General features: G+C 42.4%; 7 protein-coding genes, 1 long non-coding RNA gene and 1 pseudogene across 25 annotated transcripts in view; 5 read left to right on the top strand and 4 right to left on the bottom strand.

Moving 5' to 3' along the window:
- Positions 1–24,558: 24,558 nt before the first annotated feature.
- LOC134182923 (serine/threonine-protein phosphatase 6 regulatory ankyrin repeat subunit B-like) lies at positions 24,559–26,373 on the top strand. Its single transcript, XM_062650365.1, has 2 exons — positions 24,559–25,032; positions 25,097–26,373. Exons 1-2 carry the CDS (start codon positions 24,559–24,561, stop codon positions 26,357–26,359), a joined length of 1,737 nt encoding a protein of 578 aa, XP_062506349.1. The 3' UTR covers positions 26,360–26,373.
- A 253-nt stretch (positions 26,374–26,626) lies between these two features.
- LOC134183395 (centriolar satellite-associated tubulin polyglutamylase complex regulator 1-like) lies at positions 26,627–27,400 on the bottom strand. 5 transcript variants are annotated; one of them, XM_062650909.1, is made up of 3 exons: positions 27,264–27,400; positions 27,049–27,114; positions 26,627–26,994 (listed from the first exon to the last, which is right to left on the bottom strand). In XM_062650909.1, exons 1-3 carry the CDS (start codon positions 27,377–27,379, stop codon positions 26,628–26,630), a joined length of 549 nt encoding a protein of 182 aa, XP_062506893.1. In that variant the 5' UTR covers positions 27,380–27,400; the 3' UTR covers position 26,627. The 5 variants fall into 5 exon arrangements, with proteins under 5 accessions (XP_062506893.1, XP_062506894.1, XP_062506892.1 ...); XM_062650910.1 differs by having other exon boundaries at positions 27,055–27,114; XM_062650908.1 differs by having other exon boundaries at positions 26,627–27,114.
- A 15-nt stretch (positions 27,401–27,415) lies between these two features.
- Positions 27,416–30,106, top strand: LOC134183394 (uncharacterized). The gene is made up of 5 exons (XR_009970499.1): positions 27,416–27,510; positions 27,593–27,637; positions 28,777–28,868; positions 28,938–29,196; positions 29,442–30,106. It is a non-coding gene; the product is annotated as an uncharacterized LOC134183394 (long non-coding RNA).
- A 4,238-nt stretch (positions 30,107–34,344) lies between these two features.
- On the top strand, positions 34,345–50,865 carry LOC134183224 (ankyrin repeat domain-containing protein 24-like). The gene is made up of 12 exons (XM_062650702.1): positions 34,345–34,506; positions 34,830–34,955; positions 35,709–35,807; positions 37,052–37,141; positions 37,198–37,296; positions 44,807–44,920; positions 46,596–46,706; positions 46,775–46,850; positions 47,163–47,230; positions 47,809–48,316; positions 48,528–48,850; positions 50,081–50,865. Exons 1-12 carry the CDS (start codon positions 34,378–34,380, stop codon positions 50,420–50,422), a joined length of 2,085 nt encoding a protein of 694 aa, XP_062506686.1. The 5' UTR covers positions 34,345–34,377; the 3' UTR covers positions 50,423–50,865.
- A 120-nt stretch (positions 50,866–50,985) lies between these two features.
- Positions 50,986–82,120, top strand: LOC134183529 (uncharacterized). Of its 14 annotated transcripts, none has more exons than XM_062651099.1 (24): positions 50,986–51,199; positions 51,698–51,773; positions 51,830–52,208; positions 52,834–52,960; positions 53,044–53,097; positions 53,163–53,226; positions 53,292–53,333; positions 53,964–54,201; positions 54,445–54,706; positions 54,913–55,936; positions 56,261–56,386; positions 57,136–57,234; positions 58,496–58,585; positions 58,642–58,740; positions 66,115–66,204; positions 66,261–66,359; positions 69,488–69,601; positions 71,245–71,355; positions 71,424–71,493; positions 76,841–79,057; positions 79,125–79,400; positions 81,381–81,461; positions 81,606–81,875; positions 81,940–82,120. In XM_062651099.1, the coding sequence occupies exons 10-24, from the start codon at positions 55,808–55,810 to the stop codon at positions 81,951–81,953; spliced, it is 3,885 nt and encodes a 1,294-aa protein (XP_062507083.1). In that variant the 5' UTR covers positions 50,986–51,199; positions 51,698–51,773; positions 51,830–52,208; positions 52,834–52,960; positions 53,044–53,097; positions 53,163–53,226; positions 53,292–53,333; positions 53,964–54,201; positions 54,445–54,706; positions 54,913–55,807; the 3' UTR covers positions 81,954–82,120. The 14 variants fall into 14 exon arrangements, with proteins under 14 accessions (XP_062507083.1, XP_062507082.1, XP_062507081.1 ...); XM_062651098.1 differs by having other exon boundaries at positions 51,681–51,773; XM_062651097.1 differs by adding an exon at positions 51,519–51,594 and having other exon boundaries at positions 51,659–52,208.
- Positions 82,121–82,185: 65 nt separating this feature from the next.
- Positions 82,186–82,906, bottom strand: LOC134182922 (trifunctional enzyme subunit beta, mitochondrial-like). Its single transcript, XM_062650364.1, has 4 exons — positions 82,808–82,906; positions 82,673–82,744; positions 82,393–82,557; positions 82,186–82,329 (listed from the first exon to the last, which is right to left on the bottom strand). Exons 1-4 carry the CDS (start codon positions 82,904–82,906, stop codon positions 82,300–82,302), a joined length of 366 nt encoding a protein of 121 aa, XP_062506348.1. The 3' UTR covers positions 82,186–82,299.
- Positions 82,907–83,552: 646 nt separating this feature from the next.
- LOC134182921 (uncharacterized) lies at positions 83,553–87,036 on the bottom strand (annotated as a pseudogene).
- Positions 87,037–95,277: 8,241 nt separating this feature from the next.
- LOC134182920 (uncharacterized) lies at positions 95,278–99,455 on the top strand. Its single transcript, XM_062650362.1, has 3 exons — positions 95,278–95,387; positions 98,711–99,039; positions 99,139–99,455. The coding sequence occupies exons 1-3, from the start codon at positions 95,278–95,280 to the stop codon at positions 99,453–99,455; spliced, it is 756 nt and encodes a 251-aa protein (XP_062506346.1).
- A 103-nt stretch (positions 99,456–99,558) lies between these two features.
- LOC134183168 (splicing factor 3A subunit 2-like) overlaps positions 99,559–106,848 on the bottom strand; it is a 17,971-nt gene continuing 10,681 nt past the window's right edge. Inside the window, 3 exon segments of the mRNA XM_062650647.1 lie at positions 99,559–99,909; positions 100,816–100,884; positions 102,644–102,784. Coding sequence (XP_062506631.1) covers positions 99,829–99,909; positions 100,816–100,884; positions 102,644–102,784 — 291 coding nt within the window. The 3' untranslated portion in view covers positions 99,559–99,828.

Raw genomic sequence — 106,848 nt, 5'->3', positions numbered from 1 at the left:
ATAAACCCGACCGACTGCGGGTGGTATGCGGTAGTCCGGGTCTTCTTTATCTCACAGTTCTTTGAAACAACGCAGACTCAAAATTCCTACCTTGGTCAGTGAGTATATAAGTCGGCGCTAAATCTGCATATGAATTTATGAAACACTGTTTTGGCCACGATGCTTGCTTTTTGATTAGTGATTGCAAATGCTTCTATCCACTTGAAAAAGTAATCGTCAATAACCGAAATATCTCGGTTTTCTCGTGCTGTCGTTGTAGCGGTTTTATGATATCGAGTGCCACCCGTTCCCTAGGCTATCCGCAATGGCTCGTACAGAGCGGGGCCCTTGGTGTGGTACCCGGTGATTTTCGTTGAACGCACTGGATGCAACAACGGCACCATTCTTCAACGTCACGACGTAAGCCTGGCCAGTAGAACCCTTGATGCACTCGTTGTAAAGTTTTCCTCTGCCCTAAGTGGCCCGCCGTAGAAGCGTCGTGACACAAATGAAGGATTTCATTCTTTATGCTTTGCGGCACCACTATACTTGTAGACGTACGTCACCATCGTGGAGCTCTCATTGTCGATACAAAATTCCATCTCGCACAGTTATCCGGTCCCATTGCTCCCAAATGATGCGAATGTTTGGGGTTAGCTCAACTATGTCTTTCAACTTCGGACGCTTTCCCAAGGCAACCCATTCTATTACCAGTTTAGTTCTGGCATCTGTCTCTTGGCTCTCCTGTGGTTGTCTTCTATAGTTCCGGTCCATCCGACTTTTCCGAAAATCTGTTGTGTTCGCACTCTCGTCTACAACGGCACCAGCAGTGGTGCTAGTCACCATGGCAAAGGCTGGCGCTGACGGAATGCGAAATAGCGCATCTGCGTTGCTGTGCTGTTTTCCCGGTCTGTGGTGGACTTCTATATCATACTCTTCCAGGAGCTCTAGCCATCTCGCAACTTGTTCTTCGGGCTTTGTAAATAAGCGAAGCCATTGGAAAGCCTGGTGATTTGCACTACCACCCGGCGTCCATACAGATAGTGGCAAATGTGCTTCAAGAAATAAACTAAAGCAAGCAACTCTTTACGCGTCACGGAATACCGTTTCTTGGCTTTAGTCAATGTGCGACTTCCGAACGCAATAACGTGTTCGCCATCCGCGCCCTCTTGCGACAAGACGCTGCCAATGGTGGATTCACTGGCGTCTGTATCCAGAATAAAGGGTCGGTCAAATTTAACGTGAGCTTTCGCTTGAGCGTTCTAAAGGCATCGTCACAGGTCTTGTCCCATGAAAATTTGACATTCTTTTCTGTCAAGCGCTGTAGTGGCGCGCACAGCTGAGAAAACCCTTTGATAAACTTCCGATAGTAGGTTGCCAACCCCATAAATCTACGCAACTGTTCCAAACAAACTGGGACTGGCCAAGTTTTGAGACATTCTACTTTTGTCGGATCTGGTCCGATTCCATCTTGACTGACGTGACGTAAATACGAAACACTGGGTTGTGATATATGGTACTTGGAAAGCTTGAGTTTAAGCCCGGCCTCCAAAAACAATTGGAACACTTCTCTCGGTCGTTTCAAGTGTTCTTCAAAAGTGTGGCTAAACACAACGATATCGTCAAGGTATATAAGGCAAACTGACCAATGTAAGCCAGCCAACGTTAACTGCATCAATCTCTGAAAGGTCGCGAGGCCGTTACACAGCCCGAAAGGCATGACTTTAAATTCAAATAAATTTTGTGTCGTGGTGAATGCCGTTTTGTGTCGGTCAGCGAGATCTACTTCGTTCTGCCAGAACCTACTAACTAAATCCCAAGTAGAAAGGTATCGTGGGCCTGCGAGTGCATCTAGACTGTCGTCAATGCGATGGAGTGGGTACACGTCCTTCTGTGTTACCGCATTCAGTCAACGGTAATCGATGCAAAATCGGGTAGATCTATTCCGGTTGCTTACGAGAACTACCCGTGCAGCCCACGCGCTGTTAGAAGGTTGAATTATGTCGCGTTCTAACATTCTCTTTAGGTTTTTTCTCACCTCTTGCTGTCTATGAACTGGCAAGCGCCGTGGTTGCTGGCAAACGGGAGTGGCGTCGTTTGTTTCTATTCCGTGATATACTCGTAAAGTTCGGCCGATGTCGCTCAGGTTAGTTAAAAATAATATTCCGGTATTTGCATAATAGGGGCTCTAGTTGATTGCGTTGTTTGCTTGTCAAATGCTCAGTGTAAAACAGGTCACACAGAGACCTCTCACTGTCTAATCCCTAGTGACTTTCTATTTCACAAGAGTTGACTGACGTCTGGTAGTCTCTTTCCTCATCTTGAATGGGAACAAAGTGGCCGACTGTTGTGTTCGTTATTAAGAAGATCCGTCAGAAGCGCGCGGGTACAGCCGTAGATGCACGGGCGAGACACGATTCACACGGATGATACGAAAACACACACACACACACACAATGGCAGCTATACACAACTGGTAGCTATACCCAACTGGTGCCGGCTAATCGCACTGATTGAATGACTTTACAGAGATGACTGTAAACTATTTACATAAATGCGACAAACGTGAAAGTTCTAGAAAAGAGGAGGGTCTACTGGCAAAAATTTATAGACACAACTATAACGTACTGTCTAATTACTTCTGTGGCTACGTGCCACAACACCTCCTTGCCAGGATTGAAGGTCCTTTATCAAACAACAATCAATTACAGATCCAACCGCTGCGGAGGCTTCCGCGTGCGCGCTGATCTCCGTGGGTTATGAGCTCCATACTCATCTCTGGTCTGTAGTCGAGGATTTTTCCGTTTCGTTGGCGCAGAAACTTCGTTCCTCGTCGTATGGCGTGTGCTCACATCGGTTTCGACAGAACTTTCACTACCTCAGTGTGACTCCGCTTGAAGAACATCTTCTATTTTCTCAGAACACTCGAGTGGTGGCTCGGATATCTCCTCATCTTCGACTGAGGTAAATCTGGGCCGTAGTTGCTCAATATATCGTTTCCAAGTTGGACTTTGGAAAAAACTCGCACGTTGACCGTTCTGGCTCCCAGTCTTTTAACGATCACAGCAGGCACCCAACGAGGATCTTTCTGTCGTCTTGGGCCACAATAAAGCGTGTAACGAGGCGTTCCAACTGAATACTTTGGTCTCTCGCTTGCCACTCGTTTTGCTTTATTGACTTGCCTGTTTTGCCGTGCTTGTAAGTCATGGGCTTTCGAAGGGACTAAAACATCAATCAAAGCTCTGATCTTTCTTCCATTCAACAACTCACTCGGTCTGTATCCGCCAATGGCGTCCTCCTGTACTGCATAATAAATTGTTGTAGAGCAGCTTTTGCTTGCAAACTAGACTTCTTCAAGGAGTTTTTGAAGGACTGTACGAGTCGCTCTGCCGCTCCATTTGTCTCTGAGTGATACTGTGCGCCTGAGAGATGGATGATTCCTCTTGCTTTGCACCATTCTCTAAATTCTCCAGAAGTGAAAGTAGTAGCATTGTCAGTCACAATTGAGTGCGGTTATTCAAAATGTGCAAATCTTGTTCCAGTAAGTCTGTATGGACTTTGAAGATGTTGAAGTTGTCGCATGGATGCACGGATACTTAGAGTAAGCATCAACGAGTACTAGCCAATTAGAACCCATGAAGTTGATTGCGTGATCTACGTGCACTCTGCTCCAAGGTTTTTCGGGTACCATCCACGGATGGACTGGTGCTTTACTTGGAACGTTTTGACGTTCTGCGCAAGCCGTGCAGCATCTAGTCATCCTTTAAATTGCCGCATCAATTCCAGGCAAGTACACTGCGGTGCGTGCTAGTTGCTTCATCCGTTGTATCCCAATATGACCTTGGTGTAGAATATCAAAAACTTGCGATTGTAACCTCTCCAGTATTACTAATCTCGAACCGTGGAAAAGACATCCCTTGGTGGTTGACAATGATTCCTGTAACTTTCTGAAAAAGTTGGCATCATACACAAATTTCTCGTTTTGTCAGTCTTTCCATTTTCACGATCTATGGCCAGCCGTCCCTGGTGTAACGTATTACCGTTGACAGAACAGGGTCTCTAGCCGATTCTTTAGTAATTACTCTGGGATCTACTGAATTTATTTGTCTGTTGATCATCCTAACTGTGCACACTGTGTCAATGTTCGCACCACTATCCTCCCTGTTAAAATTGGAATCCTCCCCGACTGGGTTTCTGCTGAGAGTGTCAGCGTTCCTGTGTTGTGAAGACTTTCGATACTCCACATTGTAATCATACTGGTTTAGCATTAGTACCCATCTTACTAAACGATTTGCGGCTAATGTCGGTATTTTCTTGGAGGGACCGAATAGTGCCAGCAGCGGTCTATGATCTGTCACAAGTATGAATCTTTGTCCGTAGAGGAAATGATGAAACCGTTTGAGGGCAAACACTAATGAAAGTGCCTCTCTCTGTATCTGGCCGTAGCTACGCTGAGTAGCAGTCAGAGTTTTTCATACATTTGCTATTGGACGCTCATTATTGTCAGTGTATCGGTGAAACAGAACGGCTCCAATTTCGACTTCTGATCATCACACGATATTCCCAATGGTAAATCTAGATTAACGTCTACCAGTACCGTATCCGCGGTAAGCGTGTTCTTAGTTCGGTCGGAAGCAGCTTGCTCTTTAGTGCCCCATCTCCATGTAGTTCCTTTCTTGATTAGCTGGTGTAATTGTTCCAGAGTCGTAGACAAATTCGGCCGGAATATGTTGTAAAACTGCACTGAACCTAAGAAAGACCGTAACTTCTGCACATTAGTAGGTGCAGGCATGGCCTTTACACCATCCGCTTTGTGTCCCTTTGCAACTCCTCTGTGTGATAATAAGTGTCCCGAGTACTCAACATATGACTGGGAGAATGAGCACTTTTTCAGACGGCATTTAAGTCCATTATCATTGACACGTTTTAGCAGACTTTGCATATTTCTGATATGATCCTGAAGTGAATAGCCACTTACTAAAATGTCATCCAAGTATACTGACACACCTGTCAGATCACGTGTTAACTGATCCATTATTTCTTGGAAGTAAGCGGGCGCGGGACTAATGCCGAATGGCAGCCGTAGTTGGAGTAGTACATCTCGGTGAGTACTAAGCGCTAACCTTATTTGAGATTCAGGTCCTAGACGAATCTGATTGTATGCGTCCGCAAGGTCGATTTTAGTAAAATACCATCCACCGGATAGGCGTTGCATAAGTTGCTCTGGAGATGGCAGTGGGTGTCTGTGCGTCTCCAGTTGTGGGTTGACCGTAATGGCATAATCTCTGCAGACGCGTCACTGTGCCTTTCCTTGACTTGGTGATGTGTTCTTCCTGATAGGTACCACCGGAGTTTCATAACCATTGAATTGAGCTTTCCTCCAGACCCCTTTCCTGATTCCGGCTTCATAAGCTTTAACAAGGTCTTCTTGTAATGCCAAAGGTACTGATCTAGGCTTTCGATAAACAGGTTCTGCCTCAGGCTTGAACTTGATTTCCAGCTCTATGCTTTTTAGTGTGCCTAACTCCGGCTTGAATAAGTATGGAAATTCTTCACAAAGTTGTCTGCACTCTTTCTGCAGTTCTCTGTCAGCTTTGAGGTCATCAAACACTGTATTGACACTTATGGTAGCTGATGAATTACTTCTGGTGAGAAGAGCATCCACCGAAATTCCAAGTTCTTGAATCCCATTTCTACCTAGTAAGTTAAGATTTGTCAGTTCAGTCATCTGAAAATCCAGTTCTTTCGTTTGAGAAGAAGGAAAATTGTGTTGTGTCACCTGAGAGTTTAGCTTAACACATCCTTTTACTGGCAATTTGTGCTGTCTCGCTGATTCAAATTGTCGATGCGATTCTGTCAAATGTGACTGACCGAGATCCCTCCATGTATTGCTACCCAAAAAATTGTCACCTGCACCTGTATCCACTTCAAAATCGAAGGTACGAGTTCCATTCAACTTAGCAGGTACAGTAGCTGCAATTCAGGTACTCTGTTCCGTTCTCTTTTGAATATTGCTCGGTTGGTTTGACTTCTGGCATTTTTCTTTCGGGTCTGATAGCTTTCGATTTGGCGCTCTCACCGCCACGTCCGGGGTTCGATTCTCCGTCTGGGAGGCAGAGAATTGGCGTAGTCGGCAGGATCCGCCAGAAATCAGTGACAGTTTAGCACCGAGAAGGTAAAGTATAGTTATCACCGTGTCGAAGCAAGGCAACGGAGCCACTGGTAGAAGCGTCACGGGAACAACTAGTGGCGCAGCGACGGCTACAGGAGGACATTCAACGGCGTCATGAGGAACAGATGCAAGCATTCCTAGCATTGTTTGAACGGCAGGAGAAGGGATACAAAACAATTAGTCCACCTTCGACAGCACTGCCTGCGTTCACGTCATTCGATCCTTCTGCAGAACTGTGGACGGACTATTGGTCACGGTTTAGCACGTACGTAAGCAAACGCTGTCCCAGGTGAACGAGCAGCACACGTATTCCTGACTAACCAATCTCCAGTAGTTTACAAGGCGAGAGCCAATCTAGCAAGTCAACGATCTCCGCCTACCGACATCAACACGTTATCGGTTATGGAAATCCATGATCATATGATAGATCAATTCCATCCTAAACGTTTCGTCGTACGAGAGCGCTTCAAGTTCTGGACAGGGATGGATAGAAAAGCAAGTGAGACAGTGCACGAACTTGCCGCTAGTAGACGCCAGAACGCTGTCACTTGTGAAATTTCTTCGACTAAGGATCCGCTAGACGAGGCTATGAGAACAAGTTTTATTTGTTCATTGAATAATGAAGCTGTACTTAAAGCTATGTTTAAGGTTAAGGACGACGAACTGACTTTTGCTCGCGCAATTCATTTGGCTATAGAGACGGAAGAGGCAGCGAAGATGGCCGAAGAAACTGTCTATGGTCAGCAACCAGAGCTCGTGAACAAAGTGCAGCTCAGCAATTATCGATGCGACAAGACTGGTCATGATCAGAAAGATTGCCGTTACAAACATTCTACCTGCAATTACTGCAAGAATAGAGAGCATCTTGAGGCTGCATGTCGAAAGAAGAAGGGGAGGGTCCACTGGCAACTATTTATAGACACAATTACAACGTACTGTCTAATTACTTCTGTGGCTACGTGTCACAACAACAGTCATTCGATATATCGCCACAGTTGCGGTCACTCGCAAAGATTATCGATCTTATATTGGTAACAGGAGCCTATAGTTAGATGCAGCGTGACGTTCTACACGTGTTTGATGGGTCCGGTAACCTACTTTTGTTTCTGGACCATGTGAAAGTTTGGACTGCATTGAAGAGTTTTGAAGACGAGAAGAAAGCACTCGCCCTAGCCTCTCGTTTAGAAGGAGCTGCCTTCGAAAACTACAGACGTTTAGAAAGCGAGGAAAAGAAGAACTTTGATACTATTGAGACTTCACTAAAACAAGAATTTCTTCAAGGAGCTAGTGACAGACGACGCGCAGTAGAAGAGCTACGAGGCAGGAAGTGGCGTCAATTGGATGAACCGGCGGCGGTATTTGCGCATAATGTCCGAAGGTTATAGTACATTTAGCTTACCCGGAATTTGACAGCGCATCCACTCTTACTATAGCTAGAGACGCATTTCTGGACGGCCTTCCTAGAGAATTTCAAATTCTATTGCGACGAGACAGAACGACAAACTCAAGAAATGTTCAAGAGTTAGCAGAAGAAGTCAATCAACTGCAGTTAGCCGGTGTATGTCCAGTCAAACCGGATTTTACAGGTTCAGTCAGTCAAGACGGTTTGCCGTGTCAGTCATCTAGCCGGTGAAAGGAAAACCTAGCTACCATGATGTTCCATCTACTTGTCAGATAGTAGCCCAGGCTAATGAAGGTTTGAACGCATACACTCAAGACACAGTGCAAATCGATGCGTAGTAGAGAACGGACGCCACCTAGCGGTAAGAAATATCGACAACCTCGCACTCTCGCACGCAGTAAGAGGGCTTGTTACATTTGCAGTAAATTCAACCACTTGCGACGCAATTGCCCTCATGTGAATGATTGTTACCGATGTTTAAGACCAGGCCACATGGCTCGAGACTGTACTGCCACGATTCCAAATGTAAGTATTGCACGTGACAGCACATTCCCCGCCACCGCTAGAAAAGCCGCTGGGAGAGGAGGGAAAATCACTAATCTAACTACTTCTGTGCATGGCTTATTTATGGTGAAAGCTAAGATTAGAGATAAGAACTATCCGTTCATGATCGACACTGGTCCGGAAGTTAGTTTGATACCCTTCAATGATGTGGAAGACAATCATTTGCAGATTAAGAGTTGTGTGGCTCGCCAACCAGTGATGGTAAGGCACTACTGTTCGATGTGAGGGACTGACTTCTACAAACCTGTGCCTTGGATCTCGCTCTGTTTATTGTAATTTCTATGTGGTGAAAGACATAGAATGTGGTATTTTGGGAACGGATATTCTATCAACAATGGCGGTAAAGATCGATCTTGCCAGCAGGAAATTATTCTTGGGAGGTGAGGAGATTTCAGCGTATGAGCAGGTGAGTCCATGTAAATTAGCTATGCAATTTGTCAAGTTTGGACGAGTGTATTCTTTGAAACAAACTGTAGTCCCGCCAGGAGAGGAAAAGACAGTTTGGGGACGAGTTCATTTGAGTATACCGAAATTGCTGAGATGGGCGAAGAATTTTCAGATAGATGTGGTTTGTTAGGATGTTCAACAATTGCAGTTGGAAGAGAGGGAGAAACAGTACTTGTGAGAGTTTTAAACATTACCGCCGATCCAGTAACGATTTATAAAGATCAGAGTTTAGCTGAATTTACTGAAGTAGATGTATGCAACGTATTAAAACGGATGATTATGATAGCAATCCACTTAACTTAAGCGAATGACTCTAAGTAGTGGTTATCATCAGACGAGAAAGTAAAGCTACAGAGTTACTAAGACGGTACAAAGAAGTGTTTGCTTACCCGGGTAATGAGGGTCAAGGCCCATGTAGTAGGTATAGAACACAGCATACCTCTCACTTCAGATGTACCGATTACGTGTCGTCCACGACGTTTACCCACTCATTGGAAACAGGAGATCGAGGAAGAGGTACATCCTTTGCTTCAGAGAGAAATTATACGACCGTCAACCTTGGCTTACGTTGCACAGCTGTGTCCAGTGAGAAAAGAAAGATGGTACTTTACGATTATGTGTAGATTATAGAGCACTCAATTCAAAGACATATGACACCGCCATCCCTACAGCTAACCTTTTAGAAGCTGTAGAGTCGATGGAGAGAGCTCGCTACTTTAGCACAATTGACTTAGCACAGGAATATTTCCAAGTGCCAATAACAGAAAACGATAAATGGAAAACAGCATTTCGGACACGTCACTCCTATATACGAATTTAACAAAATGCCATTTGGTCTTAAAGGCACACCAGCCACATTTTGTAAGATGATGTCGTCGGTACTGGGTCATCTATCACCGACACACAACTCGTTTTATACATGGATGACTTATGTGTTGTTTCGAAAACATTTGAGATACATTTGGAGCGTTTGGAGGTAATATTTGATACCTTACTCCGGAATGGGTTACGAATTAACGTTAAGAAATGTGAATTTGGAATAATCAAGTTTTGTTTTGCGGTTTTCGAATAACAGCAGAGGGTATAAGTCCAAATGCGGAGTAAATTGCAGCGATTGAAAAGATTCCTGTCCCATTCTCAGTGAGAGAAGTGAAAACATTTTTGGGTATGCCAGGGCCGTTTCGTTCCAGGATATGCAACTATTACTAAACTACCGACTTTTTTAATTCACAACGGTCGCTTGTTTCAATGGTCTCCTCAGTGTGGAGAATCGCTTGTCTCTAAAGCAGAAGCTTTCATGTGTATCGGTACTGACTCACCCCTCTACAGATAGAGAGTTTATTTTGACCACGGATGCTTCAACAGTGGGTATAGGTGCCGAGTTAGCCCAGGAAACAAACGACGGGCGGAAACCGGTAGCATACTTTAGTAGAGCATTGTCCAAAGCAGAAAGAAAGTACTCAACATACGATCGAGAGTTTTTAGCAATAGTGATGGCTGTCCGACATTTTAGACATCATCTTTGGGGAGCCATTCCGATTGCGGACAGATCACCGCCCTTTACAATTTATGTACAATTCTAGAGACCCTTGGGGACGGAGAGCTCGATGGATAATAGAGTTGGAAGATTATTCTTTCAAAGTGGAATATGTGGTAGAAGACCAAAATAAGGTAGCAGACGCGCTGAGCCGTTTGGGATTCCAGAAAGAGACAGATGATATTATACCCAAACGAGAGGTTAAGTACAATAAATGATTTTGCTAAAGAGACGCCCCTAGGTTGTGCTTTTTCGGTGTGTAAGAGTTTGTCTATAAAGAAGTTTAACTTTTAAAGAAGAACAAAGTAAAGATGAACTACTTCGACAAGCGTGTATAGCGATGAATCATGAGATTAAGACGCTCGAATACAGCAAAGATTTGCGACGATTGATGGCATAAAATCTCCACATATCGGCAGAAGATATCCTTCAAAGAGTGTCAGCTAAAGGCAGACTGCAAATTGTCGTATCGAAGGTGCTAACCGCAGAAATTCTCACATTGGCTCATGAAGAACTATTATCAGGTCATCAAGGTTTCGAGAAGACGCTGAGAAGGATACTAGAACAATTTTGGTGGCCCAATATTAGGGAATATGTAGTAAATTACACCAAGTCATGCACAAGATGTGCGGAGAGAATGCCAGGAAACAGGAAAGCACGAGCACCTTTGGGGAATGGACGTCAAGCAAAGAAACCTTTTAAATAATAGAGATGGATATTAATTAAAGGACCGCTACCTATGTCGGATAACAACATACAATATATCCTAGTGATCCAAGATACGTTTTTTCGATATGTTGAACTATATATCTCCCTTGTCGAGACAAACAACAGGTAAGATGTGTAGCAAGATATGTCAGTGGATAGGAAGGTACGGAATACCTGTATCAATACATTCGGATCATGGATCATGCTTTACAAGTCACAGTTTTGCTGAATTTTGTAAAACCTATGGAATACATCACACGATGTCAACCGTGTATCATCCCCAAGCAAATGGAGCAGTGGAGAGGTTTAATAGATCGCTGGAAGAAATGTTAGCTAAAATTGTGAGAGGCTCAAACCGACAATGGCAAAATCACTTTTTGAAGTACAGTTTGCACACAACACTGCATATCATGAATCAATCAAAGATGTGCCATATAGGATCGTATTCAAGGATACATCCAAAACAGCCATACATGCGGCGGCCGATTTGGTAATTTCGGAGTCAGAAAACTCTTTAGAGTCACCGGCTGAATACGCTGATAACGCCCAATCTATGGCCAAAGAGGCGTACAGTAATGTTAGCGCGAACACACAACGTACAGCCGATGCTCGAAAACAGCAATATATGACAAGAGTGGGTTAAACTTTCGTTCATACGAAGACGGTGATTTGGTGTGGGTAGCAAATACAGCGGGAGGGAAAGCAAAGTCTCGTACTCTTGCACCCCGTTGGACTGGCCCATACGTCATCGTCAAGAAATAGTCTGACTTGGTCTACCGTCTACGTCGAAGGTACTCAATAAAGAAATCACTCTACATCACGACCGATTGAAACAGTACACCTATGTCAAACGAAAAGAACATATACAACTACCACGGAGAAGAAAACAGAACGATTCGGAGCCGAAGATATGTACACCTATCCCTAACGAAAATGGAGCACTGGTGGTCGATTCAGACTCTAATGATGACACTGATGATGACCGAACCGTGCCATTGCCAGGTGATGATAACAACCATGAGGTATCAAGTGAAGATTCAGACGACGTGCAAGACATTCCACCACCAGGGTGACGGTCCTCACGACAACGGAGACGCCCCAAGAGATCTAGTAATTTTTAAGTGGATTCTCATGGGGAGGGTAGCGATGTAATGTGACATGTTTTATAGTTAACGCGCACTAGACATACATATCTCTATATAACGCACAGTACATTATTAGTACAGTCATTCGATACATCGCCACACTTGCGGTCACTTGCAAAGATTATCGATCTTACATTAGTACATGAATGTTTGTATGCGTTTTGTCTTCTTACTGTACATGTCTGGCTGTTTTGATATCTAATTATCTGTCTGTCTTTTCAGTGTGTTTGTATATATGTATGTGTCTGTAATTTCAAACTAGCATAGGTATTCCTCATTTCTCTGACAAAATCATTGATAACAACCAGTTTGTTATTAATTAAATGAGCAGCATTAGAGTGAACTGTTTTCCTCTTGTTAATGTTTTCTTGCTTGTTTTTTAATATCAACTAATAATATAAAAGCTGTCGATGTTTAATTGCTTGTACAGACCTGCTTGTGAGAGAAGATAGTCAAATGTAGTCTAGGAAGATGTACTTTTTGCATGAGATTAGATGATTTGTTTGTATTAGTTTGATGACACTCGCATACATGTGTACACACACTGGTACACACACACACACACACACACACACACACACACACACACACACACACACACACACACACACACACACACACACACACACACACACACACACACACACACACACTACATGTACAGGTTGATGCAGACACACATGCACACACATTAATTTTGTAACTGCACTTACATGTATTGTACAATAATTGTGTCTGTCATACTTTTTGTATGACTAGTTGATGTTGTCAGCAACAATAAATGTATTATATGGTTATAAAAGCAACTAAAAATTAAATTTTTGTTTTTTTAGAAAATTTTTTTACTAGGGTCGTGGCGTAGTTATGAAATTACTCCTAATGCTACGTTTGAGTACGACTCAGAGCTTGGAGTTGGGCCAACTGCATTAAAAGTTCAGGAATGGTCAGATGCTAATTATGGTTGCTCCATCACTACGTTTGTCATTTAGTCTCATGTTGTAGTTTAGTTAGCACGTGACAGTGTAGTACACTAAAAGATGGTAGGAGATTGGAGATGGACTATTAATACAAGACATGACAGTGATGAACCCAGAAGAGGTAAGGTGCAGAGAAGAATGACAATACATGATAGTTTAGGAAGCAGACAATGAGACAAGTTTGTATTTTGTTATCTTTAATATTTATTTTGATATTTATTTTGATATTTATTTCAATATTTATTTTGATATTTATTTTGATATTTATTGTCGATTTTTGTAATCACAGTTTATTGTTTAGCCTTTTTCACGATGACATGCGAGCGGTCGGTCGGTCATTATACATTATTAATATTAATATGTTTGCAGTTACAGTAAACTATCTAAACATATTACCATCGACTGGCACTAGAGCTCTGAATGGTTCGCTATCAAGTTTGGCACGTACTAGTATTGATAAAATCCGTCTTATTATATTTTGAATGTTTCAACAGGCGCTTGTTGATTCTGTCAAAAGAAGCACAATTATGAGGATAAAATATTTCAGAGCTCCCATAGTGCAGCGTCAGTTCAGTTGAGCTCCCACAGTAAATACAGATAGGTCCATCTGTTTTATTATTCATTATTACACCGTCTATGGATCTTATTTCGTTTTGCCATAATATGATGCGTGTGGTGACGATAAACTGTGAATCAAGTTTGTCTGGCCTAACTGGTTGAGCGCAGTTGCTATAGGTTGATATGCACGTGTGTACTGTAGAGTTGCTAATGCTTATAGATATGGAGCAAACTGAGCAGATTAGTGTTCGTATTACTGAAATTGTTTAGATTATCAAAACTATCGGCTTTGGAAATTGTGCTTTGTCCAATACTGTGTTGCTGACATGTATAGTACGGCAATTAAATTGATTCTAATTTATCAAGAATGGATATTTGGTCATCTCAAGTCAGCATGGTGTGTATACGTTGTGTTTTCTTGGTCTTGTATTTGACAACAGACAGACAGACAGACAGACAGACAGACAGACAGACAGACAGACAGACAGACAGACAGACAGACAGACAGACAGACAAACAGACAGACACTTTGACAGACAGATGGACGGACAGAAAGACAGACAAACAGACAGACAGGCAGACACACTGACAAATCAGTTTGACTGGCAGGCAGGCAGGCAGACAAACGGACAGGCAGACACATGCAGTCTCGTATAGCCATCCGTACCGTACCACTGTCTTTTTGCGAACCACCTTAAATTTAATAACCACCTTAAATTTACTATCGTGGCTTAGATATGCAGGGCCGCACTGGTCTCTCTATGTTCAGATTAGTTTTATTCTACCGTAGCAGTAGAGAAGAGATATATAGTGACAAGTATTTGTAATATTTGTAGATATGTGGAAGGATTAGTGGCTACAAGTCTATAACTCTCTTTACTTGCTTAGTTCTTATATTTGTCTATTGTCAGTTTGTCTTTGTGTTCTTCTATCTTTTGATTCATATATTTATCAGCTGGAAACAATTTGCAAATGTTTTTATATTATTTTCAGATCATTGTCTCAACAAGCTGCTGAAGAAAGACAACATATGAGATTGAGAAGATAGGTAGACAAGTGGAGACTTACAGTTAAGCATATACTGGCAGTCAATGTAGAGTGAGGAAACAATAGACATAAATATCGCATGAGACATGGAGACTAAGAGACAAAGGCTACAAAGGCACTTACACAATGACAAACACAGACAGGAAGGAGGATTCACACACACACACACACACACACACACACACACACACACACACACACACACACACACACACACACACACACACACACACACACACACACACACACACACACACACACACACACACCATTCAGACACACCTGATGCAGGCAGATAAACAAACAACGATGCTCACAAGCTTTGTGTTTGTGGTCACTGAGATCAAGAATGATAATTTACTTTATGATCAACTGAGTATTATTTAGAGATTTTAATTATCTTTGTTATGCTATATTGAGGTTTTGTTGTGTTTGTTGTAGCTCTCCTGGTTCTCGTCTATCAGTAAAAAAAAATGACACATCAAATCGTTTTTCCTCATTCTAGTCACGTGATGTTTGCTTTACGTATCACGTTATGTTTGTAACGATATCGATCAGAGCGACCGTCTCATTGTGGGAAGACAGAAGACTTAATTCTAGAATGCGCCTCGCACTTGCCTACTCTGTGGTACTCGATCAAGTCAAACTGCCAATTTCCAGAGTTTTCTACGAACGACTCGGACGCTTATTGAGAGCGGATATTCTTCCATAAAAATCCCATTTTCTGTATTGCCGCCCTGGACGCTGTTTTGGAAATTCACGGTAGCTATATATGGAATGATGGCATACTATTTCAATGTTTTGTTGTGCATTTCTTCAAATCACATTCAACTGTATAGTTGCATATTTTAGTGATACTAAGTGGTTTTTAGTTATCTATTAGAATCTAATTGATGCATGTGTGTATGTTATGGCTGTTGTGCATTTACTATTGTAATTAACTGTTGTCATCACTTTGCTATTGATCGTTTAGGTCCATTGACTTCTTACCTTGACTGGACGACTATCATTTGACTTCTTTCCTTCACTAGACGAGTATCATATCTGCCTAATGCCAGACTGCCTGAGAGGAAGACCGGCGACAACGAGTGGGCGGAGCCGGGCCGAAGCCTCGTATATTCATCACTTCGGTGCTTGAGGAGGCAGATCTCTCCAGACCAACCTCCGTCCCAAGAAGAAGGAGGGGCTAAAAGAGCCAACCTCCGTCGACCCAAGCACCACTTCACAAATATTCTCCAGTACTACAACGAATCTTGTTGCTTTTGCCGCACCATGATTGTAGCGGCTTTGCAACCGCGCATACGCCGAAAAAATCACAAAACCACACAAAAGTATTCAAGTAACTTTGCTCAAACTGCTAGCGTACGAGTTACTTCTACTAAAGCGTTGGCGTCCAGCCTTATGTACGGGTGGTAGGCGTCGCTGCGCCAGCGACCAAGTGCACGGATAGTAGAGTCTTTCACTCCCCTGGCGGCGGCTGTAGTCGCTGCCCGATTCTAAAATTATGACCCGAGTAGAGTTTGCAGTCAAATCCCGTTGCAGAGTAAGCTTACCGTAACTCCTCCACTAGTCGACGACGTGAGAGTGAGAACCGTCGCAGAACCCGAACAGCGGTCCAGGTTGGGCGCCCCTGCGAGCGACATACGCTAGGACGGCTGCCACGAGGCAAAGCGCATTGCCTGTCCGTTCAATTTGAATCGTACTTTCACGGCAAAAAGGATCAGTCTTAGACTGTTTGATACGCACACTGACCACGCGTGGACCTTGCCTGGAGTCGATGGATATGTCGGACGGCGTCAGATGTGATGCGGGATCAAAGTCTCCAAGTGACTCTACCGTAAACTCCCCGGCTCTGAGGAACCCAAAGAAGCCTAGGCAGTAGGCCGCTCACAGCATTACGACGTCAAATTGGTCTGCACGCGGTGACCAATAGAGATGTAGTTTACGAGAATGTCCGGTGTTATGGGAAGACGAGGCCGCTGCTGACGAGATCCCTGGGAGACGCTTTACTCCGCGAAAGACGTACTCCAAACGAAGCAACCGAGAGGCCAAACAATCTCCGCGACCTTCGAAAATCTGAAGTGACGTACTGCCGAGAGATAACATTTAATGGCGCCATGAGCTAGATGGTCTTCATGCATCGATGCCACAAAGCGAGAGAGTTTCCTCAGACAACACATTAGCTGAAAGGCCAGACCGACGACAAAAGTCTAGAAACGGATTTGACCACTTTGGGAGGTTCTTGCAGTACTTTTCGCTATACCTGCGAAAACAGGCGAGAAACCGAAGTCTTCGAGTCTCTGATGTCAAGTCGAGGTGATCGTCCTGCAGCATATTCTTGAGTTCTGGCGGTATTGACTCTAAATTCGATGCCAGATGAGGCTGCACAGAGAAGAGACGCGGCACTAAGTTCGTAGAAATGGCGTACGCCATTACATTTCTGATCCCGAAATGTGCTGCGATGTAATGAAAACCGCCTTTCTGCCGCCACGAAGTGCAGTAGCCTCAGCAGGCGCATTACCTGTGTATCGAGGCCAGACCCCGACCGCAGTGCAGAGACAACGGTGTTGTTGTCCACCTCAAACAGCACGTGCTTTCCCTTCCAACGATGACCCCAGCAAAACGCCGCCAGCACGACTGGTATTGCCTCTTTTGCGGCAATTGACAATTTCGTAATCTCTGATGACCACTAAGTTGCAACCGGTCTCGTTGCCACATAGCACCGCATCTCCACTGGCCGGAAGCGTCCGACCTCAAGCGAATAGACGATTTCTCGCAACCAATTGCAAGTGCTGACAGCAACCCGACGCCATTCCATCGACCAATGAAAGTTCTTCACCACTGAATGTCCGAGCGTGTCTCGTTGTTGAGGCGAACAAAATAGTGGAGCATCTTTGGTATCTTGGACAGATCAATGAGGCGGCGAAGAAACACACGTCCAGGACTCACAACAGCAGCCGCGTAATTCAGAGATTCAATAAGGGATGTGCAGCAACGGTGATCCGCCCATACTGTACTGCCAAAGACTTCGTAAGCGGTCTAGTTATTCCGAAGAGAGGCGAAGCTGACCCCTGTCGGTATCGATCACAATGCCCAAAAACGTTATCGAGGTCGTTGGTCCCTCAAGCTTGTGGCAAGCCACTGAAACGCCCAGCTCGCTAGATATCTCTAGCGCCTTTGCTAAGTTTCCTGCGCATTCGTCTGACCCAGGCGCTTTGCAGAAAAGGAAGTCGTCTAAGTAGTGAAGGCCGGACGTTACACCATTCCTGTACATCTATCTTCTATACACTCAAACTCCCCTTATCCGGGCAGCTTGGGACCGGACACTGCCCATAACTCAGAAACGGCCACATCTGGGAACACCCCACATTTTGCTCAATATGTACACCTGTATGATTAACATTCAATTTTGCATCCCTAGATGTAAGTGAATGCACATACGTACATAATAGATGTACATGTACACTGTACACTGATCTTTGTCTCGAGCGTCATCACAGACCTCTTTCGCTTCTGCGGGGCAGGCGTCTGCGTTGGTCTAGTCTCAGACATCTTCAGGTAAGTCTTACAAGCTGTAAATAAGAGACTAGCACCTAAGTATGACTATCTGTCGACAAGAAACTGGACTAGTACTAGACTTTTGATTGCACGACCTTTGCCTCGACCTCGTGCACGTGGACTACGTGCAGTACACGTGATGCAATTGTGCAATACGGGGGTGCCCGGTAGACGGACGTGCCCGGATATGGGGCGTCCGGATAAGGGGAGTTTGAGTGTACTACTAAAATTGATGGTGTTTGTATATATCCATAATAGCGCGTCGGCAACGGTCAAAATGTTTTGGCGCCAAGCGTAAGCCGGAGGGCAGCATCTCATATCGAGAAGGCTACGATCGTCTGGATGCACTGGAATGATGCGATACGCACTCTGAATGTCTATATGGTTAACATTGCACCCACGTGCCCAGATCGAGTACTCTCCTCAATTAATTAACTGCCGTTGTCCTTGGATCAGTTCAGAATCGGCTCTCCGCATGAGCTCTATATTATCTGGCAGGAGCTTCGCGAGGTCAATAAATTCCAACGACTGTATTCGTTTGACCAATTTTGCCAGAAAGGTGGGAAGATCTCCGCCAGCTAGAACCAGTCGGGCTGCTTGCAAAGCAATCGCGGTCTCACGAAATGGTCTGGTCTTCATCTGCTCAGGCCTGCTTTAGGTCGCCGACTGCCACATGAGCCAAATCACTCGGGTTCGGTAACTCGCCCAAATCTAGAAAGGACAGACGTTTAACTCTGAGAAGCCTGGCAGCGGTCCCCTTCTGCGCCAATCACATCATTGCATAATACACCATAAATTACGACCCAGCGCAACATGATAGCGATACGCTCTCTGAACTCTGGCTAACTGATTTTGAAGCACCATGCAACACGAGGGGCGTGCCCGTTAACTGCATTGTCTTACATACACTCAGCCCATTGCCGTTGCGGCCAAGCCTTCTGGAAAGACAGGCTTGCCAGCAGCTTTTCACTGCGCCAACCGCATCATTGCATCGTACACCGTGGGTTGCGACCCTATGCACTAACCTAACTGCAACACGCTTACTGGGCTGCGACCCCACTAACACTAATTAACATCTAGCAACGAGGGGCTGCATACGGCCCCAATAGCCATATTATCCACAGGCAATCAGCTAGTGGTCGTTGCGGCCGCTCTCTCTTCTAGAAACGACAGGGTTTTATAAACTTGAGACGCCGAGCAGTAGCTCCCGACTGTCTGCACCCCAGTGATGTTTCCTAAACCATAGGTTGCACGTTTGCGACAAAGACAACGTGATTGCGGCAAGCCAACGACACGTTACGTGCTTGTGACATGCACCCGACCATTGTTAGAGCATCGTGCCGCCTCGCTATCGTGTACTCGATTGGCGGCTGCTGCGGCCACATCTTCCTTAGTTCACCACCTTGATGCTTTATGTACCATGGGTTGCACGTTTGGACAAGGCCAACGTGATTGCCACCACACGTTAAGTACTTGCGACACGCTCTCTGGGCTGCGGCCCATGCAACCACGGTTGGAGCTAGGCTGGGGCCCAACCACTGTGTGCATTATGCCGTCAAGGGGCTGTAGGACCCGCTATCTGTGCTTGATTGGCCGCGGCTGCGGCCACGCTTTCCTTAGCGCGCCATTCTCCGTGACACTCTTCTCGGCCATGTGAAATACTCTACCCGGGCTGCGGCCCAATCAGTGTTATTAATTAACGCGTACCGATTTAGCTACAATCGAGTGCTGCTGCTGCCAATCAATGCCTTGCTTGTCATAGATGATAACTCTGCATAGTGCTATACGTTTCTAGGCTGCTGCTCCACTATGGCCACTGCTAGAGCATCGTGCCACCTATGGCCAGGGGCTGTGTCTCCGCTGTCTGTACAGTACTCGATTGGCGGCTGCTGCGGCAACGTCTTCCTTGTTGCGCCATTCTCCATGACAGGCCATTCACCCATTTGATGTACGTTTCCCGGGCTGCTGCCCAACCAACGTTATTAATTACCTCGTACCGACTTGGCTACACTCAAAACTGCTGCTGCCAAGCAATGCCTTGCGTGTCATAGACGGTCTCTGGGCTGCGGTCCAACCACTGTTAACCAATTAGAACAAAACTACGGCCCAACTACTGTTAGCTAATTAGAGCAAGGCTGCGGCCCAACCGCTGTCAGGTCGTGCCACCCAGGGGCTGCCTGTACTGGATTGGCGGCTGCGGCGGCCACGCCTTCCCTTCGCGCCATTCTCCATGACAAGGCTAGACAAGACACTCAGCGATGTGATCCCCGGGCTGCGGCCCCTCTCAACGTTAGTACGCATACAGACTTTGGCTACACTCGAGTGCTGTTGCTGCCACGCAATGCCTCACGTGTCGTAGATGGTAACTCTGTACGATCGACCGCTCCCGCCATTGTTATTATGACCATACCGCGTCATGCCTCTGTGCTGCCGAGTGACGGGAAGTGTGCTGATTTGAGGTCGGGCTAGTACTTCCACGCACTTGAATTCCGCCAAATTTTTGGCCTCCTACGCGTCACCAGCAACGGGCTGCGGCTCACCTAGATTCTAGCTCTTGCGAGTCCAGATCCAGAATCCCGCGCTTTTCTGTCCTATATAGCCTACGCATACCAACGCTACCAACACAACTAGCCTGCTATTTGTACCCGCTAATCTGTTCGTGGCGCCAACGGAAACTATGCGGATGAGGACTGCGCAAGCCTGACGGAAAATTGCACGCATGCTCGCGGACATCCCCTTGTCCGGGAGGTGCAGTACGCGCGCGCGCCGACAAGGCATAGTCAACTTTGTGTGTAACTACCCAAAGGTGCAGCATCACGGTCGGACATGCGCACTCGAGCCGATCTCGAGTGAGGTAGCTTTCGCGTCGTAGCTATTGTACGCAACATATGTTTAAATGTCCTGGCAGAAAATCAGTTTCGATCGCCAATAAGCCCTACAAATGCTATTCGTATGTTGCGCATACGCAAAGGTCACTAGACGAAACTACTGCAAAACTGGCTATTTAGGTGTCAATTGACGGGTACGGCAGCAGTGTAAGCGTTAAACAATACAAAATTTTGGTGCTCATTGTAAACTGAGTGCGTTCGGTTACTCCGAGAGAAAGACAGATGCCACATACGTAAACGTAACGAGTGTGTTCTGGTCACGTGCAGGGCGTAAGGAAGTCCGATCTGGCTCGAAGTACGAGGGTGCTTGTCGAATTTTACCGAAGCTGCAGTGTAGCAACCTCAGTTTGAGGTTTTAGAAGAAAAATTTGAGAACTACATCTAAAAGCCTAGAATTTAGCTTCCAGAGTCACGGTCTTACGCAACCTCATCTATTACAACGTCTTGATCGTTCCAATTCAGGCTACAGCTTTGCCTTCAGTGCACATTAGAGCGTCTAAGTCATCGCGGTTACCGAGTGTTTGAAAAAGTGCACCCTTTTCAGGGATGCAGTGCACATGTCCGAGCGTGACTCTGCGCCTCTAGACATATCATACAACTGCATGCGTGACTTTACTCTAGAGGACTCGATATTTTGTAGGAAAAGTATCAGTATGGTACTGGATTGTATGGTTATCCATCTGCTCTTCAAATATTGCACAGTGTATGTAGACACTCACATTTTTGCGATCTTGACGAATTCACTCAATTAATTAGGCTGATAAACCTCGAGTATCTAAAAGTTCTTTACTCAATACATACTTTTTCGTTTGATAGTCATATTACTCATTTTTGTATTGAAAATTTGTTTCTTGCAATCAAATTTCTTTTTGTTAGTATCTGTTTGTTGTTGGTCTAGATGGTCGCAGTTTGCCTGCTAGCGCTAATATGTGGGAATGCGAGAGGAAGTTATTACCAAACATTCCGACTCTCGTTTAGCCGTCCGACTTGTGCAGGTGTGGGCTAGTCCATCCTGACATATTGATATAAGTTAATATATGTTGTGTAGCTTGTTGATTCAACAGACAGTTTTCAACGGTTCTTGTGACTGACGATAGCCCAACATATAACAGCAGAGATCAACCCGGAAATCTAGCTTATTATACAGGTAGACGGACGGTTTTCGGATGCTTTAGATTGCCAAACAATGTCGAACAAACTCTGGATATTTTCACTACCTATGAAGTTCGAAGAAGAAAGTCTCCAACGACGTTGTTGTTTTACTTTGATTCGATACGTAGACGTGCACAACAAAAGCAAAGACAAGCTTGCTCTTTCGAAAATTTAATTTCAGTGTGCAGAGGGGCTGGCAAATTTGCTGGGGGCCCACAAGTTTGAAATTCAGCGATTTGCAGGAGTCACTAAGCATTTGGGTCACCTTCTGTTGGAGAGTTGTAATTTTTAGGGATATTTATCTGTATACTATAGAACTGTATGCAAGAACAGTATATTTCTTTGCACTGCTTTACTTGTTTTGTCAGCGGGTTACTATAAACCAACTTTAGAAAATCATACCTAGGCCACACTTGAGCCCTGGAACAGATTACTTTTATTGTACATATCTATATAATTATGTATCTAGATATGCAGATGGCGGTCAAAAGTTTTTAGGAGACATATCTTGCAGGGGTCGCATATCAAACTACAGGGTATACGGACATTGGCCAATTTCGCCAGCCCCCCCGGACAATTAATAATGACCGCTCCCGTACTACATAGAGCGCGGCCCCGTTCCTCGGACACCATCATATTCCGGACGCGAGTTCTCAGTTATCAGTTTTTGAACGCAGTCCCTACCGCATCATAAATGTAGGTATCCAAGTTGTAATTGAGCACACCAAAAGAGAGCATTGTACCTCTTCTCTGCTTAGAGTAAGATTGAAAACTGTGCGGAGCCTTGCATACTCCGGTCATCGGACAAACGCATCGTTCACCGGACAGTAGCGTCTAAATTGCACACACGCATCCTTCAGCCTAGTTACTTATATATTGCTAATCAACAATTCTTTACCTACAAATCGTGTTGTTACCCTGCATGTCAGCCGAGATCTGTATGAGTTACAGAAGGTCAAACACCCGTGGTAACGGCCCCAATCGTCGGACACCCATATTCTTGCCTTCCTACCTTCTCAGCAACAGCTGTACGTTTCAAATAACTGCAGTTGATTAAATTCAGCTATCTGAAACGTCGCAGAACACAGAACACTTGCCTAGAGTGCTTGATGGCAATTCTGAGTCATTTCTCATACAACCACGCTCCCACTAGGATGTGTAAAAGATGTCGCTTGAACGAACTAGCCGTTCAACAAAGAAGACGACAACCGAAACCGATGAGAGGGCACGATTGAAGTGCTAAAACGCTCTTTTACCCTTTGCATAGAAAGTCGATCACTACGTAGCGCGCGTTGACAAGGACTTGACGTTATCCAATTCAACTTTACCTAGGAGAAGCAGGGGTGAAGGTTCTAGCTGCTCTGATAATAAACAAGGTTCCTGCATTCGGTACAGCTGGTTGTACCAACGATGACGTGCTGCACTTCGTTGACGGTGCAAGGTCAGGCAAAGGTAGATATCAAACTGAGATAGAAACACCTGCACACGTCCTAGCAGTACCAAGTAAGAATTTAGGAGCCTTGAAAGGAAAGCACTTCTTCCTGTGAGAGTTGGGAGAATGTGTTCACCGCAAAGCTCGAGCATGGATGACGTAAATCGTCTGCTACATTCGTGTGCATCAAGCCTGTGCAGTTGTGCTGCAAGACACTCAGGAGTTCAAATTCTTACGCCGGGAAGACTAGACAGCACCGGAGGGCTAGTAGATGCCAACAGAGTGAGCTTGTCAGCAGAGAAAATTCAGCAGTTTCCGCTACTAACCGTTGCTGAGTCAAATAAAGGTCAAACGAATTGGGGGCCGTACGATATTTCCTTCCAACTCTCTCTTATGACATTATTACCTGCAGATTGCTGCTGCAAAGAAAAAACGACTGTCCGACGAAAGAAGCGTAACCACGACTTAATAAGCGTGCGCTTTCTCTCCTGGAGAGTAGCAAACGGAGACTGTGATAGTGTTGTTGTGTTAGCTAGTCACCTCTAAACCTATCTCAAGTGCGAAGTTGCAGAATTGCCTTTGCATTTTCATGGGGGAGGTCGTGTCCGGTGAATGATGGTGGTGTCCGTTGAACGGGGTCGCAGAGAAGGATCACGTTTACCGTCCTAGCATAACCATTTCAAGCCTTTGGAAGTCCCGCGTCTGGAATCAAAGTCTTTACTAATCCTTCTTACTGTGGGCTCTAGCAAAGCTCAGTCTTACTTCGTTTACTTCTTGCACGGCTGTCCGATGATTGATGGTGTCCGATAACAGGGGCGTCGCTCTAGTTAGGTAACTTTTTATTCATTCATTTATAGAGATACGAATGTTTTTCGATAATCAATGGTATGTGCAAATTTAATTAATTAAACTCGAAACAAAATTCGATGGCATGCAGCACGTGACGTTTACTTCCGTTGGAATGTCAAGCATCTGGAGTTCGTACATGTAGAATGGCAAGCCCGAAGGCCGCTACAGCAAGTAGAAGGTGTAAAACGAGCACTAATCTACCTCCTAGCCAGCGATTGGACGAAACGCTTGACGATTGCTTGAGTATTCTGAAGAGTGCGTCACGGATGGGCATGGCCGTAGTTATTCCTGACTTGAAAAGTAGAGGGTTCTGCCTTACGAGCCAGTGCGAGCCTAACGGGCTTCAAGCGATTCATATAGCGTCTTCGAGAGGTCACGTGGACGTTGTCAAAACTCTATTGCAATGTGGAGTCTCCACAGCTGAGATCGACGACGATGGCCGTACAGCCTTACATCATGCGGTCTTAGGCAGACGTCTGAGTGTGGTTCGGTTGCTCATGAGCTTGGAATCGGCTGCAGCGGATGTGAATCGAGGAGACGGACGAGGATGGAATCCTTTGCATTCTTCGTGCCACGAAGGACTTCCCGACGCCGCGGAATTACTGCTGCGCTCGGGGGTGAGCGTTAACCGTCGCACTAAAATGTCACTATGCACACCGCTTCACTTTGCGGCGAAATCAGGACACTTGCAGTGTGCTGACAGCCTTCAGCCTTTTGAAGGGAGGAGCCAGTGTAGACCGCTCTGATGGGCGTGGCTACACGTCTCTTCACTATGCAGCTAAAGTCGGTCACGCTGAAATGGTTAAATTTCTTATCAAGGCGAAGGCGTCAGTGTTAAGCACAACCAAGCGTTTAAATTCTCAGGCATTGCATCTTGCTGCCATGAAAGGAAATTTGGAGTGCATAGTAGCGCTGGTGAGAGGGAGTGCTCTTGTAGATTGCAAAGATGTGGATCATTGGACTCCTCTGCATTGCGCAATTTGTAACGGTCATAAACACTGTGCTAAATTTCTAGTGGAACACGAGGCTAACGTTCATAGTAGGACTGCGCATAGGCAACTATGCCCTCTGCATTTGGCTGCTCAAGAGGGCAATCTGAGTTGTTTACAGTATCTCATATCTGTTGGTGCAGATCCAAAATCAGTTGACATAGGTGGCTCAACGGCATTGCATAAAGCTGTGAAAGAAGGTAAAGTTGACTGTGTTGTATATCTTCTATCAATGACCAAGGACACCATGAGACTGCAAACCAAGAAACATGGACGGCAACCTCTCCACGTAGCAGCCGCTTTTGGACATATTGAAGTAGTTAAGGTATTGGTTAAATCGGGTGCTGACTTGACTGTACGAGATGATGATGGTCGTTCTCCACTTGACTTGGCCAAGACAAATGGACACATGAAGTCAGTAAAGTACATATCTGATTATTTGAGTGGTTGCAAAGCAGCTGCACACACTAGGAGTGGTCAAGAAGCATCTAATATATCTGGTATTTCTTCTGATGACACTACAGCTAGAGCAAAAGCAATGATGAGCATATCGGAAGACTCTGATAATAGACGTGAAGTAGATGAATGCAACTATTGGCATGTTGGTGATAAACGAGAACAGCCTGAAGGAAAACAAAACGAACCGATTAGTGATGAGAGTCACGTTAAGGTGGAACAAATGTCAGCTATAGATCTGAGAGAGATAGCACAATACCTGGGAAGCAGTTGGAAAATGGTTGGTCGTCGGTTGGGTCTAATTGATGCCCAACTACAAAACATTCAAGCTGATTATCGTGAGTCTCAACTAGAGCAAGGATATCAAATGCTAATAAAGTGGAAGTCTCAGATTGATCAAAAGCATGGTAATCCTAATACTAGTTTAGCAAGAGATACTCTGAACCAAGCACTGGTAAAAACTGGAATTAGACTAAAGTCTGTACAAACATTATTTTAATAATATGATGTAGATCTATGCCAGCTCTAATTAATTGTAGACATTGTGTGTAATAATTAACTTATGCCTCTAGATCTCATAATCTGAGAGTGCTAGCATGCACTCTCTAAGTAGGGATAGCGTCTGAGCCAGACCGCTTTTGCACATGAGGGGGCGGGAAGAGCGAGTGAGAGGGCGGGAAGAGCGACTGAGAGGGCGGAGAGAGAAAAGCGGTCTATAAGGCGTAACTACTTAGCGCGTTATTACGCTAAACGAGTCTCACAGTTATTTAGCTATAACAACCTACTCCAATAATCTGAGAACCAGTTGTTGTGTAATAACGCTCTAAGGCAAGCAGTCTGCTTACACTTAGAAAGTCTATCTTCAGAAACTCTTCATATAGAAATTGCACTGGAAAGGCATAAATAAAGTCATAAAAAGCCACCAAGCACTCCATCGCATCATCAGTTAATATAAATTGAGCCGTTTTCTGAATAATTTCAAGAGGAAAATCAGGACAAATGAGAGTGACAAGAGAATGGTATTCCCTGATGTTGAGAAGGTCTCCTCGATGACCGATAGGTTTGAAACAGTCATAAAATAGTTTTACAAGAGAGAGACGATATTGAGGTGTAGCCTTCACAAAGAAAAATTCCCTAAACAACAACTGAGTTCCATGCTGAACACCAACAAAGTAATCTGCTACGAACCTGTACAAACACATCAAAAGACTTGACTCTGATATCATTGTCCATCTGTCTGTCTGTCTTCTAGATCTGTAAAACTATTCTACCTCTAGAGTCGTAGACATACAAGTAATGATGACTGTTTGTCTTAGCTTCTTCATACCAAATCTTGTTATAACGCTATAGTTTCTTTCTACTATAATTTGATAAATTCTAAACAGAATTTATAACAAATCTACCTCATGGGATTGGCTCTTGAATTGTGTTCTCGATGTTCCAGTAATTGAGCAATAGAATCCTGGAGATATGTCAGCACGTGACATCGCTTCAAATACTGAGCAGCGGATTCACTCATCGCAGCGGACTGTACACACGGTTTAGAGGTATTATCCGGGATTGCAGGTTTAGACAGGTGACTGGAGTGGCGGTTTCGGTGCTGTGACGTGTGGTGGGTATTCAGTCATGCATTACATCTGCTGGATGAAGGTTAGTTCATTGTTTGCTTATTAATTTTTACTGAATCAACCGGTAGATTTTTACTGTTTTTATTTCATGCAAAATTTGTCAGGTTTGTTGGAGAAAGCTCGACTGGAAGAGAAAGGAGAAGATGAAGGTGAGGCACGTCTACCGTGTTTAATGGAATTTTGTAGCTAATATCGTGTTAAAATGTGTCAGTGTCTGTCTGTTTGTTGTCTAGTGTAGAATGTCTGTACAACATGCTATTCTATACTGTCCAGAGGTCAGTGCATGAATCTAAAAAATACAAAACTGAATTCGTCTATCAAATGATGCATTCGAGTTGAAGATAAAATTATGTCTTGTCACAGGCAAACCCCATATCACAACGAATTTTTTGCATTAGTTTATATGCTGACCATGGTAATTGGTTAGGCCTTTTGCTATAGAAGAAGTATATTTGAGTTGAACAAACTTAAGACCTTTATTTGCATAACTGGTTATGGCATCATGATTATAGTTTGTTTTATGTATATGTAATTATTTTTCTTGTATTGTAGTGCATGTACAAGTAGCATGCAGTTAGGTACAGGTCTGAAATTGGAAAGTGTGGCATCTATAGCTCAATCGTTAGTTGCATTTGGAGAGTGGCAACATCCGGTAACTTTGGGTTGCAACTTCAAGTCTTGGATGAGTACAGGTGTATAATTGCCTTGGGCAAGGAGCTCAAACACAATTGCCTTTCTAGACTCAGGAGCATAAATGACTATGCAGACTTTGACTGGGGATGGTAGCGGCAACTGGCTGTGACTTGATCATTAGCTTCTGAGGTTCCTGTTGAGACATAGGGTTCCCAAAACGTAAGTTAGTGTCACAAAAGTGTTCCTGTGAGTTGTGGGCTGGCTCTAGAAAATTATACTAGCACAGGCTCAGAGTTTTCCTGAGTAGCAAACAGGAGACCGGCCATATGGCTGGGGTGTGACCTTAAACTAATTAAGGGCAGCAGCTCGATCCTGACGTTTGCTCACTTTGAAAAGGACAAATTACACTAAATGTCTGTTTCATGTTTGGTAGTGCGTTTGTCTCTTTGTTTTTGTTTTAGGGTTAGGGTTCGGGGTAGTCTGTTGTCTGTTTGTTATTAGTTGTTTTTGTTTGTTGTTTGTCTTTGTGTGTGTTTGCATGTTTACTGCTGGTCTATCTCTGTCCATCTGTTGCTTTCTGTTCTTTCTGTCTTTTTGTTTAGTATCTTCCGGCTGCATTTCAAACTCTCACTTTAGTTTAATTAATCAAACTTAGCACTCAACATATTGCTCATTGTGATGGGAGACATTCCACATATTGTCAAGACGCTTGCTCTAAGCCACAGACACAGAAAACCAAAGTTGAAAGTATAGGATTTACCACACAATCAACACATCACAAATTACAAAAATTTGGATCTGCAACTTACTGTCCAGTTCTATATCATTGAAAACAGTTTAGAAGTGATCGCTAGGCACATGCTCTTACTGGCCGTGTTATTTGAACAGCCAGACCAACTTGGACTGCAAGGCAAGTTCGAGTTTGTTTTACTTGTGTCTTTGTGTATATAGATATAGTTTGCATTTTATTGTGATAGAAGAGGTGGAGTTGTTTCTTGAGTTGTATGGAAACTCTCTGATTCATCAGCAGACATTCGATTACCTCCAAACAAAATGTGATCATAAAATTTATCAAGTCAGTTGAGTTTGTGTTTAGTCTATTTGTTGACTGTTTATCTAGTGTCTCTGATTCCTAGTTTTTCTGTGTACTTGCTTTGTGTGTGTGTGTGTGTGTGTGTGTGTGTGTGTGTGTGTGTGTGTGTGTGTGTGTGTGTGTGTGTGTGTGTGTGTGTGTGTGTGTGTGTGTGTGTGTGTTTGCATGTGTGTGTTTGTGTGTGTGCATGTGTTCTCGCAAAGTTTGTGAACTTTGTGGTTTGCCAGCCTGTTTTGAAGAACGACAGCAGCTACAGTGATTCCTGAGTTGTGATCACTCTACACATGAGTTACTTCTTGCAGCTCAATCATCAGTTCATCAATGCAATCCTGTGTCTGGTCATTAGAGTATTCGAAATATCTTGTTGGAAACACACCGGGAAGGCTACCCTACAAAGTCATGAATCTCGTCGTCTACTAATCGTCTCGTTTCAAACTGTTCATCAGTGGGTATTCGTTTTTGCCAGAGTGAGCGTATGGACTGTACATCCGGGCCTTTACTATAATCTTTCTTGTCTAATTCTCCTATAATGATGTCTCATGTGGTTGTCAGGGTTCAACTCACAGCAATGTTTCAAAAGATGTGCAACAATCTCTGAGGTGCTCTTTGTGTACCAGTACATGTCGATCTAAAGCTGGACTTGCTTCTCATATGCAAGCTCATCAACATTAAGATCGGACAATCTAACATCTTATGTTTGATTGTAATGAGTATAGTGTGTATCTATTGTAGACAAGCATCGTTCATAGTCAAGAGTACAAGAAGTGGAGAGTTGGGCCTTGGATTTTATACTGATTATGAAGATGTTATGTTTGTCTGTCTGTCTGTCCAATACATATATTTGAAACATGAATCTAGCAACATACAATATGTAACTACGAGTCAAATTATACAGAATCACCTAGAGACTACAGATATCAACTACTAAACCAACTGAGAACTAAAAACTACATTTTCTAGCTACTAAAGAACCCAAAGAGGGTCCAGTTATTACAACACTAATTATTGGAGATGAAAGCAGCTAGTTTTTGCGTGGACTCTGCAACCCAAGGATGACATCTTGCGTTGGATTACTCTAGCATTGCATCGCTGTAATTGAATGCTGAACCTTTTCCGCCAGTGATTCATAAATTGTGCCGAGTTGCGCCGACCATTTTTATTAAAAGATTGAGATTCAAGAGAACGTAGGTATTGGTCTCCTTCATCACCCCATCTACCGAAGTGTTCAATGACTAAAAGCTTAAAGATTATTTGGTTGCCAGTTGGTAGCCTTTCATCTTGATATTTGATTTTTTTCTTTTCTTCTCTTTGCTTCGAAGCTAGACCATCTACTTTTGAGGATGAGGGAAATACCTCTGAGCTCCAGGGATGGGCAAGAGAGATGTCTAAATCAATACTCATACCAGAAGATGTATCAAGTGCTGTAATGTCTGGTCTGTTATCCGAGTTTGTGTAGCGATGTCTTGGCTCTCTCCTGTGTGGTATGTGAAGTTCACTTAGACAATCAGTCCAAACATTTGCAATGGATTCGTGACTCCAAACTGGGCCACCACCAACCTTGCATATTAAAAGATGATACCCGCTGCCGTCAAGAACTGCTTCGCACTGACACGAACTCAACCACTCTAGAGAACAGACTGGCAAGCCCAACCTCAGATATGACGCCAAGCGATAAACGCAAGAATCAAGTGCGAAACACATCGAGGTTGGAACAGCGTTGACCCAAGCACCTGCACCTGCACCTTGTAAAGAGCGAATTCTGGCAGCATCTCTTGTTGACTTCACTGTATCACGAGACATAGATTCAAACAAATCATTAGATAATCGCTTCTGTAATTTGCCACTAACAGGTAAGTACTCAGACAGTTCATTCGAGGGAATGAGACTCTTTAATGTCGCACCTGTAGCTGATCCCGAAGATCATTTCAGAAGCAAATCTAAATCTACTCTCAAGTTAGGAAAACGCTTGGGTAGTGCATCTATTGCTTCAACCCACGAGGCTAAGAAAGCACAAGCTGCAATAGATTTGACAGATGTTAGATCAAAACCACCTAGTCGGACTGGTAGAGTGGCTTGTTGCCATGCCAAGTCGCCGAGTTGGTGATAAGATAGTATTTCAGAGAAAACTTTGCGTGTCTGTGAATTGTGAATTTCTGCTGCAGATGTTAGTAAATTTGGAGGAACAACACGAGCTAAGTAATTCAATCGTGGAACGTGACAATACTTGAGCAATAACGAAGCGCTTTGGACATCATTCAAAGAAGACAATTGGTCACATAGTTGTTCCCCAGTGTTACCATACGTAGAGCAAAAATTGGATACAAATTTAGCATTTCCAAGACGCATTCCCAATATAACTATGCCTTCAGATGTAACAGGAAGTTGGCAATCAGGAATTGTGATAGCTGGAGATGGACAATAAATCTCACATTTCTGACAAGCAATATCTAAGCCAATAGCTGGGAAATTGCATTGTAAAGAAGTAAAGGCTTCCGTAACGTCACTTGGCAAACCAACCAAGAACACATCATCCAAGTATGCTAGGATTTGAATGTTGGAGAAAGTGTTCTGAAGATCCACCAAAGTTGAGTGGATAGCCATGGCAAACAGAGCAGGATCTATAATGGGTCACCTTAATTGGTGAACCCCAACCTCAGATTGTAGCAAAACCGGTTGACCATTCTGCAAGGCGACTAGTGAACTGAAATCAAAGTACATCTGGTACACATGCTTTGATATATCTTGAAATGTAAAACGGCACTGTTGTAACAACTCTTTCCTGCTGATTGAATTGAATGCATTTTTCACGTCTGTTTTTATAGCAACCCAGTCACTGTTAAGCTCCAAAAGCAATTTAATGTGGTGAGCAAGAAGCTCAGAACCACTTGGAGTGGACACACCATGTTGTATTGGGCAGAAGTAATTAGCAAAGGCCTCTCTTTTTTGACGACAGATGACTCTAGCTGTGATACGTCGTAAGCATTCACCAATAGCAATGGGGTGAACGTCTCCGTTGCATTTAGGCAGAGCTATCAATCTTGATGCTGAGAGAAGTTTGGCAATCTCAAGAGGCAAGTCGCCTCTAGCCATTAGAGAACATGCTGTGAAGAGGCCATCTGCTGTTACTTCATCTTCTAACAATACTTTCAAATGTTCAAAACGCCACCCCGAGAGACCAGTACCGGTACCTCTTGGCAAGCTTTTGACAACATTGAAAAACTCTTCTGCATTCAAAGAAAAAGATGATTCTAACGAAGGCATTGATCCCAAGCTTTCAATTCGTTTGGGATGTTTCGATGACAGTTTCTTAATCGTTTCAGCTGAAGATGGTGCTAAACCATTGCTGGTGAGTAGGCGAGCTGCCTTGGAAAGCTCTCCACATTGTACTAATCTGTCTGTCTGTCTGTCTGTCTGTCTGTCTGTCTGTATGTCTGTCTGTCTTTTTGTTTGTGTATGTGTCTGTTTGTTTTTGTCCATGTGTTTGTGTCTCTATTTTGTCTACTTGTTTGTCTGTGTTTGTCTTTTCCTTTGTTCCTCGGTTTGTCTGTCTTTCTGTTTGTCTTTCTGTTTATCAGGCTTACTCTGGTTTTCTGTCTGGTTGGTTCTGCTTATTTGCTTACCATTTAGATCATAGTTTTAGGATGTGGCAGACAAAAGTTGGCAGAGGATCTTATCAGAAAACAACGGCATTTATTTGTAGGAATATTGGATGCAGATAATGTTGCCGATTATTTATGCCAACAAGAGATAATATCATCTGGTGAGTTGGGAAATCTTAATAACACTGATGATCTTGGGAAAGAGAAGAGAACTTTGCTGAAGTTGATTACGAAATGTCCGTGGGTTGACGGAGTACAATTTGCAAAGATACTTTCAGTTATTGAAGTCAACCATGAAGTCAGACGAGTGTTGCTGTGCAATGCAGGTAGGTGGGTTAAATTGCTTGTTTGTGCAAGGAATTTTATAGCATGTTCGTGTAGTGACTTCTTCATCTTTCTTCACAGCCTCTCATGTGCACAAGACGAGCGGAGAGTGATGTTATTGTATCTCTTTGCTCTTTGTGTGCGAGGTGGAGGGCTGTGAAAAAGTATGGCTTGCATATTGTTAGTGGAGTGTTTGCATTTGCCAGAATCTGTTGATGACTCGTCACTACTGTCTGACCTGCACAGTATGGTTCAGTCGGCTGTCGACTGTCGGCAGTAACAACAATTCAAACCGATAGTGGATATGATGAGGGAGATACTTGATTGTTTGACCGACAAGCACGAGGCTTAGCCTGGTTATTGATATCAATTAGTGTTAGAAAATATTAGATTGCCAATGTATTTGTTGTTACAGAATAGGAAATTTTATAGATTAGTGCAAACACTGTGGCTTGTTTGCAGTCACTCGTAACTGATTTTTATTGTTTTTATAGACAAGTCGATTTCATTTATTTGTATGTTTTAGAATTTGTCGTGCAGATTGGTTATTGTGTGTGCATGAGTTAGTCATCAGAGTCATGTCTTCTTATGATAAAAGATAAGCAGACGATATTCACATGGAGAGCAACTGCATGTGGCAGTGCAGCAACAGCAACAGTAAATAAATGGACAGACAAACATACATACAGATGAGTAGACAGACAGAGAGACAGGTTGACAAACAAACAGACAGACAGGCAGGTGGTGGTTGGACAGACAGGGAAACAGACATGTTTGTAAAAACATATTTACACGATCGACAGAACGAATGGACCTGGTATGTCATTGCAACAGAGACATCATATCATGGACAGTGACAATCAACGAAAATTGCTGAAACTCTGGATATGTGTCCATTGCAATAGTAGGAACCAGCAGCTACAATTGCAACAAGTAAACCTCAAACGATAAATTAAATACAGGGGCGGCGGAGCGAGTTGAAAGTTGAGGGGGCTGAAAGGGTAAACATTACAGAAAGCAGAAATTCTACAGCATAAAGTTGATAAAGTTGGGGGGGCTCTAGCCCCCCCAGTCCCCCCGGCTCCGCCGCCCCTGAAATATATTACTGTATGAAATGCATCTAAAAATAAAATTAGTTGATATCAACTTAACATTGTCAAGTCACGCGATACGATGTCACAGTTACTAAATTTAGCACCACGTCATTTATCTACACTTGCATTTTGAGCTAACGGTCTAGATGGAGGAAAACCAAAGTTCAAGAGCGATCGACGATGCTCTTTTCGATGCTGTTGTGCAAAAGAACGTAGAAAAGGCCTTCGAAGCAATCGCGAAGAGCGCTGACGTCAATGTTGTAGCAAAAGTTTATGTAAGAATTTGAGTGAGTGATGGGAAATAGAGAGCGCAGCGTGTTCGACGTTATAAATCGCAAAATTTGTGATCGAGCCGCGAGCATGTTTGTAGTGAAGACGTCGTTGTATGTTATGCTTCTCAACGTAAGAGTCGAGATGACGTTGCTTTTACCGTCTGACTTTGTACCGACCAGATTATTGAATGAATCGTTTCCTCTATCTCATACGCGCTTGCTTAGCCGACACAAATGACGCTCGCTATATGGTCACGTCCACACACACTCCCATGTTATGGACGGTTTACAACTGACTTTACTTTAGAGGACTCCATATTTTGTAGGGAACGTATGGTACTGGATTGGGTGGTCGTCCATCTGCTCTTCAAGTAGCGTGTGGTGTGGGATCAACCGATCTGGTTGATCTACTTATAAGAAAAGAAGCCAATGTGAAGTATCAAGATACGTTGGTGAGAGTGCAGTGTAATATGTAAAGTGTGTGTCACTATGTGCAACTTGTTAGTTTATTGTGATTGTCCGATTTGTGTTGAGTTGATAAATTGGTTAGAAATTTTAGTGCAGTTTGTTGTGTTTCAATGATTGATCTAGTTAATGAGTAATGTTAATGGCATCTCTGGTGTGCTTACAATGAATAATCAATGAATAGGTTGTCACAGCTGGCAAGTTGGACCAACATTGTGTTGTAAGATATAGACACAGAACAGAGAAGAAACATGCTAGATTGGCATTGTTATCTTACCTTGCACTATTTCATTCCTACTCGTATATATTTATTCAAGTGTGGGCATGAAAATGAATGAAGGAGAGTGGAAAGTAGAGAAAGGTTTTAACATAGATACTTCTAGTTATTGTGTTTTGTGTGTATATTTATTTACTAAAATAGATATTGTATGTGCTATTGCTAAAAGTAAGCGACATGTAGCAGGTCGTCACCTCAGATGTAGGCTTGAGGTGAAATTGAGTGTTAGCAAGACTTAAATGCTTCGAGACAAGCAGACACGTCAATGGAGTCCAAATGATATGAATTGTTAAACGTTTGGTGGTGTAATGAGGTTATGATGTATTGTGTGTAATTGGGTTTAGTGAGAAGAAATGGTGAATTGGATGTGTTATATTTTATAGTCAGTGTTTCTAGATGTAAATGTATTAGTATTGTATTCACTGCTAACAACATCATGATCTTGTGTCTGTTATCTGGGTAGTGGGGATATACAGCTTTACACTATGCAAGTGCTGGTGGTCATGTGTCTATTATGAAGAGATTGGTAGCTGCTGGTTGCAGTAAACAAGTAAAAGACCATGTGAGTGTATTTGTATGTGACAGTATTTGTGGTTTGATTTTGCCAATTGAGAAATGATGTAAATGAGTGTTACATTAGCGACACTGTGTTGATTAAGATAGACTGTTTTGTGGTGTATGGGAATTGGAGTAGATTTGAGGTTGGGGTAATTGTCACTTTGTTGATGGAGTTGAGTAAGAATAATTTGAACAAACGGCGTGTCAACTGGAAAGACATTGTGTATAGATACAATGAATTATGTGCATCCAGTTTGATCCAGGAGAAACAATGTTCAATGATTAGTCTTGCGGTTTTAGTTAAACTTTTGTGGTAGACTTTAGTTTTCATTCATAAAACTGTGCATGCAACGTCCACGTTTTTGCATATCGAAGCATGCAACTTAGATGGTGTCCTGGTGAAATGTTTGGCATGATAGATAATGAAAGCAAAACATCCATTACAACGCACAGTCCCTTGTCAATGGAAGTGAATCTGTTAGCCACACATTGATGCCTCTTGATTTGTTTTTAAATATGTAAGCAACACCTATGTGGGCTGATTTCATTTTATACAAAGAAGCTGTCCACACTGTGTGTCAGACGTTGTCCTAAATCTGTACTAGCTGCAGTCCAGAAAGGTTGCTATTGCTTATACAGTGTAGACACATTGTGCAGTATGTCCAGCTTTGATTGTCAAGTGTGTGGAGATCATAAGTCACAAGAAAAGAAGAGTGCTTTGCAGATGTGTGAATCAATGCGTAGATTCTTATTCTGCAAAACAGTTTAGGGACTGTTATGTCTGGTGTGACAGTGGAGAGTCATGAGGGGAAAGGAGGTGACATAGCAGTGACTTGACTGGATATGTATGTACTCCTGGATATGTATGTACAGTACTGGATGCTTTTTGGTGTCCAAAGTGACCACAGACAGTCTAGAGTGGCAGATATATTTGTAAGATCTTGCAACTGACGTCATCGAAAACAAGATGATGTGTGCATACTGATATGGTCTTTAGTGAACGTCTAACAAACCAAATTCGGTGTTTAAATCACACGTTATCTGTAAAACAGCAACACAGCGACACTTCACCAGACCCTTTCTTGCCTGGAACTTTGACCTGATGGGAGAGGGTTTGGCTACCCAAGACTATTGATTGATGATGTATTTTTCTAGCCCTTAATTGTGTCTGTTGTATATGTGTGTTTCATGCAGTGCAGTTAGTATTGTACTGATAAATGTTCTTCTAACATTGTGTGTCAACTACAGTATGGAAGGACAGCTCTACACGTTGCTGGTAATGTTGATGTTGTTGGTTATCTGTTGAATGTTGGTCTCAACATTGAAGATCGTGATACGGTTTTGCTGTTAACATTACTTTTGCTGACTTGTAGTTATTGTTTCAAATTGTTTAGGATAGCTACACACCATTTCTCACGGCATGTCGTGATGGTCGTTTACCTGTAGTACAACGTCTCATTGAATCAAAGTGCAACAAAGCAGCAACAACTAATGTAAGTTTGTTTGTATGTAACATATTTTGTGATGACATTCGAACTGTTGTTTGTACTTGGGAGGATTGGCAAGGTCCTGTGATGGTAGGAAGTGTGTGTGTAACATGATTGCACTGCAGATTTGGTTCTCCATGGTGTGCAATGCTTTTTCGCACGTGATGTAGCGGGAGAGCACGTGAGAGGGCTGGGAGAGAGAGACTGGTTATTGGGTCTTTGCTATTTTATTTGAGTTCAGAATTAGGCGTGAAGACTTGCTTTGTTATTACCCTAGCAGAATCTCACAGTCATTAGCTCTAACTATCTACTTACAATGATTTGAGAAGCATGCAGTTCATGTAATGCTTGGCGATTGCAAACACGTGTCCTTCGATCAAACACATGTATTCTATGGCAAGCAGTCTGCTTACACTTAGAAAGTCTCTGTCTTCATACAAGTGCAGAATTTGATGCAGCAATTCTAAACCAAGATGTGGCAAAGACTGCTGAACAGAAACTGCACTTGAAGCTTCATTATCGGTCGTGCTATTGTGGAAACTGACGGCCTCCTGCATTTCATATTATGCATTTCTTGTCGGCAATCTCTTGACTTTGGCCACTTGTCTGAAGCGACAAAGACTGAAATCACTGAAATGTATGCAAAGACGTTGCCTTAATTGCAATTAATTCTCCTTCTTGACGTGTTGCAAGGCACCAGTGGGATTAATTGGGGGACAACTTCCGGTTATCGAGGCTGATCTATGCTTAGCGCCACCCAACGCTGGGCACGCAGGACCGCAGCCTGCCACTGTCGCCTGACAGCACAAAGGACCCGCTGCCGCCTGGCAGCTGCCACCAGACCTAACAATAGCCTCGTTCCCAGAAATACCACTGGTTGTCAATGGTACGCCTGTACTCTGACGGCATGCCGCTTGCTCTGTGGCCCCAGTGGGGCTGCCCCCCAAAAACCCTCCCAAGCAAGTGTCAGCATGCGTTGGTCCATCGCGGCACCACGCAAGATAGAGACATGAACCAAATGCAACACAAAACAACTGCCAATTTATTTCTATCTACTATTTTTGCTCACTCATGCGACACACCGCAGACCGCAACACTTGAATATTCGATCTCACATACGTCTTGAAGCACTCAGAGGTCCAACAGCCCATCCTTTGGATCAAATGCTCTGGTAATCCAGGTGCCGCTGCACTAGAAGCTGCTCCATTCGAAAACAGTGGGAGGTGTATGAGCTCGAATCCATACCCACATTATCCAGTAAAGATCGCAGTTGAAAAGAAAGTCTGTCTCTCGACAGAAATGCTCCTGACTGGAAGCAGAAGAGCGGTAAGCCAACGTCCATCCACAGGACTGCCAAATACCGTTTAATGGCACGTACAGGGCACACGGGACCCCCATGGGAGCCAGTACTACATTGCAGCCGTGATGAAAGGGGTCTGACTTGGACATTCGTAAGTGGAGCACTACCATGTCCTCCTTAAACTGAACATCTTTTCCGCATATTGTCTGCTTGTTGAAGGACGTGTCGCTTGCTGCTGTAAATTCTGAGACCCGCATGAAACTAAAGAAAGCTGTTGTGAATGCTGCCCAATACATTAGCTTATCTCTCCGGCACAGCTGAGGCCATGGGCGCAGGGACGTCTTCAAACTCCTTAAGAACTGTCAACGTGATCGGGTGTCGAAGTGGTCTCTTGTGAGAAGTCTTTTGTGATCTCCGTATGCCGCAGAGAACCAACTGCAAACGAGGTGTTGTTTGGAGCGGGTCGATGTACCCTGGCTGGATGTGAAAGTGACGCACTTCGATAAATACACCCTGATAGTCTCCGCTCCAACTGCCCTTGCGCTGAACGCTGTGAATCTTGAAAGTGTGGTCTCTGAAGTCGGCATGGGAGATATCCTCAGCCGTTGGCAAAAGTTGTTAAATTGTCTCATACCGTAGTGTAGGACGCCCGCGTTGACGGTTCTATTGCTGCACGTTGAAACTGCCAAACGTCATGGTCCAGAGCGATTCCCAATTGGGTGGTAGCGGTGTCGGTTCCGGATCTGCCAGTGGAGCTAGGGCCTTGAACTTCTCCACCTGTCCGCGAGACAATGCATCAGCCAATGTATTATTCACGCCGTGAATATGCGAGACTGAGACAGTAAAGTTTCCTCTAGCTGCTATAAAGTACAGCGAACGTACGAGCTGCATGAGGTGTTTGTCTTTAGTGGTCTTTTCCCGCCAAATATCAACTACCGCATGGTTGTCACAGTGGAAAAGCAAACGTTTTCCGGTCCATTTAGACCCCCAGGTAGCTGCCGCGATAACAATAGCGTACAGCTCTTTCCACGCGATCGAAAACGACTTCTGCTGGTGTTGCTCTAGCCAGCACCCGCACAGCCACTGTCTGTTCCAGCAGGCCCCAAAACCATGTGACCCTGCCGCGTCAATAAACAGCTGCATCTCTGGAGACAGCTACCACGAAGTAGTAAGGAAGTACGACTTCCCTGGTCACGACGGAAGTACGCGTTGCCACCACTCGATGTTTGCGCGAGTGTCCTGTGACAAGTTTACCCGATGACTAAGTGTTTTCGCAGTTGTTGCTAAATCGATTAATCTTCTAATAAATATTTGCCCTGCCGGTAGGACCTTCCCAGCAAACGAGAGCTTGCCGATCAGGGAAAGTAACTGGCATTTTGTGCACTTCTTACGTAAGTACCACTGCTGCAGCTCGGCTTCGAGATCTTCCCGTTTGGACTGCGGAAGGCGTAGTACCTTATTGTGTGAGTCAATCTCTATACCTAAAAAAGTTAAAATTTTTGCTGGTCCTTGCACCTTCTCAGGTGCCCACTCTATACCCAGACGCTGGAGCGTCGCCAGGGTGGTGTCTAAGATTTTTTGGCCCTTCTTACTCGTGGAAGCTAATATGAGAAAATCATCCAGGTAATGAATGACGTGTCGGATACTGAACTTGACACACAGAATCCACTCTACTGCGTCTGCCATTTGGTTAAACAACCACGGGGACGACCGCAAACCAAATGGCAACCTCCTGTGGTAGTAATAGCTGCCCCGCCACGCGTAACCCAACAGATGCCAATCGTCTGGATGGACACGACAATAACAAAACGCGTTCTTGAAGTCAATTTTGATCATGTATGGGGATGATAGAGACGTCTCAATCATAGCAATGGCCGTGTCCACTGATGGGTATTTCATGGTAACACCGGATTTGTCGATTGCATCGTTGACACTTTTGCCCATGGGTGCCGACAGATGACAGATAAGTCGCCAGGACCCGTCCTTCTTGGGCATCACACCCAAGCCAGACGAAACAAAATTAGCTAGTGGGGTATGGTCGTGTGGCCCGGAGATAAAACCTTTATCACACTGTGCTGCCAATGCTGCCGAGACCACGTCTGGATGCTGAAGTGCCGACTGAAGGTTACGTGCTGAGTAATGTAGCGTGTCGTCCTTACAACCTATTCTAAACCCTTGCTCTAAGTTCTCTAATAACCAGTCAACCCACCGTGCATTGGGGTGAGATCGCAACAGAAAACGAAACTCTCTGACATTAATTCTAAAATTACTGTCCTTCATTACTGAGGTGCCCCCGTCGCATTTACTGTCTCTTTGACTCACACGCAAGGGCCGCGTGTTGTCCGCCACAGCAGCTACACGTGTGGGCAAACTTGCATGCTTCTTCGACATTGTTGCATGTTCCACTGTTGTAATCTCTGCACACGCTGCGCACGTTGGTGTTTGCGAGGGCGACAACGTGCGCTCCCTTGCTGGTAAGTTCTCCCGATTGATTGGAATTGCCCTCGCCCATTGACCGAAAGTACTGTCTTTTCTTGGGGCACTGGGAAGCTAGGTGTTCGGAATCCCAACACTTGAAGCATACCATTCTAGCCTGGTTAGTGAAACAGATGGACCATAATGACACGTCTACCTCGTCCCAGCGTCGAGCTGGCTCACGAGAGGCTGCTTTACACAACGCCCTGTCACATTGTAGCCATGTCACCGTAGTAAATCGACTAGCTACTTGCGCAATTAGTAACTGGTAACCAAATAACTCTGACGCTCGACTTGGATTACCTACTGTCAGCGTGTTTGCAAACAGAGACCATGCTGTAAGCCACGAAGTAATGTCCGTCACCAAGCGGCGTTGGTGTTTTTGTGCTACGCTCAGACCTGCAGGGCCAACCTCTAATGCGACTTGGGACTGGTCGGCCATTGCACTGGCTGCGTATAGAATTGAACTTGGACATTCGGCCAACAACGCGTCAAAGACAACAAACTCACTTTGAAGGATCTGCCTCACCCATTTTTCCGAAACAGGATAGACGCTATGCAGAGTGTGAGACTGATCACGATGCATACCTGTCTGTGTGTGCCGAGGAGTTGGCCGTTCGACGTCCTCTTTATCTTCCGAGATCTCCGGCGTACTTGCTTCTCCTCGTGCCAGCCTTCTGCATTTCGACTTTGAAGAAGTCTGCTGCTGGTTTCGCGAGATTTGCTCTGCCGGAACTCGCTGGGTCTGTACCTGCGCCCCATCTACATCTACCTGTGACTTTTCCGCCTACACCATCTTCGTCACCAGTTCCGAGAGAAACTGCTGCTGCTCCGCAGAAAACAGAGGTGACGTTGCCGACTGCTTTAACTTCTTCTGCACGCGTTTCCTCTTTCTTCCAACCCTGGTATTTGGCTCGTGGGAACCAGCGGATGCTATCGACAACTCAGTTTTGGATGTTGATTGTGTACCCTCATCCACATCTGTTCGCGTCTCGTTCCAATGGTTCCATAATCTCACTGCTTTTTCATCTTTCGTGCCAGTTAGTACCAGGTTAAGGCTGTTCAATTCCAGCTCCAGCGTTTCCCCTGATAAAGCCAAGTACTCTTGGAGCGACCGACCTGAGCGAGAAGTCGCTGTGCATCTTTTTTGCGGCATAATAGAAATAGACAAGTACTGCACTGTTTGCGTCAACTATCGGTCACTAACCCGCCAACAAACACGTCACTATGTACGTCATACTCTCCCGTACACTCTCCTTCATACTACAGTCATCATCGTATTAACGTCTAGTTAGCTCTCCTAAATAGTCCATTCAAGAGGGAAGGAAGTCAAAGAATCATTTGTATGTCACTTTGCTGCCAAGAGGGCACATCCGACTGCAAGCAAGCTCTGAAGCAAGTTGCCTGATCTACCATCTCACAAGCTATAAATACATTCACTTAGGTCATTAATTAACTCTTACATCTGCAGTTGCAATAACGTTGTTTTGATGGGTTTGTATTAGCATTCTCATCACTGATTATCCGTCTTTGTTAGACCAGGGGTTTTGGTTTGAGTGGTTGGAATTGAGTGAAGAATGGACCTCCTTTTCTGAATTAGCGCACTAGTGCCCAGATTGCATATTCTTCTTGTCCTTTCATTCCCCCGCCACCTCACGGGAATATACAATTAGACACTGCATTGATCTTGACATCACTTATAAGACATGTTTAATCCTGATTTCAGACAAGCCAATGTATGTTACCAAAGTTCAGACCAAAGACCATCGGACTGACTTGACAGAGTTGAAACTTGTACGGACACAGTACTACAGCAGCTGCAATAGATCCATGCCCATCTCTGATGTTTGGAGGAGATGAACTCAAATGTACATGAACTGCAGTCTGTTGTGTAGAACTGACACATAGCGATAGGATTCCAGAACATGAATATAGATAAGCAGGGTTCGAGTAATGTGTTTGAATCTGGTCGCCAGTTTGGCCATGTAGAGGAACGGTTGGTTGCCAAACTTTCACTCGTTTCTAGTTCAGAGATTCCAGAAGCAAACAAGTCATTAATATCACTGCTGAGACCTTTCCCAGATTATCATGTTTGACATTAAATTAAGACGTAACTAAGAATTTGCAGTAGCGTTGAATGAACATTGTAGATAGCAAGTAAACACATCAATCTACAATATTATGCTTGGGATTCTTTCTATGTAATACTATGAGTATTCATATTTTATCTTAACTTTCAACTAATTATATAGCTACAAGCAAACAAAAATGTGGTTTGTCATCACATCGACATCGTGGCAATCCATCCAAGAAGACATGAGCATTCTTTGGTTGAGTAGATAAGAGCGTTTCTTCTCTTATGACTCAGTGCCGCTATTGTTGTTGAGAACAGTACATTCGGCTACTGCATGTAACCCCACCTGTTCTATGGCTAGCTGTGCTAATCTCTGGAACACAAGCGATAGACTTTTGTTATTGTAGCACTTCAATAGCGCATGGCATCATTCAACATCTAGATTTCAGAACTGGACATGCAGAAACTTTTGTCTGAACAGACTTTCTTAGTAGCACTAGGAGACGTACGAGCTCCTGGATGTACCTGGTAGTTCTTCTCATAGAAAGACAATCAGGCAGCTTGCTGTGGAAAAAGCTGTTTGTTTTGCCATTTCTGATGCCCGGCGTTTGCAAAAGATCTACGTAGTAGTTTTTATTTGTCTCAATTCAAGATGTTCAGAGTCTTTGTTTTCTTTGAACAGCGTAGAAAAGAATCTAAATTGGCAGTTGCCTTCCCCTTCAACTATGATTGACTGCAGATTTCGTGTTTCATTCGGGAGAAGCTGCTGCGCAATGGCGTCTCATCGATTATAGAGCTGTTGACTTGGATTTGCTGGTGCAGCATATGAAGAATAGGAGTAACCGCGATTGTTTGAAAAATTAAACATACCTAATAGACCTAAATTAAATGCAAGAATAGCAACAACTCACAATAGATTGCTAGGTGATATGTTGTTACGTGATATGTACGAAGGTGCTAAGTTAGACGACCTACTTTGCAGTGTGCCACTAAATGGAAACTTAGAAAGTGGCAACATATTGTAACACAAAACGTATCTGCTGAGCAGGTGGTTCGCATCCAAGAGCCACTGCCACAAAGACTAAAAACTACCAAATATTTCTAGTCGCCAAATTGGTGACCACACCGCTCGTTTAGTCGCCAACCACCTAGAAGTGGTCGCCATATGGCGACTTGGTGACTAGATTTTTGAACCCAGACTGATAAGACTCTTTAATTAATTAATGTAGAACTCAATTGGTGATACAATCATTTTTACATAAACTGCACTGATCAAGCCATTCATGCACACACTGGATTTCTGTTTATTGTAAAATTGTTGAGTAGACAAAGTATTTCACGTCTTGTGTTGATTCTAGTGGATTGTTGAAACTAGCAAACTGACTTTCTGAGTACCAACTCATTTATCGTTCCTTTTTATTTGTACAACAACAATATTGTTGAATTGACTTATTCAGAAGTTTGTTTATTGTTCAAATGTTAATTGGTTCTAATGCAATTTGTCTGTTGTATATGTTTGCATGTCTGTTGTATATGACAGCAAGCAGTTGCTACTGTTTGATAATAGTCTGTGTGTTGGTGCAGTATGACTGCATGCCAATTTAGTATCATTGTAAATTTCTGGTTTTGTCTGTTTTTGTATCTAATGTAAATTGTTTATTGTTTAGGATGGATCAACAGCATTACATCTGATCTGTTCAGAGCATTTTCTTACGAATGACCATTTATCAGTTGTGAAGCTGTTGACATCATTGAGAGTTGATGTGTCAGCTAAGAACAATGTATGTCGACACTTGTTGTATTTGGTTTGAAGTATTTTGTGCTAATATGTTTTGGTTGTTCTTTGAGCTCTAATGTAAGATAATAAGAGATATGGCAGATGTGAGCAGTTAGTATTCAGTGTTCTTTCCATGAATTTTTGGTCAGCTTGCAAAACAACTGATTGTCCAGTGGCATGTCCACTTTTACCAATGTATTCAGTGTAGTCCAACTTCTCAATCAGGATATCCTGAATAACTTGTACAAGGCCCTAGGAACACACCTAGACAGATCATGTTAGAGCTCATGGCCTTGGTGGTTTTTTGTGTGCATTCCAGATTAGGTTCAACCTGACTGATTAAAGAACAGTATTAACCAATAAACAGCTGAGGGTCGAGAGACGTCTCGCTGACTGATCTCCATGTGTAGCTAACTGATAATTAATAATTGGTAAATGCTTGAGAAAGCTTGTTTTCACTTAACCCACTCTTGTTGGAGGAGTTATGTGGAAGCTCTGGGGTGATAAACTGTGAGCAATAAGAGCCAGGTTATTCTGTCTTACGCTGACATTTGTAGATATTGTCCATCTGACTGGAATTGATGGATCATATCAGACTCAAACCTCACTGTCTCAAATTTCAGCCGCATTTTCAATTTCCTGTGCTTTTTAGCCGGCAGTTTGCTGGCTTGGCCGGCTCTGTGTTGAACTCTGTTATTTTATGGTTAAATGTTTGTGGGTCAGTGATGAGAACAAGCAGTGAAGCCTATGATGATAATATATGAATGTCGTGTGACATTTTATCTCAACTGCTAAAGCAACAAACATGAACAGTTGAGTTGTGATGATTTTAATGAATTCCGTTTTTTCATTTACACATTGTAGTGCATTTTAAAGCCAACAGATAAATCAAATAATGGATTTGCAATCAAATCATTTTCATTACTTTCAGCCATTTAGCAGGCAAATTGTTCATTTGTCTGTTTTTGCAACCAGAATGTGCTGAGAAAGAGGAAACAGAAAGAAATCAATTAGTGTTAGTGTGTAGAGTGTGAATGGAGGATTAAGTTGCTGTACACTTGTTTGAAGGTGTGTGTTTTAAGAGAACAGATGGCAGTGTGCTAAACTGTTAGGAAAGCTTTTAAACAGATGACACTGACTTTGTGGATAATTTCTTGGTTGCATGCAACATTGTCAAGTAGAGAAGTGAAGGAAGATGCTTTGTATTGTGATGAATATTTACAGAGTCAATTTCTAGTGGTTAGGTGATAGTGTTGATATTTTCTGGTGTTACTACATGGAAATGGGAGAATATTTATTGAAAGCACATACTGATAATGATCTTGTTTGAAGTGCTGATCATAATGTTGATCTACATTTAGAGTAATTAAATTATTTTTATGGGTCAGTGACATGAATGCATTGGATATGGATATGTGGTAGTTGGAAATGATGAGTGACACAGTCACTGAGTGGTTAGCATTGATTTAGTGAATGTGTGATTAGTAATACAACTAGTTTGTTTGTTATTGTGTGAACAACAGATAAAGAACGCTGGATTACAGTAACTGTGTATTAGCATTAAATTTGTAAATAATTTATGTTGTTTAATGAACATGTATGTATATATACATAATAGTAAGGTATGAGGTGTTGACATTTATTGCACCAATAACAAACACTTTGATTTTATTGGACAGGCTGGCAAAACTGCAATTCAAGTAGGAGAAGAAACGTTGCAGTCAGATCAGGGCAGTCGCAAAGAAACTCGTTCTGCTATCCTTTCCCATCTGAAGGAATCGATTAAGAAAGTGTGATCTGATTGTTGTGTAGTGTAAATTTTGTGTATTAACTATAACTTGTTTATGTCTGATGTTAGAGTGCTGTTGCTGCTGTAAATCCATCACCAGATGTTGTAGAGAGTTTTTCTACAGACATTCACGTTCAAGTTCCCAGTAAGTGAGACAATCATGTGCATCATGACGATGTCACGCAATAGACAATACTGTATATGTAAAAACCTTTTGTCATGTATAATGATTTTTCCTACCCCTTGAAGTAACAGCATACTAATGTTAGAAGAGGTGATTATTGTCATTATCAGACAAGTTCATCTCACCTAATATTCTTCTAGTAGATTGTCAGTATTTATTTTCATCATATTTGCAACTCACAACAGAGCCATCCAAGTGACCAGCAGAAATTTGTTTAGTTTCTATTTATGTGATGGTTAATTAAGTAAGGGTAAATCATGTGTTTGTTTTAAGGTCATACAAGCTCAACAGCAATAGCAGCCGCTGGCCATCTCTCATCACCAGTGACAGGAAGAATGAGGGTCAGCTGCTTAAGTTTGTATCAGTGGTTTAGTGCAATTTCTGTGGAGATTTTTTGTGTAGTTAGTTGTCTGGTGTGCATCTGAAGTAAGAATTGCTTTTCATACTACTGTACATTTATTATCAGAATTAAGGATAGGATTTTAATAGATTATGTTGGCTAATTGATTGTAGCTATGAATAGATTGGGGTATAGTATAGATAACTTGCAACACTCAAAGCTATAATCAGCTTGGATGGTGTAATGTCAACAGAAAGATACTTTGTTAGTTTAGGCGCTTTGGAGCAAGAGTTGACTTGGGTTGATGATTTTCATTTAGAAACGAGATGAAATGAAATGAGAACTTGCAAAAATTGTAAAGACATAAGGCAAAGTATCACAATAGGACAGACCACTGGCATGTGTTTTTATCAATGCATTTAATGTTTTAGTTAGTAGCCTGCATTTAAAATGATTGTGTGAGGGTACTGTATTGCTCTTATAATTGGATATCCTACAGTTTAACTGGTTAGTACATGTTGTGTTGAATACATTTTATTATTTTTAATATTATTATAAGAATTTCTTTTATTTATACAGACTGCTACACCCATACTACGATCTCGAACAGAAGCGGCAAAGCAGGTAGATGAAGAGTTAGTACGACATCTGATTCAACAAATAGATCAAGTGACACAAGACGGTTTAGCAAAAGATAGGCAAGTGCATGACTTGAGACAACAAATCAGAGAGCTACAGAAGGCACTGAGAGACGAGCAATTGGAGAAAGAACAGGCAGTTGCTAGAGAAAGAAGGGAGAAAGAAGAGCTACGACAACGATTAGAACGAGAGCAAGAAGAAAAACACGACGTTCAGAATGATCTCGATGAAGCTCGACAACAACTTGAGCAAATGAGTGTGGAGAAGGAAAATGTTCAGCGATTGCTAAATGAAGCACAAATAGAAAAAGCTAACATTGTAGAGCTCCTTTCAGATGCCGATGCTGCAATTGAACTATACAAGGAAGAACGGGAAAACAAAGTTTTTAAGATTCCTTCACGTGACATTCAATTGACTGGCACAGAACTAGGACGTGGATCATATGGAGGTGAGGCACACTTTAGGTCATCACTTATTTACATGTTACAATTGGCTAAGGCGGGCTTGTGCTTGCTTGACAATAGAGGCTGGGACAGACCAGCACGGCTCGGCATGGTTTGAACTGCAGTTACTTGACATTTTGAAATACAGCTGGCCCATCTTTGCATGTTTGGGTTGGTTGTGTAAATGATAGATTAAGACTGTGTATTGTTATTTAGCTGTTTCTGTTGGATATTGGGATGGCTGTCCTGTTGCTGTCAAATGTTTGTATGATGATTTGGCTGATGTTGAACGATACGTTCAACTTGTGCAACAAGAAGCGTCTGTAGCATGGAAGATACATCATCCCAACATTGCTGCTGTTTGTGGTGTGACTGTGGAGAAAGAAGTCAAGAAGGCGTGGGTTATCATGGAGTTACAGAGCGGCTCTGTTTCTAGCGTGATCGATGCATGTCAACGAGATGCTGCACCTCTCACTTTACGAGAAAAAGTTGACATGGCACACGATTCTTTGTGTGGACTAGATCACATTCACTCAATGGTGAGAACAGCGAATGAAATAAGGTTGAGCTGCATGATGCCATCTCATTCGCATGTAAATGATCAAAATTGTAAAGAAAGTTGAACCGATTATCTGACTGACTGACAGACAGATAGACAGACATAACGACAGACAGACAGACGGACAAACAGACAGGCAGACAGACAGACAGCTAGAGACAGACAGACGGACAGACAGACAGCTAGAAACACAGACAGATAGACATACGTACATACATTTTTTTCTACAGGAGCCCATAAGGTCCAGGTTAGATGCAGTCACTAAGCACTTGCTACGATACTTTACAATCTAATTCTCTATCAGCAGTCACTATATGTCACCATGTGCTTCAATGTGCTGCTTGGACAGAACTGACACTCCAGAGAGAGAGGCAATTGTATGTTAGTTCCTTGCCCAAGGGAACTTATGTATGTGGCCCTCCCACACTTGAAACTCTGACCCAAAGGTCCTGGATGTTGCCAATCTTCAACTGCACACTCTAACCAATTGAGCCACATAATTTTTTTTTGTTTACAAGGGCCCCTAAGACCCAGGTTAGATACTGCAATCACTATTCTGCAATGTAACACCGCAATCTAACACTATCAGAAGTCACTATGATGTACTTCACAGTTGCTGTACTTGCTGTAGATACTTGCTGTGGACAATACTTGCTGTAGACAGAAACTAACACTCCGAAGAGTGAGGCAATTGTATGTTAGTTCCTTGCCTAAGGGAACCTATGTATGTTGCCCTCCCACACTTGAACTCTGACCCAAAGGTCCCGGATGTTGCTAATCTTCAACTGCACACGTACTCTAACCAATTGAGCCACATACATACATACATACATACATACATACAGACGGACGGACAGACAGACAGACAGACAGACAGACAACCAACAGAGAGACAGACAGACACCAATTATCAGAAACATACGCAAAACAGTCTCGTGATCACACAGTGGCATGAAGTCAGGCAAGGTTTGAAGCCGGACAGTTCCACGATGGAAAATAAATCAGATAGTAATTTATTACACAATTGAATATAATCATTAGTCAACGAACATTAATGAATGGAAAATAAGATCAGTAAAAACTTAACTTATACAGAGTTGTCAATCATGCAAAGATTGATTTACATAGACTTACAATTGAGACAAGTGATATCGATGTACTTTGTATCATTTCCTTTGTTTCTGTCTTATTGTTTGCTGTGTTGCTATAGCAACCCATGGAGATTCTCCACGGTGACATCTGCCCAAGGAACATCCTGGTAACTGCAACGATGAGAGCCAAACTGGGTGATCTAGGAGCCGCTCGTTTTCAAGATGCTTCACTTTCAGCCGGCCTTCTCAGTCCAGAATACACAGCAAAGGAGATATTTGATGCTCTAGTTCTACCAAAAAGCAAGGAAACGGACATGTACAGTACAGGAGTGACCCTATGTGAGCTGTTCACTGCTGTTACTCCAGACCGTCGAAAGAGAATGGATCAAGTCTTACTCATCCATCAGCTAAACGTTCGTTCGTTATGTAAACACTTGATGAGAGATAATCCTGCCACATGACCAACAGCAACCGAAGCTCGCAGAATCATTAGTCGTATTCGTGAGACAGACGAGTATAGAGCATGTCCGCCCAAACGAATGGTAAAGGGTAAGATGGATGGAGTGGCTCGTGTCACCCTTGTTCAGCCCAATTGGTGATGTTGACATGTCATTGAAGCATGTGGTTGTCTAGATCCTTTTACTTGCATGATATCATTTCTGTGTTGATAGAAAAGATTTACTTAGCAATAGCATTAAGCTTAGCTCTGATTTTTTGCACTTTGTTTTCTTGGATTGACCATGCAGACAACGTTGAACTAGCATTTTCAGTATTTCACTATTTGTAACTTTGATATTGTTATTGGCAGTTTGACGTGTACACTTTGTCACGTGTATGATTTCTGTATTTGATAAGTTCACGTTTTCAGTTGATATTAAAGTTTCAGTTGACATGTTCGACTTTACTGTGACATCTCGTGTTCTACCCGTTATATAAGCCATGTTCACACACACGCACGCACAGACTGAAACATGCACTGTCACCATACAGTACACACACGCACGCACGCGCAATGACACGTACGCACACAACCCGTCGGCATTTTTCTCTGAGAGATTCGCGAACGCTCTATTCGATTCCTATGCTTTACGCACAGGACGAGGCGGCAAGGTGCTGCCGACCGTGGAGATGTCGTAGCTATAGCGCAAGCTGAGAGGAAAGCCGCCGCTTTGGACCGATGGATGTCGAATGATGACGTCAGAAAGCTGGCAAGTTGTTTTATGGTGTTGTGAAGAAAGGTCAGGTTTTGTAGTTATTTGGGTTTACTGATGTTTGTGCGGTAATCGAGATTAAATAGTAAAAAACAATAATAATATATTACTAATTGCCTATTTTAATTAATTATTAGCAGACTGGATGTTTGTGGAAAGTAGCGGATGGAGACTACCTTACACTATTGAAAACCGGTTTGGTTGTGGCTGCATTTGTCAAACTAGTTTTATAGTTTCGGTAACTTTACACACATTTGTCACATTATTGTTGTATTCACTCTATACATTTGGTTTAGTATAGATGTATTACACAGTGTATAGACACTCACATTTTGCAATCTTGTAGGAACTCACTTAGGCTCATAAACCTCGAGCATCTAAAAGTTCTGCAGTCAAAACATATTTTATTGCAACTTTGTTTGGTAGTCATGTTACTCATGTTTGTATTGAAAATTTGTTTCTAATTCAGTCAAGTTTTTTTGTTAGTATCTGTTGGTTGTTGGTCTAGTTGTATTTGCCCACTAGCTCTAATATGTGGGAATGGGAAGAGGAAATCATTACTAAACATTCCAACTCTTGTTTAACAGTTCAACTTGTGCAGGTTCGTGTGGGTTGTCCATCCTGACATTTTGATATAAGTTAATATATGTTGTGTAGCTTGTTGATTCATCCTGCAATTTTTGAACGGTTCTTTGTGACTGACCATCAGCCCAACAGTAAAGACCAACCTGGAGATCTTATTGTACAGGTAGACGGCGAATCGTTTGTGGGACGGTTTTTGGATGCTCTCATGCAACTCTATTGCCAACCGATGTCAAGCGATGTTTGGATATCTTCACTATCAAGTTCAAAGAAGAAAGTCGCTAACGTCATTGTTGTTTTACTTTGATTTGATACGTAGACGTGCACAACAAAAGCAACACGAGCTTACATGCTCTTTCTACTGCAGAGACTGTCAATGCTTATTGGAGTAGAACGAGGATTTCACTGAACGTGACCACTCCTCTTGTTGGACCTTGGACTTGAATCATGGAAGGTATTTACCTCAACTAGATCTCAACAGACGTAATTACTGCTCACACGTGACACTCTTGTCTTTCTCTCATGATGCGTTAGAATTTGGTAGTTTTATTGGTTGTTGTGTTATTGTTATAGAGTGAGTGTTGGTAAATGTTGTCTTCTTGTCGTGTAGTCTGTTTGCTGTCGTTTGTGTACAGTTTTTGATTGCTTGTTTTGAGGGCAACAATAGAGACAGGCAGACAGACAGATGGATAGACGGACAGGCAGATCTACACACAGACAGATACACAGACAGAGAGGTGGACAGACAGGTATACAGACAGATGACTAGACAGATGGGCAGACACACAGACAGATACACAGACAAACAAAGCAGACGGACGAATAGACAGAGAGACAGACACATAGACAGACGGATGCACAAATTGATGCTTTTATTGACTTCACACATTAGAGGACTGGTTTTGTCTAAGCAGTGTTACTCGGCCAGTTACTTGTAGTTTGATTTGTCGTGCGTGTGTGCATGGTTGTGTGCATGCATGCGTGCTTATATGCTTATACTTACGTGTGTACACTACCTATATGTCTAGCTAGTTGCCAAGCGTAGTAATAATAGCATGTACCTGTCTATATAACAACAGCCAGTTTAAACGAGGCTGCTAGTACAATATCGGTAGAGAAGAAAAAGAGAAAGATGGCAACCAAAATGGTCTCACACAATGAGAGGAGACTGGCAATACGTGATGGTTTACAAACAGCTCGGAGCTGGTCAGTACATGCTGCATTGTCTAGGCTATAGACGTGTACAATATTTCTATATCACCAATTTATTGATGTTTGCTAATATATAGAGGCATGTGCAGAAAGAACAACAAGTAACAGGAAAGCAGTAGGAACGCTCCATGGTAAGATTGTTGTTGTTGCCATATATGCCAGAATTATTACACAAATTGCTGTTAATTGGTATTAGAAAGCAGCTCCGGGGAAGGCAGCTCTATGTGAAAGCAAACATAGAAGAGTTGAGACACAAAATGGTAACGTGCATGCAATGTTATAAAAATTTTCAAACATTTACTGACCAGTGTCATGTATAAATTAGAATCAGAAGGCTGGTACACTGAAGGTGTTCAGAACCAAAACGGTGATGCATATTACAATAATTGCAATTATTGCAAAAATTATATATACAGTTTCAAGTTGTGAAATAATAATAACAAATACACACTGCATGATGATATAACTTCTATCTACGTATACGTAGCTGTGCACACAGTCAACAGAATGAAGACATTAGACATTGATTGATGTGTTAGTAAAGGCTTTCTATAGCCATACATAGACGTGTGTGTTGTTAATATTAACAATGAGAAAGCTTGCTATACTATAATACGTACTTGTCTGCTTGAAACACAAATTTTGGAATGTTAATTGTCTTCAAAACAAATGATGATGACTGTTGTTGCTTTATTTTTATTTTTAAATCTGGTTTACTTAATTAATTAATTTAAGTTGAATTGTTGTATACGCATGCAGTTTGGTAGCTGTATGTTGAACATTACTTGTAATTTAGGAATAATAAAGAGAATGCACCGACTTATAAAAATATTCATATACAATTAGTTTTTATAAATTACACAGTGTGACCTGTAAAGTTATGTATTCAGTAGGTTTTAGCCTTGCAATAGATAATATGTAGAATATTTAGAAATTGTAATTAATATTAACAAAATAATTATACTACCATTGATTAATGCTTTTATACACTCTATAGATACGGATACTGTTGTAAATGAAATGAAACAAAACATTGTCTCTATCAAACAAACAGTTGCAAAGATCCTTCAGAGATTGGAGGGAATCGGTGATATCGGGCAGTCATCACCCTGCAACAATATGGTAGTGAAAGTCGGCCATCAAGTCACTGGATTGGTTTCAAGGATGACGATGTTGCAGTCAAAGCAGTGATGGAAAGTCAGAATGAAGCAACAGTTGCAAAATTTGGCTGCATGGTATGTGTCCTTCCACAAAATATTTTTCAACAATTATAATATCTCTAACCAGTGAAACACAGATATGTATATGTTAGGTTGCCAATCTTTGTTGTTTTTATGTTTGTCTGTTTGTCTGTCTGTCTGTCTGTCTGTCTGTCTGTCCGTCTTGTTGTCTGTCTGTTTGTCTCTGTTCATTTGCTTATTAATTATTTGGCATTTAGATTGTTGTTGTGTCTGTTGCTCAATTTAAGGTTGTTTTAGGATGTGGCAGACAAAAGTTGGCAGAGGATCTTATCAGAAAACAGTGACATTTACTGGTAGCAAAATTGGATGCAGATGATGTTGCCAATCATTTATACCAACGAGAGATAATATCATGTGGTGAGATGGGAAATATTAATAACACTGATGATCTTGGGAAAAACAGGACAACTTTACTGAAATTGATTAGGAAACGTCAGTGGGTTGAAGGAGTATAATTTGCAAAGATACTTTCAGTTAGTGAAGTCAATTGTGAAGTCGGGTGGGTGGGTTAAATTGCTTGTTTGTTCATGAATTTAATTTGTAGCACGTTCGTCTAGTAGCTTCTTTATCTTTCTTCACAGCCTCTCATGTGCACAAGACGAGCGGAGAGTGATGATATTGTATCTCTTTGCTCTTTGTGTGCAAAGTGGAGGGGTGTGAAAAAGTGGGGCTTGCATATTGTTAGTTGAGCGTTTGCATTTGTAGGGTAGGAAATGGTTGGAAGTCCAGAATCTGTTGATGACTCGTTACTACTGTCTGACCTGCACAGTGTGGTTCAGTCAACTGTCGGCAGTAACAACAATTCAAACCGATAGTGGACATGATTAGGGAGATACTTGATTGTTTGATCGACAAGCACGAGTCTTAGCCTGGTTATTGATATCAATTAGTGTTGGAAAATGTTAGGTTAACAATGTATTTGTTGTTACAGAATAGGAAATTTTATAGATTAGTGCAAACACTGTGGCTTGTTTGCAGTCACTGGTAACTGATTTTTATTGTTTTTATAGGCAAGTCGATCTCATTTATTTGTATGTTTTAGAAATTGTCGTGCAGATTGGTTATTATGTGTGCATGAGTTAGTCATCAGAGTCATGTCTTCTTATGATGAAAGATAAGCAGACGATATTCACATGGAGAGCAACTGCATGTGGCAGTGCAGCAACAGCAACTGTAAATAAATGGACAGACAAACATACGTACAGACGAGTAGACAGACAGACAGACAGTTTGACAAACAAACAGACAGACAGACAGACAGACGGGTTGTGGTTGGACAGACAGGCAAACAGACATGTTTGTAAAAACATATTTACACGATCAACAGAACGAATGGACCTGGTATGTCATCGCAACAGAGACGTCATATCATGGACAGTGACAATCGACGAAAATTGTGGGAACTTTGTGTGTCCTTTTCAGTAGTAGGCACCAGCAGCTACAATTGTAATAGTTAAACCTCACACGATAAATTAAATATATTACGGTATAAAATGCATCTAAAAATAAAATTAGTTGATATCAACATTTTGCGTTAAGTCACGCGACATAATGTCCCAATTTAGCACTCATGCCATTTGCGTCTGAGTTAACGGTCTAGATGGGGAGTAGCCAAAGTTCAAGAGCGATTGACCATGCTTATTTCGATGCTGTTGTGCAAAAGGACGTAGAAAAGGCCTCCGAAGCAATCGCGAAGGGCGCTGACGTCAATGTTGTAGCAAGATATTATGTAAGAATTTGAGTGAGTGATGGGAAATAGAGAGCGCAGCGTGTTCGACGTTATAAATCGCAAAATTTGTGATCGAGCCGCGAGCATGTTTGTAGTGAAGACGTCGTTTGTATGTTATGCTTGTCAACGTAAGAGTCGAGGTGACGTTGCTTTTACCGTCTGACTTTGTACCGACCAGATTATTGAATGAATCGTTTCCTCTATCTCATACGCGCTTGCTTAGCCGACACAAATGACGCTCGCTATATGGTCACGTCCACACACACTCCCATGTTATGGACGGTTTACAACTGACTTTACTTTAGAGGACTCCATATTTTGTAGGGAAGGGATGGTACTGGATTGAATGGTATTCCATCTGCTCTTCAAGTAGCGTGTGGTGTGGGATCAACCGATATGGTTGATTTACTTATAAGAAAAGAAGCCAATGTGAAGTATGAAGAGAAGGAGGTGAGAGTGCAGTGTAATATGTGAAGTGTGTGTCACTATGTGCAACTTGTTAGTTTATTGTGATTGTCAGATTTGTGTTGAGTTGATAAATTGGTTAGAAATTTGAGTGCAGTTTGTTGTGTTTCAATGATTGATTTAATGAGTAATGTTAATGGCATCTCTGGTGTGCTTACAATGAATAATCAATGAATAGGTTGTCACAGCTGGCAAGTTGGACCAACATTGTGTTGTAAGATATAGACACAGAACAGAGAAGAAACATGCTAGATTGGCATTGTTATCTTACCTTGCACTATTTCATTCCTACTCGTATATATTTATTCAAGTGTGGGCATGAAAATGAATGAAGGAGAGTGGAAAGTAGAGAAAGGTTTTAACATAGATACTTCTAGTTATTGTGTTTTGTGTGTATATTTCTTTAGTAAAATAGATATTGTATGTGCTATTGCTAAAAGTAAGCGACATGTAGCAGGTTGTCACCTCAGATGTAGGCTTGAGGTGAAATTGAGTGTTTGCAAGACTTAAATGCTTAGAGACAAGCAGACACGTCAATGGAGTCCAAATGATATGAATTGTTAAACGTTTGGTGGTGTAACGAGGTTATGATGTATTGTGTGTAATTGGGTTTAGTGAGAAGAAATGGTGAATTGGATGTGTTATATTTTATAGTCAGTGTTTCTAGATGTAAATGTATTAGTATTGTATTCACTGCTAACAACATCATCATCTTATGTCAGTTATCTGGGTAGTTGGGATTAACAGCTCTACACTATGCAAGTGCTGGTGGTCATGTGTCTATTATGAAGAGATTGGTAGCTGCTGGTTGCAGCAAACAAGTAAAAAGCTATGTGAGTGTATTAGTATGTGACAGTATTTGTGATTTGATTTTGCCAATTGAGAAATGATGTAAATGAGTGTTACATTAGCGACACTGTGTTGATTAACATAGGCTGTTTTGTGGTGTATGGGAATTGGTGTAGTTTTGAGGTTGGGGTAATTGTCACTTTGTTGATGGAGTTGAGTAAAAATAATATGAAGAAAAGGCGTGTCAACTGGAAGGACATTGTGTATAGATACAATGAATTATGTGCATACAGTTTGATGCTCATGATTGAAACATCACATGAAGAAACAATGTTCAATGATTAGTCTTGTGCTTTTAGTTAAACTTTTGTGGTAGACTTTAGTTTTCATTCATAAAACTGTGCATACAAGTCCACGTTTTTGCATATCCAAGCATGCAACTTAGATGGTGTCCTGGTGAAATGTTTGGCATGATAGATAATGAAAGCAAAACATCCATTACAAAGCACAGTCCTTGTCAATGGATGTGACACTGTTAACCACACATTGATGCCTCTTGAGTCGTTTTTAAATATGTAAGCAAAACCTATGTGGCCTGATTTCATTTTATACAAAGAAGATGTCCACACTGTGTGTCAGACGTTGTCCTAAATCTGTACTAACTGCACTCCAGAAAGGTTGCTATTGCTTATACAGTGTAGACACATTGTGCAGTATGTCCAGCTTTGATTGTCAAGTGTGTGGAGATCATAAGTCACAAGAAACGAAGATTGCTTTGCAGATGTGTGAATCAATGCATAGATTCTTATTCTGCAAAACAGTTTAGGGACTGTTATGTCTGATGTGACAGTGGAGAGTCATGAGGGGAAAGGAGGTGACATAGCAGTGACTTGACTGGATATGTATGTACTCCTGTATATGTATGTACAGTACTGGATGCTTTTTGGTGTCCAAAGTGACCACAGACAGTCTAGAGTGGCAGATATATTTGTAAGATCTTGCAACTAACGTCATCGAAAACAAGATGATGTGTGCATACTGATATTGTCTTTAGTGAACGTCTAACAAACCAAATTTGGTATTTAAATCACACATTATCTGTAAAACAGCAATACACCGACACTTCACCAGACCCTTTCTTGCCTGGAACTTTGACCTGATGGGAGAGGGTTTGGCTACCCAAGACTATTGATTGATGATGTATTTTTCTAGCCCTGAATTGTGTCTGTTGTATATGTGTGTTCCATGCAGTGCAGTTAGTATTGTACTGATAAATGTTCTTCTAACATTGTGTGTCAACTACAGTATGGATTGACAGCTCTACACGTTGCTGGTAATGTTGATGTTGTTGATTATCTGTTGAGTATTGGTCTCAACATTGAAGATCGGAATATGGTTTTACTGTTAACATTACTTTTGCTGACTTGTAGTTATTGTTTCAAATTGTTTAGTCTGGCTACACACCGTTTCTCATTGGATGTCGTGATGGTCGTTTACCTGTAGTACAACGTCTCATTGAATCAAAGTGCAACAAAGCAGCAACAACTAATGTAAGTTTGTTTGTATGTAACATATTTTGTGATGACATTTGAACTGTTGTTTGTACATGGGAGGATTGGCAAGGGCCTGTGATGGTAGGAAGTGTGTGTGTGTGTGTAACATGATTGCACTGCAGATTTGGTTGTCCATGGTGTGCAGTGCTTTTTTGCACGTGATGTGGTGGGAGATCACGTGAGAGGGCTGGGAGAGAGAGTGGTTATTGGGTCTTTGCTATTTTATGAGTTCGGAATTAGGCGTGAAGACTTGCTTTGTTATTACCCTAGCAGAGTCTCACAGTCATTAGCTCTAACCATCTACTTACAATGATTTGAGAAGCATGCAGTTCATGTAATGCTTGGCGATTGCAAACATGTGTCATTCGATCAAACACATGTATTCTACGGCAAGCAGTCTGCAAACACTTAGAAAGTCTCTGTCTTCATACAAGTGCAGAATTTGATGCAGCAATTCTAAACCAAGATGCGACAAACACAGCTGTACAGAAACTGCACTTGAAGCTTCATCATCAGTCGTGCTATTGTGGATACTGACGGCCTCCTGCATTTCATATTATGCATTTCTTGTTGGCAATCTCGACTTTGGCCACTTGTCTGAAGCGACAAAGACTGAAATCACTGAAATGTATGCAAAGACGTTGCCTTAATTGCAATTAATTCTCCTCGACGTGTTGCAAGGCACCAGTGGGGTTAATTGGGGGGACAGCTTCCGGTTATCGAGGCTGATCTATGCTTAGCGCCACCCAACGCTGGGCACGCAGGACCGCAGACTGCCACTGTCGCCTGACAGCACAAAGGACCCGCTGCCGCTTGGCAGCTGCCACCAGACCTAACAATAGCCTCGTTACCAGAAATACCACTGTTTGTCAATGGTACGCCTGTACTCTGATGGCATGCCGCTTGCTCTGCGGCCCCAGTGGGGCTGCCCCCCAAACACCCTCCCAAGCAAGTGTCAGCATGCGTTGGTTCGTCGCGGCACCACGCAAGATGGAGACATGAACCAAATGCAACACAAAACAACTGCCGATTTATTTCTATTTACTATTTTCACTCACTCATGCAACACACCGCAGACCGCAACACTTGAATATCCGATCTCACATACGTCTTGGAGCACTCAGAGGTCCAACGGCCCATCCTTTGGATCAAATGCTCTGGTAATCCAGCTGCCACTGCACTAGAAGCTGCTCCAATTCGAAAACTGTGGGAGGTGTATGAGCTCAAATCCATACCCACATTATCCAGTAAAGATCGCAGTTGAAAAGAAAGTCTGTCTCTCGACAGAAATGCTCCTGACTGGAAGCAGAAGAGCAGTAAGCCAACGTCCATCCACAGGACTGCCTAATACCGTTCATAAGTGGAGCACTACCATGTCCTTTTTAAACTGAACATCTTTTCCGCATAGTGTCCGCTTGTTGAAGGACGTGTCGCTTGCTGCTGTAAATTCTGAGACCCGCATGAAACTAAAGAAAGCTGTTGTGAATGCTGCCCAATACGTTAGCTTATCTCTCCGGCACAGCTGAGACCATGGGCGCAGGGACGTCTTCAAACTCCTTAAGAACTGGCAACGTGATCGGGTGTCGAAGTGGTCTATTGTGAGAAGTCTTTTGTGATCTCCGTATGCCGCAAAGAACCAACTGCAAACGAGGTGTTGTTTGGAACGGGTCGATGTACCCTGCCTGGATGTGAAAGTGACGCACTGCCGATAAATACACTCTGATAGTCTCCGCTCCAACTGCCCTTGCGCTGAACGCCGCGAATCTTGAAAGTGTGGTCTCTGAAGTAGGCATGGGAGATATCCCCAGCCGTTGGCAAAAGTTGTTAAATTGTTTCATATCGTAGTGTAGGCCGCCCGCGTTGACGGGGCTATTGCTGCACGTTGAAACTGCCAAACATTGTGGTCCAGAGCGATTCCCAATTGGGTGGTAGCGGTGTTGGTTCCGGATCTGCCAGTGGAGCTAGGACCTTGAACTTCTCCACCTGTCCGCGAGACAATGCATCAGTCAATGTATTATTCACGCCGTGAATATGTGAGACTGAGACAGTAAAGTTTCTTCTAGCTGCTATAAAGTACAGCGAACGTACGATCTGCATGAGGTGTTTTGTCTTTAGTGGTCTTTTTCTGCCAAATATCAACTACCTCATGGTTGTCACAGTGGAAAAGCAAACGTTTTGCGGTCCATTTAGACCCCCAGGTAGCTGCCGCGATAACAATAGCGTACAGCTCTTTCCACGCGATCAAAAACGACTTCTGCTGGTGTTGCTCCAGCCAGCTCTCGCACAGCCACTGTCTGTTCCAACAGGCCCCAAAACCATGTGACCCTGCCGCGTCAGAAATCAGCTGCATCTCTGGAGACAGCTACCACGAAGTAGTAAGGAAGTACGACTTCCCTGGCCGCGGCGGAAGTACGTGTTGCCACCACTCGATGTCTGCGCTAGTGTTCTGTGACAAGTTTGCTTGATGACTAAGTGTTTTTTGCAGTTGTTGCTAAATCGATTAATCTTCTAATAAATATTTGCCCTGCCGGTAGGACCTTCCCAGCAAACGAGAGCCTGCCGATCAGCGAAACTAACTCGCGTTTTGTGCACTTCTTACGTAAGTACCACTGCTGCAGCTCGGCTTCGAGATCTTCCCATTTGGACTGCGGAAGGCGTAGTACCTTAATGTGTGAGTCAATCTCTATACCTAAAAAAGTCAAAATTTTGCCGGTCCTTCCACTTTCTCGGGTGCCCACTCTATACCCAGACGCTGGAGCGTCGCCAGGGTGGTGTCTAAGATTTTTGTCCCTTCTTACTCGTGGAAGCTAATATCAGAAAATCATCCAGGTAATGAATGACGTGTCGGATACCGAACTTGACACGCAGAATCCACTGTACTGCGTCTGCCATTTGGTTAAACAACCACGAGGACGACCGCAAACCAAACGGCAACCTCCTGTGGTAGTAATAGCTGCCCCACCACGCGTAACCCGACAGATGCCACTCGTCTGGATGGACACGACAATGACGAAACACGTTCTTGAAGTCAATTTTGATCATGTACGGGGATGATAGAAACGTCTCAATCATAGCAATGGTCATGTCCACTGATGGGTATTTCATGGTAACAGCGGATTTGTCGATTGCATCGTTCACACTTTTGCCCATGGGTGCCGACAGATGACAGATAAGTCGCCAAGACCCGTCCTTCTTGGGCACCACACCCAAGCCAGACGAAACGAAATTAGCTAGTGGGGAATGGTCATGTGGTCCGGAGATAAAACCTTTATGACACTCTGCTGCCAATGCTGCCGAGACGACGTCTGGATGCTGAATTGCCGACTGAAGGTTACGTGCTGAGTAATGTAGCGTGTCGTCCTTACAACCTATTCTAAACCCTTGCTCTAAGTTCTCTAATAAGCAGTCAACCCACCGTGCATTGGGGTGAGATCGCAACAGAAAACGAAACTCTCTGACATTAATTCTAAAATTACTGTTCTTAATTACTGAGGCGCCCCCGTCGCATTTACTGTCTTTTTGACTCACACGCAAGGGCCGCGTGTTGTCCGCCACAGCAGCTACACGTGTGGGCAAACTTGCATGCTTCTTCGACATTGTTGCACGTTCCACTCTTGTAATCTCTGCACACGCTGCGCACGTTGGCGTTTGCGAGGGCGACAACGCGCGCTCCCTTGCTGGTAAGTTCTCCCGATTGATTGGAATTGTCGTCGCCCATTGACCAAAAGTACTGCTGTCTTTTCTTGGGGCACTGGGAAGCTAGGTGCTCAGAATCTCGACACTTGAAGCATACCATTCTAGCCTGTTTAGTGAAACAGATGGACCATAATGACACGTCGAGCCGGCTCACAAGAGGCTGCTTTACGGAACGCCCTGTCACATTGTAGCGATGCCACCATAGTAAATCGACTAGCTACTTATGCAATTAGTAACTGGTAACCAAATAACTCTGACGCTCAACTTGGATTGCCTTCTGTCAGCGTGTTTGCAAACAGAGACCATGCTGTAAGCCACGAAGTAATGTCTGTCACCAAGCGGCGTTAATGTTTTTGTGCTATGCTCAGACCTGCAGGGCCAACCTCTAATGCGACTTGGGACTGGTCGGCCATTGCACTGGCTGCGTATAGAATTGAACTTGGGCATTTGGCCAACAACGCGTCAAAGTCAACGAACTCACTTCGAAGGATCTTCCTCACCCATTTTTCCGAAACAGGATAGACGCTATGCAGAGTGTGAGATTGATCACGATGCATACCTGTCTGTGTGCGCCGAGGAGTTGGCCGTTGGACGTCCTCTTTATCTTCCGAGATCTCCGGCGTACTTGCTTCTCCTCGTGCCAGCCTTCTGCATTTCGACTTTGAAGAAGTCTGCTGCTGGATTTCGTGAGATTTGCTCTGCCGGAACTCGCTGGGTCTGTACCTGCACCCCATCTACATCTACCTGCGACTTTTCCGCCTGCACCATCTTCGTCACCAGTTCCGAGAGAAACTGCTGCTGCTTCGCGGAAAACAGAGGTGATGTTGCCGACTGCTTTAACTTCTTCTGCACGCGTTTTCTCTTTCTTCCAACCCTGGTATTTGGCTCGTGGGAACGAGCGGATGCTATCGGCAACTCAGTTTTGGACGTTGATTGTGTACCCTCATCCACATCTGTTCGCGTCTCGTTCCAATGGTTCCATAATCTCACTGCTTTTTCATCTTTCGTGCCAGGAAGTACCAGGTTAAGGCTGTTCAATTCCAGCTCCAGCGTTTCCCCTGATAAAGCCAAGTACTCTTGGAGCGACCGACCTGAGCGAGAAGTCGCTGTGCAGCTTTTTCGCGGCATAATAGAAATAGACAACTACTGCACTGTTCGCGTCAACTATCGGTCACTAACCCGCCAACAAACACATCACTATGTACGTCATACTCTCCCATACACTCTCCTTCATACTACAGTCATCGTCGTATTAATGTCTAGTTAGCTCTGCTAAATAGTCCATTCAAGAGGGAAGGAAGTCCAAGAATCACTTTTATGTCACTTTGCTGCCAAGAGGTCACATCTGACTGCAAGCAAGCTCTGAAGCAAGTTGCCTGATCTCCAACACTAATTATAAGAGCTTGCACCCTACGATCTCACAAGCTATAAATACATTCACTTAGGTCATTAATTATTAACTCTTACATGTGCAGTTGCAATAACGTTGTTTTGATATGATTGTATTAGCATTCTCATCACTGATTATCCTTCATTGTTAGACCAGGTGTTTTGGTTTGAGTGGTTGGAATTGAGTGAAGAATGGACCTCCTTTTCTGAAATAGCGCAGCAGTGCCCAGATTGCTTATTTTTCTCGTCGTTTCATTTCCCTGCCACTTTACGGGAATATACAATTAGACACTGCATTGATCTTGACATCACTTATAAGACATGTTTAATCCTGATTTCAGACAAGCCAATTTAGGTTACCAAAGTTCAGAGCAAAGACCATCGGACTGACTTGACAGAGTTGAAACTTGTACGGACACAGTACTACAGCAGCTACAATAGATCCATGCCCATCTCTGATGTTTGGAGTAGATGAACTCAAATGTACGTGAACTGCAGTCTGTTGTGTAGAACTGACACAAACAAAGCGATAGGATTTCAGAACATGAATATAGATAACTTGCTGGGTTCGAGTAATGTGTTTGAATCTGGTCGCCAGTTTGGCCATGTAGAGGAACGGTTGGTTGCCAAACTTTCACTCGTTTCTAGTTCAGAGATTCCAGAAGTAAACAAGTCATTAATATCACTGTTGAGACCTTTTTCCAGATTATCATATTTGACATTAAATTAAGACGTAACTAGGAATTTGCAGTAACATTGGATGAACATTGTAGATAGCAAGTAAACACATCAATGTACAGTATTATGCTTGGGATTCTTTCTATGTAATACTATGAGTATTCATATTTTATCCTAACTTTCAACTAATTGTATAGCTACAAGCAAACAGAAATGTGGTTTGTCACATCGACATCGTGGCAATCTATCCCATAATGACATGAGCATTCTTTGTTTGAGTAGATAAGAGCGTTTCTTCTCTTCTGACTCAGTGCCAGTATTGTTGTTGAGAACAGTAGATCCGGCTACTGCATGTAACCCCACCTGTCCTATGGCTAGCTGTGCTAATCTCTGGAACAGAAGTGATAAACTTTTGTTATTGTAGCACTTCAATAGCGCGTGGCATCATTCAACATCTAGATTTCAGAACTGTACATGCAGAAACTTTTTGTCTGAACGGACTTTCCTAGTAGCACTAGGAGACGTACGAGCTCCTGAACGTATTTGGCAGTTCTTCTTATAGAAAGACACTCATGCAGCTTGCTGTGGAAAAAGCTGTTTGTTTTGCATTTCCGACGTTCGCCATTTGCAAAGACCTACATAATAGTTTTCATTTGTCTCAATTCAAGATGGTCAGATTTTTTGTTCCTTTAAACAGTGTAGAAAAGAATCTAAATAGGCGGTTGTCGTCACCTTCAACTACGATTGACTGCAGATTTCGTGTTTCATTCGGGAGAAGCTGCTGCGTAATGACGTCTCATCGATGATAGAGCTGTTGACTTGGATTTGCTGGTGTAGCGTATGAAGAACAGGAGTAACCTCGATTGTTTGAAAAATGAAACGCACCTGCAGATCTGTAGTTGGGTTTGTCTGGAGCTGATGACAGAGACCAGTGAGATCAGTACAGGCAGTGAAGTCCATAAAAATGTTGATCAACCAGAGAATAGCAACAACTTGCAATAGATTGCTAGGTGATACGTTGTTACATGATATGTACAAAGGTGCTAAGTAGACGGCCTACTTTGCAGTGTGCCACTAAATGGTGAACTTAGAAAATGGCAACATATTGTAATGCAAAACATATCTGCTGATCAGGTGATTCGCATCCAAGAGCCGAAAGACTGAAAGCTACCAAACATTTCTAGTCGCCAAATTAGCGACTTGGCGACCGGATTTTTCGAACCCTGACTGATAAGACTTTTTAATTAATTAATGTAGAACTCAATTGGTGATAGAATCTTTTTTACATAAACTGCACTGATCAAGCCACTCATGCACAAGCTGGATTTCTGTTTATTGCAAAATTGTTGAGTAAACAAAGTATTTCATTTCTTGTGTTGATCCTAGTGGGTTGTTGAAACTAGCAAACTGACGTTCTGAGTACCAACTCATTTACCATTTTTTATTATTGTCAGCAACCATATTGTTGAATTGACTTATTCAGAAGTTTGTTTGCTGGTGAAATGTTACTTTTTTCTAATGCAATTGTGTCTATGTTGTATATTTTGCATTCATTGTAGTTAGTATTGTACTGATAAATGTTTTTCTAACATTGTGTGTCAACTACAGTTTGGAGCGACAGCTCTACACGTTGCTGGTAATGTTAAGGTTGTTGATAATTTATTGATCATTGGTCTCAACATTGAAGATCGTACTGAGGTTTTACTGTTAACATTACTTTTGCTGACTTGTAGTTATTGTTTCAAATTGTTTAGGATGGCGACACACCATTTCTCATGGCATGTCGTGAATGTCGTTTACCTGTAGTACAACGTCTTATTCAATCAAAGTGCAACAAAGCAGCAACAACTAATGTAAGTTTGTTTGTATGTAACATATTTTGTGATGACATTTTGAACTGTTGTTTGTACATGGGACAATTGGCAAGTGTCTGTGATGGTAGGAAGTGTGTGTGTAACATGATTGCACTGCAGGTTTGGTTCTCCACAGTGTGCAGTGCTTTTTTGCACTTGAGGTGGCAAGGGAGCACGTGAGGGCTGGGAGAGAGAGAGAGTGGTTATTGGGTCTTTGCTATTTTATTTGAAGTCGGAATTAGGCGTGAAGACTTGCTTTGTTATTACCCTAGCAGAGTCTCACAGTCATTAGCTCTAACTATCTACTTACAATGATTTGAGAAGCATGCAGTTCATGTAATGCTTGGCGATTGCAAACCTGTGTCCTTCGATCAAACACATGTATTCTACGACAAGCAGTCTGCTTACACTTAGAAAGTCTCTGTCTTTATACAAGTGCAGAATTTGATGCAGCAATTCTAAACTAAGATGCGACAAACACAGCTGAACAGGAACTGCACTTGAAGCTTTATCATCGGTCGTGCTATTGTGGAAACTGACGGCCTTCTGCATTTCATATTATGCATTTCTTTGCGGCAACCTCTTGACTTTGGCCACTTGTCTGAAGCGACAAAGACTGAAATCACTGAAATATATGCAAAGAATTTTGCCTTAATTGCAATTCAAGAGGGAAGGAAGTCAAAGAATCACTTTTATGTCACTTTGCTGCCAAGAGGGCACATCTGACTGCAAGCAAGCTCTGAAGCAAGTTGCCTGATCTACAACACTGATTAGAAGAGCTTGCACTCTACCATCTCACAAGCTATAAATACATTTACTTAGCTTATTAATTATTAACTCTTACATGTGCAATTGCAATAACGTTGTTTTGCTGGGTTTGTATTAGCATTCTCATCACTGATTATTCGTCATTGTTAGACCAGAGGTTTTGATTTGAGTGGTTGGAATTGAGTGAAGAATGGACTTTCTTTTCTGAACTAGCGCAGCAGTGCCCAGATTGCTTATTTTTCTCGCCCTTTCATTTCCCTGCCACATGACGGGAATATACAATTAGACACTGCATTGATCTTGACATCACTTATAAGACATGTTTAATTCTGATTTCAGACAAGCCAATTAGGTTACCAAAGTTCAGACCAAAGACCATCGGACCGACTTGACAGAGTTGAAACTTGTACGGACACAGTACTACAGCAGCTGCAATAGATCCATGCCCATCTCTGATGTTTGGAGTAGATGAACTCTAATTTACATGAACTGCAGTCTGTTGTGTAGAAGTGACAGAAACAAAGCGATAGGATTCCAGAACATGAATATAGATAACTTGCTGGGTTTGAATAATGTGTTTGAATCTGGTCGCCAGTTTGGCCATGTAGAGGAACAGTTGGTTGCCAAACTTTCACTCGTTTCTAGTTCAGAGATTCCAGAAGTAAACAAGTCATTAATATCACTGTTGAGACTTTCCCCAGATTATCATGTTTGACATTAAATTAAGACGTAACTAGGAATTTGCAGTAACGTTGGATGAACATTGTAGATAGCAAGTAAACACATCAATCTACAGTGTTATGCTTGGGATTCTTTCTATGTAATACTATGAGTATTCATATTTTATCCTAACTTTCAACTAATTGTATAGCTACAAGCAAACAAAAATGTGGTTTGTCATCACATGGACATCGTGGCAACCCATCGAATAAGACATGAGCATTCTTTGGTTGAGTAGATAAGAGCGTTTCTTGTCTTCTGACTCAGTGCCACTATTGTTGTTGAGAACAGTAGATCCGGCTACTGCATGTAACCCCACCTGTCGTATGGCTAGCTGTGCTAATCTCTGGAACACAAGTGATAAACTTTTGTTAGCACTTCAACAATAGCGCGTGGCATCATTCAACATCTAGATTTCAGAACTGTACATGCGGATACTTTTGTCTGAACAGACTTTCTTAGCAGCACTAGGAGACGTACGAGCTCCTGAATGTACTTGGTAGTTCTTCTGATAGAAAGACACTCATGCAGCTTGCTGTGGAAAAAGCTGTTTGTTTTGCCATTTCCGATGCTCGGCGTTTGCAAAAGATCTACGTAATAGTTTTTATTTTTCTTAATTCAAGATGGTCAGAGTCTTTGTTTCCTTTGAACAGCGTAGAAAAGAATCTAAATAGGCAGTTGCCTTCCTTTTCAACTACGATTGACTGCAGATTTTGTGTTTCATTCGGGAGAAGCTGCGCAATGGCGTCTCATCGATTATAGCGCTGTTGACTTGGATTTGCTGGTGCAGCGTATGAAGAATAAGAGTAACTGCGATTGTTTGAAAAATTAAACGCATCTAATAGACCTAAATTAAATGCAAGAATAGCAACAAGTCACAATAGATTGCTAGGTGATACGTTGTTACGTGATATGTACGAAGGTGCTAAGTTAGACGGCCTACTTCACAGTGTGCCACTAAATGGAAACTTAGAAAGTGGTAACATATTGTAACGCAAAACCTATCTGCTGAGCAGGTGGTTCGCATCCAAGAGCCGCTGCCACAAAGACTAAAAACTACCAAATATTTCTAGTCGCCAAATTGTTGACCACGCCGCTCGTTTAGTCACCAACCACCTAGAAGTGGTCGTCATATGGTGTCTTGGTGACTAGATTTTTCGAACCCTGACTGATAAGACTCTTTAATTAATTAATGTAGAACTCAATTGGTGATACAATCATTTTTACATAAACTGACTGATCAAGCCACTCATGCACACACACTGGATTTCTGTTTATTGTAAAATTGTGGAGTAAACAAAGTATTTTTCATCTGGTGTTGATCCTAGTGGGTTGTTTAAACTATCAAACTGACTTTCTGAATACCAACTCATTTATCATTTCTTTTTATTTGTATCAACAACAATATTTTTGAATTGACTTATTCAGAAGTTTGTTTATTGTTCAAATTTTAATTGGTTGTAATGCAATGTGTCTGTTGTATATGTTTGCATGTCTGTTGTATATGACAGCAAGCAGTTGCTGCTGTTTGATAATAGTCTGTGTGTTGGTGCAGTATGACTGCATGCCATTTTAGTATCATTGTAAATTTCTGGTTTTGACTGTTTTTTTGTATCTAATGTAAATTGTTTATTGTTTAGGATGGATCAACAGCATTACATCTGATCTGTTCAGAGCGTTTTCTTAAGAATGACCATTTATCAGTTGTCAAGCTGTTGACATCGTTGAGAATTGATGTGTCAGCTAAGAACAATGTATGTAGAAACTTGTTGTATTTGGTTTGAAGTATTTTGTGCTAATATGTTTTAGTTGTTCTTTGAGCTCTAGTGTAAGATAATAAGAGATATGGCAGATGTGAGCAGTTAGTATTCAGTGTTCTTTCCATGAATTTTTGGTCAGCTCGCAAAACAACTGATTGTCCAGTGGCGTGTCCACTTTTACCAATGTATTGAGTGTAGTCCAACTTCTCAATCAGGATATCCTGAATAACTTGTACAAGGCCCTAGGAACACGTCTAGACAGATCGTGTTAGAGCTCATTGCCTTGGTGGTTTTTTGTGTGCATTCCAGATTAGGTTCCACCTGACTGATTAAAGAACAGTATTAACCTATAAACAGCTGAAGGTAGAGAGACATCTCGCTGACTGATCTCCATGTGTAGCTAACTGATAATTAATAATTGGTAAATGCTTGAGAAAGCTTGTTCTCACTTAACCCACTCTTGTGGGAGGAGTTAGATGGAAGCTTTGGGGTGTTAAACTGTGAGCAATAAGAGCCAGGTTATTCTTTCTTATGCTGACATTTGTAGATATGGTCCATCTGACTGGAATTGATGGATCATATCAGACTCAAACGTCACTGTCTCAAATTCCAGCCACATTTTCAATTTCCTTTGCTCTTCAGCCAGCTCTGTGTTGAACTCTGTTATTGTTTGGTTAAATGTTTATGGGTCAGTGATGAGAACAAGAAATGAAGACTATGATGATAATATATGAATGTCGTGTGACATTTTATCTCAACTGCTAAAGCAACAAACATGAACTGTTGAGTTGCGATGATTTTAATGAATTACGTTTTGCATTTGCACATTGTAGTGCATTTTAAAGCCAACAGATAAATCAAATAATAAATTTGCAATCAAATCGTTTTCATTACTTTCAATCATTTAGCAGGCAAATTGTTCATTTGTCTGTTTTTGCAACCAGAATGTGCTGAGAAAGAGGAAACAGAAAGAAATCAATTAGTGTTAGTGTGTGGAGTGTGAATGGAAGATTAAGTTGCTGTACACTTGTTTGAAGGTGTGTGTTTTGAGAGAACAGATGGCAGTTTGCTAAGCTGTCGGGGAAGCTTGTAAACAGATGACATTGACGTTGTGGACAATTTCTTGGTTGTATACAATATTGTCAAGTAGAGAAGTGAAGGAAGATGCTTTGTATTGTGATGAACTTTCTATTGTCAATTTCTAGTGGTTAGGTGATGGTGTTGATATTTTCTGGTGTAACTGTATGGAAATGGGAGAATATTTATTGACAGCATACACTGATAATGATCTTGTTTGAAGTGCTGATCATAATGTTGATGTACATTTAGAGTAATTAAATAATTTTTATGGGTCAGTGACATGACTGCATAGGATATGGATATGTGGTGGTTTGAAATGATGAGTGACACAGTGGTGAGCATTGATTTCGTGAATGTGTGATTAGTAATACAACTAGTTTGTTTGTTACTGTATGAACAACAGATAACGAACGCTGGATTACAGTAACTGTGTTTTAGCATTAAATTTGTAAATAATTTATGTTGTTTAATGAACATGTATGTATATATACATACTAGTAAGGTATGAGGTGTTGCTGTTTATTGCACCAATAACAAACACTGCTTTTATTGGACAGGCTGACAAAACTGCAATTCAAGTAGGAGAAGAAAGGCTGAAGTCAGTGTGGGGCAGTCACGAAGAAACTCGTTCTGCTATCCTTTCCCATCTGAAGAAATTCGTCGAGGAAGTGTGATCTGATTGTTGTGTAGTGTAAATTTTGTGTATTAACTATAACTTGTTTATGTGTGATGTTAGAGTGCTGTTGCAGCTGTAAATCCATCACCAGATGTTGTAGAAAGTGCAAACATTGATATTCAACTTCCCAGTAAGTGAGACAATCGTGTGCATTATGACGATGTCACACAATAGCCAATACTGTATATGTAAACACCTTTTGTCATGTATAATGATTTTTCCTATCCCTAGAAGTAACAGCATACCAATGTTAGAAGAGGTGATTATTTTCATTATCACACAAGTTCATCTCACCTAATATTCTTCTAGTAGATTGTCAGTATTTATTTTTATCATATTTGCAACTCACAACAGAGCCATTCAACTGACCAACAGAAATTTGTTTAGTTTTTATTGATTTATTTATGTGATACCTAAATTAATATATGAATGTTGTATTGGCTTTTCTTTGTATGGAAAGTCAATACTGCATGTGATCATTGTTTACAATACCGTATAAGATGAAACATTGGCAGGAATATATATTGGCGGTATGCTAAGAAATTGACGGACAAAGCATATTGGCAGATTTTATTTTGGCAGTTGACATCGTTGTTTGATAACTGATGTACATCTCACGATAAGTGGTCATGGAGGAGTTTGTGATTGACAGCTGTGTTCGTGGCTAACATTTCCCTAACTTACTTGTCTCCGACTACTGCATAGTGACGAAGAACTGCTTTGTGTTAGTACAATGAACGGGACTCGCGTGAACGTGACAGTTCAGCTTCATCCATAGTCTTATGGCCTCATTCATAGGCAGAACAGATGGCAAGCAAGGACTCATCGGTGTGACGTACCACTTGATATGATGCCTGGTCCACGTGGACAATCACGTCAACATATCCTGGTAGCCAAATTAATTGCGGATTTTATATTGGCAGTCGCTGAAAAATTCACCAATTTGCCGAAATAAATTCCCGCTAATATTTCATTCTAAACTGTAGTTTTCAGCTATGTTGACGTTATAACTTGAGTTGATGCTGTTTCGGTCAGTGAGTAAAGCTTGATATGGTTAAGCAGTTATGAGTGAGTAGCAGGAGTTAATCGTCATCTCATCACTTGGAAGAACTCGATGCCTGGAATTTCCAACACAGTGGTCAGCCCAAATGACCGCCCACTGGGCAATTTTTGGAAATTGTTCTCATTCACAGCGTAGGGGCCGCTAATGAGAATCAAGATGGTAGTGTGGCGGCCAAAGTTGATCAATATTCTGAGTCTGTATTAGTAACATGCCTTACCATACTATAGTGCACATACAGGTTTGGCAACTAGACAGCGGTCTTACACTGTGGATTAACAAAGGAACCTCTAAAGAAGCACCTGACAAGAAGCTTAGGAGGGTCGTAAAGTCTGGTTGCACTCGTGAAGGAGCACTGTCTCAATTGCCCTCGAACTCCAGAATGTCGCGCTCACTTGAAAATAGATCATTGACTACTTACCTTGACCTCGAGTTCTGCTCCCTGTTTCTCTCGAGCACTTTCACTGCTGTACCTGTTGACCTGCCTGAGAGGAAGGTCGTCGCTCACGAGGGGGCGGAGCCCTGTCATGGAGCTTCACGCGCGCTAAAGGCTGGTGCTTGGAGAGTCTCGGGCTATCCAGACCGGACTCTTTCCCCACCCCGATATTTGACGTAGAACGGCATAGCCGTCTATGGAGAGTCAAGAGAAGAAAGGGAGTGGGAGGGATGGGAAGAACGTCCACACGTGCAAACTGCAAAACGTGCTATGCTACTTCGCATGACCGGGAAAGAAACCTCGCGCCACTACTGACTGCAAATGACTTGTGGGAAGAAACCTCACGCCACTAACGTCTGCGCATGACATGCGGAAACACACAAGACTTGCCTACCGTGCACTCCTGCAGCTGATGACTCATCGCACGCGCTGTCAAGGCGGAGTCAACTATGTGTAACTTCGTTAAACATTATTTTTTCAAGTTTAGTAAATATAGAAAGTTTTGTTAAAAGTTTAGGTTAGGTAGCTGTAAAGCAAGAATATGCGAAGTGTATATTTGGTAGGCTATAATAAAGACAATTAAGTCTCGTTTATATGGCATGTTTGCACCAAGTCACGTGACCTGGATGTTCAAGTAAGTAAGTTCAAGGAAACCGTGCAAGATATGGCGAAGCCATGAGGGTGCAAGAAGAGTATCTGGACGACGTTGTGTGCCATTAAAACCGAGAAACGCATCTAATAAGTGAAGATACTGACTCTCAGCTGATTGACATGAAAGACAGATGCAAATTTAGACTTACAGCTTTGTGATCGACTTCATGCTGAATCACGTTTCTACGTAATCAGGTTAACCTCAATCTATTCACCAGTGTCTTAGGACATGTCTAGACATGATCAGATGTTGTGATGGGCCTATTCCCCTTTCTGAAGAGGAGATCAAATCAGCCATCTCCCAGTTAAGATCGGAAAAGCACCTGGTATGCGATGGAACCTTAGAGATGCTCAGTTTGAGTGAGGATGTGACTATTCAGTAGCTAAAATCTATGTTTGATGTCATTTTGGTGACTGAATTAGTTTTGGCAGACTGGCATAGTCAACTTCTTGTGCCCCTGCACAAGAAATGAATCCGTACCATCTGCGACAACAACCGTGGTATTGCCCTTTTAAGCATACCTGGTAAGGTGTTTGCCAAAGCTATCCTAAATCGGCACAAACTCAGAGCAGAACAACTTCTCCATGAAAGCCAGTGTGGTTTCCATCGCGGTAGAGGCTGTGCTGACCAACTTTTTCTCTTCTGGTATTGACGGAGAGAGCACGAGAATATGACCATCCCATCTATGCTTGTTTTATTGATTTAAAAAGAGGCATATGATTCGGTCAACTGCAATACTCTTTGGCACATCCTTCATTATTCGTATCGGTTGCCTCCCAAGTTGCTGGCCATTATTCGTTCCCTACACGAGAACAGGGGCTTTGACAGCGGTGACTGAATATATCAAGACAAGTCAAGATTTTGGTTTATGACTGAGTATTCCAAAAACTAAGGTGGTCGCTGCAGGTAGGGAGGTATGTTCCAAAGATTGCAGTTGCATACAATACAAACACGATAACATTGAATACGAGCAAGATTTCACGTATGTTGAATCCACACCTGAAGCTTCAGGAGATTAGACTTGAATGTTGATTGCAAAGTTACGAAGCATCTAAAGCATTGGAGCTTTGCGTAAAACTGTGTTTGAGGATAGAAATTTGAGTACATTAACAAAATACAAAGTATATAATGCCTGTATCTGTTTGTCTGTTCATCTGTATGTCTGTTTGACTGTCTGTCTGTCTGTCTGTCTGTCTGTCTGTCTGTCTGTCTGTCTGTCTGTCTGTCTCAATACATATATTTTCTATTTAAATCAAACGTTTACATCATGAGCATCTGTCTGTGTGTCTGTCTGTCGGTCTGTTTGTCTGTTTTATCTTCCATCTCTGTGTCTGTCTTCATCGTATATCATGAAACAATAAGACTGGGGAGATCCTGGCACTGTAAACATAGCACTTATAACACGACCTTCCAGTATACAATGGTTATGGGCATTTGGCTCGAATGGGCATTTGGCTCGAATGCCCAACCATTGAATTTCCAAGATGTGCTCCTTTGAGTGGCTATCAGAAAGACGTCGAGAAGGTGGCCCTAGAAAATGCTGGAAAGACATAATTAGGAAAGAGATACACGATCTGAAGATTCCAGGAAGCTCTTGGTATTACTTAGCAAATAGATCAAGATCTGCTTGGAGAGAGAATTACTATGCCTGCCTGGAGTCTAGTCAATTGTCGTATGGCAATGTTGATTTACAAGCTGTTGTGTGCTGTGACTGCCTCAGATGTCAGACACATTAGTGAGTTGAAGAGACACAAATGCATTATTGCTCAAAGAGAAAGAAACCTGTACGTCAGCAAACTGGAGCCATTGAATGCCAGACCTGTAAGAGATATTGTAGAGTCAAAGGAGGCTATTCAGTACACAAATGTAGCGATACGCATGGGAAGACCTTTTTTTGTTACTTTTCTGTGTCCCCACTTAAAGGTGCAGGGTCACGCTTGGGCATGTGCACTTGAGCTGATATCAAGTGACATAGTTTTTGCGCCGTAGCTATTGTACATAACATAGGTTCAAGTGTCCTGGCAAGAAAATCAGTACCGATCGCCAGTAAGCCCTTCATACGCTGTTCATATCTTGCGCATGAGTCAAGGTCAATTGACAAAAACTATTGCAAAACCAGCTATTTGGGTGTCGATTGACGGGCACGGCAGCAGTGTAAGCTTTAAACAATACAAAATTTTGTGCTCACTGTGAACTGACTGCGCTTGGTTACTCTGAGAGAAAGATGTAGTACGGCAGACACAACATACGGGAATGTGACGTGTGTTTTCTGGTCACATGCAGAATGGAAGGAACTCCAATTTTGCTCAAAGTGCGAGGGTGCTTGCCGAATTTTACTGAAACTGCAGTGTAGCAATCTCAGTTTGATGTTTTGAAGAAAAATTCTGAGAACTATATCTAAAAGCCTAGAATTTAGCTCCCAGAGTCACAATCTAACGAAACCTTATACTGCAAGGTCTTGATTGTTCCAATTCAGGCTATAGAGAGACTTCAGTCAGCTTTGCCTTTAGTGTAAATTAGAGCGTCTAAGTCCTCGCGTTTACTGAGTGTTTGAAAAAGTGCACCCTTTTTCAAAGAGATGCAGTGCACATGTGCAAACGTGAGCCTGCACCTTTAAGGGGTAGCATGTTCGTTTAGAGGGAAGCAATACAGGAGGAGTGTGTGTGTGTGTGTGTGTGTGTGTGTGTGTGTGTGTGTGTGTGTGTGTGTGTGTGTGTGTGTGTACGTGCGTCTGTAGCTCAGTTGGTTAGAGAGTTGCATTTGGAGAATGGAAACATCCGGGACATTGAAGTCATACGTTCACGGGCCTGTACAGACATAATTTCCTTTGGCAAGAAATTCACACACAATTGCTTCCCTCGACTCAGGAGTATACATGAGTACTTGGTCTTTGATTGGGGGGGTGGACTAGCCAGCTGACTTGGCTGAACGTAATGCAGTATATACGGGTACGTATGGACTTGAGGTCCAGTCCCGCGGCTGCTCCAAAGTGAGTGCCCTTGATTCTCTGGCCACGCATCAAGGGTTTGTCAGTGCGGCCTAAAAGTCCAAATAGCACTGGGGTCTCTACCTAGAAATAGGCAGGGGTGCTATCTTCGGAACTTTCCAAAGGACATATCCATTTTGTGTGTGTGTGTGTGTGTGTGTGTGTGTGTGTGTGTGTGTGTGTGTGTGTGTGTGTGTGTGCATGTCCAGATAACTGTAATCATTAAGAGGAGGCAGTTGGAGTTTGGTATTGCAAGCGTGTGTTCTACTATCCTACTATTCAATGATTATTTTCTTATTTAATTTTAATAATCTGCTCATTAAACGTAATGATATTGTTGTAGCTTCAACTCCCTCTGTTGTTGACCGTCTGGGTCCTGAAGGAAAAGCTCTTTTTGATCAAGCTTGCAAAAAAGGCAAAGTGCCGGGCAACACTGTGTTAATTGACAGCATGGGGGAGGAAGATGCAGGCAAATCATGTCTGGAAGCTTCAATGACAGACAAACCATTTGTTGAAGGTCAGGAGAGCACGGAGGGCGTGAAGGTGAAGATGATGATCTCACAAGCAATTGGACACGGCACGGATTGGAAGGAATTGAAAAGTGAAGAGGAGAGACTAGTGCATCTCAGCAAGCTGTTTGCAAGAGAATTTGTTGTTCATGACAAGGAACAACAGTCCAGCACAGCAAAGCCAGACAAGCAAGAGCAAAGCCCACAAGCAAGTTCTACAGAATCTGATTTGAAGGCGAATGTGATTGTGCAAGCAAGCGGTGTGAAGTCAACGTATGCCGAAGCAGAGAGTGATCCAATAGGATACGATGATTTCAAACGTGCTAAAGAAATGGATGGAAATGTAGATGCGGCCATTTATCTCATGGAGAAGAATAAGGAGGAGATGAGCAAATGTGAAAAAATGATCAATGTGACGATGATGGACAGAGGAGGTCAAGATCAATTCCTCTCCACACACGCTGCACTTATGGCTGATAACGAGTATCAATGTACAGCTTGTTTTGTGGTTATCGATGGTTCCAAGCCACTAGATGAGAAGGTGACCACATCCAAGTTTCGTCTTGCCGATGGAACTTCTATTGAGAAACCACGAGATGTGGCTACCACAAGAGCCGACGTCATACGCCACTGCTTTACTGCTCTCTCTGCTGCCTTTCCTGCTGGCAGAAGACGCAATATGTTTTTTGGCAAAGGGCGTGTCAAAAGGGCACCAGCAACGTTCATGTTTGCTTCTAGAAAGGATAAAGCAAAAAGTGAAAGTTTCATGGCAAGACAGGAGCAAATAGTCAAAGAAATCATCGCCGAAGAGAATTTTGGTGATCACATTGTGCCCTTTAGTGAAAAGCCTTATCAGGTGCTGTTCCATGTTGACAACACAAAGTCAGGAACAGGCAATCCCGATCCAACGATCGTCCTCGTCAAGAAAATGATTGTTGAAATGGCTCGTGAATACTGGGATGAAGAAGAGAAGATTCCATTACCATGGGCCATGCTGGATAAGGGTCTGAGTCTTCTGAGAATGGCAAAGCACAAAGTTCTTGATCTGCACGATGTGTGCCAATTAGCTGCCAGGGTGTGTGATATCTCATCAGATGAGGAATGCAGACAAGCACTGCGATATCTTTGCAGCCATGGAAGCATTGGATTCTATCACAATGTTGTGGGGCTCAATAAGAAGGTGCTTCCCAACATTCAGTGGGTTGCTGATGTGTTGGCCATCTTTGTCACAGTTCTGGATCAAGAAAGACTTCTTCCCAAGTTGTGGAACGATCTCAAAAAGCTTCATCAAGAAGGGATCATGTCATGGAATCTTGCCAAGTATCTGATGGATAAGGCAGGAGTAGAAGAAGCAAACTATGATGTGATCCTTATTCTTCTGCAGCTGTTTAATATCATTTCAGGGGCATACTTGGCCACTTGTTCAATTGCTCCAGATGTCAAAGTCCAAGACGGTCAGGACTTTTTTGTTCCCTCTATGGTCATCAAAGAAGTCATCAAGACCCCTTTTGCCTACCGATCAGCATTCTGCTCTCCTACATCTCCTCCATCATTGTTCTTTATTCCCAGAGGTTTCAATGCTTTTCTCAAGCCTCTATTTTACCGTCTTGTGACCCGCATGGTCAGCAAGTACACAAAAAGCCCACAGCTCAGTAGAAACCAGGTGATACTTCATCTTCACAAAGATGTGGATCTGGAGTTGGTCTACACTGTGAAGGCTGTCATTGTTACCGTTTACTGTCCATCAAAATTGAGTCACAGGAAACTACCTGCAGATGAAGTGCTGCGTCCACTGTGTGATGGTGTGCGAGTGACTCTAATAGAACAACTCACACAAGCGAAGGAACGAGGAATGGTTGGCTTTCAGTTTGAGGTCTGTGTTCACAGTGCTGTTGATGAAGCTCCACTTGACTATGATCCAATCCGACTGGCTTCATTGGATGAATATCCAGAAGATGATATTCTGCTGGACAAAGAGCATCAAAGCATTGATCCTCCTGCTAACCTTGATCTGTGGTTTGATAATACGTCTACTAGTCCTACTGTTGAAGGTACCACATACATCAGTCTAATGATGGAGTTCGGTAGATTGACTGGTTTTTTATTGTTTTTTCACAGTTGCCGCTGAGAGTGTTTATGATCCAGAAGTGATTCTGTCTGCTGTATTACAGCAGGGTCATGATCGTTGGCTCTCTGTTGGTTTGAAGTTGGGATTTACAATGCGCAAAGTCAATGAGAATACAAAGGATTCCTCTCTTGGTGCTGACAAGTTGAAGGCTTTGTTTGAAGCAAAAGCACAAGAAGTAGGACGAGACGAAGCAGCCAAACAACTTTTAGCAGCATGTCATTGTATTCCCCAACCAATGATTATGGCTGTAAAGGCTCAACTGGCAGGTGAGCACCTTAATTTGTAATAATAAGCTTTTATGAAGTGAGTTTGTACTGTTTGTACTGTATGTACTGTACTACAGTGTACTGTAGTATTGTAATGAAATTGAATCAAACTAAATACCGTATTCCCTTGGCAATTATTTTTAGTACTTTTTAATCAGGAAATTAATGAAAAGAGGGAGTTGTCCGAGAGAGGAAATTATAATAGAGGGGAATCTTTTTTAGAGATATTGATAGCCTTGTTTTATGACAGCTTTAAGTGACTAAATTGATGCTATGTTGCTTTGTAAAATCGATAGCAGCAAGTCGAGTCTTTAAATTGTGCACTTTGTATTACTTACTACATATAAGGCATAATCGGGAACAGTCTTGTGGTTTGATAGATCTGCCACAGACGTTGAAAGATTTATAATAATATAATAAATATGAGCAAGAAATAAAGTTCACATGCTAGCAAACATGAATCCGCTCAGAACTGCATGATCAGACCTCTTTCTTTAACTTGGACAGCTGCATCAGCAGCTTCTCACACTTATGACACAGGCAAGCAGGACTTTGGATAGGTAAGTTGACAATGGAACATCCAAAACTTCATTGACAACCCGCCTAGCATAGAACGAGCTTGGGCTATGCTAGCTCCATAAAGACATTTCCTCTTATGCTGCAAAGACATCCTGCTGAAAGACTGTATACACGGGTAACAAGAAGACATGATGATCGACTATAAACGCATAGACTTCAAGTCACAGTTTCACTGGGTAGGACTCCGCTTATATGAAGCCTATATATACAACTCAAGCATAGATACAAACCCACAGGTTCAGGTGACATCATGCACACGGAAGCAACCTGAAAATACAGAGTACAAAGACAGAAAATACAGGAACTGTTGATACAATGGACCTCTATGTCAGGAGTTCACGCAGTTCTCGATCAAGAGGTCATGGGAAACACGTCAAGCACAAACGGACCGCTCCCTGAGCAATGGAACCATCAGATGTGAAAAACAAGAGTCTTGTAAGTGGATCGCGGTTGTCCTTGACATTTCGAAAAACCTGAAGTTACTTTTGCAACAGGCAAAGTTGGTGGGATCACCGCCCACGTGACAAGCCTGCCAAACAAACCAAGAGATGATCGCCTCGCTGCAAGAAACCTGCAGAAAAACTAGTACGTCGCCATACTGCCTAGCATTTAGTGAAGTACTTGCATCGGTAAGTGAAAATCAATGACTGCAAAAGGCACGCGCATACACCATTTCGACCACAGTTCACCACAACAACTCACTCACCATAGCTGTTCAACAGTAGGGCCATGAAACGGTTTTTGGGGCTCGATGATTTACATCCTCTAAACACCCAGCACCACCCACTTTGCACAAGAAGCAGTAATATTATCTTGCCTCTTTATAACATTTACAGGATCCTTAGATGGGTGATGCAGCAACATGGCAACATCAAAGGAACCTTGTTTGCCCGGCGGAATGTTGAGGGCGGGGCTAAGGTATAGTCCAGCTTGTCACGTGACGAGCGAAGGCATAACACGTGACCAAATAAATAATTAAACTCATTTGTTACCCACGTCATAGGATTCTGCTATGATTTAGCTAAGAATAGTTGTGTATATAACTATCTCCGTTATCATCTGCTGATTTGATGTGTAGTTATACAATGTGATCTGTTTGTCCAGGCCACTTGCCTGATTTTGAGACAGTAAGAGATGCTGTTAAATTGCGAGTAGCGATGTATATAAGTTATGAGTAGCAATTTATCTTGTTCTCTAATGGGATATCTCTTTTGAGCAGTCAAACCTTTTGCTTGTTTTTTGGCCTTTGAAATTGACACTGCTGTGGTTGCTATTGTTTTTCGATTATTGTTTCATGTCACACACATTGGAAAACAATTATAGTGAGCATAATGTACAAACTTAGAGAACATTTGCTAGAGGTAATGCTGGTAACCCGTATGTTTTCAATTTTTATTCTAGATGTTGGAAAAGGAGATGATGAACAGCAGGACATCAAAGAACCGCTAAAGAAAAGAAAATTGATCAAAAAGGAAGTATCAGGCGAGTGTGACTATTTGTGGTATTTGTTGTGTGAGATCTCATTTGCGTCATTGTTTAGTTAACAAGTAATTGTGTATACAAATATCTCTTATATGATGCTGATTGGATGTGTGGTTTACAATAATGTAATGTGTTTGTGTGTAGGATACTCGCTTGATTTCGAGACAGTGAGAGATGCTGTTGTTAAACATGGCTGTAACCAGTGGTACGAAATTGGACTCATTTTGGGACTAAAAGGCGATAATATCAAAGGAGAAACTCATGAAATACCATTTTTCCCCGGCAAGTTGATGGCTGTCATTGAGGCAAAAAGGAGGATAGATGGAAAAGTGAAGACAGCTGAGGACTTGTTGAGGGCATGTCATCGAATACCCACACCAATTGGCAAAGAAGTCGAAGAGGAATTGAAGAAAGGTGAAATTTTACGTAAACGTGAACGAGTGGCTTGACTTTGACAAACTTTGCTGTCATTATTTAGAGAGAAAAAGGTAGGCGAGTAGCAACAGGAGGCAATGATGGAAGTGAACACTACTGCAGTAGTATTGTTGATATCACTATGGTATATTGGACATTTATTTTTATCAAAAGAATATTGTTGTCAATAGACAATGTTTCTATTGCATTTTTTTGATGAAATACAATTGATTGTTTGAATGGTGTATATGACATTACTGCATGTGTCTGTGTAAATCACTGATTCGAATATGTTTACAACCAGAATTTACAATCGACAGAGACCACCAGTGTGACAAACATCCGTAATATAGCACAAACCAAACATACTTAAAAACAATATCAAACATAAAGTGCACAAAAAGTTAGACTCTAAAGTTCATCATCAATAACGTTCAACCAACATGGCGTGTCCCTGCAAGTAAGTCATCATACAAAATGAAGTCGTGACTCTCTGTGAAATCTCTTAGATGCTTACGTGTCCTCCAGCAGCACAAGCAGCGGCGAGTGCTAACTTGCCGTCTTCTTTTCGTAGTCGATGAGCTGCTGTTGTCACCAGACGAACGCCAGTGGCTCCGAACGGATGTCCAATAGACAGAGACCCACCCCAGAGATTCATCTTTTTAACAGGCAACAACCCAAGCTAAGCCCCAATAAAAGACAACAAATTAATAATATAAAATAATTACAAAATATATTAATTAATTGTAAATAAACATTAATTAATTTCGTATAAAAATAAATTTGTTGATATTAACCTTCTTTCTAGACATGTGAGTCTGACAAAACCAGTCGGAGTCCATGGCCTTCATGTTAGCTAAGAGTTGGCCCTAAACAAATATGTTGTGAAAGTGAGTGTGTGACACGTGTGAGAGATCTGTGTGAGTGCTCACTGCAAATGCTTCGTGATATTCAAACACGTCGATGTCGTTCAGCGTTAGCTTTTTCTTGTCGAGCAGCTTGGGAGTGGCATATGCCGGGCTGTTGGACATTACGCAGTCGAATTGAAAGTATGAAGTTACGTACAATGTGTAGATTAGCCAAGTAATAATTGATCTTTGGGATCTTGTGCAACGTACACAAAATCTCTGCATTAGGATGGGCATCAATTAGCAACTCAAAGTTGTTGAAAATGTTTCACAAAATTTGAAACTGACACATGAATATGTAGACAGACTGATAGACAAACTGATACACAGACTAATAAACAGACTGATAGACAGACTGATAGACAGACTGACAAAACAGACTGACAGACAGACTAACTGACAGACTGATAGACAGACTGACAGACAGACAGACTGACTGACAGAATGACTGACTAACAGACTGATAGACAGACTGCCAGACAGACAGACTGCAGACAGACTAAGACTGACTGATAGACAGACTGATAGACAGACTGATAGACAGACTGACAAAACAGACCGACAGACAGACTGACTGACAGAATGACTGACTAACAGACTGATAGACAGACTGCCAGACAGACAGACTAATAGACTGACTGATAGACAGACTGCAGACAGACTAAGACTGACTGATAGACAGACTGGCAGACAGACTGAATGACAGACAAACTGATAGACAGACTGATAGACAGACTGACTGACAGGCTGACTGACAGACTGACTGACAGACATCATTTATTGAACATACAAGGCACTACGTACATCATAGGAAGTCGAAACATAATAGTCGCTACTGAAATCTAAAACCCACTAATGAATGCTACTTTGAAGTTCGCAGTCTAAAGCTATATCAGCACTAGAACTTTGTAAATGAAGTCTGTCAATCTTCTTCAGCAAGACTTTAGCATTGCATCTCTGTAGGATTACACTCAATTTTTTTCTCCAGTAGGAACGGAATTCAGCCTTGTTGCATTTTCCGTCGCTGTCCCTTGATCGCAATGACAAAGTGTTCAGGTAGTCTGTCGCAGTATTCCCCCAGTGACCGAAATGTTCAAAGACTAACGGCGCAAAGTTAGGGGTGGAACCTCCAGGTAAAAGATCTTTTAAGTATTTGGCCTTCTTCTTTTCTTCTCTTCTGGATGCAGCACATCCACTTTCACTACTCGACCTGGGAAAAGCTTCGCAGCTCCAAGGGTGGGAGAGTGAAATATCAAGGTCAATGTTAGAACCATCTCCAGCATCGAAAACCACAATGTCCGGTCGATTACTATTGTTTGTGTACCTGTCTCGCACTTCTTTTCTGTGGTGAAGACCCACCTCCTTGAGGCACTCGCACCAGCCTGCTACGACACTGTCATGTTGCCATACAGGTCCACCCCCGTGTTTGCAGGTCAAGAAATGGTATCCATAATCATCTGCTTCTTTCCCACACTCACAAATAGGTGCCAGGGACTTGAAGGGCATTGGGCATCCCAGCCTCAGAAGAGCCGCTAACCGAAATTCGGAAGGCTTAAATGCAAGCCTATCTGAGGAAGGTGCTGCCTCTAGCCATGAGCCACTTCCAGGACCTTGAATCGACCTTAGACGAGCAGCCTGATGTTGATCCTGAGATTGATCCAGAAGGTGTTGAAGACTAGTTGTAGATAACTCGTCCGTGATGCGATGTTGTAGCTTGATGGGCTGATCGGTTAAGTCAGTGAAGCAAACCCCTCCAAGGGTGCTTGGCGTGCCCGCCAAGAGAGAATCGATGACTGACAGACTGACTGACAGACTGACTGACAGAGGAACTGAATGACAAAATAATAGACAGACAAACACACAAACAAATATATAAACAAACAAGACAAACTAATGTACATACACATATACAAAGAAAATAAAGTTAATTAAACACACGTAAACAAACATGCAAACATACAAACAAACAAACATACAAACAAACAAACATACAAACAAACAAAAATACAAACAAAATGCATATACATACAGAGCAGAGATGAATATACGTGTCTGTATGTGTGTACATTAGTTTGTCTTGTTTGTTTGTTTGTGTATTTGTTTTTGGGTTTGTTTGTGTGTTTAGTTGTTTGTCAGTTTGTCTGTCTATTAGTTTTTCATTTAGTTTATTTCTCTATCAGTCTGTTTGTTAGTTTCTCTGCATGTCTATGTGTCAGTTTCAGATATTTGTGCGTGCACACACACACACACACACACACACACACACACACACACACACACACACACACACACACACACACACACACACACACACACACCACAAATAAGCAAGCGGTTTATAACCCAGAGCGAGCGCCTTCTCTTCACTCATAATAAGACATGCTGAAGCACCATCAGTCTACACAAACAATCATCATAACAAATGGCACCACATTTCGTCGCCACTACACTGCAGCATGTGCTCACAAGAAATGATGCATTAGCTGGAGTAACGGTGCCGTGTGGCTTGACAAACGCAGGCTTCAACTTCAACACTTTGTCGATTGTTGACACGCAAATGCCATTGTCTCTACTCACATATTTGCTCTTTCCTACAAAGTACAACGATTGTAGTGTGTGTGTGTGTGTGTGTGTGTGTGTGTGTGTGTGTGTGTGTGTGTGTGTGTGTGTGTGTGTGTGTGTGTGTGTGTGTGTGTGTGTGTGTGTGTGTGTGTCAGACCTGCCAACCTAGCGGTGTCAAAATGCCTGAGTTTGCAGGAAAAAATACGGGAGAATGCTGGAGTTTAAATTTTTGGATACGCCTACAATAGCATTAATATCAATAAATTTATATCGTAATAAGTGTTAAATAATATATAAATAATATCTAATCATCAAAATTTAAATATTTGCATGTCCGGTTGGAGTAGAAGCCATTAATTAATCTAATTATAGCACAACAAATGTTTATCCGATTGATTAATGTGCCTAACTAGCGACACACAGCATCAACACCAATTACTAAACATAATAGTTAATTAATTAAACACAGAACTTGTACTGTACGTACTACTGTCTGTTATAAAAATCTAAGAACAAAGTACATGCACATTCTCGTGGCTAGTTGGGATGTTTTGGATTCTATTTTTTGTGGCCTTCTTCGATCAATTTTCCCGCAATACATATGGTAATCAGGTAGCCAGCCCCTTCCCTTTTCCACTTCTGACCGACTCCTCTTTCTATGTCGGTATTTTGACCAATTATGAAAGAGCCGGATGAAGAGAGGGGCTGGCACATAGGAATTGATATCGGGATATCAAGTTGAAGTATGTACGTACACATGCATGTACTGAAACTGTAACTACGGTACAGTTACACAAAACAGGCACGCCCATCATTTTGGTCACACCCACCAATGGTCAGAATGTGGGAGATTTGATGCCAAATGCGAGTAGGCGGAAGAAGGGTCCCAAATGCGGGAGTCTCCCGCTCAATGCGGGAGAGTTGGCAGCTCTGGTGTGTGTATGTCTAACTTTACACCTACAATATTATCTACCATATAGAGATGACAAACCTCCAAAGAAAACTGCCTCAATGCTCCCATTGCAAGGCATAGTCTTGCTCCAAGCAAATTTGCCTAAACGAAACACGAGCTTACGCTCCCTTAATTAATTAATATCAAAAACTCGTGTGTGGTTATACTCGATCGAATGCCATTAGCTTGCTTCTCACTCCACGTGATACTCTGATTGGAACATCAGACATGAACTCAACGCCACCAGCAATGACAGTGTCGGCTTGCCCACCAGCAATCAGACCCATTGCTGCATAAAACTTTATAAAAACAACAATAATGTTGACTGATCTGCCGTCGCTGCCTTTATGTGTTCCCGTCGTCTGTGTGTGTGTGTGTGTGTGTGTGTGTGTGTGTGTGTGTGTGTGTGTGTGTGTGTGTGTGTGCGTGTGCGTGTGCGTGTGCGTGTGCGTGTGCGGGTGCGTGTGCGTGTGCGTGTGCGTGTGCGTGTGCGTGTGCGTGTGCGTGTGCGTGTGCGTGTGTGTGTGTGTGTGTGTGTGTGTGTGTGTGTGTGTGTGTGTGTGTGTGTGTGTGTGTGTCATTAATTTGTCAGTTTATCCAACTAACCATTTACTGCCTACCTACACATCCTACACCAATTTCTCACATCACCTGATGTTAGAGCCTGATTAGCAGATATGCAAGCCATCGACACAGCATGAGCCGGAGTTTTGTCAGAGAATCCAACCGATCGTGCCACCTGCCAAAAATACAATACAATGAAGATGCCAATTAATATCAATAAAATCAAACGCGTTGTCACCTCACGAGCAATATTTGGAGCCATTGGTTCAGCGATTACGTTTCCAAATATAATATAATCAACTTCGTCTGTAACGCAATCAATAAAATAAATTAATTAATAAAATATTAAAAATAAATAAAAATAATTACAAATACATTAATACATTAAAAATAAATCAATAAATTAAAAATAAATTATTAAATTATTAAATTAAAATAAATTAATAAATTAAAATAAATTAATAACTTAAAATAAATTAATTGTCAATTAATAAGTGTATTAAATTAAAAATAAAATAATAGATTAAATAAATTAATAAATTAAAATAAATTAATATATTAAAAATACATAAATAAATAAAACTAAATTGATAAATCAAAAATAAATAAATAAATTGAAAAAATTAATAAATTGACTATAAATTAAAAATAAATGTACTAATTGTAATAAATTAAAACTAAAATAATAGGGGCATGGCTTATGGCAATACCTAACCAGAAATTAGGCCTGGGCATATCTTCTCAGGAATTTATGGTTGCTCTTCGTATGTGGCTTGGCATTCCTGTGTTTCCATCTCCTCCTTCGTCCGTTAGATGTCCTTGTGGTACTGTCATCAATGCACATGGAGATCATGTCTTGAGTTGTAGTCATGGCTCACTAAGAAATAAAAGGCATGACACACTTTGTGATGTCATTTTCAACACAGTTCTTGTTGACAACCGCGACTGCAAGAAGGAGCAACGGTGCAACAGTCACAACAATGCCAGACCAGGGGATGTGTTTCATCCTGACTTCCTGCAGGGCCAAGCTGCGTATTTCGATGTGACCGTTAGGAATTCCCTACAGGCATCATATCTCCTACAATCAGGCATCCAACCAGGAGCAGCAGCTGCTGGAGAAGACTCTGAGAAGATTGCACGATATGAAGATGAAGTTAACGAAGCTGGATGTGATTTCTATCCTCTAGTTGTAGAGACACTGGGAGTTTGGTCTCCTAGTTCTTTAGAGATTCTAAAAATTATAGCAAGAAGAACTGTTTTAACTACAGGGACAACAGTCTCTAAAGCTATCCAGCATTTACTGCAACAACTTTCTTTTAGTCTTTGGCGGTATAATGCTAAACTGATCTTGGACAGACTAGCCATCTGTAATGTTGACAATGTTATGTGGGAGTATGTGTGATTTGTTTGCCCACTGTTAGTGGGTAAAATATAAAAAATTAATATATATATATATATATAATAATATAGTATAATATAAAAAATTAATATATATATATATATATATATATATATATATATATATATATATATATATATACAGACTTGGACAAAATGATATGGCATTTTTGTGTCTAGTCTAACTTTGGCACTGAATTTTTCTCTAGCAAAACCAAATGTTTTCGAATTTCTTTTTTCATGGATTGCGCCATTGTTAGTATGTAACATAGCTTGACTTCAAGACTGCAGCTGTACTTACTACCTACTGCGCATCTAGTTTGCTTTGAAGAAGGAAGACGGCGCCATTCCTACTTTTCTTGTCTTTGTACACGTTCATCGCTCTTGGATGCTCATTCTTGGCATACAATCTAAGAATGCTCTGTAGAATACAATATTCTTCAAAACTAGCAAAGAACGATTCGAATTTATCAATTCCTAAACGATTCCCCCACGGGGTAGGGGTGGTGGCGCACGGACGGACGCACGGACGGACGCACGGACGGACGCACGGACGCACGGACGGACGTACGTACGGACGGACACTCAGAGTACCCCTTTGAATCATTAGAGAAAACTCGCTCGCTTCGCTCGCTTGCAAATAAGTTTGGATAAACGCGGAATTTCTTCTACTAAAACGTGAGGATCAAAAACGCGTTATGGATGACGGAAAAGAATTCTGCGTGTGTTCAGTGTGCCGCGGAAGATCGCGTTTAAGTGAACGCACAATCAGAAGACATCTGAAAGAGCACGGAATACACCGCCCTGCAGCTGTAGAGTGCCGACACTCTTCGACGCCAAGCGAGTCCGATCAAGCGTCTGAATTCAAACACGAAAATGATGAGCAAATGGAGGCTTTAGTGTCACCAGAAGAAGACGTGCATGCAGGTGTTCAATTTTCAGGTGAAGTAGATTTAGAGTACAATTAGCTAATCAAGGTGGAATTTAGAGCATGAATTTTTGCATAATTTGTAAGTATACTAAACAAATGCAACAAGTGTATAGAATCCTATATATACAGTAATATACATAATAGTTTTACTGTTATATTATATATATTTGTTATTAAGACAAATTCAATTAATATGTATTATTAATTAAATATTAATATGCATACATTTTAATTTGTTTTCTAGCCGCAACTTTAGTCCAAATTTAAAATAACGTATTTTTAAAATTATATTAATGATAATAGATTTATTAAATCTTATAAATTTGACGTTATATGTTTTCTCTCAGTAAGAGGGAGGTTACATATTCTAACATATGACTGTTTCAGATGAACATAGTCCTGAACACGGAGAACAACATACACACAAGGTCGACAGCAGCAACTGCAGCAGTAGCAGCAGCAGCGATGGTGAGTCTGAAAACGGAGACAGCGATAACCAGAACAATTTGTGTGACTATCTCTACCCCGGCTCTAGTAGAACCATTCTTGAGACAGTACTCTTATTGGGAACTTGGTTTACTCAGTACAGTGGTGTAACAAAGAAAGCGCTAGAATCGTTGCTCAAGCTGTTGGCACATATTTCATATTTTGCCAAAGGAAAATCGTCTCCCAACTACATACAAACAGTTCTTAAGGTTACTGCGCCCTCAACAGTTAGTCTTTTCACATGTGTCCGAATGGCTGTCGTGCCTACTACGAAGAGTTGACCGACGCCGAGCGATGTCCTGAATGTAATGCAAGACGGTACCGCAGGCAACCTAGATCATGGGCATACAGACCCAAACGTCGTAGGCTCGATCGTCCCCCAAGAAGAACCTTCAAAGTCTTGCCCTTAATTCCACGACTAAAACAAGTTTTGGAAAGTGATCGAATGTGGCTTGCTGACACACCATCACAATGTTACATCCCCAAGCAACGGCTACATTAATGACCTACATCAGACAGACCACTGGAAATCTCTATTTGCCAATGGTGGTATCATGGAAGGAGATCGACGAAATCTTGTTCTAGCAATTAGCATTGATGATGTCAACCCCTTCCGCAAGAGGTCAACGGACTACTCTATGTGGCCTGTTTATGCTCATACTTTGAATCTGCCTCCAGAGTTACGTTATTCATTTGCCCACTCCTTTTTGACAATTATCATTCCTGGTCCTTCTCTAAAAAACGTGAGTTCTTTTCTAAGGCCCGTAATTGACGAATTTGTCCAACTATTCGATCAAGGAATTGTCCTCTGATGGCTCAATAGTACGAGGTGTGACTGACATTCTAGTTATGGATTACAAAGCCAAGTCAAAAGTTTTATGCATGAAGGGGCAAGGCGCTATTCGAGGTTGTCATCTTTGTACTATTCAGGGACAATACGTTCACAATTTTGGAAAGGTGGTCTATCTCAACAACCGAGCGTCCGAGCGTACATTCGTCCTCTCAGTCATCATTTGCGAAGCGCCACAGTGTACTTCAATTCCAACCCAGAGGACCTCGACATACCCGAACCACGAAATCACGAAGACATCATTGCCCAAGGAAGAGAATGCTTGGCCATACGCCAAAGGATACAGGAAGGAATAATGACAGAAAGAGGTTTAAGAGAATATCAAAAGAAGACTGGAGTCAACGGGCCTACAGTTGTAGCGGCTCTTTCTGGTGTGCGACTTGGTTTGCATGGGAATGTACCAGTAGATTTTATGCACTTACAGCGGAATGTCTCGGTACATTTGTTTCGGTGCCTCACGGGAGATTCTGTCAAAGTCGGGGACCACGTTTTACGAGGAGAACGTGATCACGGACGCTTTCTTGATTTATGGCCATCAAAAGACGATGAAGAGGACGACGTCCAACCTTTGCCAGGGCCTTGGCAACTGACGCCGGAAGAGGTCAGAATTGCCAATGACCGTACGATGTCCATTTGTCTACCGATAGGCTTCGGTTTTAAGTCAGGTTCCTGGTTTACCAATTATCACAAGATACACCGCACCAGCGATTGGCCGACACTAGTCACTACCGGAATCTTAAAATTTTGTCTGCGTGGTCTGCTTGGTGAACGTCAACGACGAGTCTTGTTTCGTCTCCTTGATTGTCTGCGTGATATAGCCGCTTCAGTACATACAGCCGTTTCTTTAGACGCCCTTGAATCATTAATTCATTCATGAAACATTAGCTGAAGTAGAACTGAACTTTCCAGCTTCTTTGCAAGTTGTCGTGTTACATCTTCTTCATCATTCCGTTGTAGCAATACGAAAGTATGGCACTGTATACAGGACATGGATGTTTGGATGTGAAAGATTAATGGGCATGTTAAGTAGGCGTGCCCACAACAAAAGGTTCCCCGAAGCTACAGTCATGGAGACCGTTTCTGTACATAGCACGTGTACATTGCTACGATTGTAGGTACCACCAGACTCGCCGATATATAATATACACCCATTATATCCAAGGGAGTCATTTCAGTTGTTAGGTTTTGAGTCTGACCAAGAAACCGAAGACTTTGATCGGCGATATACGCAGTACATGGTACAACGTGTCACAGGACGAGCATCTGGATATCTCTATGGAGAGTCTCGAGTGGACATACTAGGACATGTCGAGTACGGTCACCTGGTAGATTTCTTTCGAGTATACAACAGAGACTACGGGAATCTCGCTACAAGGTATGAAGAAGAAAAACAACAGGCCAACGACTCGTCTTTTCCGACTATGAGAGAATGGATGCCAGAAGACGCTCTCGGTCTCGACGAGAGTCGAATCAGATTACTGCGTCATGGTCCAGATGTTCAATTCAAATCCTTTCGTCGTACAGCAATTCCTGATGTAGATGTCCCTGGCAACATGCTTCATGTCAGACCAGTCGGAGCGCTGGGCAGAAGTGAAGTTCCAGCCTCTGAGTCGTCGTGGATCGCTGTTCTCATGAGGCAAGCACGAACCGACGAAGAAGAGTCACACTGTGTCTACGTACCAACAGACGATGGACAAGATCCTATTTACGTCTATTTTGCGAGAGTCTTACGACTTGGTGAAGTAGGTTTCTTTCCTGACGAGTCCATTCAAGTGGCGGAAGTTGTTTGGGCCGGGAGAGCTCAGCAAGACACAAAAACTATGTTGTGGAGTATAAACACGAATGATCCAACTAATGTTGATTACACGGAACCATTCGTGCCAATCGATGACATCATCCCCGTAGCAGTGGCTATAGATCCGAGTAGTAACTACATTTGGGTCCTAAAGTGTAGAATTTTTAGGCACCTTGACGCCATTTTGACGTCAGTGTCTGATTGCTTCCTTCTTTCTCCGTCTACGTTTAACGTAAGGTTTCGTTATTAGTGTTCCTCTATCTAGATGGGCTTTGTGGATTTCCTATTCGCTTATTGCTGTTTTAGCTGACATTTTTTGTCGAAACTTGACATTTGGCTTGGATCAGTATCTTTGCGTTGAAGTGGGTTTCAATTTGTTTCGTTAGATAGTACGATGGAAGGTCCCAACACCCTTCCCCAATCAAATTTGGAGCACAGCTCGTTTCCACCTCCACGCGGTGTGCTCTGGATAGTGCCAAGTGAAACGAGAATATATATATATATATATATATATATATATATATATATATATATATATATATATATTATTTTCTATTTTTTCATATTTTTTATAAAATATATCGATTTCAATTGACATAACAAGATAGTGGCTCACTTCGATCGCCAATAAATAATTTTTTTTGATATCACATCTATGTGGGAAAATCTAAGAAGCTATGTTTTGAAACTAAATGTAGTCTTTAATTTACTGCCTGTGCTTGGGTGTGTTTATGGCAACAAAGAGCACCATCAATGCTATTTATAGATAACAGTGTGATAGTTAATGACGCCGCTAAACGCTATCCTAGCGCGGAATGGGTTCATAGAAGGTCGTGGTTCGTCAGATGTTGGGCAAAGGCTTCCTATATCATTTCCTATTACCTAAGTTGACGTCTGACGTCTGTGCTGTGTCGCAGTTTCTATAGCAATGGACCAACAGTTGAACAGCAGCTCTCTACTAGCTAAAAATTATGGGTGAAGCAATATTAGAGCCTCAAAACAACTTGTCTTCGCATTTATCTCTGTTGAGCGTGTGTGAGTCTGCTACACATGCAGAATGACGTCATTTATAACAGAAGTCAGGGTGGCTATTAGATTTCTGTTGAAACTTTTAGATGCATGCAATCTTGTCATTTTTCTGCACTCAGAGACATGCAAACAAATAAACAAACAAACAAACCAATAAACAAACAAACACAACACATGCACACACACACACACACACACACACACACACACACACACACACACACACCACTCATCCACACTGTTTAACACATGCACGTGTGTCACTAATCATCAGAACGCTGTTGTTTAATTAATAGTAAATAAAATACTACGCAATTTGTTAATTAATAACAATGTGCTGAAAATGTTAGAGTCCTCACAAACCTTTGCCCTAGTTTGTACTACCAAATGTCTGGAAGTTCGAGCTGCCGTAAGTGCCGTAAGTAAGAGTGCCGCAATCAACAAAGTACAGTACCTGTCACAATCGTCAATAGTTAGAACCTAGCGCACGCTAAAAGCGTTCATTACCATAACGCCACGCCTACTCTGGATTAGAGTCAATGATAATAATCAATGTTCCTAATTTTGCGTTTCTAATCTAAATTTCATATTTTATGTTCTTAATTTTAAAACTTGTTACTAAGGACATGCGCAGTTAGAAGAAAACGACTTCCGAGGCTTGAGCAAGGACGTCACGGACCGAAATTCCTAAACATTTCTTTTCTTATTTCCTACTTGCGTACACGTATACGCTGATACACACCAAAAAGTAATTGCTAATATATTTGACCATACCCAAAACAGAAGTTACCGCAAATCAACTGCTTGTCAAACAACACTTTTTCATAGCCTCGTCTCCAGACTCACGTGAGCTTGGCAGTGTCCGGTGTAAAATCCGCGGCAGGAACAAATCCGCTGGTACACCAGTTCCCGGCAGGTTAAAAGTATCATACGAGAACCGGACACTGCCAAGCTTAGCCTAGTCCCCACACTCTCTCGCGCTAGCCTTGTCCGGTGCCCGTATAAAAATTGCAGGTGCAAGTCCTGGGGACGAGGCTAACTTTTTCAATGGCCCCAGCAGCTCCATTGGCTGCAACGGGCTTGCACGGTATCAGTGGCGTAGCTACGGAGGGCCCAGGAGGAGCTTAGCCCCTCTAAAAATTTAAGGCGTGGTCTTAATTTTGAGGCGTGGTTCATCTCGGCTAAAGTGTTTGACTGCCCGTACTCTACTTGCAAATAGGTGAATACCGCCAATTGGGCTCATCTAATTGGCTATGACTTTAACAATATTAATGAACACAATTAGCTAATAAGGTCTAAAGCGTTTGGAACGCGAGGCAATACGGGGTGCGAGGAATACGGGGTGGGGGAATACGGGGTGGGGGAATACGGGGTGGGGAATACGGGGTGGGGAATACGGGGTGCGGGAATACGGGGTGCGGGAATACGGGGTGCGAGGAATACGGGGTGCGAGGAATACGGGGTGCGAGGAATACGGAGTGCGAGGAATACGGGGTGCGAGGAATACGGGGTGCGAGGAATACGGGGTGGGAGAATACGGGTGGGAGAATACGGGGTGGGGAATACGGGGTGGGGAATACGGGGTGAGAATTACGGGGTGCCGGAATACGGGGTGCGGGAATACGGGGTGCGAGGAATACGGGGTACGAGGAATACGGGGTGCGAGGAATGCGAGGAATACGAGGAATACGAGGGTGCGAGGAGTACGAGGGTGTGAGGAATACGAGGGTGCGAGGGTGCGGGGAATACGGGGGTGCGTGGAATACGGGGTGCGAGGAATACGGGGTGGGGGAATACGGGGTGGGGAATACGGGGTGGGGAATACGGGGTGAGAAATACGGGGTGCGGGAATACGGGGTGCGGGAATACGGGGTGCGGGAATACGGGGTGCGGGAATACGGGGTGCGAGGAATACGGGGTGCGAGGAATGCGAGGAATACGAGGGTGCGAGGAGTACGAGGGTGTGAGGAATACGAGGGTGCGAGGGTGCGGGGAATACGGGGGTGCGTGGAATACGGGGTGTGAGGAATACGGAGTGTGAGGAATACGGAGTGTGATGTCTCTTCCTGGTTGCTACTATATGTGTTCACCAAAACAATGCACAAAACACATGAAATGATTACCCAAACACAGAAAGACGACTCATCTTGTTTCGATGACGTCATGCAACTCCAAGCCATTCCAGATATCGCTCACTCCGGACTGTATGCGGTCGCTTTAGACGTCAAAAAACAGAAAACAGCACTGAGTACGTTCGCATCCATCCAGTACGTTCGCATTCAGTCTCCGTTGTGACACGAGCGCACAACGCTAGATCGTACGACGTCGATTATGGCTGCATGAAATCGAAGCCTGTCGACGTCAACGTCCCCGCGGCCGCGTTTAATCGCTGCTGTAGACATGCAGATTTCACAAACAGCAACGACTCTAGCTGTAGTTGTTCTCTACGAAACAAGAGAAGCTATCGAGATAGGATTGCATTGCGTGCATACCAGTCTCGTCTTTAGTGAAGCGTTTAAGAAACTAAATCCGGTCTTTAGATAGCCGATTTCTGGCTACGCGGCACACAGCGACATCAAAGGCCGTACTCCAGACCCCATTTCGCCATAGAGGCCGCGGCGGAGAGGGGTCTGGCTACGCGAGACTAGTAATGACTGCGTCTCACGTCTTGCAGATTCGTACGCCTGAGCCATCGAAATTGCTTTATCGAGTCCCAGCTCGGACTAGGCCAACATTTTCTGTTGCACCGCTTCGAAGTAAAGCCCGCAGACAAACTGATCTCTCAGGGCTGTATTGGATAGTCCCGGAAGTCGCATTTCTTTGACAAGCGTCGTAGTTCCGCAAGATAGAAGGCAACGTTTTCGCCTTCCTTCTGGACTCGCTTATAAAATCGGAATCGTTCTGCGATGACGATGGTCTTGGGTTCGCAGTGGTTCTTCATGAGTTCAGTTAGTTCATCAAGCGTCTTGTCCTTCGGCTTCTCCGGTCTCGTTAGGTTAACAATTGCTTAGCAGCCTGTATGTCGTTGCACCAACCGTAGTTAATTAAGAATATTGCCCGCTGCTTGTCGTTGTCAGCTACGTCGTTTGCGGTGCAATACAACTTAAATCGGTCGACATATTCGTCTACGCTGTCTGTTCCAGCTTGAAACTCAGCCTAGAACTCTTGACTGCGCCATATCCTCGTCGCCAATGTTATACCTCGTAAGTTCGGGGTTCGACACAGTAGGCTCAGTACTCGACACAGTGTTAGATTTGCAGCCTAAACTAGCCAACACTCAAGTAAGTCAATAACAAGCTACGCACGCGTACTACGTACACTCTATGTGCATATAGTTAGTGTCAGATGTCAGGGGAGGATAGCCTCGCAAGCCAGGCTCTTCCGCGCAGTCGCTGAGCTAGCCGCACGTGAATCACACGAGGAGGAGCTTTTACCGGAATTGCTCCAGCGCGAGAAGAGCCTGGTCGCTTTCGAGAACGTCATAGTGACGTGGGACCCCCGATCCGGTTTCATAGCTTGATAAAGCTAATTCTATTAGGTAAGCATGTAGGTATGAAAGTTGAGAACACGCGACATCGCTTCACGCACTTGCTTGTTTTTGCACAAAGTACGTAGTTGACATCATCGTTCGCTTCTAGTACGTATGTAGACAGCTCAGCCATGTAATATTCTGCATTGTCACGACTCCATTTCAGCATTCAGTTTCGCCAACAGCACACCGCCGAATCTAGCTCTGCAGCGCGGTAGTTTGAGAAATGAACTCATTGTACGCGGTTAGTGTATCTAGGTAACAGTCAGAGTCCGTGCATTGAAACAAGTCGTACGTAGTACACGTGCAACTACGAGTTAACTCTACACTTCCTGAACATGGTAGGTCCACTGCACTGCTTTCTCATGCCTAGATGTTTCCAGTTCACCGTGAGGAGAGCCAATATCGTACGAAAGTGCTGCTTGCCGAGTCGAACGTACCGTCACATAGACTGCGTTAGCAGTACATCCAATGACGGGTAAAGGTCAACAAGCTCTAGGCCACTGTTTTCATGAACCATTGAGTGAAACTGGGCCGGTAGTTCTCACACCATTTTCCCCACAGACTATAGATGTCAGAGTAGACGCGCAAGAGTGGTGAACAGTTCTACGTCGGTTTCAATTCGCGCAAACCTGCAGATGAGTTCAGTAGAAAGAAACGTTGCTGGAGAGTGTAGGTTCAGCGGACCAGTCCCATGTAGGCCATTCCTACGCTCATTATTCGCCAGCACCTTGTCCATCAACAGCTTCACTGGATTTCGTGTTCACGCGCTCTTCGCGGAGGGCTACCTCTCTGCTTCATGTATCAGCGCAATTACATTAACGAGCTCTTTAGGAAATCGGATTAGCCTTATGCAAGCTATGAAACCGGATCGGGGGTCCCACGTCACTATGACGTTCTCGAAAGCGACCAGGCTCTTCTCGCGCTGGAGCAATTCCGGTAAAAGCTCCTCCTCCTCGTGTGATTCACGTGCGGTTAGCGACTGCGCGGAAGAGCCTGGCTTGCGAGGCTAAGGGGAGGGGCTGACTACGCGAGACTAGGCCTCGTGCGCTTTATATAATTTACTCGACAGATCTAGCTAGGCCCTCCCACTTAATTGGGGACGAGAGAGAAGAGCTGATTAAGTTAAACCAATCGAGGCTATGAGTGACGTTGCAAATTTGTTGAATGCCGTAAATGATCTATTCATTGCCGCTTGGCAATTTGCCGCAGTCTTCTGTAGTAGTTTATACCATCTGGTAACGAATGTAGCCAACCTGATTTTCACTGTGACAATCGCAACGTTCTCCTTCATCATCGAGGCGGTCAGCAATGTTCCTCAGTTTGTGTTCCGTTTTTGGGCGCTTGTGCAACCTGCTTTGGTTTACTTTTTCTCACAGGCCTGCATCCTGTTGTCTTACTCATGGAATTTCATGGGAAAATTAATTACATGGGCGTGGTTTCAGATGTGTGCATTGGCTGCAAATCTAGGAGTAGGTATAGCACAGATTTGGAGCTGGACAATCCAAGCTGCATCATTCGTTGCATCGTTTGTTTCTGCAGCAACTGTCTGGGTTATTTCCACTATGGTCACAGTGACAGGCGAGATCTCTAATATCACAGCAAGATTAATTGCATGGACATGGCTTCAGGTATGTGCAGTGGCTGCAAGTCTAGTATTAGGTTTGTCACAAGTTTGGACCTGGACTGCTCAAGCTGTATCATTTGTTGCATCTCTTGTTTCTTCATCAACTGTTTGGATTCTCTCCTCTATCACCTCAGCGACAAGCCATGTCTGTAATATCAAGACAATTACATGGGTGTGGTATCAGACATGTGAATTGGCTACCAGTGTAGGATTAGCTTTGTCACAGATTTGGAGCTGGACTATCCAAGCTGCATCATTCATTGCATCTTCTGTTTCTTCGACAACTGTTTGGGTTGTTTCCTCTATTGTCTCAGTGACAAGCCATGTTCCTGGTCTTATTCAGGGTTTTTTGGAAAACATCAAAGTTGGTGTCATTTTTATCACTGGCCGTTTTTCAGTGGCACTGTCTTATATCAGGAGTATTTCTTTGTCAACTTTTGAAATCATTGGTGTATTATGGGGCTACTTATGGTCATTTGTGTTAGCTCTGGCATTATCAGCATGGAATGTTTTAGCAATTGTGTGTGCTTCAGGTATTGATCTGATATCTGGCATTTTCAACTTTCTGTTACCTTTTCTACAATTGATATGGCAATTGCTTTCATTGCAGTTTGTTCTGACAATTATTTTAGGTGGAGCAATCATGTATGTACTGATTAATAAACGAATGCCATGGATACAACCTCTTTTACAAAGGGAACAAAATTCTCGAGGAAGACAACAGACTGCTGAGGAAACGAGGACACATCAGAATTCAACTTGCAACCTTGAAAACAATACTTCTGACCAACAGTATTCGCAATGCGTGGTTTGTTGGGATAAGCCGAAGGAAGTTGTACTGCTACCTTGCCGTCATCTCTGTTTATGTATTGAATGTAGTAACCGCATTAGAGACAGGTGTCCAATGTGTAACTTGCGCTTTCGAAACAAGATGCCTGTGTACACTTGAGGAAACACACTAAACATTTGTTGTGGTGAGTTAGCATACATAATGTACATAGATGCAGTCTGTGCAGATTCTTATACTAAGGCTTTTAGCATCCTCATTTTTATGTTTTGAGGGCACAGTAGTTCAGGTGCCGTGGGTAAAGTGCCATTTCACAAAATGATCAAGTACTTCTGAATTTGCAAGCAAGCTCTAGCACTAGTACATGATGTTGTTAAAGGTATTTCATGGTGTAAACCATTCTTGTACACGTTACCTACAACAGTATTAGTATTTATTCTAGAGTTAGAATTATCAATACCGGGTAACCCTACAGTTGTTGACTCAGTCCACAGGCAATCATTACGAATGCACGTGCACATGCAACTGCAGTCAGCTATGTCATTAGAGGCTTGGGTGCAACCAACTGAGACCTTGTCAGATCATCTGGTAACTTGAAATGAAACTGCATGAAAAACTAGAAAAGCAAAACAAATGCACACAATATTATCAGCTTTAGTAAAATCCATTGTCTCTACTTCTCTAAACAAGAGGGTGGCTAGCACTGCTTACAGGTTGCATACAAACCCTTACGAAACTACCCCGAGCACTCGAGAAAAGATTACATCAAGCTCACAAACACTCCAACAGAACTGAACTTAGCCTATAATTGTTAGCAATGCAAAATTAAAAGTACAAAACTATTCCAAACACTTTTACTATAAAGAATCAATCTAACCATAGACTAACAAAGATTTTAGGTCCGTCTTCATTGGGCATACACTACACAGAATATTCACTTTCTGTGGTAGTATGAACGTAGAGTACCACCAAAGTGCCTCTACCTGTGAATCTACCCCCTACCCATGAATCTTCCCATACCTGTAAATATTCCCCTACTCGTGAATCTTCCCCAGCTCATAAATCTGCCCTCCCTATCGCCTGACCTACAGAGTCAATACCATGTAAGCACTCCTAGTGCTTTATTTATCACGTACATAACCACAGCATCACAAGCTCCAATCCACTTTTCACACAAACAGCAAAGTCATCACGATCACAGTCCTTCTCACAGCTCACCCATAGTTGCTCCTTAATGTTTGATATCCACATAGTCTTCTTGATATAATCATGTACCTTGAATATACTTGCCTTTGACAACATAGCAACTTCACCTCATTCACCCATACTCAATTGCTGCATTGAAGCTGCAGCCCACGGGCTCAGAGTAAGCATGCGCAAAAAAAGTGCTTACATGGTTTACATACTGCGTTTATACTTCTATTTTACCCTTCCAAGGTTTGTTCTAGCTGTCCAAGATAGGAGCACTTTTTTGACCACATTTTAATGATATATCCAAGCCAACAAACTTACTCAGTATTACCTGTTTAGTATCTCTGTTCCAATGTGTCCAAAATTTTCCTTCTGATTTGTCTACTTCACGACTAGGAATCTAAAACACATTACAGCTGCTCAGATTTACTTTAAAATCACATAACTAAAAAATGTATAAAACCTCATATTACTAAACCTACAACATTACGATAGTTCGTGTCTGATCATTCCAGGATCCGTTTTCTAGATTTGTCTGTACCTTCAATGACTACACAAAAGCCTCTCCAAAGTAATACCAAGGCAACTAGACAGACACAAAACTAGTCCTAATTCTTAAAATGCGAATAAAGAGCGGGAACCAAACAATAACCTCTATGACTGATGATGTCCATTGTCTCGAAACATGCAGTTTCTGCTATGATAGTCTTCAACACTGGCTAAAGTTGTGCAATGATCATGAAGTGTGAGCGACAAAAGGTAATGACTTGAGCCACAAAAATGATAAATGCCCTGCACACTCTCATCTAGATCCACCACTGCTGTGCAATGTCATTTGATTCTTAGTATGTGCTGATATTAGACATATTAAAGGAGCACTGTCCTAATTGCCCTCGGACTCCAGAATGTCGCACTCACTTGAAAACGGTCAATTTTTCAAGTTTAGTGAATACAGAAAGTTTTGATAAAGGTAAGTAAGGTTAGGTAACTGTAAAGCAAGAATATGAAAAGTGTGGTAGGCTATAACAAAGACGATTGAGTATCATTTGCCCTGATAGGACGTGTTTTGCATCAAGTCACGTGACCTAGATGTTGGTACAGAAGTTCTAGGGAGCAAGATGTTGCATTGCGGTGCAATAAAAGTATCTGGACGACGTCACATGCCATTAAACAAGAAGTGCATCTACATAAGAGAAGAGACTCTCAGAAGGCTGTGACAGATGAAACTGCAGACTTATAGCTTGACGATCGAATTCATGCTGAACCACGTCTCTAGGTAATCAGGTTAGCCTCAATCTATTTACCAGTGTCCTAGCACATGTATAGACGTGATCAGATGCCACCACCTTGACCGTGACGCTGCTGTGCCTAGTCAGCGCTGTCTAAACGTAACACCTGGTTGCCGCCCCGCCCTAGGTAAAGCTTGGAAAGCGTTCAATCTAAAGTGTTTCATTTTGTCAATCCAAACCGCGCAAACAGCATGATGTAGCCCTACAAGTGCACGGCTTGGGCATGGCAGCAAGCATGTGTATAAATTTGGACCGTGCTCCTTTGATATCATGAACATACCAGTATTCATTTCATGTTGAGAAATCACGATGTCCACGTTCTTCCATTTTGGCTTAACAAAAGTAAAAAGTGGCTAACAACTAAGCAGAGTGTAGTCAGTAAAACGTTGATCATGAGCCTGAAACAACACCATCATTGTTCTGCTCTCTTGCTCCTGCAACTAACAAGTTGTTGACTAAATCAACAGTAAAAGTAGCAAATTTCACATGCACAAATGATGTACAATGCAACTGTAACCACAAATAGAGTATTAACAACAACAAAATACCCAATGCAAATTACAGATTCTTGAAACCATGAATGAGTAACATTGTCCAACAGTTGCGAATAGTATTCCGATCAGCACTTTACTTAGTGCTTTACTTAATTAATAAATTTGTGCTATAAATTAAAAGTGATTCCATCTAAAAAGGTGTAATTGTGTTGAGCAATGCCTTGAACAATAAGCAAGCATCTGTATGCAAGAGAAAGAGCAAAAAGGCCGAGACCAGAACAATTTATAATATTTTTAACCTTGTTCATAAACTTGCTCGAACAATTAACAATAAAACCAAACACATTAAATCCAAATGACTTTGCACACGCTGTACCTTGAATCCCATAGTTTCGTAAGGCTCAGCTGCAAACAGAAGGTACTGCCAGTTACGATCAGGAGGTTCTAATCTTTGTTCATATGCTGACATAAACCTGTGTCGAGGAACAACTCCATCACCAATCTCAGGATAGTCAATCTACATAAAACAAAATCTCCATCATGTGTACACACTAGCGCACCCACACCCACACCCACCCACCCACCCACCCACCCACAAACACACACACACACACACACACACACAAATACACACACACACACACACACACACACACACACACACACACACACACACACACACACACACAAACACACACACACACACACACACACACACACACACACACACACACACACACTAATGTAATAAAAATTCAAAAAACATTATACTAATGTTAATTCACTCAACACTGCCCAGTGTCCTTGGCTGTACCATAACACAATAAATACAACCAGTTACATGTGCCTAGCCAAATGGAAAACCTCAAGAATGCAAGGCTAGAACCAACATGCTGCCCCTTACAACTTGAATTCTGTCATAATGTTCTTACCATAAGGCACCATGATAAGTCAGAAAATACAAAAGTCGTCTGGATAATCAAAAGTCCAGATAACTGAGGTTTAGATAATCCAAGGTATAAAATAGTGGCAACCTGCACGCAATCCTTGGTATCGTGTAGATAATGCATAATATGCTGTTTCTAGTATGGCATAACTCTGAGTGGTGCAATGCTAAGCCCAGAGAAGATCTGTACTCACAAGTACCACATGTATAATTTATCAAAGATGACGAGAAACCCTCTAAGTACTAACTTAAGTAGTTGGAAACTATATTCAATTAAGGGCAGTCCATATTTATCAACATTTACAAAAATGAAAACCTTTCATTTGGGGGTGGGGTAAATGGCCGTTTCGTTCCGTAAACCAGAAGTAAAAATGGCGTTATGGACAACTTAACAAGTGCTTTGCAAGTACACTGTACTCCTGAGGAACAACAAAGTGTACAATGACCAGGTAGAGAAACGCTCAATAATTGACCGCAGATAAGACTATGACATGTACAGGTCATATTTGCAAGACGGCAGTTAGGTGGCAACTGTCTCTTCTCAGTAGAGAAAGCACTGTCGCTCGGCCTGCCATATACGTAAAACCCACAAATGACTATAAGAAGGTGGTGGAAGTGTTGCGACAGACGACCTCCAGACGACAGGGGCATTGTGTTAGGGACGAACATCCTACAGTAACAGTACGTACATATTGTCTTTAAGATTTCATGTAGGTGAGTGACATCACAGAGATTGAAAAGTGCAGACATCAACAGTTTTGTTTTCTTGGTGGGATAAGTTACAGTACACCTTCGATTATCCAAACATTGATTATCCAAACAAATTCTGTGTCCCCGACTTGTTGCGTTCCCGGATAAAGGAACTATAATATATTTCACTTCGTACGACTACGCTGTAGGTACAGCCTCTCACAAACGAGTGAATACATAACAGAGGACATAATAATCTAATAAACAGGCAGCTGTTGATGACTCTTCTAATGACATGAATGTACATTAAGTGTGGAAACAGATTGTGGTCTTGTACAGTGGAGGAAAATTAGTTGATATTTATAGTCTCGTCCCCAGACTCACGTGAACTTGGCAGCGTGCCATTCCTGTATTACACTTTCAACATCCCTTGGCAATGTCTGATTCCCGTATTACACTTTCAACCTCCACAGACACTCGATATCCGGACGTCTAACCTGTCTCCGGAGAAGTCCGGATAATCGATGGTGTACTGTAAAGTCCGTCCCAGCTAACTTCAACCCCGGAAGCCACTTGTGAGAGGGCACTTTGTAACTAGATTAAGACATAGTACACTGAGAGCGTTATCAACAAACAGTTTAGCGTGCCAATAGAATGACTGCATGCATTTCTAGAGACTACATAGAAATAGCAACCACAACCAGCATTGACTACATGACACACTGATAGTCTAAAAGTCAAAACATTTGGGACTTTTTACTCTGTACGTGTAGGAGAAGATTTCCCAAAGCTTTTGACACGTTTAGACTATTATCAATAACATTGCCAGCTAGATACGTTTACAGCTGTTACCCCTCAGATAGCTAAACATTTCAAGGTGTTATTACCTCTAATTATATTCGGACTGTCCATTGGTCAGCTCCTTGATGCAATAATTAATATATAGGAAATTACCACGATATCTATCTGAAAAGAACGGCACCAATGAGAGCTTCAAAGTAATGATGTTAGTAGCACATTGCTGCGGTTTTCCTAATGGGAGTTATTGCACTTTTTCTAGGGTTTAAGTTAGCTGGGACTGACTTTAGTATAGTGGATCTGGGTAAAAACAAAAAAATTCTTTTTTCTGTAAAACGTCAATAATACGGATGACCCTTAGTGTAAATTCTGCCAAACATGTAAATATAAAAACAACACCCTCGATTATATATATATATATATATATATATATTTATATTTAGTTAGTTTTTATTTATTGCCGAGCATAGGGAGGCTTCTAATTCGATTTGCACAGAAAGGGGCGTGGTCCTATAGGCTATCATCAAGCTCTCCGTATGTATAGATGTGTGTGTGGTGCTGTGGCTCAATTGGTTAGAGAGTGCGTTTGGAGAATAGAAACATCCGAAACCTTGCAGGGTTGCAAATTCAAGTCACAGTGATGGCGAGTTATGGCATAATTTCCTTAAGCAATAAACTATAATAGCTATATATTATTATATATGTTATTTCCATAAACAATAAGCTATAAATACGTACGTATTGTCTAGCTAGGGCGCACCTGGTCTTTGACTGGGGTGGACATGACCGCTGGCTTGGCAGTAACATCATGCAGCAGACGGGTAATTGTGGGACTTGGTGTCCAGCCCCAGAGCTGCACCATACTCTGTGCCCCTGGATGACTCTGGACACTGAGCTCCAAGTAGATTGTAGTGCTGGCCCTTAAGCCTCCACGTAGCCCATGGAGGCCATGTCTCTAGAGGCAAGAGAAGCTATCTCCATGACATCGAACGACATGGAGAGCTTAACATTTGTCCATTTTTTGTGTGTACACACGAACCTCAAATTTCTCCTCCCCATGACCACGTTTCATTATAAGACCTACTTCAAAATCGTTTCCGTGTCCGACTACAGATCAGTATAGGAACAATTAGTGCAAGTGACCAAACAGCGACGAAAACACCTCATAAAGTTCCAACCGAGAAACACTTTCAGAAGCTGACTGATAACCAGTATGCCAACTACAGTCAACTATTCACACGTCCCGTACTACCATATGATCAATCCTTAGCCTCGACACTAGACCTCCCTTTGCTTTCGGTGGTCCGACCGCGCAAGGATAGCAACGGGGCTGTATCACGTGATGTTCTTTCCGAAAAGCAAAGGGAGGCCTAGTAACTCATTATGTCAAGTGACAACTTAACTAATTATGTCATTAGGAAAACCCACCCTTTGTCGGTTTGTTTCATATTGCTAAAGACTTGCAAAAAGAGATCAGATGTGTTTTCGTTTACAGCAGGTATACCATCATACCAACGGTGTTGGAACGGAAAGGCGCGAAATACAGTCAGTAACTATGCATGCTGGCCTTTGCGATGCTGCTTACTGTTTAGTTAGCGTAAAGAAACGAGCGCAAAGACTGTACGGCCATGTCGCACGCAAAAAGACAACGTGCAGACTCTGTCCTCTCTTGTCGTTGACTAGAAGACTACGCAATACCGATTAGGCTACTGTAAATGTATGCCTTTGTCTTAAACTATCATCGCGCTCCCAGAATCGATCGAAAGCCATTGCGACTACGCGTGAAATTTCTACGTGGCTGATGTCAGCTTGAAGCTACTCCAGAAGCAATCGCTGCACGCGACTAAAGTGATACCTTCACTCGCTGCGATGTAGGGAGAACACTGGAATTGTTTGCAACCTACAAATGCGCCCAAACGATATTCTTGGGTCGGTACACAATCTGTTGTAGCACACTAAATGACACCTGTGAGGTGGGCGATTGTTTACTGATCTCCACATGTCTCAGAGGAAATAATCAGGAAGTAACTCAAATGTGATTTACAGTCGACCAATCATCATTTGCAAAATAGATCAGGTGACAAGCTAGCTTGTCACGTGACATAATGAGTTACTAGGCCTCCCTTTGCTTTTCGGAGAGAACATCA

Source organism: Corticium candelabrum, chromosome 8, assembly GCF_963422355.1.
Source record: "Corticium candelabrum chromosome 8, ooCorCand1.1, whole genome shotgun sequence".
NCBI lineage: Eukaryota > Metazoa > Porifera > Homoscleromorpha > Homosclerophorida > Plakinidae > Corticium > Corticium candelabrum.
Note: the sequence above shows the minus strand (reverse complement) of the source record. Positions and strands in the feature narration are given on the sequence as shown.

Excerpts from the sequence above, each read along its gene's own strand:
- LOC134182923 (XM_062650365.1), top strand. The coding sequence starts at position 24,559 with ATGGCAAGCCCGAAGGCCGCTACAGCAAGTAGAAGGTGTAAAACGAGC. Across the intron at positions 25,033-25,096 it reads AATTACTGCTGCGCTCGGGG|GACACTTGCAGTGTGCTGAC; the intron begins GTGAGCGTTAAC and ends CGGCGAAATCAG.
- LOC134183395 (XM_062650908.1), bottom strand. The coding sequence starts at position 27,379 with ATGAGTGAATCCGCTGCTCAGTATTTGAAGCGATGTCACGTGCTGACA. Across the intron at positions 27,115-27,263 it reads TCAAGAGCCAATCCCATGAG|ATCTAGAAGACAGACAGACA; the intron begins GTAGATTTGTTA and ends ATAGTTTTACAG.
- LOC134183224 (XM_062650702.1), top strand. The coding sequence starts at position 34,378 with ATGGAGGAAAACCAAAGTTCAAGAGCGATCGACGATGCTCTTTTCGAT. Across the intron at positions 37,142-37,197 it reads ACATTGAAGATCGTGATACG|GATAGCTACACACCATTTCT; the intron begins GTTTTGCTGTTA and ends CAAATTGTTTAG. Across the intron at positions 46,707-46,774 it reads TGAAGGAATCGATTAAGAAA|AGTGCTGTTGCTGCTGTAAA; the intron begins GTGTGATCTGAT and ends GTCTGATGTTAG.
- LOC134183529 (XM_062651101.1), top strand. The coding sequence starts at position 55,808 with ATGGGGAGTAGCCAAAGTTCAAGAGCGATTGACCATGCTTATTTCGAT. Across the intron at positions 66,205-66,260 it reads ACATTGAAGATCGTACTGAG|GATGGCGACACACCATTTCT; the intron begins GTTTTACTGTTA and ends CAAATTGTTTAG. Across the intron at positions 66,360-69,487 it reads ACAAAGCAGCAACAACTAAT|GATGGATCAACAGCATTACA; the intron begins GTAAGTTTGTTT and ends TTTATTGTTTAG.
- LOC134182922 (XM_062650364.1), bottom strand. The coding sequence starts at position 82,906 with ATGTCCAACAGCCCGGCATATGCCACTCCCAAGCTGCTCGACAAGAAA. Across the intron at positions 82,745-82,807 it reads AATATCACGAAGCATTTGCA|GGCCAACTCTTAGCTAACAT; the intron begins GTGAGCACTCAC and ends ATATTTGTTTAG. Across the intron at positions 82,558-82,672 it reads CTCACATGTCTAGAAAGAAG|CTTGGGTTGTTGCCTGTTAA; the intron begins GTTAATATCAAC and ends ATTGGGGCTTAG.
- LOC134182920 (XM_062650362.1), top strand. The coding sequence starts at position 95,278 with ATGCGAGGAATACGAGGGTGCGAGGAGTACGAGGGTGTGAGGAATACG. Across the intron at positions 95,388-98,710 it reads GGGTGTGAGGAATACGGAGT|TGTAGGATTAGCTTTGTCAC; the intron begins GTGAGGAATACG and ends ATTGGCTACCAG. Across the intron at positions 99,040-99,138 it reads AGCAATTGTGTGTGCTTCAG|GTGGAGCAATCATGTATGTA; the intron begins GTATTGATCTGA and ends CAATTATTTTAG.